The following is a 144179-nucleotide window of genomic DNA, read 5'->3' as shown; positions in this document are numbered from 1 at the left end:
CCACTAGAGCTGGTTTACAAATATGCTAAAAGAAATTCTTTAAATTGAAATGAAAGGTCACTAAATAACAACATGAAAGCACATGAAATTATAAAACTCACTGGTAAAGATAAATATATGGTTGGGGTGCCTGGGTGGCTCAGTTGGCTAAGCATCTGTCTTTGGTTCAGGTCAGGTTCCCAGGGTCCTGGGATTGAGCCCTACACTGAGCTCCCCACTCAGCAGGGAATCTGCTTCTCCCTCTGCCCCTCCCTCTGTTCATGCTTTCATTCTCTCAAATAAACAAATAATTCTTTTTTAAAAAAGTCAATATACAGTCAGATTCAGGGTACTCTAGTACTGTAGTGATGATACTTTAGTCACTTTTATCTATAATAAATCACCATGTTGTACAACCTTAAGAAATCACACTGAAGTCTTCCTTTCACAAACCAGAAAAGAAAGAAAGAAAGAAAGAAAGAAAGAAAGAAAGAAAGAAAGAAAGAAAGAAAGAAAGAAAAGAAAAAAAAATACTGGAGATATTATGTGTGTCTTTTACATACATCCTAAATCTTTAATATATATCATAACTCATAGTTACTCCAGATTTCATTTTTCTTATATGCCTTATGGCAGCAGAGTTGTGTTATTTTGTATAAAGTAAGATTTCATAATGGGAAAAGTATGAGATATAAAACACAAGGCCATTATATGCATATATTGTTTTGTGGAGACATAAAAGTATGTGTGTGTGTGTAAGAGAGAGAGAGAGAAAAAGAGAAAGAGAGAGATAGAGATAGAGAGATGGGTTATATTTTAGTATTTTCATAATATCTTATGGTAAGATTATCTTGGTAATATAAGAAAAGCTTTTAAAATTGCTCTCAGAAACTAATGATGTACTATATGTTGGCTAATTTAACATAATAAAAACATAAAAAATAAAATTGTTCTCTGATCCTTTTTATTTTAACTTCACATGACCCATTTTTTAAAATTTAAAAATGTGTGGCTTTTATTAGTTTCTTTTTTTGTTCAAATTAATGTTCAGATTTTCCCATATTTTTTTAATTTTTTAAAATTTATTTTCAGTATAACAGTATTCACTGTTTTTGTACCACACCCAGGTGGTGGGTATTATAGAGGGCATGGATTGCATGGAGCACTGGGTGTGGTACAAAAACATGACCCATTTTTAGTCAAGTGTGGGTTAATGTCAGAGTAAGTACCTTAAGGTAAAATATTTATTGATATCAAAACATGTTGGCATGAAAACAGAATCATCTATTTTATATATTTTTATTCATATATATGAGAGAACAGGTACTATATGTACACATTCATACATCTATAGGTTACCGTGTGAATGTTTTGTCCCTCCAAAGGGATGAGTTGAGAGGAAAGTATTCTATTTGAGTAGGCATTTGCCTCATTGCTCTAAGAAAAAGTGCCTGTGCGCTTTACTGGCACATACTGCCCCCCCCCCCAAAGAAAACACTGAAAAGGGGGAGAAAGTCAAAGGAAATAAGGTTTGGATATTTAAAGTTCTTCTTGATTTGAAAAATGGTATTTTCACAAGCCAGATGTAAAAACAGAGACTTTAAGACAGAAAATTATTCAAGAAAAATTGATTAAAAAAAAAAAAACATTTTGAGGGGCACCTGGGTGGCTCAGTGGGTTAAAGACTCTTCCTCTGGCTCAGGTCATGATCCCAGGGTCCTGGGATCAAGCCCTGCATCTGGCTCTCTGCTCAGCAAGGAGCCTGCTTCCTCCTCTCTCTCTGCCTGCCTCTCTGTCTACTTGTGATCTCTGTCTGTCAAATAAATAAATAATCTTTAAAAAAAACACATTTTGAACAGCAGAGACATCTAAAGAATACTGTGGTTGCACTGATAAATCTCTTATGAGTTCATATTTTTCTTCAGATATGTGGAAATATAGAAGAAAATACAATCAAGGACAAATTCAAAATATTTTGTAGGAATATGGTTAGAAAGGTTAAGTACAAAATATGCTGAGACCCACAAAAAGTGCTGAGGACGGACAAAGGGCTTTGATAATTCTATTAAATGTTAGAATAAAAACCAGGGCAAGAGAAGCCCTTTGCTAGAGATATGATATTAACAGATGACTGAAAGTAATAAAATAATTCAACTCTATTTTGTACCTAAACTTTATTAGAAAAATAAATACCTTCCTATTGCAACCCATTGCACCAAATGTGGTTGGGGTGACCTGAGAGCCAATAAATGGGAAAAAATAGTGGGAAAGTATTAATTTTCTTTCAATGTTTTAAACTTGCAGGCCAGATGTGTTATATATAAGAGGAATGGAACAGATTTCAGATGTAGTGATGGAACCTCTGTTGCTAATCTTTGAGAAATCAGAATCATAAGGGAATTATCAGAAGAATGAAAATATACAAAATGTTTCTCTGATCAAAAAATGCTGTTCGATTTACTTATTTCCAGAGAGTTGAGAAATATAAATTCTCTCAATTACAGACCAAAGCCATGTTGGTATTGATCACCTTCCAATAGTTATATTAATAAACAGGTAAGTTTGTGAGCATTTAGCAAAAAATTAGTAAAAACAAAGGGTACCCTTGATTCAATAGAAATAAATATTGTTCAGCTAATTTAACTACTTTTATTAAAAAGGTTACCAGACTGGTAAGAGTTATGGTTAAGGGAAAATTAAAGGGATGACATATCTAGATTTCAGCAGGACATTAACAGAATTTCTTATTTTATCTTTCATATGTCTTTTTTTTGCAAGGACATTGCACATTTGAAATTATATTTTAATCAAATGCTCCCTTATCTCCACCTCACTGGATTTTGAACTCAAAGATGGGGCCTATTTATTAGTTCATTTAATAGAAAATTTTAAAAAATGGAAATTTCATAAATAAAAAAAATAAAATAAAAACTGAATTAATAGGCTCAGCTGCACAATGGAGGAGGCAGAGGAAAGAATCTTGCTCACACATTTGCGTACAAGTTTTTATTTTCATATCTGTTTTCAAATGATAGAACTGTTGTCAGTCAAAGAATGGACCTTCTGAATCATATGATAGTTCTATATTTAATTTGCTGAGGAACTTCCAAACTGTTTTCCAAAGTGTCTGATCCATTTTAAATTCCCATTAGCAATATTTGAGGGTTCACATTTATTCTGCGTCCTTCCTAATACCTGTTATTTTCTTTAAAAAAATATTGTTATCCCCGTAATCATGAAGTGGTATCTCATTACAGTTTGGATTTGAATTTTGCTAATGACTAATAATATTGAGCACCTTTTCTTGTGCTTGTTGGTTATCTGAATATCTTTGGAGACATGTCTATTCAGATTTTTTGCCTATTTTAAAGTTCAGTTGTTTGTCTTTTTGTTGTTGTGTTGTAAGACTTCTTTATACATTCAGAATACTACTAGATCCTTATACAACACGATTTGAAAATATTTTTTCTCATTCTGTTGGTTGTGTTTTCACTCTTTTGATAATTTTGATGCACAAGCAATAATATATATTGTTATATTTGCCTAGTATTTACTTTTACTGAAGAACTTTATATTTTGACATGGCTTTAAATTAAATTTCATAAGTTTGAATCTAGTGGCCTTTCTTTTCAATTTGAAGAGCTCCCTTTATCTATCATCTTTTGTAGGGCAGTCTAGTGTTAATGAACTCCCTCAGCTTTTGTTTATCTGGGAATGTCCTAATTTTCCTCTCATTTTGGAAAGACAGTTTTGCCACACATAGAATTCTCAGCTGAAAGGTTTTTCTCTCCAGCACTTAATTTAAAGTATGGCATCCTGCTACTTTAAGTCCTGCAATGTTTCTGCTGAAAAATCCAGTGATAATCTTACTGATGATTCCTTGTATGTGAGGGGTCACTTTCTCTTAGAGTTTCTAGATTGTCTTGTAGTTCAACAGTTTGATTATAATGTATAACAGTTTGATTATAATGGGTCTCTTTGGGTTTATCCTACTTGAAGTTCATTGAGTTTCTTGTATTTGTTTATCCATGTCTTTACTCAAATTTGGGAAATTTGTTGGCATCATTTCCTCAAAGAAACTCTCTAGCCACCTTCCCCATTCTTTCTCTTCTCATTTTGGGACTCCTATAATGGATATATTGTTCTACTAATAGCCCATAAAGTCCCTTGGGCTGTTAGGCAGGTAGATGTGACTACAAAAAGGGAAATGAGGGATCCTGGTGGTGATAGAAATGATCTGTTTCTTGACTTTGTCAATGGCAATATGCTACTTTTGATATAGTACTATAGTTGCTCATGATATTATTATTGGGGGAAATTGGGTATAGAGTACACTGGATCTCTCTGTATTACTTTTCTATTAAGTTTTAATTTTAATTCCAGTACAGTTAACATACAGTATATTAGTTTCAGGTGTACAATATAATAATTCAACAATTCTATATATTACTCAGTGTTCATCATGACAAATGTACACTTTAATTAACATCAACTATTTCACCCATTTTCCCACATACTCTCTTCTGGTAAACATGAGTTTTTCTCTATAATTAAGAGTATATTTCTTCGTTTGACTCTTTATTCCTTTGCTCATTTGTTTTGTTTCTTAAATTCCACATGGGAATGAAATCATATGATACTTGTCTTTCTCTGGCTTATTTTTCTTAGCATTACACTCTCTGGATCCATCCATGTCGGTGCAGATGGCAATATTTCATTCCTTTTTATAGAAGAATGATATTCTATTATATATATATATATATATATATAAAGAAAAGGTGAGAAAATTTGATATATATATGTATACATATACATATATACACATACATTATTTATAATGTATAAATAATGTACACATACATTATTTACAAAGGCCAAATTATGGAAGCAGCTTGTGTCCATTGATGGTTGAATGGATAAAGAAAAGGTGAGAAAATTTGATATATATCAAATATATATCATATATATTATATATCATATATATATCAAATTTTCTCACCTTTTCTTTATATATATATGGTATATATACATATACATGTATACATATATGTATACATATATATATATATCAAATTTTCTCACCTTTTCTTTATCCATTCAACCATCAATGGACAAAAGCTGCTTCCATAATTTGGCCTTTGTAATAATGATGCAATAAACATAAGGGTGCATGTATCCTTTTGAAGTAGTGTGTTGTCCTTTTTGAGTAAATAATCAGTAGTATGATTACTGGATCACTGGACAGTTCTATTTTTAAGGCTTTGAGGAGTCTCCATACTATTTTCCAAAATGGCTGCACCAGTTTGTATTCTCACCAACAGTGCTCAAAAGTTCTTTTTTTCTCCACATCCATGCAAACAGTTGTTAATTTTGTGCTTTTGATTTTAGCCATTCTAGCAGGTATGAGGTGATTATAGTTTTGATTTGCACTTCCCTGATGAGGAATAATTTTGAGCATTTTTCATGTGTATGTTGGCCATCTGGATTTTTTTTTTTGTAGAAATGTCTGCTCATGTCTTCTGATAATTTTTAAATTGGGTTTTTTTGGGTGTTGAATTGTACCAGTTCTTTATATATTTGGGATATGAACCCTTTATCATATAGGTAATTTGCAAATATCTTCTCCCCTTCAGTAGGTTGACTTTTAGTTTATTGATTGTTTACTTCACTGTGTAGTAACATTTTTATTTTGATGTAGTCCCATTAGTTTATTTTTGCTTTTATTTCTTTTGTCTCAGAAGAGATATCTAGAAAGAAGTTGTGATGGTCAATGTCAGAGGAATTGCCAACTGTGTTCTCTGTATTATTTATTATATCATCATGTGAATCTAAAATTATCTCAAAGTAAAAACCTTAAGTAAAAAAATCAGTTACCTAATAAAAAGAATGGGGTAGTTCCACTTCCATGTCAGTGTAAGGAGTTTTGTAGTACCCCTTTTCAGTGAAATAAGCAAAGTTAAAAAAAAATTAGACAAACCTAATCATTTAATGTTTTCTGAAAATTATCCTCAGGTTATACAGCAAATGAATAAATATATATTCAAGAAAATCTACTAAAACTAGGTAAGACTAGCAAGAATCCATAACATTTGAGCTTAGATCCTTTCCTTCCATAAATCAAAATAAAAAATGCTGAATGCTCCACTGATATATGTGATGTATGTGACCAAGAAGACAGTGCCCCTGTCCCCTCAATTCCCAAGTCATGGCTCACTTTCTTTCATTGGGATGAACAGGTTGACAGCATTTCTTAACCTCTACAATTCTAAGCTGAAGAGGCTCAAATCCTGATAGGCTGGTCAAGATGATAGGGGACCACTTCCTCCACTGAGATCCTACCCATAAGACAAACTCTAACCCAACCTCTGCAGCCTGAGAAAGCTGAGTCTAACAACTTATATCCCAGCTTTAGGGTAGGACAAAAGTTGTAAAATAGGAGAGGTAATGTAGTAATCCAGAGGCTATAACTGTACTCTATATTTCCTGTTGTAGTCATGGAAAAAAAATACTGGGTGGTTAAAAACAACATAAATTTATTCTCTCACAATATTGGAGATTAGAATTCAGCAGGCCCACAGTCCTGAATGCTCTAGGGAAGGATCTTTTTCTCCTTCTTCCAGTTCCTGGTGCAACCAGCTGTTCCTTGGTTTGGGAATACATAACTCTAATTCCCTATTCAGTCTTCACATGGCCTTCTTCTTTGTGCCTTCCCCCCTTTTCTTCTTATAAGGACAATTGCTGTTTGATTTGGACCCACTCTGATAGTACAGGATGCTCTCTTCTTGAGGTTCTTAACTTAATTACATCTGCAAAGACCCTTTTTTTCCAGTTAAGTTTACACTCACAGTTTCCATCTAGACATATTTTTCTGGGGGGACAATTTAACCCATTATAGTCAACCTCATGACCTCCAAAATTCATCTCTGTCCAATATACAAAATACATTCAATCCCTCCTATTATCCCTGAAGTTTTGATCCATTAAAGGAAAAACTCTAAGTCTAAACTCTCATGTAAAAATCATTAATTCAAAGAAGTTCTAAATTTCATCATCTAAATCATCTAACTTATCAAAATCAAGTTTTAGGGGAGACTCTGCCTCTGTATCCAAGGCTCTGTGCTAGTCATTATTTTTTTTATCTTGAAGGGTAATACATGTGCAGGTGAATAGCTTTATCAGACCATTTCCTATCTGGAGATACTTAGAAGTCTGAGACACTTGCTTCATTTTGCCTTACCTTTTCTCCTTCAGTCCAAGCTGGCAATATTTCTTCTGATATAAGATTCTCAGAAACCTGGCTGGTCTTCTGTATATGTCAAGGGGGTCTGTAACATTAGATGAGGAATTTCTCCACAGGCCTTTGCTGAATAACCCTGTCACTATTCCTGCTTTCTAGTGAGATGGTTGATTGGATTTCTAAATTATTTACCCAATTTCTTCAGAAAAAAAAAAGAGATCTATCCTAGGCCCTCTCTTTAGAGCAATCTTTTCCGTCAGATAATTTCATAATTTTAACATCCTTAAGACTCTAGATAAGCCCAAAACTCCCAAATCATGTAGTACTGTCTTCTTTTTGTCTAACAGTTCTTCTTCAGTTTATTTCCTCTTTAATTCTACTATAAGCAGCAAGGAGAAAACAGGCTATACCTTCCAAACTACATAGAAATATCTTTAACGGAACATCCAAGTTCATTGTTTACAAATTATCTTTCCTACCCAACAGTAGAATAAAATTCAGTCAAGTTTTCTGCCACTACATAATAAGGATTACCATTCTTCCATGTTCCTCATCTCCTTCTGGGCTTTCATCATGAATACTTTTAACATTCATATACTTACCAGCATTCTGTTCAAAATGATACATGTATTTTCCAAGATGGTAGAAGATTTTTCTGTATTTCTCCTTTTTTCTTTATGAGCACTCACCAAAATTATTTTTTAATGCCCATATTTCTACCAGCAAAGGAAATCTAGGTTTTTACTATTATATGCCCCAAAATTCTTCCAGCCCTGCCCATTGTCAAATTCCAAAGCCACTTCCAAAGTTTTAGTTGTTAACTGCAGCACTTCATTTCATGTTATCAAAATCTGAATTAGTTTCTTAGGACTGCCATAATGAATTACAATGAATAAAAATGAATTAAGATAAATGTTGTAGATTAACATAATACATATTTATTCTATCAAATTTTGAAAAACCAAAATTCCAGTATCAAAGTAGCAGCAAAGCTGCACCCCCTTTGAAGACTACAGGAGAAAACCTTTTTGCCTCTTCCAGCTTTTGGTGGCTGTTGGTATTCCCTTGGTTTGGGGAATATATAACTTTAATCTCTGCTTCACACCTTATGCCTTTATCTTGTGTGTCTTCTCTGTTTCTCTTCTTAGAGGTTCACTTACCATTGGGTTTAGGGCCCATCTAGATAACCAGGTTTATCTCATCTTGAAATCTTTTGTATAATTACTTCTGCAAAGATCCTTGTTTAAATAAATTAATATCCAAATATTCCAGGAACATATATGTTTTGGTGATGGCCACCATTCAGCCTACTACACCTTCCAAGTTCCCAGATTCGTGATACAGAGAATTTGTCCAGGGTGGGAGGTAATTTTATGAAACTAACTCTCCTCAAAGAAACTAAGTCTATTTGAAATATCACTTGCTCTACTGGGTATTTATTGTTCACTACAGATAGTGACAGAAGGGCCATCTGTACACCAATGTTCATAGCAGTAATGGCCACAGTCGCCAAACTGTGGAAAGAGCCAAGATGTCCTTCAATGGACGAATGGATAAAGAAGATATGGTCCATATATACAATGAAATATTATGTCTCCATTAGAAAGGATGAATATCCAACTTTTGAATCAATGTGGATGGGACTGGAGGAGATCATGTTGAGTGAAATAAGACAAGAAGAGAGAGTCAATTATTATATGGTTTCACTTACTTGTGGAGCATAAGGAATAACATGGAGGACATTGGGTGAAGTAGAAGAGAATTGAGTTGGAAGAAATTGGAGGGGGAGGTAAACCATGAGAGACTATGAACTCTGAGAAACTGAAGGTTTTGGAGGGGAGGGGGTTGAGGGTCAGGAGGACCTGGTGGTGGGTATTATGGAGGGCATGTATTTCATGGATGCTGGGTGTGTGCATAAAAGATGAATCTTGGAACACTGAAAAATTAAATTAAAAAAAACACTAAAATTAAAAATAAAATATATCTCCTGAACAACAACAACAACAAAAAATAGGGTGTGGTTATTTCAAGCCTAAGGACACCATAAAAAATAGCATCTCCTCTTAATTCAGAGCAGCAAGCAAAACACTAGACAGCTAGTTCACCAAAGAGAATCAGGGATGGAGATAGTGAGAAGACCCTTCCTGAGGTCTGAACAAACCCCAAAGCTGGCCATAAAATCTATCCCTGTCTGAATTTAATTGGTTTAGACTGTGAAACAATATATGTCCCAAGGCATTTTCAAAAATAATAGAACAGTTAACTACGAATTCATGTGAACAAAGGATGAATAATATACAAATCAAAACAGGAAGTTTAACAGAGGAGAGCCTTGTTAAAAACATTGTAGTCCCAGAGTGACTGGAAATATGTAAGGGTACACCCACTAAGGAACATTGCAGGATAAATACACTCTACTAAAACAGTCTAATCAAGTCAACAAAGTAAATTACAAATAGGCCTTGGAGAATAGTAAGGGGAATCAGCATCCACAGTTGTTATATTACCTAAATATTTGAGGTTTCAACAAAAACATAACAAATGTCAGAAACAGGAATATATGACAGTAAAAAAAATAGTTAACTGTTTTTGAAAGAGTCAGATATTTGATCTAACAGAAGATGAACTTCAATTAGCCATTATAAATATATTACAAGAACTAAAGGAAACCATACTTAAAGAAGAGAAGATATAAAGACAATGTCTCATCAAGCAGAGAATAGAGACTATGGACTCTGAAAAAAAATCTGAGAGGTTTGAAGCGGCGGGGGCTGGGAGGTTGGGGGAACCAGGTGGTGGGTATTAAAGAGGGCATGGATTGCATGTAGCACCAGGTGTGGTGAAAAAATAATACTGTTATGCTGAAAATAAAAAAAAATTTAAAAAAAGTAGAAATGATTTTTTTTCAAAAGAAAATTCTAGGGTTGGAAACTATAATAACCAAAATGAAAAATCTACCAGAGAGTCTCAAAAGTATATATCAGCTGGAAGAAGAAAGACCTAAGAAACTTGAAAGTAAGTAAGTTGATAGAGATTATGCAATTTCAAGAGCAGGGTGAAACTAGAATGAAGGAGAACAAACAGAACCTCAGCAAAATGTAGGATATCTTTAAGTGTAGCAACATATGTGCTATGGGTGTACCAGAAATAGAGACAGAAAGAAAAGAAGCAGAAAAAAAATGTTCAAAGAAATAATGGCTGAAAATGTCATAAATTTTCTGAAAAACATTAGTCTACATATTAAATAAACACAATAAACTCCAAGTGGGATAAATTTTAAAAGGTTCACATTCAGATACATGATAGAAAAAATGCTGAGTGCCAAAGATGAATAGAAAATCTTGAAAGCATCTTGTAAAAAATGACTTGTCTTGTACAAGAGAGTCCCAATAAGATTAACATCTGACTTCTCATGAGAAATAATGGATACTGAAAGACAGTGAATTAAATGCTCAAAATGATGAAAGAAGAAAACCTGGCAACTGAGAATCTTTTATCCAACAAAACTAACTTTCAAAAATGAGGACAAAATAAAAACATTTCTATATAAACAAAAGCTGAGCAACACCCAAGATGTTCTTCACTTGAAAGTAAGTAAAGGAAAATAGAACTTCAAATCCACATGAAACAACAAAAAGGACTGTTAAATGTAATTATACATGGCATATATGTGGACATTTATTTTTCTTTTATTTTTTATTTAAAGAGCAGTTGTATAAACCATATGTAACTAATTGGCTGGTTGGTTCTATAACATACAGAAATATAATATATTCCAAAATAACACCAAAGAGGTGGGTGAAAGCAAAGTTGTATTGGAGTAAGAAAATGACAGCAGTGGATAACACATAGAAGAAACATATAAGGAGAATCATAAGTGTTAAATAAGAAAGGGAATATAACAACCAGTATAAAGATATATTTGCTCTCCTTTCTATTCTCAGCTTCATAAATGGACATAAATTTATGTAAATAATAACTATAAAATGTATTGTTGGGTTTGTAACATGCATAAATAAACATATAATTTATATATACATATTATTATATATATTAAAAGTTTAAAAAGGGGGAAGAAGGTATAGAGCTATGTAGGAGTACTGTATGTATATCTAACTGTGATTAAGTTGGTATAATTCTTAAGTAGATTCTGATAGATTAAAATGTATGCAATAAATCTTATAGCAACCACTAAGAAGATAACTAAAAATATGCTGAAAAAATCATTAAGTATTTCAAATGTTATACAAGAAGATATTTACTTAATACAAAATAAGGAGGGAAAGAAGGAATAGAGGAACAAAAATGACACAAGACATATAGAAAACCAAATGTAAAATGGCAGGCAAAATCCAACTATGTTGTGAATAACTTTAAATGTGAATATAGTAATAATATGATAAAAAGCCAGAAATTGTTAGATTGGTTAAAAACAGTAAGATTCAACTATACGTTGTCTGTAGGAGAAGTATTTTAGATTTAAATATTCAAATAGATTCAAATAGATTGAAAGGAAGAGAATAAGAAAAGATATATCATGTTAACAGTGATCATAAGAAAGCTATAGTGGTCATAGCAATGTCAGAAAAAATATTTTAAAAAATAAAATGTTAGTAAAAATAAAGAACATCTTATAATTATAAAAGGGTTAATTCATTAAGAAGTTATAACAATTATAAGCAAATATATACCTTACAATAGAGACCTGAAATATAAAACAGAAATTGACCAAATTGAGGTAGGAAATAGACAATTTAGCAATGATATTTAAGTAGTTTGACACCCCATGTTCAATATTGAAGAGAACAACTAGAAAGAAGATGAACATGGAAATAGAGACCTTGAGCAATACTATACCTGAACAAGACACCAGATATCTATAGAGGTCTCCTCAACAATTACAGAATATATGTTCTTTTCAAGTGCATATTGAACATTCTCCATGATAAACAAAACAAAACAAAACAAAACAAAACAGCAAAACTGCTAGGTCATGATAAAATTGTCAATAAATTTAAAGGAATTAAATATTACAAAACTATTAATTAATTAAATATTAAAAATTTAAATAATTTTTAAATTAAATTAAATTAAAAATAATTTAATTAAATATTAAAAAACAGAGAACAGTGTTCTATGTTCACAGTTGAGTGAAATTGGAAGTATTAATAGAAGGATGTTTGGAAAATTCACAAGTATATGAAAATAAACAACATATTATTAACTAATGAATAGCTCAAAGGTAAAAAGCTAATGAATGGTTCATTAACTAATGAATGGCTCAAAAGAAAATTTGAAAATAAATTGAGATAAAAGGATATGAGAACATAATATATGAAAACTCTTAAGATGTAGCTAAACTAGTGCTTATAGAAACAAATAGCTAAAAACACCTACATTACAAAAGAAGAAAGATATCAAATCAATAAATTAATTTTCTACCTGAGACACAGGAAACAGAAGAGCAAACTAAAGCCAAAGAAAGGGAAAGGAAAGAAAGAAGGAGGGTTAAAGCATAAAATTAATGAAACAGAGAATAGAAACAGAATAGAGAAAATCAATAAAACTGTTTTGTCTTTGAAAAGATAAAGAAAACTGACAAAACATTAGCTGTATTTAGGAAGAGAAATATTCAAATTGCTAAAGTCATAAATGAAAGAGGGAATGTTATTTCCAACCTTACATACATAAAAAGAAATTATGAGGTAATTCTTTTTTTTTTTATAAAGATTTTTATTTATTTATTTGACAGAGAGAAATCACAAGTAGTCGGAGAGGCAGGCAGAGAGAGAGAGAGAGGGAAGCAGGCTCCCTGCTGAGCAGAGAGCCCGATGTGGGACTCGATCCCAGGACCCTGAGATCATGACCTGAGCCGAAGGCAGCGGCTTAACCCACTGAGCCACCCAGGCGCCCCATGAGGTAATTCTAACAACAAGTATATGCCAACAAAATATACAACTTAGATAAAATGGACAAATTCCCAAACATCAAAAAACCAAAACTGACTCAGGAAGAAACAGAAATTTTAAATAGACCCATAACAAAGAAAGATATTGAATTAGTAATTCAAGAACTTCCCACAAAAATAGTGCAGGCCCTAATGGCTTTACTTTAGAACTCTGCCAAACATTGAAAAAAAATAACAATTTTCACAAATGCCCCCCAAAATAGAAGAGGGAACACTGCAATTCATTCATTCAATTCATTTCCATGATACCAAAACCAGACAAAAATATCACACAAGTACACTACAGACATGTCTCCTAAGAATATAGACACAAAACTCACCAATTACATACCATAAAATGAAACATAACAGGATATAAAAATGATTATACACCACATGCAAGTGGGATTTATACCAGAAATGCAAGGTTTATTTAATCTCTAAAAATTCAATTATTGTAATACATCATGTCAATCAAATAGTGGTCAAAAACTACATGATCATCTCATTAGATGCAGAAAATGCTTTTGGCAAAATTCAACACCATTTCATCATGAAAACACTGAAAAATCAAAGAAACAGAGAGGCTTCCTCAAATTTTAAAAGGATGCCTATGAAAAATCCACAGCTAACATCATACATCTTGGTGAAAGATTGAATGTTTTCTCCCTAAGATCAAGACATGGATGTCCTAGGAGCACCTGGGTGGCTCAGTGGGCTAAGCCTCTGCCTTCAGCTTGGGTCATGATCTCAGGGTCCTGGGATTGAGCCCCACATCAGGATCTCTGCACAGCAGGGAGTCTGCTTTCCCCTCTCTCTCTGCCTGCCTCTCTGCCTGCTTGTGATCTCTCTCTGTTACATGAAGAAATAAAAAATCTTAAAAAAAAAAAAAGACATGGATGTCTAGTTTCACCACTTCTATTCAGGATTCTACTGGAAGTTCCAGTCATGATAAAAAGGGAAGAAGAGAAAATAACATTCATCCATATCAGAAAGGAATAAATATATCTATTTGACAACAACATGACTTTGTACATAGATAGTCCTTAGGAATCCCTTAAAAACGTATTAAAACTAATATATGATTTTGATATAGAAAAGAAATATTTTCTATATAGTAATGAACTCGAATGCAATTTTATTTGCAAGGGCATATAAAGAATTAAGTACTTAGAAGTAGTTTGCTTAAGTGTAAGACTTAGATACTTGAGAGCTACAAAACATCATTGAAGTTAAAGAATATATACATAAATGGAAAGATATTCTGTGTTCATGGATTTAAGTATTTAATATTGTTGAGATGGCTATTATAAAAATATCTACAAATTTAATGCAATCCTTATCAAAATCATAATTGCCTCTTTTGCAGAAATTGGCAAGTTGATTCTAATTTCACATGGAAATTCAAAGAATCCACAACAACCAAATGATCTTGAAAACAAACAGCAAAATTGATGGACTCACACTTCCCGATTTCAAAACCTGTTATAAAGCTACAGTAATCAAGACAGTACCACACACAGTGGTGCTGGAATAAGAAATTCAGTGGAGAAAAATGCAGAGTACAGAAATAACACATATACCTATAGCCAATGATTTTCAACAGGATATCAAAACAATTCAATGAGGGAAAGAATAGTCTTTCAGCAGATAGTGTTGGGACAACTAGAGATCTACATCTGTAAAAATGAAGTTGTTACTCTCACTCATATCATATAAAAATTCACTAAAAGTGTTTCAAAGGCCTAAATTTAAGAGCTTAAAATATAAAACTCTTACTAGAAAATATACATATAAATCATCATGAACTTGAATTAAGCATATTTTTAAAACATGATACCAAAACACAAGAAAGAAAAGAAAAAATGATTGGACAGCACAAAAATTAAAAACATTTAAAAAACCCTGTATTTCATAGCACATGATCAACAAATTGAATAGACACCCCACAGAATGGGTAAAAATATTTCCCAATAATATATCTGATAATGGACTCATATCCAGATTATGTGAAGAAGCCTTAAAACTCAATAAAAAGACAAAAGAATGAATTTTAAAAGTTGACAAATGATCTGAATAAACTTTATTCTAGGAAGATAAACAAGTAGATAATGCATTCATGAAACTAGGCTCAAAAAATCATTAGACTTGACGGAAATGCAGAGAAAAACCACAAGATGCCACTTCACATCCACCAGAATGACTGTATTAAAAAAGACAGAAAGTAAAAATGTTGCTAAGCATATGGAGAAATTGGAATGCTTATACCATGGTGCTGCTAATATAAAATAATGCAGCCACTTTGAAGGTAATCCAGCAGTTCCTCAAATGGTTAAATATAGAGTTAAGATCTGTCCCACAAATTTCACTGCTGGGTGTATACTCCAGAAAATGAAAACATATGTTCATGAAAAAAACTTTTTATAGGAATGTCCATAGATGCCCATAATAGTCAAAATTTGGAAACAACCCAGATGTCCATCAGTTGAATGGGTAAATAGCATATCCATATAATACTATATCATTCAGCCATAAAAAGGAATGAAGTGCTCATACATACTGCAATATAGATGAATATTGAAAACATTATGCCAAGTGAAAGAAGCCAGATGCAAAAGGCCACATATTGTATCATTCCACTTAGTTGAAATGTCTAGGATAGGTAAATGTATGGGGACAGAAAGTAGATTAGCTGTTGCCTAGGATTGCTGGGGTTGTTAGAATGGAGAATCACTGTTAAAGGGTATGTATGTGGGCTAATGATAATGTTTTAAAGTCTGTTTTGGTGATGAAAGCACAATTCTGTGAATATATTAAAAAACACTCAACTGTATGCTTTAAATCAGTCAGTTTTATATGATGTGACCTATATCTTAATAAAACTACTGAGGAGAATGAATGGGTAAAGGATACAAAGTTAAAAACCAAAAAGGAGGGGGGGGGACAAGATGGCGGGGAAGTAGGAGGAGGCGCCTTTTCAACCTGTACCCTAAAGTGAGCTGATTACCTACCAAAGAACTCCAATCACCCATTAAATCAGCCTGAGATCAGAATTATACACATCTGGATCTCTACAGGGGCAGAAGATGCCAGTGGGTAGGTAAAGCGGAGTGGGAACTGAGGACTGATATTGGAAGATAAACAAAAGGGGGAGGGAACCACCAGAGATGACCGGTTGGAAAGTAATACTCCAATCCTAGAGTTCCCTGTGTCTGGGGACCAGCATTAACTTGGAGACTGGTTGAAAGCACTCCAAAAGAGCAAAGGATCACAGCGGGAAATTGTGGGAATCAGGGTGCCTAGGGACAGGGGCTTAAGTCCCCGGTCCCAGGACAGCCTCTCCTGGCGCTGAGTCAGGGAGAGTGTAGCAGAGAAACTAGGTCTTGGTCCCTAAGCTGCTAGCACGCCCGAGAATGTGTGGGTTCTGGCTCCTGTGAAGGGATGGGAGCTACACCGGATGGCAGAACAAGTGAGCCCTGCTAAAAAGCCTGAGATATGCACGTGTGTGTCCCTCATACTCCCCAGAGAGATCAGAGCCTAAGACGCAAGTCCCAATCTCTCCCCTGACAGAGGTGCACAAAAGCCCAGCCTGGTGCTTTCGGACCTGCACCCCCTTCTCAGTGCCTGAGATGTGTGTGCGACCCATAGCCTCCCCTGAAAGATTGGTAAACCAATTTTTGGTGCATGCAAGCCAGGTACTCTTAGACCCAGAAAGACCGGGCACTCCCAGCCCAGGCCAGCGGGAAAATCTCAGTGTGCGATCCCTGCTTGGAACCTCTTTGGCGGTCTGGAGCTCCCAGACTGCCGCCGCTGCTGTGGTTTTGGGTACAAGTAAAAGATCCTGCGTCCCCAGGTACCGTGACTTGGAATCTGCTCTGCCAGCGGCAAAGGGGGAACTCATCTGGGCTCTGCAGCCAGACTGAGGCTTCTCTCTGAGAGGGAGGTCAGGGTGCAGTTTGTTTTCCTCTAAAACTACAAAAACCATCAAACGCGGTCAAAGTGAGAGAAAAAAAATAAGTGAACAAACATAAAAACCACCACAGTACAAAAGCCTGAAAAAAAAAAACAGTTTCCTCAGAGCTCACCCCCTTGAGGGGGGCAGGAGGACTTAACTCAGGGAACATCATTGACTGAAAACCCACGTGGCAGGCCCCTCCCCCAGAAAACAAACCAAGAAAGAAAAGAAAAGACTGCAAGAGAACAACCACCACTACTTCATAGGACAACTTTTTTTTTTTATTTCAACTCGTTCCCACTATTCTGGTTCATTTGTTTTTATATAGATAATTTTTTAACCTATTTACCATCACAGTGAGCTGTCCAGTACATCAAATTCCATAATAACCTTCTAACCTGAACTTTTTGATACATACACCTGCGTTTTTCTTTTACATTTCTATTTTTTGAATTTCTTTTAATTTTAGTTTAGTTTAATCTAATTTATTCCTTTTTATTTTTATTTTCTAATATTCATATAGAGTTAAACTTCAGAGTAATCCCCTTTCCTCAATCAATACTACCCCTATAGGTAAACCAATTTTTAATCCCACTTTATCTTAAGAAAGTTGAGTCCTTTAACAAAGATATCAAGATACATCCAGGAAGAATCAAAACAACCTTCCTCACTCACACTGAGAATTTATAACCACTCTCCTGTCTTTTTCTTCCACCAGTGTTTCTGTTTTTTTGTGTTTGTCCTGATAGTACATAAATCTTATACTTGGGGTTCTTTTTGACGAGGTTATTCCTTTATTTGCATATATATATTTTTTCTTGTGTCATATACTTTTATCAGTCTTTTTGTTTGTCTGTTTTTGTTTATATACTTCATAAATTGTACATTGGGGCCCATTTGGGCTGAACCTTCTCTTTCATCTTCCCTTTCTTCCCTGTCTTTCCTCTCTCTCTCTCTTTTTTTCTTTTTCTTTTCTTTTGTCTCTCCTATGGGTGGGGAATCCTGATTGCTCAGAAGTGTTCCAGGGTGCACCTTGACTGCACCATGGTCAATACATCCAGCTACATCTGATCAGTCATCTCTCACCAAAATGACTAGGAGGAGGAATGCCCAACAGAAGAAAAACACAGAGGATGGACCTTCTGGAACAGAGCTAATGGCTATCAACATAGACAATATGTCAGAAAGAGAATTCAGGCTAACAATTATCCAGGCAATAGCTAGGTTGGAGAAAGCCATGGATGACCAAACGGAATTGATTAGGGCTGAACTGAAAGCGACGAGACAGGATATTCACAATGTTAGGGCTGAGCTGAAAGCTCACAATGTTCACAATGCTCTCAATGAGTTCCAATCTAATCTAGATTCTCTCAAAGCTAGGTTAACTGAGAAGATAGAATTAGTGATCTGGAGGACAAACAGATAGAGAGAAAGGATCAGGAGGAAGCCTGGAACAAACAGCTTAGAAACCACGAACACAGAATCAGGGAAATAAATGATGCCATGAAACATTCCAATGTCAGAATTATTGGAATCCCTGAAGGGGAGGAGAAAGAAAGAATTCTAGAAGATATAGTGGAACAAGTTCTCGTGAAAATTTTGCCAATCTCGCGAATGGAACCAGCATTCATGTACTGGAGGCCGAAAGGTCTCCATCCAAGATTATACATTCCAAAAAAATACCAAGGATCCTGATAGTCAAATTGAGGAATCATAATTGTAGGTATAATCTCTTGAAAGCTGCTAGGACAAAGAGGCTCCTTACTTACAGAGGAAAGCCCATCAGAATAACGTCAGACCTGTTCACAGAGACCGGGCAAGCCAGAAAGGGCTGGCAAGACATATTCAGGGCATTAAATGAGAAGAACTTGCAGCCAAGAATACTTTTTCCAGCAACACTGATGTACGCAGCCAGGGACCCAGCTAGAGGCAAGGGATCAGGCCAGGCCCTGACTCATGCCTCCTGAATATCAGTTGAGCTGAGCTTGAGAAAGGGCCTGCCCTATGGATCCTAAGACTCTCTGACATGACTGCCTGCATGTATTAAGAGGCAAAACTGGGTCGTACATTTAACTGTTACAAGATTACCCTGTACTTGCACGGGTTATAAATTGCACCATTGTAAGCTCATGAAATGCTAGTTAAAGATTAGCTAAATAGACACAAGTTATTTGCATCACAAGATCCGCTACCAGCGCTTGGGAAATGGGTTTTGTAAAAGCTTAAGGGGCTTCATGTGAATGTTACCTGTGTATGAGCAAACAACCGAGAATAGATACTTCCTTATAATTGTTTCTGTTAACTATATAATGCCTCACAGCCATGAATAAAATTGGAAATGCTTGGACATCATTCACTGTGTCCCTCCTGTCCTCATTTCTTTACAAGTATTACTCTTTCTCCATTCTCTTACCCTCTCGACCCTGCTCGAGTCATCACACCGGCCGTGACACACTGACATTCAAAATGGATGGAGAGATAAAGAGTTTCCAAGACTGGCAAGGCTTAAAAGACTATTCAACCACCAAGCCGACACTACAGGAAATATTAAGGGGGGTTCTGTAAAAGAGGAAAAATCCTAAGAGTAGCATTGAAAAGAAATATAGAGACAATCTACAGAAAGAAATACTTCAAAGGTAACATGATATCAATAAAAACGTATCTATCAATAATCACTCTCAATGTGAATGGCCTAAATGCGCCCATAAAACGGTATAAGTTTGCAGATTGGATAAAATGACAGAACGCATCACTATGTTGTCTACAAGAGACTCATTTTGAACCTAAAGATACACCCAGACTGAAAGTGAAGGGATGGAGAAGCATCTTTCATGCCAATGGGCCTCAAAAGAAGGCTGGGGTAGCAATTCTCATATCAGAAAAATTAGATTTTAAACTAAAGCCTGCAGTCAGAGATACAGAAAGACACTACATCATTCTTAAAGAGACTATCCACCAAGATGATCTAACAATTGTAAATATCTATGCTCCCAATATGGGAGCAGCCAATTACATAAGAAAACTGTTAATCAAGATAAAGAATCATATTGATATGAATACATTAATGATAGGAGATCTTAACACACCTCTCTCAGAAAAGGACAGATCATCAAAGCAGAAAATCAATAAAGAAACAAGAGCATTGAATGACACATTGGACCAGATGGACCTCATAGATATATACAGAACATTCCACCCTAAAACAATAGAATACTCATTCTTCTCAAGTGCACATAGAACCTTCTCAAGAATAGACCAGATACTGGGGTACAAATCAGGACTCAACCAATACCAAAAGACTGATATTATTCCCTGCATATTCTCAGATCACAATGCCTTGAAACTGGAGCTCAATCACAAAGAAAAGTTCCAAAGGAACTCAAACACCTGGAAGCTAAAGACCACCTTGCTTAAGAATGCTTGGATCAACCAGAAGATCTAAGAAGAACTGAAACAATTAATGGAAACCAATGAGAATGAAGACACTTTGGTCCAAAACCTATGGGATACAGCAAAGGCAGTCCTAACGGGGAAATACATAACCATCCAAGCCTCCCTCAAAAAAAATTTGAAAAATTCAGAACACAGCAGCTGTCTCTACACCTTAAAGAACTGGAGAATCAACAACAAATCAACTCCACACATAAGAAGGGAAATAATCAAGATTAGAGCTAAGATCAATGAAGTAGAAAACAGAGATACAGTAGAATGTATCAAGGAAACTAGAAGCTGATTTTTTGAAAGAATCAATAATAAGATCGATAAACCATTGGCCACACTAATCCAAAAGAAAAGAGAGAAAGCCCAAATTCATAAAATTATGAATGACAAGGGAGAGATCACAACTAACACCAAGGAAGTAGAAACAATCATCAGAAGTTATTATCAACAATTATACACCAATAAGCTAAGCAACCTAGATGAAATGGATGCATTCCTGGAAAACTAAAAACTCCCAAAATTGAACCAGGAAGAAATTGACACCTTAAATAGACCGATATCTAGTAATGAGATTGAAGCGGTGATCTAAAACCTCCCAAAAAACAAGAGCCCAGCACCTGATGGATTCCCTGGGGAATTCTACCAAACTTTCAAAGAAGAAATAACACCTATTCTCCTGAAGCTGTTTCAAAAAATTGAAGCAGAAGGAAAACTTCCAGACTCTTTCAATGAAGCCAGCATTACCCTGATCCCCAAACCAGGCAAAGACCCCACCAAAAAGGAGAATTTCAGACCAATATCACTGATGAATATGGATGCTAAGATTCTCATCAAGATCCTAGCAAACAGTATCCAACAGCACATTAAAAAGATTGTCCACCATGACAAGGTGGGATACATCCCTGGGCTACAAGGATGGTTCAACATTCGCAAATCAATCAATGTGATAGAACAAATTCATAAGAGAAGAGAGAAGAACCACATGGTCCTCTCAATTGATGCAGAAAAAGCATTTGACAAAATCCAGCATCCATTCCTGATTAAAACGCTTCAAAGTATAGGGATAGAGGGAACATTCCTGAACTTCATAAATCTATCTATGAAAGACCCACAGCAAATATCATCCTCAATGGGAAAAAGCTTGCGTCCTTCCCGTTGAGATCAGGAACATGACAAGGATGCCTACTGTCACCATTCTTGTTCAACATAGTATTAGAAGTCCTAGCAACAGCAATCAGACAACAAAGAGAAATAAAAGGTATCCAAATTGGCAATGAAGAAGTCAAACTCTCTCTCTTCGCAGATGACATGATTCTTTATATGGAAAACCCAAAAGACTCCACCCCCAAACTACTAGAACTCATACAGCAATTCAGCAACGTGGCATATACAAAGTCAATGTACAGAAATCAGTGGCTTTCTTATACACTAACAATGAAAATACAGAAAGGGAAATTAGAGAATCGATTCCAGTTACTATAGCACCAACAACCATAAGATACCTGGGAATAAACCTAACCAAAGAGGTAAAGGAACTATACTCAAGAACTACAGAACACTCATGAAAGAAATTGAAGAAGACACAAAAAGATGGAAGACCATTCCATGATATTGGATCGGAAGAATAAACATTGTTAACATGTCTATACTGCCTAGACAATCTATACTTTTAATGCCATTCTTATCAAAATTCTACCAGTATTGTTCAAAGAGCTGGAGCAAATAATCCAAAAATTTGTATGGAACCAGAAGATACCCCGAATCACTAAGGAAATGTTGTAAAACAGAAATAAAACTGGGGGCATCACGCTACCTGATTTCAAGCTTTACTACAAAGCTGTGATCACCAAGACATCATGGTTCTGGCATAAAAACAGACACATAGACCAGTGGAACAGAGTAGAGACCCCAGATATGGACCCTCAACTCTATGGGCAAATAATCTTCGACAAAGCAGGAAAAAATATACAGTGGAAAAAAGACAGTCTCTTCAATAAATGGTGCTGGGAAAACTGGGCAGCTATATGTAGAAGAATGAAACTTGACCATTCTCTTACACCGTACACAAAGATAAACTCGAAATGGATAAAAACCTCAACGTGAGACAGGAATCCATCAGAATCCTAGAGGAGAACATAGGCAGCAATCTCTTCGATATCAGCCACAGCAACTTCTTTCAAGATATGTCTCCCAAAGCAAAGGAAACAAAAGCGAAAATAAAAATTTGGGACTTCATCAAAATTAAAAGATTCTGCACAGCAAAGGAAACAGTCAACAAAACAAAGAGGCAACCCATGGAATTGGAGAAGATATTTGCAATTGACAGTACAGACAAAAGGTTGATATCTAGGGCGCCTGGGTGGCTCAGTGGGTTAAGCCTCTGCCTTCGGCTCAGGTCATGATCTCAGGGTCCTGGGATCAAGCCCCGCATCAGGCTCTCTTCTCAGCAGAGAGCCTGCTTCCTCCTCTCTATCTGCTTGTCTCTCTGCCTACTTGTGATCTCTCTCTCTGTCAATAAATAAAATATTAAAAAAAAAAGGTTGATATCTAGGATCTATAATGAATTCCTCAAACTCAACACACACAAAACAGACAAGCATATTAAAAAATGGGCAGAAGATATGAACAGACACTTCTCCAATGAAGACATACAAATGGCTATCAGACACATGAAAAAATGTTCATCATCACTAGCCATCAGGGAGAATCGAATTAAAACCACATTGAGATATCAGCTTACACCAGTTAGAATGGCCAAAATTAACAAGACAAGAAACAACATGTGTTGGAGAGGATGTGGAGAAAGGGGAACCCTCTTACACTCTTGGTGGGAATGCAAGTTTGTGTAGGCTCTTTGGAGAATAGTGTGGATATTCCTCAAGAAATTAAAAATAGAACTTCCCTATGACCCTGCAGTTGCACTCCTGGGTATTTACCCCAAAGAGACAGATGTAGTGAAAAGAAGGGCCATCTGTACTCCAATGTTTGTAGCAGCAATGGCCATAGTCGCCAAACTGTTGAAAGAACCAAGATGCCCTTCAATGGACGAATGGATAAGGAAGATGTGGTCCATATACACTATGGAGTATTATGCCTCCATCAGAAAGGATGAATACCCAACTTTTGTAGCAACATGGACAGGACTGGAAGAGATTATGCTGAGTGAAATAAGTCAAGCAGAGAGAGTCAATTATCATATGGTTTCACTTATTTGTGGAGCATAACAAATAGCATAGAAGACATGGGGAGTTAGGAGAAGGGAGTTGGGGGAAATTGGAAGGGGAGGTGAACCATGAGAGACTATGGACTCTGAAAAAAAATCTGAGGGTTTTGCAGGGTGGGGGGTGGGAGGTCAGGTTACCAGGTGGTGGGTATTATAGAGGTTATGGATTGCATGGAGCACTGGGTGTGGTGAAAAAACAATGAATACTATTATGCCGAAAATAAATAAAAAATAAAAAAAACCAAAAAGGAAATATAAATAAAAAATGCATGAAAAACTTCAAGCTTATTTACATGCAAATGTAATAATTCACAAAAATTTTAAAGTTTTAATTAATGGATTCAAATCCACCTGATAGGATATCACTAGGGGCTTAGAGATAGGATTCTACACCTTTTTCTGAATTTTAGTATATATTTTTTTAAAAAACATATATTTTTATCCCCAGGGGTACAGGTCTGTGAATCACCAGGTTTACACACTTCACAGCACTCACCAAAGCACATACCCTCCCCAATGTCCATAATCCCACCCCCTTCTCCCAAACCCCCTCCCCCCAGCAACCCTCAGTTTGTTTTGTGAGATTAAGAGTCACTTATGGTTTGTCTCCCTCCCAATCACATCTTGTTTCATTGATTCTTCTCCTACCCACTTAAGCCTCCATGTTGCATCACCACTTCCTCATATCAGGGAGATCATATGATAGTTGTCTTTCTCTGCTTGACTTATTTCGCTAAGCATGATACGCTCTAGTTCCATCCATGTTGTCGCAAATGGCAAGATTTCATTTCTTTTGATGGCTGCATAGTATTCCATTGTGTATATATACCACATCTTCTTGATCCATTCATCTGTTGATGGACATCTAGGTTCTTTCCATAGTTTGGCTATTGTGGACATTGCTGCTATAAACATTCGGGTGCACGTGCCCCTTTGGATCACTACGTTTGTATCTTTAGGGTAAATACCCAATAGTGCAATTGCTGGGTCATAGGGCAGTTCTATTTTCAACATTTTGAGGAACCTCCATGCTGTTTTCCAGAGTGGCTGCACCAGCTTGCATTCCCACCAACAGTGTAGGAGGGTTCCCCTTTCTCTGCATCCTCGCCAGCATCTGTGATTTCCTGACTTGTTGATTTTAGCCATTCTGACTGGTGTGAGGGGATATCTCATTGTGGTTTTGATTTGTATTTCCCTGATGCCGAGTGATATGGAGCACTTTTTCATGTGTCTGTTGGCCATCTGGATGTGTTCTTTGCAGAAATGTCTGTTCATGTCGTCTGCCCATTTCTTGATTGGATTATTTGTTCTTTGGGTGTTGAGTTTGCTAAGTTCTTTATAGATTCTGGACACTAGTCCTTTATCTGATATGTCGTTTGCAAATATCTTCTCCCATTCTGTCAGTTGTCTTTTCATTTTGTTAACTGTTTCCTTTGCTGTTCAAAAGCTTTTGATCTTGATGAAATCCCAATAGTTCATTTTTTCCCTTGCTTCCCTTGCCTTTTGCGTTGTTCCTAGGAAGATGTTGCTGCAGCAGAGGTCGAAGAGGTTGCTGCCCGTGTTCTCCTCAAGGATTTTGATGGATTCCTTTCGCACATTGAGGTCCTTCATCCATTTTGAGTCTATTTTCGTGTGTGGTGTAAGGAAATGGTCCAATTTCATTTTTCTGCATGTGGCTGTCCAATTTTCCCAGCACCATTTATTGAAGAGACTGTCTTTTTTCCATTGGACATTCTTTCCTGCTTTGTCGAAGATCAGTTGACCATAGATTTGAGGGTCTATTTCTGGGCTCTTTATTCTGTTCCATTGATCTATGTGTCTGTTTTGGTGCCAGTACCATGCTGTCTTGATGATGACAGCTTTGTAATAGAGTTTGAAGTCCGGAATTGTGATGCCACCAACGTTGGCTTTCTTTTTCAATATCCCTTTGGCTATACGAGGTCTTTTCTGGTTCCATATAAATTTTAGGATTATTTGTTCCATTTCTTTGAAAAAGATGGATGGTATTTTGATAGGAATTGCATTAAATGTGTAGATTGCTTTAGGTAGCATAGACATTTTCACAATATTTATTCTTCCAATCCAGGAGCATGGAACATTTTTCCATTTCTTTGTGTCTTCCTCAATTTCTTTCATGAGTACTTTATAGTTTTCTGAGTATAGATTCTGTGTCACTTTGGTTAGGTTTATTCCTAGGTATCTTATGGTTTTGGATGCAATTGTAAATGGGATTGACTCCTTAATATCTCTTTCTTCTGTCTTGCTGTTGGTGTAGAGAAATGCAACTGATTTCTGTGCATTGATTTTATATCCTGACACTTTACTGAATTCCTGTATAAGTTCTAGCAGTTTTGGAGTGGAGTCTTTTGGGTTTTCCACATATAGTATCATATCATCTGCGAAGAGTGATAATTTGACTTCTTCTTTGCCGATTTGGATGCCTTTAATTTCCTTTTGTTGTCTGATTGCTGAGGCTAGGACCTCTAGTACTATGTTGAATAGCAGTGGTGATAATGGACATCCCTGCCGTGTTCCTGACCTTAGCGGAAAAGCTTTCAGTTTTTCTCCATTGAGAATGATATTTGCGGTGGGTTTTTCATAGATGGCTTTGATGATATTGAGGTATGTGCCCTCTATCCCTACACTTTGAAGAGTTTTGATCAGGAAGGGATCCTGTACTTTGTCAAATATTTTTTCAGCATCTATTGAGAGTATCATATGGTTCTTGTTCTTTCTTTTATTGATGTGTTGTATCACATTGACTGATTTGCAGATGTTGAACCAGCCTTGCAGCCCTGGAATAAATCCCACTTGGTCGTGGTGAATAATCTTTTTAATGTACTGTTGAATCCTATTGGCTACTATTTTGTTGAGTATTTTCGCATCTGTGTTCATCAAGGATATCAGTCTGTAGCTCTCTTTTTTGGTGGGATCCTTGTCTGGTTTTGGGATCAAGGTGATGCTGGCCTCATAAAATGAGTTTGGAAGTTTTCCTTCCATTTCTATTTTTTGGAACAGTTTCAGGAGAATAGGAATTAGTTCTTCTTTAAATGTTTGGTAGAATTCCCCCGGGAAGCCGTCTGGCCCTGGGCTTTTGTTTGTTTGGAGATTTTTAATGACTGTTTCAATCTCCTTACTGGTTATGGGTCTGTTCAGGCTTTCTATTTCTTCCTGGTTCAGTTGTGGTAGTTTATATGTTTCTAGGAATGCATCCATTTCTTCCAGATTGTCAAATATATTGCCGTAGAGTTGCTCATATTATGTTCTTATAATAGTTTGTATTTCTTTGGTGTTAGTTGTGATCTCTCCTCTTTCATTCATGATTTTATGTATTTGGGTCCTTTCTCTTTTCTTTTTGATAAGTCGGGCCAGGGGTTTATCAATTTTATTAATTCTTTCAAAGAACCAGCTCCTAGTTTCGTTGATTTGTTCTATTGTTTTTTTGGTTTCTATTTCATTGATTTCTGCTCTGATCTTTATGATTTCTCTTCTCCTGCTGGGCTTAGGGTTTCTTTCTTGTTCTTTCTCCAGCTCCTTTAGGTGTAGGGTTAGGTTGTGTACCTGAGACCTTTCTTGTTTCTTGAGAAAGGCTTGTACCGCTATATATTTTCCTCTCAGGACTGCCTTTGTTGTGTCCCATAGATTTTGAACCATTGTATTTTCATTATCATTTGTTACCATGATTTTTTTCAATTCTTCTTTAATTTCCCGGTTGACCCATTCATTCTTTAGAAGGATACTGTTTAGTCTCCATGTATTTGGGTTCTTTCCAAACTTCCTTTTGTGGTTGAGTTCTAGCTTTAGAGCATTGTGGTCTGAAAATATGCAGGGAATGATCCCAATCTTTTGATACCGGTTGAGTCCTGATTTAGGACCGAGGATGTGATCTATTCTGGAGAATGTTCCATGTGCATTAGAGAAGAATGTGTATTCTGTTGCTTTGGGATGAAATATTCTGAATATATCTGTGATGTCCATCTGGTCCAGTGTGTCGTTTAAGGCCTTTATTTCCTTGCTGATCTTTTGCTTGGATGACCTGTCCATTTCAGTGAGGGGAGTGTTAAAGTCCCCTACTATTATTGTATTATTGTTGATGTGTTTCTTTGATTTTGTTATTAATTGGTTTATATAGTTGGCTGCTCCCACGTTGGGGGCATAGATATTTAAAATTGTTAAATCTTCTTGTTGGACAGACCCTTTGAGTATGATATAGTGTCCTTCCTCATCTCTTATTATAGTCTTTGGCTTAAAATCTAATTGATCTGATATAAGGATTGCCACTCCTGCTTTCTTCTGATGTCCATTAGCATGGTAAATTCTTTTCCACCCCCTCACTTTAAATCTGGAGGTGTCTTCGGGCTTAAAATGAGTTTCTTGGAGGCAACATATAGATGGGTTTTGTTTTTTTTATCCATTCTGATACCCTGTGTCTTTTGACAGGGGCATTTAGCCCATTAACATTCAGGGTAACTATTGAGAGATATGAATTTAGTGCCATTGTATTGCCTGTAAGGTGACTGTTACTGTATATGGTCTCTGTTCCTTTCTGATCTACCACTTGTAGGCTCTTTCTTTGCTTAGAGGACCCCTTTCAATATTTCCTGTAGAGCTGGTTTGGTATTTGCAAATTCTTTCAGTTTTTGTTTGTCCTGGAAGCTTTTAATCTCTCCTTCTATTTTCAATGATAGCCTAGCTGGATATAGTATTCTTGGCTGCATGTTTTTCTCGTTTAGTGCTCTGAAAATATCATGCCAGCTCTTTCTGGCCTGCCAGGTCTCTGTGGATAAGTCCGCTGCCAATCTAATATTTTTACCATTGTATGTTACAGACTTCTTTTCCCAGGCTGCTTTCAGGATTTTCTCTTTGTCACTGAGACTTGTAAATTTTCCTATTAGGTGACGGGGTGTGGGCCTATTCTTATTGATTTTGAGGGGCATTCTCTGAACCTCCTGAATTTTGATGCTCGTTCCCTTTGCCATATTGGGGAAATTCTCCCCAATAATTCTTTCCAGTATTCCTTCTGCTCCCCTCTCTCTTTCTTCTTCTTCTGGAATCCCAATTATTCTAATGTTGTTTCGTCTTATGGTGTCACTTATCTCTCGAATTCTCCCCTCGTGGTCCAGGAGCTGTTTGTCCCTCTTTTGCTCAGCTTCTTTATTCTCTGTCATTTGGTCTTCTAATCACTAATTCTTTCTTCTGCCTCATTTATCCTAGCAGTTAGAGCCTCCATTTTTGATTGCACCTCATGAATAGCTTTTTTGATTTCAACTTGGTTAGATTTTAATTCTTTTATTTCTCCAGAAAGGGCTTTTATATCTCTCGAGAGGGTTTCTCTAATATCTTCCATGCCTTTTTCGAGCCCGGCTAGAACCTTGAGAATTGTCATTCTGAACTCTAGATCTGACATATTACCGATGTCTGTATTGATTAGGTCCCTAGCCTTCGGTACTGCCTCTTGTTCTTTTTTTTGTGTTGAATTTTTACATCTTGTCATTTTGTCCAGATAAGAGTAAATGAAGGGGCAAGTAAAATACTAAAGGGGTGGCAACAACCCCAGGAAAATATGCTTTAACCAAATTAGAAGAGATCCAAAATCGTGAGTGGGGAGAAAGGGGATAAAAAGAGGTTCAAAAAGGAAGAAAGAAAAAAAAAGAAAAAAAAAAAAAGAAAAGAATTTTTAAAAAAAGAAACACCTAAGAAAAATGTAAAAAATAAAAAAGATATATATTAGATAAACTAGTAAAAAATCGTTAAAAAAGAAAAAGGTAACAGTTAAAAAAAAAAAAATTTACCCGAAGGCGAGAAGAAAAGAAAAAAAAAAAAACTAAACTAAACTTGAAAAAGAAAAAATTAAATTAACTGCAAGACTAAAAAAATTCACAGGAAAAAAGCCATGAGTTCCGTGCTTGGCTTTCTCCTCCTCTGGAATTCTGCTGCTCTCCTTGGTATTGAAACCGTACTCCTTGGTAGGTGAACTTGGTTTCTGCTGGATTTCTTGTTGATCTTCTGGGGGAGGGGCCTGTTGTAGTGATTCTCAAGTGTCTTTGCCCCAGGTGGAATTACACCGCCCTTACCCGGGGCCGGGTGAGTAATCCACTCGGGTTTGCTTTCAGGAGCTTTTGTTCCCTGAGCGCTTTCCTTGGAGTTCTAGAGGACGGGAATACAAATGGCGGCCTCCTGGTCTCGGGCCCGGAGGAGCCGAGAGCCCAGGGCCCCACTCCTCAGTGCGCCCTCAGAGAACAGCGCCCAGTTACTCCCGTCTGCCTGACCTCCGGCCGCGCTCTGAGCTCACCGAGCCTGCGACCGGTTCAAGGTAACACCGAGCTGTGAGCTTACTGTCGGCTCTGTCTCTGTAGCCGGCTTTCCCGTTCCAATACCCACAAGCTCTGCGACACTCAGACACCCCCGATCCTTCTGTGACCCTGCGGGACCTGAGGCCACGCTGACCCCGCGTGGGCTTCCCGGTTTAGCCTCTGGAGCGATGTCCCTCAGCGGAACAGACTTTTAAAAGTCCTGATTTTGTGCGGGGTTGCTCTGCTGCTTGCTGGGAGCCGGCCCCTCCCCCCGGGGTCTATCTTCCCGTCGCTTTGGATTCACTTCTCCGCCGGTCCTACCTTTCAGAAAGTGGTTGTTTTTCTGTTTCCAGAATTGCTGTTCTTCTTCTCTTCGATCTGCGGATGGATTTTCAGGTGTTTGCAATCTTTAGATAAGCTATCTAGCTGATCTCCGGCTAGCTGAAGCAGTCTCAGCTTGCTACTTCTCCGCCATCTTGACTCCTCCTGTTTATTTTAGTATTTTGATTGATGACTTTAATAAGGCATACAAATAATAAAACTTCTCAAGTTTGACAGATGATCCAAAGCTGGAGGGAATGGATATTACTAAATTGTGTTTGATTTTACAAAAAAGGCAATATGCTTCAGTGATTGTTTGCTGTTAATATATACTTTTTAAGGACTTTATTTATTTATTAGAGAGAGTGAGTGAGTGAGAAAGAGCACAAGCTGGGAGGGGTGGAGAAGCAGAGGGACAGGGAGAGCAGGCTCCTCACTGAACAGGAGGCTAGATATGGGCTCCATCCTGGGACTCTAGGATCATTACCTGAGCCAAAGGCAAACCTGTAACTGTAACTGACTGAGCCACTCAGGCACTCCTACTGTTAATATAATCTCATGCAAAGGAAATAAAATCTGAGTCCTAGCTTTTAACTGTATACATGGAGTGTGAGGTCTGAGGAGGGTCTGTCTTGATAGGTTTGCACTTAACAAAGATTTGGAGCTTTTTGTTCACTGGATGTGTAAAGGCAATATCATACACACACACACACACACACACACACACACACACACATATCGTCACAAAAGCCTGTACAAGTTTAAGGTACTTTTTGATGTCTAGTGCTCTAAACAAATGAAAGAAAGCATAGTGTCACAATATTTTATACCAGCCAAACCACATCTTCTATATTATGCTCAGTTCTAGGCACTATATTTGAAGGCTCACAATGATAAATTGGAACATATCTAGGGTCAGCGACAAGAATAGTAAAGTATATGGAAATGGTATCAGAAGGAATAGTTGTGTGGACTGAAGATATTTAGCCCAGGGTGGAAAACAGAGGAAATATAGTAGTAGTCTCCAAGTAGTTGAAGGACCATCATACGGAAAAGGGATTCCTTTTTTTTTTTTTTTTGGCATGGTTTCAGAGGGAAGAACTAGAACCAATAAGAATTTGCATGATATAATTTGACTTGGTATAAGGAAATATTTTCTGACCATTAACGGTATTTAACAATGGCTGATGAGTGACATCATGTTTCATTTCAGTGGAAGTTTTAAAGCAGAGGCTATAAGCCAATACTACAACAGTATTTCAGGATTGGTTTCTTCATTGTATAAGTATCAATCTAAAATATGGAAAACCTTGGTTCTCAAACTTTAGAATAAATCCTATAAGGAGGAATCATCAGGAATTGGGGCATAACTACATATTTTCTTAATACCATAAGTGATTCTGATACAAATGGTTCACAGCCCAACTTTGAGAAACCTAAATTAATTTATTATCAAATGGTAATATGTAAAGTTCTGTTTCTTCTGAGGTGAAAAGAAGAAAATATTTAACATGAGATTAATAATATTTTAGCCATTCTGAAATTTGCTGTTAACTAGAAGAGTTTTAAAACCACTCATTTAATAATATTAGCCTAACTCATGAAGTAGGATATAATTCTGGGTATAAATTTCAATAGTTTTCATTAAAGACCAGATAAGTGTTAAAAACCTTGCTTGTAACTTTTAAATGATATTCATTTGTTTGTTTTTTTGCTGGGGAGGGAGAGGAAACACTGATCAACAACAACTAAGTGTGTTGTTTAATGTCTTGAAGTCCTCAATTTATTTTAAACATCTAACAACTTAGAGACATTCTTTTTTTTAAGGGCCTTTGGCATAACCAGCATTTCTTGAATTATTATAGAACAAATAACTACTGGCAGGTAAGTTATTCAGAAGAAATTAAAGTGTTACCAGAGAATTTAAAAAGACCTTTTGGTTTTTCTTTCTCTAAATTTGCAAAAGAAAAGCAGCTAAGGAATTGGAAATGAAACCTGAATACTAATATATTACTTACTCTCCTGCTATTTGGGAAAGCTCATTCTTTGTATTTCTCTGTATGTACTTTCTAACAGCCATTAGAGCTCAAATCAAGGGAAAAATAATTTCTCCGTGTATGTAGAAAACTACTTGATTTAAGCAAGGAAAAGAAATTATCTAAAATGAAGTTAGTTTTGTCTTCCCAGGCATGTAATTATTAGGCAACTTAACATCACTATTTTTGTCTGCATTTACTTTTATTTGTTTATTTATTTGTTTATTTATACTAGTTATGAGTGGGAAGAATTTAAATCAGGAGTCCCCTCTTCCATCTACTTCCAAAGGGACTCACCTACCTTGAGCTCTTAAAGCCAGTTTTTTCTGTGTCTAGGTTCTATGCCAATCTCTCAGAGTTTTGTGAAGTGCTAGATGATTTCTTATGTAATAAATAAATGTGTCAGTGATTCCTGAAGGCATTATTTTCAAGGGAATGACATATGAACTGAATCTTTGACTCTGTGGTCAATCAATGTAAGAGAGAATTTTGAGCAGGCAGATCCTAATAGTTTTCCTCAAATCACTCTATATACCAGTTTGCCCTTGCTGGTTACTTGCTACATTGATTTAGTATGAGTACCCTCTTTTGAGTACATGTCTTTCCCTCTGCTTAGCATCTTGGCACCTGGATTTGGTGAGAACATTTTTTGTGACTGTAAGAAAGTTGGGTGGATTGTTTCAAACACCAAGTACTTGCTATGATTTTTGCTCACTTATTCACCAAGAAATGCAAGAAATTCACCAAGAAATTCCCCACGAATGAAAGAGAATATTGGGCATAAAACTTATGACAGCATGATCTTTTGTCAAATTGGTTTGGGGCAACTGAATTAATGCAGCAACTAAAGCCAGACACTTCCTCCAGAGCCATCAAGAGTTCAAAAAGGGATGAATCTGTCCCCAAAGCAGAGCAACGAGCAGTTGCAAGAGAAAATTCCTACCCAAGAGAATGATATAGAATGTGTCATTTTTTTGGATGATCTTTTATAGGGTGATCAAGAGGCTTTCATTTAGTGAATACATTTGCTCACTCAGTTTTGGAGAGTCGCCCTTCATTTATTCTTTCCCTTTGGAAGTACTTTCGAGTGCAAATTACTGCTATCAGAAACCTTGAACTGAGAGGCTATTATTCTCCTTGCTCAGATTAAATTAATTTTGAACAGTTTAATGCAGCATGTCCGAGCTGCAAGTCCAAGTGGTGTCAAATCTATTTCTCTGTTTTTTTAAGCTGCACCTTCAAGGGCAGTATGATTCATGGTGAATGTGTTCTTCTAATGTCTTGCTAAGCATTATTATTTTCTTTCATTTGCAAGTCATGAGGCTACAAATGTTAACCATTCTCTCCCTAACATTGTATAAAGAATGCATGATTTAAGCCAGGCTGATTTTCCAAAAGGGAGCTTATTACATTTACTTGCTTTACAAATGAAATAAAGAAAAAATACTCTGGATCAAAGCAAGAAGTTTAAAAAGCTAATGAAACATTAGAGAGAGAACTGCCTTGAGAAGCATTGCGACATCATCACTGTTGTGTTAAAAAGAAATTATCTTGATCTAGGCCTATGTAATAAAATAAAGAGGTTTTAATGATTGGCTATATAATTCTGTTTGTGTTTTTGCAGGGCTGCAAGGGGAAAAAAAGGATATAAATCTACTTATTTCTCTCTTACAGTTCAGGCAGTCTCTCCAGTATTCACTCTCTCTTAAGTGTCATTGAAATGTATATTGAAGTTTTTTTCTGTGTTATTGTAGAGCAAACAGGCAAAAGAGTGCCAGTTGATTAATGACAGAGTGGAAGATGGGCTTTAAGCAGTTAGAGGTCTCAAAAACCTATCAATCTTATGTCTATGTAAAGTACTTAAATTGTACAAGTCTAGGACAATCTTTTCTACAACTCTAATCACTAGTCCTGTGGATTAAGCAAATTAATGTTTTTAAAGGTTCTTAATGAAAACTGATGAAAACACTATATTGAAATCTTCCTTTGGAATAGGAGGAGGCAATGATCAAGGGTATTGTCCTTTCAAAAGCTGAATAAGCACGTTGCTCTTATAATACTAATTTTATTTTATTACTTTATTTTATTTTATTTTTTCAGTGTTCCAAGATTCATTGTTTATGCACCATACCCAGTGTTCCATGCAATACTACATTTTTAAAAGATGAAATACACTTATGTCAACTTACTTAGTAGAAATGAATAATTGTTAAAATCCAAAAGATAAACATAATAATACTATAATTTTATGACATCAATGCTAAGATCATTTGACTCCTTTAACTTTAGTCTATATCAAAATACAAGAATCTGTAACTCATGAAAACTTACCTGGGATTCTGGCACCGCCTTTGAAGAAGGACACTATAATGTCAAATAACATGTAGAAAAGGACCAAAAGAGCCTGCAAGAAATGGGGTGAGGGATAGAGGGGAAGGAGAACCAGAAGGGCTGCCGTATGAGCATAGACTAAGTTGATTAATTTTTTTTTAAAACACAGAGTCTGAAATCCAAGTCTCTAAGGTAGTAAGGGGATGGACTGAATATATGTGGATTTGTTTACTAAATGCTAGATTATCAAAGTTAATGGACCTCCTAGAATTACTAGCTGGGAAATTAGGAAAATTGACACAGAATCGGAATTGATGCCCCTCCATGACAGAGTTGGTGAAACTTCCCTTCTTATAGATCTTGAGGCTCCTCAGAAATGTATTTTTCATTTTGGACGGACATTCAGGATAAATATGATCTGTTCGAGTTTCTGGTTCTCTCATCAGGACTGTTTCTTAGGCTTCAGTGGCATAAGAAAAGGGTTTTGATAGTCCAGAGTAAATCCCTTTTCTTTTCTTACATGCCTGTCTTCTAGAGTTTCTTCTCTCCTCCCAATTACTTCCCTTCCTCTGAATCTCCTCTTTGGTCCCTTTGTCCCCGCTCTCTGCTCCTCCTCCCCTTTCCTGGCCCTTGTTCAGCTCCATCCAGACTGCAGGCAGAGCTGGACTAACATGCTCACTGGCTAGTTGAGCCACCCTCCAGAGAATTCACTCTTTGGTGGCCACCTTCCTGATCCCCTGGTCCTTTCTCCACTTATTCAGCTATTGCTCTGAAGTCTGAGGAGGACAGAGCAGGGATGCTGCAGAATCAGGCCAGAGGAGAAACCAAACCATGTGTCCACACTGTCCCCCAGTACTGCTGCTCTGAGAGCTTTCGGAGTCCTCAACAGGGTTAGGATTTAGGGGCTTCTTCAGAACCGGCAGTGAAAACAGCCATAAAAGTTAAGGACAAAGTTAAGGACAGTAGCATACTGAAAAGGAGTAGGTTTGAATCTCAGTTTCACCATTTCTTAGCTATATAATCTTGAGGAGTTTATTTAAATAGTCAGTGTCTCTATTTTCTCATTTACAAAATAAGAGTAATAATAATACCTAATTCATGAGTTTGTTGTGAGGATGAAATGATTTAATATATGTAAGGTGCTCAAAACAGTGTCTAGTATATGGTAATCACTATGAAAATATTATTTTTAAAAAAAGCATGAGTCAGTGCAAAATAGTTATCCATATATGGAATGTAATTACCCTACAAGGTGGTAGAGAAGGTTTCTATTAAAGAATGAAACCTCTATAATTGTTATTCAAGCCAAGAATATTTGGGAAGTGACTTCTGATGTTGACATCAAGGATAACCAAGTTTCTTGTCAGTATATGTCTAGGTTCTCTAGGACTTTATGTAGCTTAGTAGACGTTCCTTGTAATATAGCATAATTGAATTATACTAGGAGTCAGCAGGCCTCGATTTTTGTATGGATTTTGACATTTAAAAGTTAAACCTTTGGGAGTCTTGTTCAAGTTTTTAGGTCTTCAAATTAAAATGAAAATTAGTATACCTTCCTCTCTCACAACGTATTGTTGTGAAGATTAAAGCAAATAAATACATGAAAAGGCTGTGTAGATGATGAAGCACTGTACAAATAAAAGGCAGTGTTCTTATATTCTGTTGTCATGAGAGCTCATAAAAGATAGGATGATGTTCTGGCTGATCTACTTTCTATCTCTTATTTATCTAATCTACTTGAGCACATGTTACTCCTTGTCTTACTGTACTTCCTTGCAAGACTTGATGCTGTTCAACATTCACTTTTGAAATGGTCCTGTTACTTCCTGGACACTAGATTTGCTTGCTTGTTTGTTTTGTGTTGCTTCACTTTCTATATTTCTTAATATCCTTTCCCAATCTGTCTCCATCAATCTCCTTGCTCTACTCACCCTCTAAATACTTTTACCTTTTATGGGTATTTTATACTTTGTCCCTAGGTGATAACAAACCACGCTTACATATATGTATTCTTTAGTCAGGGTTATCCAGAGAAACAGAACAAATAGAATGTGTGTGTGTGTGTGTGTGTGCATGTGCGTGCATATATGCATGTGTATACACACTAATATAATATATATATAGTTATATATAGTTATATATATATATATATATATATATAATAAGTTGGCTCACATAATTCTGGAGTTTAGCAAGCCTAAAATCTGCATTGTGTGTTGGCAGCCTGGGAAAGTCAACAATATAGTTCCAGTCTGAAGATGATCTTCTATAGAACCAGGAAGAGCCGATGTTGCAAATGAAGTCTGAAGGTAATCTGCTGGAGACTTCTTCCCTGCTCAGAAGAAGCTAGTCTTCTTGTTCTATTCAGATCTTCAACTGATTGTATGAGTCCAACCCACATTATAGAAGGCAATTTGCTTTTTCATATTTTCATTCTTAGGTAATGATTCAGAAATCTTGGAGTCATTCTTGACATTCTTCCTTTCCCTGACTAAATGCACAATTAGTCATCAAGTGTAGATTTTACCCCTCAAATCATTCTCAGATCTGTATCTGTCTATTTTTATGGTCAGTTTGAACCCACAAAAATCTGAATTATTGCAGCTATCTGCTAATTTGTCATCTCTAATACTTGTCTCCTTTAATTTTTATTATCATTCTTAAATTCAAATCTGATTATGCTATTCTTTACTTAAAATTCTTCAATCACTCTTCATATTTAATAGTATGAATATAAAAACCTTCTGGATAACCTTCTGGATAAGGTTTTTGTGAGCCAAAGTACATTACTATGAGTGACTGCTACTTGTTAACCAATTATAGCTTTATCATTACTCTAGGCTTCCCTCCCTATAAATGCGGTTAATTAAGATGCCCAAAGAATTGGACCCACTCCCTGACAGCATGCAATACAAAGCAAGCCCTTGCTTCCTTAGACCCTCCACAATATCATTCAAACATTCAAAGCCTAAATTCTACTATAATTCTTCCTAACATCTTCTTACTGAAGACACTGCAATGAGAAATAAACCCAGCTTGTTCACCTATAGGTATGTTCCTGCTGGTCTTTGGCTGAAAGGCATTGGCAATATAGTAAACCTCTTATGAGAACTTATATAAAAAATTAATTCTAGTTAAAATTTGCTAGTGTACAGTTTCAGATGAATCCCATTTTGAGTAAACAGTGATTAACTGATCTGTCTTACAAACCTATATTATCGTTATTAAGTTTGCTTAAAGTGAGGCCATACCTATGTTCAGATTTCAGTTCGATAAATGACTAGCAAATACCACCTTGAAAACTTACTCAGCTTCTAACATACCTGTTGCAATGGTATTACTCATATGGAGGAAATAGATTTGATTAAAGGGTCATATGTGTCACTTTCCCCTAGACAACAAATCAAATATTATACAAAACACAAATCAAACACAATCTGCCAAAACAAAATGAATATAATGCAACTAATGGTATTCTTTCAAAAGAAAATTTGCTTCAAGAATGCATTTGGGGTGCTTGGGTGGCTCAGTTAGGGCATAGGACTGTTGATCTTGTATTTGTAAGTTTGAGTCTCATGCTGGATTTATTTATTTTTTTTAAAGATTTTATTTATTTATCAGAGAGAGTGGGGGGGGGAGAGCGAGCACAGGCAGACAGAATGGCAGGCAGAGGCTGAGGGAGAAGCAGGCTCCCTGCTGAGCAAGAAGCCCGATGTGGGACTCGATCCCAGGACGCTGGGATCATGACCTGAGCTGAAGGCAGCTGCTTAACCAACTGAGCCACCCAGGCGTCCCATGAGTCTCATGCTGGATTTAAACATTACTTAAGAATAAAGTCTTGACTTATTTATTTTTCTCCAATTTTTTATTTACATTTCAGTTAACATACAGTGTAATATTAGTTTCAGGTGTACAGTATAGCTATTCAACAATTCCATTCATTACCGAGTTCTCATCACAACAAATGCCCTCCTTTTTTTTAAGATTTTATTTATTTATTTGACAGACAGAGATCACAAGTAGGCAGAGAGGCAGGCAGAGAGAGAGGGGGAAGCATATTCCCTGCTGAGCAGAGAGCCCAATGCGGGGCTTGATCCCAGGACCCCGAGAACATAACCTGAGCTGAAGGCAGAGGCTTAACCCACTGAGCCACCCAGGTACCCCAACAAATGCCCTCCTTAATATCCATTACCTATTTAACCCATCCCCCACCCACATCCCTTCCAGTAACAAAGTATTTTAAAAATACATTCAAATAATTGGAAACTTTATTTATAGGATCCAGTGCTGCAGCTTTATTTTAAAATAATTATATAACTTTTTTGGTTTACTGTCATAAACTATGCTAGACTACAATATTTGTGATATATTTTTTGTCAGTATATGTGTTAAGTGCTTAGTTTTTAAATTACTAGTAAGAGTAGTGTGCTGTATATAAATTAACTCTTATTCTGGTAATATTTTCTATGTTTGTCCTATTAATTATGGCTATATGTACTCTTACATTCATATTCTAGATACATTTTAAAGAACAATTTCCCCCAGAACTCCAGCCAATAGATATGCATTCCTATACCAAGAACCTGTGATAGCCAAACTAGCTAATTCTGGTCAAGAAATGTCAAGTAGTAATGCACCTAATCTTTCCTTTTTTCCTGATCCCAGTTGCCCCCTTGGGTAAATATCATCCTGTTCTACCCCATATATATTTTACTTTTTATAAAATTGTGGTAAAAAACACATAAAATATAATATCATAACCATCTAAAATTTTATAGTTCAGTAGTCTCATGTACATTCACTTTGTTGTGCAATAGGTCTCCAGAACTTTTCCGTGTTATAAAACTGAAATTTTATGACTATTAAACAACTTCTCATTTTCCCTTCATCCCAGCTACAGATAACCACCATTTTATATTCTGTTGCTATTAATTTAAGTTCTTTAGGTACTTTATATAAATGGAATCATATAATATTTGACTTTGTTGCTGGCTTATTTAACTTAGGACAATGTTGTCAATGTTCATCTACATTGTAGCATGAGACAAGAATTCTTCCTCCTCCCACTTCTCCCCCTCCTCTTCTTCCTCCTTTTTTCAGTGTGTTCTACTTTAAGACATAGTATTTTATGTGGTTAGTGTCATACAGTGAAATTATTACAGTATGCAATTTTTCCTCTGAAAATTTGCACATGTTGAATAATTTCTTCATGAGCATTGTTCAATTCAGTTAAGACACAGAGTGGAAGGCTTGGAAAGTTATATTTCTTCTTGGAAAGGTAATCTCATCACTCACGTTGCTTTTCTTTAGAGTCTTCTTCAGATTTCATAATGTCTGTGACCATTATAACTGTTGACCATCAGGGAAAAAATGATTTCTTCTATACAGCTATGTAATGTTTTAGGGGGTTTTTCTTCCTTTCTAAGATCAAATAATATTCTCTAGTATGTATATACCATAATTTTTTTTATTCATTGATCAGTTGAACATTTGGATTGTTTCTACCTTTTGGCTATTGTGAATAATGCTATGAATGTAGGTGTGCAAGCATCTCTTTGAGACCCTGCTTTCACTTCTTTTGGATATATGCCAAAAAGTGGGATTGCTATATCATATGGTAGTTATATTTTTAATTTTTGGACTAATGAATATAGTTGAACTGCCAAAAGGTGTGTCAAATATGAGATACAATTCTTAAAACATTCTTGGGAAAATTAGTTGCTAAATATTTTTAGAGTTTGGAAGTATACAGTCTCAAAAATTTTCCTAGTATAAAGGAACTCTAAAGTTGGTACATGGAAATGAAAATGGAAACTGGAGACATAGCCAAGTCTGTTACATATTTGGAAAGGTAAATATGTTACAACAATTTCTTTACAACTTTGGCTTTCTAAATATGAAAGAATTTCTTCCATTTACATTATAGTAGCCACTTTTTGGGTTTCCTTTCCTTTCCTTTCTTTTTTATCTTTTGTCCTTCCAGAAAAAATAACAATGCTTTTTATATTCAGAGGTGACGCTCTTGCCAGCTAAAGTTTTTATTAGGTGTATTGCTGCTAGTATGAATAATGTTCATACTGCTGAGTATATGCTATTGCCTAAGCTCTTTCTTGGAAATGATAAAAATATATTTTGACCCTTTTTTTTCATTCTGTCAAATTTAACCCCATCATTTTAATTGTATTTATTTAAGTATTATAAATGATTTCTTAAAAACTATGGCTACCACCAGTATTATTGAATTATATCGAGTACAGTTTAATTTTCTCTTATTTTAGGAATTTAAAATACACAAAGTTGCCTTTTTATATTTTTTCAAGAATGTAAAGTTATCAAAACTCTTTTTCTTAACTATTGTATGGTATACTTCTATGTTAATGTTAAGTATTTTCTATATGAATCAGTGAATGAATAAGTAAACAGTTAATCACTAGTATAGAGCACTGTTTCTAATAATAAAACTATGGAGAATAATTGTTTATTTGATTCAGCAGAGGAGATGGCTTCCCTAAATATCTGGAATATGGGATTTTTAATGGTCACATGTTAGACAGTAAGGGAGGGATTACAGTGGATATTTAAGGTTACAGAATGAAAAAGAGATTCTATAAATGAAACATGTGGTTGATAATAATATCAGTTAAACAGTCTGTATCTGAAGACAAAATAAATGGCAGATGCAACAACGCAAAACCAAAATTCTCTGACAATAAGAAGCTAAAATAGAAAAAAACCCAAAATCTTAAAGGAAAAGCTCTCAGTTTTTCCATACTGATTATGATGTTGGCTGTGTTTTTTTTTTTTTTAAGATTTTATTTATTTATATGACAGAGATCACAAGTAGGCGGAGAGGCAGGCAGAGAGAGAAGGGGGGAAGCAGGCTCCATGCCGAGCAGAGAGCCCGATGTGGGGCTCAATTCCAGGACCCTGGGATCCTGACCTGAGCCAAAGGCAGAAGCTTTAACCCACTGAGCCACCCAGACACTCTGGCTGTGGGTTTTTCATATAAAGCCTTTATCCTGCTGATGTATGTTCCCTCTAAACCTGCTTTGCAGAGGGTTTTCATCATGAATGGATGCTGTACTTTGTCAAATGATTTTCTCTATCTATTGAAGTAACCATAAGGTGTTTAGTCTTTCTCTTATTGATATGGTATACCACATTGATTGTTTTGTGAATATTGAACCATCTTTGAATACCACCTAACCGTGGTGTATTTTTTTTTTTTTTTATGTATTGTTGGATTCGGTTTGCTAATATTTTGTTGAGGATTTTTGAATCTATATTTATGAGAGATATTGGCCGATAGTTCTCTTTTTAGTGGTGTCTTTATCTGGTTTGGTATCTGGGTGATACTGGCTTCATAGAAGGATTTTGGAAGTTTCCCTTCCTCTTCTATTTTTTGTAGTAGTTTGAGAAAAATGGTATTAACTCTTCTTTAAATGTTGGGTTGAATTTGCCTGTGAAGCTGTCTGGTCCTGGACTTCAATTTTTTTTTGAGTTTTTGATTACTGACTCTATTACTTTGCTTGTAATTTGTTTGTTAAAATTTTCTATTTCTTCCTGCTTTAGTTTTGGTAGATTATATGCTTCTAGGAATTTATCTATTTCTTCTAAGTTGTCCAACTTGTTGGCATATAGGTCGTGATATTCTGTTACAATTGTTTGCATTTCTGTGGTATTGGTGGTGTTGATTGTTACTTCTCTCATTTGTGATTTTGTTTATTTGGGCTCTCTTTCTCTCTGATGAGACTGGGTACAGGTTTATAAATTTTATTGAACTTTTCAAAGAACCAGTTCCTGTTTTCATTGATCTGTTCTACTGATTTTTTAAAAATTTACATATCATTTATTTTTACTAGTCTATTATTTTCTTCCTTCTGCTGATTTGGGGTTTTGTTTGTTATTCTTTTTCTAGATTATTTAGGTGTAAGTTTAGGCTGTTTATTTGAAAATTTTCTTGCTTCTTGAGATAGGCCTGTATTGCTATAAACTTCCATCTTAGAACTGCTTTTGCTGCATCCAAAATATTTTGGACAATTTTGTTTTTATTTTCATTTATCCCCAAGTAATTTTTTAATTTCCCCTTTGATTTCTTGGTTGCCCACTCATTGTTTAGTAACATGTTATTTAATTTCCATGTATTTGTGTATTTTCCATATTTTTTCTTGTGGTTGATTTCTAGTTTCATAATGTTGTGGTCAGGAAAGATGCATGCATAGTATGACTTTGACTTTTTTTCAATTTGTTGAAATTTGTTTTGTGGTTTAACATGTGATCTATTCTGGAGAATTTTCCATGATCACTTGCAAAAAAAAATGTATTTTGCTGTTTTAGGCTGAAATGTTCTGAATATGTTTGTTAAATCCATCTGGTCCAGTGTGTCATTCAAAGCCATTGTTTTCTTACTGATTTTATGTTTGGATGATGTGTCCATTGATGTGAGTGGGATGTTAGAGTCCACTATTATTGCTATATTATTGTTAATTATTTTCTTTCTGTTTGTTATTCTTTCATGTTTTGGGGTGCTCCCTATTGAGTTCATAAATATTCACAATTGTTATATTTTCTTGTTGGATTGTCCCCTTTTTATTACCTAGTGTCCTTCTTTATCTCTTGTGACAGTCTTTATTTTAAAGTCTATTTTGTCTGATATAAGTATTACTACCACAGTTTTCTTTTTACATCTGTTTGCATGAAAAATATTTCTCCATCCCCCCATTTCCAATCTGTAGGTGTCTTTAGGTCTGAAATGGGTCTCTTGTTGACAGCATATAGATGGTTCTTGTTTTTTATATTCATTCTGTCACCCTATGTCTTTTGATTGAAGTGTTTAGTCCATTTACATTCAAAGTAATTATTGATAGATATGGATTTATTGCCATTTTATTACTTGTTTTGGGATTGTTTCTGAAGACTTTCTCTGATCCTTTCATGTCTTTTTCTCTTTCATGCTTTGCTGGTTTTCTTTAGTGAAATATTTGGACTCTTTTTTTTTCTTTATTCTTTGCAGATCTATTAGTGGCTTTCCACTTGTTTTGTTTTGTTTTTAGATTTTATTTATTTATTTGACAGACAGAGATCACAAGCAGGTAGAGAGAGAGGATGAAGCAGGCTCCCCACTGAGCAGAAAGCCTGATGTGGGGCTCGATCCTGGGAACCGGAGATCATGATCTGAGCTGAAGGCAGAGACTTAACCCACTAAGCCACCCAGGCACCCTTTAACTTGTGTTTTACATTAAGTTTATATATAAAATCTTCTGCATGTAGTAGTCACTATTAACTGGATGGTCCCTGAAGTTTGAACCCATTCTTTACTCCTCTGGCCCCAGGTTTTAGGTATATAATGTCATATTTTATATCATTTTATTTTATGAATCCCTTGACTGATTTTTATAGTAATACTTGTTTTTACTGCTTTTGTGTTTTTCACGTTTCAGTCTCTCACTTATGGTCTTACTTTTCATACTCTTACTGTGGTCTTTCCTTCCTACTGAAAGAGTTAGTAGTCATGAACTCCTTAGTTTTTGTTTGTCTGAGAAATTCCTTATCTCTCCTATTCTGAAGGATAGCCTTGCTGGATAGAGTACTCCTAGCTACAGAATTTTCACATTCAACACTTTGAATATATCATGCCACTACTTTCTGGTCTACAAAAGCTCTGCTAAAAAATCTGCTGGTAGACTTATAATGTTTCCTTGTATATAATTGTCTTGTTTTCTATTGTCATTTTTAATTTTTTTCTTTATCACTACTTTTTGCCATTTTAATTAATATGGGTCTTGGGTGTGGACCTGCTTGGTTTGAATTTTTGAGGAGATCTCTATCCATATCCTGGATCTGTGTATCTGTTTACTTCCCCAGATTAGGGAAATTTTCAGTTATTATTTATTTAAATACATTTTCTGTATCCTTTTGTCTCTCTTATGAGACCCCTATAATGTGAATGTGATGGAGTCACTGAGTTTTTTAAGACTATTCTCAATTTGCATAATTTCCTTTCTTCTACTTTGCTCAGCTTGGTTACTTTTCATTACTCTGTCTTCTAGGTCATTAATTCATTCCTCTGCTTCATTTAGCCTGCTATTTATTCCATGAAGTGTATTATTGATTTCATTCATTATATTCTTGATCACTATTTGGTTCTTTTTTCATCTGTGTTAGTGGTCTTAGTGGTGTCCACCACTCTTTTCTCCAGTCCAGTGAGTATCTTTTTGATCACTGCTTTGACTTCTCTATCAAACATATTATTTATATACAATTTGCTTAGGCCTCTTGCTGTGGTTTAGTCTGGTTCTTTCACTGGGACATATTCCTCTGTCCCCACATCTTGTCTAACACTCTGTGTCTGCTTCTTTGTATTAGAAAATTCAGCTACTTCTCTTGCTCTCAATGATAATAGCCTTATGAAGAATAGGTCCAATAGTGGCCTGCAGTGCAGTGTCCTTTATTCCTCAAGGCATGGCGCTTCAGGGGGTTTCTCCTATGTGTGTTGCATGTGCTCTCCTATTGAGTCTTTTTGGTTAAGTCTGGTTGCCTTCAGAGGCTCTCGTTGCCTGTTGTGGGCAATATTTTGTCCCAAGCAGAGGTGGGACACGTTTTAACAATGTGTGCAGTGGTGTGTTTGTGAAATGACACCTGCCCCTGTCACCACTGGAACTGAGGTCCCACAAAATGTGTGGGTTGGGAGATACTGGTGTTGACAATGTTTGCAGCAGTCTTCTGGGAAGGGTGCTTGTGGTGCCAGGACTACAGCAAGTGTGATGGGGAAGTGTGGACCACTGAAGCCTGGTGGAGGGGGGTTTGGAGCAAGCAAATTAAGTAATGAGTGTTGGTGTTGTGCTGGTTCCTGCAGGTAGCTGTTGTATATGCTGGGATGTGAGAGAGGGAAATGATGCCTTCTAGCTCCTTTGTTCATGGAGGAGTTCCCTTATGATTCCTGTCTTTCTGAGTCATTCTCACCCTCCCTCCTGTCTACACGTGACATTTATTCAAACTGCTACTTCTACACTGTGTCCACGGGGACTGTTTGCTATGCTGTCACTGTAAGGATGGTTACTCTGCTTCCCAAGGTTTTTAGGGCTCTGCCAGAGCAGAGTTTGCTGGTTTTCAAATTCCAGGCTTTAAGTCCTTCTGGTTGTAAGAATTCACAAAATTTGGGCCCTCTCCCATTTAAGGGCAAACATGTGGATTCATCTTCCCTCTTTGTGGGTTGCCAGTGTGAAAGTCTGTTCTTTGTCCTTCTCCACACCACCAGCTCCTTCCCCACAGAGTAATGCCATGGTCTGTTTTGTTCCCAGACCACATCTTCACTCTTCCTACCTTCCTCAATGTGGTCACCTTTTTACCTTTAGTTGTGGAATTTGTTCTGCCAGTCTTAGATTGTTTTATGGGTTATTTCTTCTGATGTGTTATTTATTTGTATCTATGAGACAGATGAGCCTAGGGTCAGTCCCCTGAGGTCAGAAAAACAAGTATGCCCTTTCCCACCATTTTTATTCAACATAGTGTTGGAAGTCCTTCCCATAACAATTAGACAACATAAAGAAATAAAAGACATCCAAATGCCTTGTGCATTTGGTAAGGAAGAAGTAAAACTCACTTTTTGCAGTTGACACAATATTATATATAGGAAAACTCTAAAGACTGTGCCAAAAACTATTAGAACTGATAAATGAATTTAAGTAAAGTCACAGGATAAAAAATAAATGTATGAAATCTGTTGCATTTTTACATAACAACAGTAAAATAGCAGAAAGTAAAATTAATAAAACAATCCCATTTACAGTTGCACCAAAACCAATAAAATATCTTGGAATAAGCTTAAACAAGATGTGAAAGACCTATATTCTAAAAACTAGAAAAAAATGAGTAAAGGAATTGAAGATAATGCAAAGAAATGGAAAGACATTTCATGCTCATGGTTTGAAAGAATAAATATTGTTAAACTGTCTGTACTGTCCAAAGTTGTCACTATCCAAATACCAACAGCATTTTTCTCAGAACTCTAACAACAAATCCTAAAATTTGTATGGAACCACAAAAGACCTCAAATCACCAAAACAATCTTGAAAAAGAAAACCAAACTGGAGGAATCACAATTCCAGACTTCAAGTATATTATAAATTGGTAGTAATTAAAACAGTATGGTACTGGTATAAAAATGGACACATATAGGTCAATGTAATGAAATAGAATAGAAAATCCAGGAATAAACCCACAATTATTATTACTATTTTAAAGATTTATTTATATATTTGAGAGAGAGAGAAAGTGTGAGGGGGTAGGGTCATAGAGAGAGTCTCAAGCAGGATCTATGCTGTGTGCAGAACCCCACATGAGGCTCGATCTCACGATCCTGAGATCATGACATGAGCCCAAGTCAAGATTCAGACACTTAAACAACTGTACTACCCAGGCACCCCAACCCACAATTATAAGGTCAATTAACTTTGGACAAAGGAGGAATGAATATACAATGGGAAAAAGACAATCTCTTTAACAAATGGTATTGGGAAAACTGGACAGCTAAATGCAAACAAAACAAAACAAAACAAACAGAAAACTAGACCAGTTTCTTGTATCATACACAAAAATAAACTAAAAGTGGATTAAAGGCTTAAGTATGAGACCTGAAACCATAAAAACCCTTGAGCACAGGGGCGCCTGGGTGGCTCAGTGGGTTGATACCTCTGCCTTTGGCTCGGGTCATGGTCCCAGGGTCCTGGGATCGAGCCCCACGTCGGGCTCTCTGTTCAGCAGGGAGCCTGCTTCCCTTCCTCTCTCTCTGCCTGCTTCTCTGCCTACTTGTGATCTCTGTCTGTCAAATAAATAAATAAAATATTTAAAAAAAAAAAACCCTTGAGCACAGACAGTAATTTCAGACATTTTTCTAGCTATGTCTCCTGAGACAATGGAAACAAAAGCATAATTAAACTATTGAACTACATCAAAATAAAAATGTTTCTGCACAGTGAAGGAAAAAATTAACAAAACTTGAAGGCAATCTCCAGAATTAGAGAATATATTTGCAAATGACATATCTGATAAAGGGTTAGTATTCAAAATAAATAAAGAACTTCTGCAAATCAGCACTCAAAAACCAAATAATCCAATTAAAAAATGGGCAGAAGACATTTCTCCAAAGAAGACATCTAGATGGCCAACAGACATATGAAAAGATGCTCATCACCAGGGAAATGCAAATGAAAACTGCAATGAGATATCACCTCACACCTATCAAAATTGCTAAAATCCACAATACAAGAAGCAACAGGTATTGGTGAGGATGTGGAGAAAAAGTAAACCTTTGAACTGCTGTTGGGAATGAAAACTGGTGCAGGCATTCTGGAGAACAGTATGGAGGTTCCCCGAAAAGTTAAAAAATAGAACTACTCTACAATCCAGTAATCACACTACTATGCAGATTTACTCCCAATTTTCAAAAACACTAATTCAAAGGGATACATGCAACCTTATGATTATAGCAACATTATTTTCAATAGCCAAGATATGGAAGCAGCCTAAGTATCCATCAACTGATGAAGGGATAAAGAAGATATGGTGTATATATAAAGAATTTTATTCAGCCATAAAAAAGAATGAAGTGTTGCTATTACAAAGACTTGGATAGAAAGTAGAATGCTAAGTGAAATTAGGCAGAGAAAGACAAGTACCATATAATCTCACTCACATGGAATTTAAGAAACAAAACAAGCAAAAAAAGGAAAGAGGAAAGCTAAGAAACAGACTTACCTATATAGAACAAACCGATAGTTATCAGAAGGGATAAGTGTGGGGGGGTGAGTGAAATATGTAATGGGGATTAAAGAGTACACTTACCATGAACTAAAATAAATAAATAAATAACCTTTTTACATAATAACAGATATGTCTGGAAAATAAAATGAATAATGCTAATATGACCTCTTTAGATATTGGATATATTAAATATGATAATTAAATAGTAATATATATTTGTATGTTTTGTGCAAGATATGGGTGGAATCTAATATTTCTGATACACATATGAGTTTTCTAAACCATTTGAATTGTGTCAAGAATTCATTTACTTCATTCTGACACTTGATTATCAAGATGAATAATTTAGGGTCCAAGATTAAAGTGAATAAGTAAAGGGTTTTTTTCCATCTTTTTCTTTTCTTCCATCATCATTAAAGTGAATAAGTAAAGGGTTTTTTCCCATCATTTTTCTTTTTTTCTTTAAAGCTCTATTGAAGTTTGATTGGCATATAAAAATACACACAGTTAATGTACACATCTTGATGAATTTGACCATATGCTTTTGGAAGGGGGTAAAGGAGAATTATAGTTTTTAATGGTAAGATTTACTATGCTATAAATTCTATATGTATGTATTGTAAGGAACTTCTAAAAATGCACAATTGCTAATATCCTTTATTGTACATTTTCTCCACTTATATTAGTATATGTAATTTAAGATTTTTTTCAACTTACAACTTACTTATTCCTCCACTACTTATGAGTACATTATTAGCCATTGATGCTAATTATAACTCAGAAATTTCAAAATCCCCAAATTGTATATTGGATTATATATATATATATATATATATATATATATATATATATATACACATATGCAAACACATAGACATGTATTCATACATATTATACGTATCTGATATATATGTTGTATATGCATCTTTCACAGTGCTTTAGAGTTATAAATAATATACTGATTCTTTAAATGTCTTCTTTTATGGAGTCTTATTTTTGGCCTTAGTTGAAATATATAAACTCTGATTTCAGTTCTATTCAAAAGCCAGTACATATTTTTAAAATGTAAACAAAAACCTAGTGTTCTAGAGAATGGAACCAACAGGATATATTGAGAGATATATAGAAAGAGATTTATTATGAGGAACTAATTCATGTGATTATGGAGGATGAAAATTCCAATGATTCACTGGAGACCTGATGGTGTGGTTCCAATCTAAACCCAAAAGCCTGAGAACCAACGGAACCAGTTGTGTACATCCCAGTTTAAGTCTGAAGGCCTAAAATCCAGGAGCACCAATGTCAGAGTAGGAGAAGATGGATGTTCCAGCTCAGTAAGAAAGCAAATTCACTCTTCCTCTGCCTTTTTGTTCTATTCATACTCCTGATGGATGAGATGATGCCTACTCACATTGGTGAGGGTGATCTTCTTTACTCAGCCAGCAATTCAAATGCTAATCTCTTCTGTAAAGACCCTCACAGACATACCAAAAAATAGTGTTTTTCCATTTATCTGGTCATCTCTTAGTGCAGTCAAGTTGATACATTAACAATCACAGCTAGGTAATATTATATTATGCCATATAGCATTGTTTGCAGTCTTATTAATAAGCTTAATTTAAAATTCATGTTTTAAACTGCCTTTATAATTGTAATAGAAATAATTGATTTTTTATGGTTATAAAGCAAATACATGTTCATAGTTGAAAATTGGGAAAGTAAAGAAAAGCATGAGAAAATAAGAATCTTGATTACTTTACCCAGAGATAATACTAAGACTAGGACCATAACCTCTATTCCATTTTCTATACATATTAACACAATTGCATATATTTGCTTTAATATTATAAACTATTTTACTGTACAAATCATGAACATTTTACCATGCCATTTAATATTTTGATCAATACACATTTGTTTATTTTTTAAAGGCAGCATAGTATATGATTGCATGGACATATTGCAATTTAGTGAATTTTCCATTGTTAGATATTTGGTTAGTTTCAACATTTTACTATTATAAATGTTGACATTTTGCATAATGTTGTACATTACTATATTGGGCTCTCAATATTTTCTCACAAAATATTTGATTGTTTAGAGAATAAAACAGATTTAGTGTCATTTAATTGCCCTATAGAAAGGTTATATGAATTTGTGCTCCTAACTAGAGTGTATGATGACAATGATGATTAAAAAGGTTAAAAATGTTCCTTTCTTGTTTCAACTTCCATTTCTTTGATTACTGTGTATCTATAGAGCAATTGTTTGTAATGATATAGAAAGTAATTATAATAATTATTATATAAGTATAGTTATTATAGTGATTACTATATATTGGTTATTATATATTCTTTGTTTTGATTTATAGATATACATATATGTTATCTGATGTATATGGGTTTTGGATTGTGAAATTTCTGAGCTATAATTGGCATCAATGGCTAAAAATTGAAGTGAGGTTCAGTCAACATTCACTTAATAGATATAATATTTTATATGACTTATATAACACTCTCTGCCAGGCACCATTCTAAATACTACATATATAATACACATGCATATTTGTGTCAAAACATCTGGCAAAGCAACCTTGTATTTTTGACTATCCCATTTTCCAGCTGAGTAACTTGAAGCAAAAAGAGGCCAAATGACTTGCCAAAGTTACACAGCTACATGGTTAGAGATTGTTATTCCTAGGGTTGGAATTTGAATCCAGGTGGAGTCTGGCCCTACAGTCAACTCATAATTGCCACACCATACCACCTAGTAAATTTTTTCAGTACCTACTATGTGACATTGTGTCATAAGGGTTGGAACACTGAACAAAGTCAGGCATTGCACTTGCCAACTTAAATCATAGAGTCTGACTTGAGAGATGGTTATGACAAATATTATAAAAGAATTATTAAATTAAAATTTTATTGTAAGCTATAAAGCTTAAATCAAAGGTCTATGTGAACACCCAATTGAGACCTGACCTGGACTTAAGAGTCAGTGAAACCTTCTTAAAGGAAGGAAAGTTTAAGTTGTCAAATTAATGTCAGATTTTATTTCATGTTTTTCAATCACTGATCATGTCTTTGGATGGCTTTTTATTGGGATATATGTCTACCAATTTAAATAGCTCTTTACAAATAACAGGTATTGGGTTATATCTGTCACATGTTAAAAACACTCTTCAAAGTTTTTTATTATTCATATATTTTTTAGAGGTTTTGTGTATTTCACAGAAAGAGACACAGCAAGTGACATTCAAAATAAGCCTGGTTCTAGACTGTATATTTTATTCCACTGATCTCATTGTATATTATTTTTCTGGCTGACGTTATTCTGACTATAATAGTTTTAAAAATAATTCTTATTAATCCACCCCACTTCTGAACCTCTAGTCCCACACCTCCAGGAAGCATGACCACAGACTACGAGCTGAGCACAATCTATGGTCCATGGAGGTAGGGAGCCAAGCCAGTAGCCCTGCCCAACTGATGAGCATAGAGTTTGGCCCTAGACAACCAGGGAGTCTGTACAGTGAAACTGAGAAGACTTGGAGACAAACCTGCAGTATCACATGGCTGCAGAGTTCAACCTACCAACTCATGCAATGGCTGGAACCAGCATACAGCCTACCTGGTTGGTGAGAGCAACTTTCAATAGCTCACCCAAGAAAGAAACACAACAAATGACCCTACCTAGGTATAGAGCATTGTGGTTCCATCTGACCAAAGGAACCCTACCCAACTGCAGGGCACAATCTCCATCCCACCCAAATATAGGGTACAGCTAGAAACCCTGCATTATGAGTGTGGGGCCAGTAATCTCATCCTAAAACACAGCACAGTCAATGGCTTATTCAATGAATCACAAAGTCCAGCCTGGGGCTCTACCCAAATTTTGGGCACAGCCTGCAGCCCTTCCTGATTATAGAGACAGTAGGAAGCCCCATTTAGATAGGAAACCTGACCCCGCCTGAATGTGGAGTCTATTCAGTGCTTTTATTGACGAGTTCATTTTGTTGTTGTTGTTTTTGCTGTTGTTGTATAGGCTGGGTATTACTACTTTAATTGAGTGGTTCTCAATTAGGGGTGATTTTTTTTTCCATGAGAAATATTCACAATGTCTAGAGGAATTTTTTTTTTTGTCATAACTGTGAGAGTAGGGTGGTACCACTGCCACTAACTGGCAATTGAAATCATTTGTTGTTTTGAAATAAACAACCATATTTGTAATGGATGATGTGGGAGACCACAATAAGGCTTGAGACAAGGACCAAACCAGGCCCTGACTTGTGCCTCCTTTAAAGTCCAAATAACCTAACAAAAGGTTTAGGACAGGAAAAGTTGAGTAGCACTGAGAAGGGGTCAGTGCTATGTGTTGTGTGCTCACCTACGTGGCTTTCCACATGCTTGCTAAACAAATGAGAACAATTCGGTTGGGGTCATAAGTTTGTTGCTGGTCCTTGCTGCCCTAGTACTACCCATAAATTACTTTCAGGTTTGCTGTATCAATACAGGAAAATTGTACTGGCATCAGCCATTTGGCATCCCAAGGTCTGCTTATAGTTAAATGTGAAACTTATTATGGGAACTCGTGGTTGTTTAACTAGACACAGATGTATTGCTTCTCCTATTATCACTCTTTATCTGGCCTTAATGCTTTGAATAAACTTAGCACTGCTGGAAATCCTCCTCAGTGCTTCTCCTGCCCCCATCTCTCTGCTTCTTGAGTTCTTTTCTTCATTCTCTTACCCTCACATTCCTGGTCGATTTGTCATGCCGGCCACGACAGGATGAAATATTTTGTTCCTATATTAAAAAAATGGGTTTTACTTGGGGCACCTGGGTGACACAATTGGTTAAGAATCTGATCTTGGTTTTGGCTCAGGTCATGATCATAGTACGGTGAAATCCAGGCCCATGTTGGGCTCTTAGCTTAGAATGAAGTCTGCTCAAATTTCTCTCTCCTTCTCTCTCTCAGAGAAATTTCTATAATTCTTTATAGAAAATGGGTTTTACAATTAAGAAAGCCAATTTGCTGTTCCTTCTCTATTACTGTAATTCAATGATATTTTTCTTGTCTTTTCTGATTTCAGATTACTATTTATTCACAACTACTTGCTTTTGTTTCATAAATGCAAGATTCTTCCTAATCTCTTAAAAAAACTGCATTAGATACTTTACTATGTTTCTTATCATAAGACTTGAGGAATGTTGAGTCTGATTCTTGACATTTTCCTTTTCTTCTGATCTACAGTAACTCTTCATAAGTGCAGTCACCTTTTAAATTTTCTCCCTTTGGAGAAATATGCAGGTGTATCAGCTTTTGCTTATTGTGCCCACTTATCCTCCTTTTCCCATTATACTCGATTCTTGAAGGGATATGACTTACCAGGAAGAATGTTGTCTACATTAGTTTTCTGCATTTTGTCATCACTTGCTATAAGTGCTTTAGAGGGTTTCAGAGGGGATATGTCACAGTCCTCTCCATTTGCTTTCCAGACTTGTTCTTTCAAAAGGCAAAACCCTCTGAGCATCTTCTTATATTTGTTGACATACATTTTCTGTATTTCAGCAACATTACAGGTTTTTTTTAACCTATTTTTATATTTTGAATTCATCTCTTTAGGAGTTTGGGAGGGAGGGATGTTAGCATTTCTGATTATGTAACCAGCTTAGCTGGTATGTGTCATCTTTGTACTTTTGGACCCATAAAGTCAGTATAATGGCCTTCATAAATAAATTGAAACTTTAATTGTTCTTTATGAATTTTTATTTCTGTCATTTTTTATCTCTTTGCCAGTTATATTCATTTGATAGCTAAGTGCTTTTTATAATCCATTGATTATTCCCATTGTTTAGTTATCTTTCTGCTTCTTTTTTATAAAATGCACACCAATATAAACCATTTTTGAAAAAAAAAGTACTTTGTAAAAAGCAAATTGAAATTTATTGTAGGTAACAGGTGTATTTGCAAATAAAATATTTTCAATGTACCTGACCAAATGTACAAATGCTGTGTTCTCTATTAAACATGATTGCTTTTTACTGAAAACATATTAAAAATGTTATATGTAGATTAACACAATTTATTTTAATTTACACAAAAACTCATTCTGATAATTCATATTATTTTTGATACACTGTGAAAAGAATCCATTGCTTTAAAACAAATGAAATAGTGATATAGGTTACTATCAGATGTATTTTAAGAACTACAGTGGATATATACTTATATTAAAAACATAATATTCTAACTGAAAACATATCTATAGGTTGGAAAAATTAGCATTGTGCCATATTCTGGGCAATAATTTGTCTCCTAAATCAGTGTAGCAGCATGATTATTCATGTTGTGTGATTACAGAGTGACAGATGTGTCTTTTGAATTTTATTCAAAAATATTTAGTTAGTTATTAAAAGGAGATAGAGGTTTATTGAATACTGCAAGGGAGTGGTGGGCAGGGGAGCAGAGAAGAGACTGTCTGCCAAAAATATTCATTTTGCTAGTAATGTTGTAATCCTTTAAAATATATCATGGTACTTGAGACATTTTAGTATGTCCCATTAAATCATTTATATCTGATTCCCTCAAGTATGTACTTTAACTGATTTCTTTTAGGTGTATTATATTTATTTGGGCTTCCTTTTCAGATCCATACTCTGCTTGATTACTAGCACCATTACCTTTTGTATCAACAGTTTGAGGAAAATTGATGACTTTGAAAGACAGAGGTGAAGATTTGATTGTGTCACTTTACTGAAAAATACTGTACAGTTTAAATATAAAGAAAATCCCTGTACCTTAAACCATTTCCATACCAACATATGTGAGAAAATGTGATATATTTGCATAAGATAAGGCCTGCAGATATAATAACAAACATGCATGAGAATGCAGAAAGTCATCCCAAGGAAAACTTGGAAAGTATTTTGGAGAATTTGAAACATTTTAATGAATTAATGTCATTATTGATATTAGAACAATATAATTAAGCAAAAGTATGTGAATACTATGATGAAATATGAAATGTTATTTCATAAACATTATTTAGGAGTAATATAAGCATTATATATTGTATTCCATATTCTCAAAAAAACGAAGCATTAAGGCAGCAGAACTATTCTATATGACACTGTAGTGTCAGATAGATGACATTTTGTATTTGTCAAAACCCATAGAATTTTATAACAAAAAGAGTGAACTTTAATGTATTAATATATTTTTAAAAATAATGGAAGAAGTTGAGGGATCTCAGGAAAGAATCCGGACTGTGACAAGAGTCTAATTGTACCACAAATGTGTAAAATAATCTTACTGAAAAGGATAGAATAAGGTATTGATCTGAGTAACTTTGGAAATGAGTGGAGTCTATCAGAATAAAGTTTAAGAGAAATGTACATAAGTACTGTACTAAGTTGAGAACATTTTTTTCCTATGGAAGTATGAGTTGATAATTCTAAAGCTATTATAAGTATATAAGAATTGAACAATTAAGTTGATTGGTGGTGGGTGTCAGGAGACTGATTTCTTATTGTTGGAGTTTGAGTTTATAAGTAAGCAGTGGGAGGAGGCTGTGATTCATGTGTTAATGGATTAGAGTTGAACACATCAGTACGAGCATAAGTTTAGCTTAATATAGATATGGATTATGATTGTACATGTGTGTGTTTGTGTGTACATGGGTTGGTATATACACACATATTTTTTCATTGTGATAGCTGAGAGGGCTTAGAAGAAATGGCATTTTTGTACTAAAAGAATCCCTAACACCTAGATCTTGTTTTCTATTACCATTGTACTACAAAAAGAATCACAGCTCTTTGGAGAGATAGCTGATTCTAGCACAGAGGTGGAAATTTATAATGTGAGTCTGGAAGACCTTTTAGTTCCAGAAAATACATGCTAAAGGCCAAAAATAAAATAATAAAATAAAATATAATAATAAAATAAAAATAAGGGAGTGTGTCAAAGGGATTAAAGGGTCAACTGAAAAATCTAATGGCCAAATTAGAGTAGTTTTAACAATAAAATAAAGTAGGTTAGATTATAGCACAAAGTAAAAAATAGATATCCATGTGTACATAAAGATAAATAAATGGTATAATAATAAATAAATGGGAGAGAAGACACAAATCTCACATTCTGAGGAATTCCAAATAATTTAGGTAAGTATTCTATCCTCAAGGAGGTGCAGCTTACCTCTTCAGTGGAGATATGGGTTACACATAGGGACTTCCTTCCACAGAGTACATTGTTAAAGGAGGAAGGAAACCTATTAAACACTACCTCATCCAGGTGAACAAAATTAACATCAGTAGTGGTAAGCCATGTAACCTTGATGAAATGAAATGAGAATAGCAATTTACCCCTCAATTTTACCTATGATAGCGCAAATATAGTACAAAAGGGTAAAGAAAGAAAAAGTGTGAGTGAAATGTTCTGAGATGGAATGCATGGTAAATTAAGTTCCTAAGCAGAAAAAGGAGCAGAGGAAATATTTAAAGAAATAAAAATATAGAAATCTATACACATGCACACACACACAATCTTACTTGACATATTTGAGTGAAGTATATGTATATGCCATTCCTTTTTAAAGAAGACTTTATTTATATATTTGACAGAGAGCACAAGCAGGGGGAGTGGTAGAGGGAGAAGCAGGCTCCCTGATAAGTGGGGAGTCCAATGTTGGACTCGATCCCAGGACCCTGAGATCATGACCTTAGCCAAAGGCAGACACTTAACCAACTGAAACACCCATGTGCCTCGTATATGCCATTCTGAGAGCTCTGACTCCCCAGAAGACATTTAGCATTTCCTTTATGTGAAGTTTTTACACATCTAGTAAATAGAATTATTTCAGAGCCACACAATATTTTTCTCCCCGTCTGCCCGGAAATTAGCCTTTTATAACTCATTTTTTAAAATGGCAGTCGTTAACTATTTTTGCATTTGTCACATAGAATATTGAATTTTCAACTGAGTCACCTTGAGGGATTTATTACAATAGGACTCAGTAGCTTGGATGTATGAAATTTAAAAAAAAATGTAGCACTGGGTATTATACACAACTAATGAATCATTGAACATTACATTAAAAACGAATGATGTACTATATATTGGCTAATTGAATTTAAATTAAAAATTGTGTAACTAAACCTCTGTCACTGCTATTTATATTTCTATTATCTATCATCTATTTATCTCTATGCAAATACCCATTTTCCACTGAATTGAGAAGACCAGGTGTTCTGTTGACTAATGCTTTAATGTCTTTGAAAAGAAACCATTATTAGAGAGAATATGGAAAATATTTAAATAATAGGGACTTAATACTAATTCAGTTATTTCAAGACATAATTTAACTTGCCATTTTCCCCCCTTGAATGACAAAAACAGGAAAACAGGGTGGCCTGCTTGGACATTAAAAATATGAAATAGAGAAAATATAGGATCCTTCTAATTTTGTCACAGTCATTTCTTTAGAATATACCCAAAAATCATTATATCTTGTATTTTAAAATTCTAGATAGATACCTATAGTAATGTAGTGATAAGGGCACAAAGTTGACAATCAGAATTGAATTCTTTGATTCATATGCCAGCAGTGTAATCATGGACTTATTATTTATGCATTCTAGGTCTAATTCCTCATTCATAAAGTAGGATAGTAGTATATACTCTATGAGGGGGTTGCTGGATAATTGAATGAGGTGATAGATGTTAAAAAGCCTGAATGTATTAGGCATTAATATAAACCTTAAAGTAATTTAAAATAATATTATACATTCATTCAAACACATTTCTTTGTACTTACATACAGTGGTGAACAAAGAGATTTTCACAAATCTGTGTTCTTAGCAAACAATATAATGCTGTTTGGGGACATATAACTGAAAAACACAACACATTAAAGGGTGATAAGTGCTACAGACAAAAGTAAGTTGGAAAATAGTTAAGGCTGTTGAAAAGTAGAGTAATTGATGTAAATTTCAGTAAGCAAATCAGAGAAGGCCTCCTTGAAAAGACTACAAAGATCTGAAGGGAGGAAATGAGGGAACTAAATGGATATATTATAGAAGAGTTCTCCAAATGAATGACAGCAAATGCAGAAACTGTGAAGCAGAACTAAGCCTGAGTGCTGGAGGACAACAAAGATGCCATTTTAACAAGAGTGAAATTCATTTGGGAAACAGTAGAATAAGATGAGATTAGAAAGATAAGGAAGCCCATATTATATAGAACCGTGTGAGCCATTTCAAGGACTTTGTATTTTATTTTAAGTAATTTGAGAAGAGGAATGATATGGGCAGTATTATATTTAGCATAATACAAGAGGACATAGGTGGAAGCAGTGCTTTAGCAGTGATCCCTAAGAGAGATAATGCTGGCAACAGAGCATTATCAATGGAGGTGGAGAGAAGTGGTCTGATTCTGGATACTTTAAAATATTGACTTAATTCAGTATTTTCAATATTGACTATGTTGGTGGCTCCAAATAATGAAGTTTTTTCTCCACTTAGTCCTTTGTGACTTGATTTGAAAAAAAAAAAAAAAATTAACATAGAGGAGAGGAGTTAAGATGGTGGAGGAATAGGGGGACGCTTAATTTGTTTCATTCCTCAAATACAATTAGGTATCAGGTCATTCTGAACATCCAGGAAATCAATCAGAGTTCTGAGAAAACAAATGCCACAAGTCTACAAGTAGAAAAACAACCACTGTTTCAAAGATAGGAGGTACAGAGATTTGAATCCAGTGTGATATAGCTGAGGATACAGCATAGGGGAGGGAGCCTGCTTAAGAACTCTACTGCAATGTATTATAAGCAGTGGAGGGCAAATTGAAACTTCTGGCAGTCTGCTGCAGTAGGGCATGTGCCTGGCTTAAAGGTGCTCAAGCTGTGAAGCAGGGCAGAATCCCAGGTGTGACAGCATGGTCTCAGTATCCCTGGGGTTGCAAGAAGAATAGTGGTGCCTGAGTGCCACAGAGTTCCCAGGCATAGGAGCAGGGAAGCCAGCTCAGAAGAGCAAGTCTAGGTGCTGGCTTTCTGCTTTATTTTGCCACAAAGTGTGAGCCACTGCATAGTCTTGTGACCACTTTCCTGGGACAGATCCAGCAAAAGGAAGAAGTGTGATGAGACCCTCACTCCCAGAACAACAGTGCATGTCAATGCCCAGGAGTCCCTAAAATTTGGAGGTTTGAAACTCAGTCCTGTGGCTGAGATAAAAATGCTTGGTTACAGGCTGGATGAATAAAGAGTTCTGATGGAAACCAGAGACACAAGATTTACTGCTTTTCTGTGAGGACTCACTGCAGAATGGGCAGAACAAATTTTCAGTTCTGGGTTAGAGAGCAGAGCACAGCCATATTAATCCCACCCATCAGTCCTGAAAGTCTTCAGGGAACAAAACAGCACCACTTAGTGGAGTCCAGAGCTGATTACACTAAGTCCTGCTTCTGTGCACTGAAGGTGCATTTCCATTACAGCAAGTCCACCTGAGAAGCAGAAATAGGCTTCTTCTCCAGAAGACTAGCACAAACAACTCTTACCAAGTTTACTGATCATAGATGGCTGCATGTTTTCTTGGGAAAACAGTATACAGCAATCTTTGTATTTTTATTCTTTAGTATTTTAGTATTTTTTTGTTATTTTCTTATTTTTTCAAATCTTTTTTTAAATTATTATTTTTATTAATTTTTTTGAATTTCTAGGTTCTTTTTTTATATGTACTTTATATTTATAATTTGTTTCCTTTCATTGTATTTTATATATAGCATTACATTTTTATGTATGTACATATATATACATATATTATGTAGTATTGTGGAGTATATACAATAGTATATTGTATTATAGTATTGTATATAGTATTGTATTTTATATACAATAAAATAATTCACATTTTCAAAATAATTAAAAAATAATTCAAATATATTGTTTTTCTTTTGGGATCTAGTTTTTTTTTCCCTTGTTTTTATTGTTATTGTTTTTGTTCTTTTTTTTGTTTCTTCTTTCTTTCTTTCTCTCTTTTTTTTTCTGGACAAAATGATGAGATGGAGAAATTCACCCCAAAATAAAGAACAGGAGGGAGTACTCCCTGCCAGGGATTTAATCAATACAGATATAACAATGATTATAAGTCACTAGCTGCACTTGAAAAAAGGAGAGAAGACACTAGATAATCCCTTACTATAGAGATAGAAGAACTAAAATCTAGTCAGGCTGAAGTTAAAAATGCTATTATTGAGATGCAGTCCCAACTGGAGGCTATAGAAACAAGGATGAACAAATTAGAACAGCTAATCAGTGATATAGAAGATAAAATGATGGAAAATAAGGAAGCTGAAAAGAAGAGGAAAAGAAAACTGTTAGGTCACATAAGTAGATTAGGGAACACAGCAATTCTATCAAGTGAAATAATATCCATACTATAGGAGTCCTAGAAGATAAGGAGTGGGAAAGAGGGGCAGAAGGTTCATTTGAAGAAATTATATCTGAGAACTTCCCTAATCTGGGAAGGGTAGGAGGCATTAAAGTCCAAGAGGCACCAAGAACTCCCTTCAAAATCAACAAAAATAAGTCAATACCTTAACGTATTATAGTAAAGCTTGCGAATTACAAAGATAAAGCAAGCAAGGCTTTATCCAGCAAGACTGTCATTCAGAATAGAAGGAGAGATAAAGAGTTTCCAGGACAAACAAAAACTAAAGGCATTTTGAACACTAAACAAGCTCTGCAAGAGATATTAAAAGGGATCCTTTGAGTGGAGAGAGAGCCTCCAAAGTAATAAAGACCATAAAGGAAGACAGAGAATCTATAGGAACAGTAGCTTTATAGGTAATACAATGGCACTAAATTCACATCTTTCAATATTACTCTGAATGTAAATGGGCTAAATGCTCCAATCAAAAGACATAGACTATCAGAATGGATTAAAGAAAAACAAGACCAATCAATGTGCTATTTATGAGATTCATTTTTGACCCAAAGACACCTCTGGATTAAAAGTGAGGAGGTGGAGAACCATTTATAATGTTAATGGACATCAAAAGAAAGCTAGAGCAGCCATCTTTATATCAGAAAAACTAGATTTTATTTTATTTTTTTAAAGATTTTATTTGACAGAAAGACAGAGAAAGAGCACAAGCAGGGGGAGGAGCAGGGAAAGGGAGAAGCAGGGTCCCCTCTGAGCAAGGAGTCCCAATGTGAGACTTGATACCAGGACCCTGGCATCATGACCTCAGCTAAAGACAGATACTTAACTGACTGAGCCACCCAGGCATCCTCAGAAAAACTAAATTTTATTTTATTTTATTTTTTAAAGATTTTATTTATTTATTTGACAGAGAGAGAGATCACAAGTAGGCAGAGAGGCAGGCAGAGAGAGAGGGGGAAGCAGGCTCCCCGCTGAGCAGAGAGCCCGATGTGGGACTCGATCCCAGGACTCTGAGATCATGACCTGAGCCGAAGGCAGAGGCTTAACCCACTGAGCCACCCAGGCATCCCAGAAAAACTAGATTTTAAACCAAATACTGTAATAAGAGAGAAAGAAAGACACTATATCATAATAAAGGAGACTATACAACAAGAAGATCTAACAATTATAAATATTTATGCCCTTAACTTGGGACAGCCAAATATATAAATTAGTTAATAACAAAATTAAAGAAACTCATTAATAATACTATAATAATAGGGGACTTTAACACTGCATTCACAGCAAAGAACAGATCGTCTAAGCAGAAGATCAACAAGGAAACAAGGGCTCTGATGACCCACTGGACCAGATGGACTTCATACATACAGTCAAAACATTTTTTGCCTAAAGAAACAGAATACACATTATTTTTTATTGTACATGGAACATTCTCCAGGACAAATCACATACTGGATCACAAATCAAGTCTCAACCACTACAAAAAGACTGAGGTTGTACCATGCTTATTTTTATACCACAATGCTGTGAAACTTGAAGTCAAATTTGGAGGGATGCCTGGGTGGCTCAGTTAGTTAAGCTGCCTTTCATTTAGGTCATGACCCCAGGGTTCTGGGATCAAGCCCCACACTGGGGTCCTTGCTCAGTGGGGAACTGTTTCTCCTTCTGCCTGCTCCACCTAACATCCCCCCTGCTTGTGTTCTTTCTCTCTTTCTCTGACAAATAAATAAATAAAATATTTAATAAAAAAGGAAGATTTGGAAGGACCACACATACATGGAGGTTAAAGAACATCCTACTGAAGAAAAAATTCATAAACCAGGAAATTAAAGAAGAATTAAAAAGATACATGAAAACAAATGAAGGTGAAAACACAACTTTCTGAATGTAGCAAAGGTGGTTCTAAGAGAGGAATATATAGCAATACAGGCCTTCTTTAAGAAGCAAGAAAAGTCAACCTAACCTTACACTCAAAGGAACTGGAAAAAGAAAAGCAAATAAAGTGAAAATCCAGCAGGAGAAAAGAAATAATAATCAGAGCATGGGGTGCCTGGGTGGCTCAGTGGGTTAAGCCTCTGCCTTCGGCTCAGGTCATGATCCCAGGGTCCTGGGATTGAGCCCCACTTTGGGCTCTCTGCTCAGCAGGGAGCCTTCCCTTCCCCTCTCTCTCTCTGCCTGCCTCTCTTCCTACTTGTGATCTCTGTCAAATAAATAAATCTTTAAAAAAAAGATTAGAGCAGAAATAATTGATATAGAAATTAAAAAAAAACAGAACATATTAACAAAACTAGGAAATGGTACTTTGAAAAAATTAATGAGATCAGTAAACCCCTAGCCAGACTTATCAAAAAGAAGAGCAAAAGAACCCAAATAAATAAAATTGTGAGTGGAAGAGGAGATGGAGGTAACAACCAACATTGAATAAATACAATTATGAGACAATATTATGAACAATTATATACCAACAAATAGGGTAATCTGGAAGAAATGTATAAATTACTATAAATATATAAACTACAAAAACTGAAACAGGAAGAAAGAGAAAACCTCAATAGACCCATAAACAGAAAAAAAAAATTGAATCAGTAATCAAAAATCTCCCAATAAACAAGATTCCAGGGCCAGATGGGTTCCCAGGCGAATTCTACCAAACATTTAAAGACAGGTCAATACCTGTTCTTCTGAAACTATTCTTCTGAAACTATCTACCAAAAAATAGAAATGGAAGGAAAACTTCCAAACCAGTCTATGAAACATTCATTGCCTTGATCCCAAAACCAGAACAAACCCCACCAAAAAGGAGACTTATAAACCAATATCCCTGATGAAAATGTATACCGAAATTATCACAAAATGCTACCTAATAAGATCCAACAGTACATTAAAAGGATTATTCACTACAACCAATGGGGATTTATTCATGGGCTACATGGTTGGTTCAACACCTACAAATTAATCAATGTGCTACACCACATTAATAAAAGAAAGGAAAAGAACCATATGATTCTCTCAATAGATGCAGAAAAAGCATTTATCATAATACAGCCTTCTTTCCTGATAAAAAATCTTTCACCCTGTATGGACTGAGAGAATGTACCTCAACATCATAAAATCCATCTATGAAAAATCCACAGCAACATCATCCTCAAGGTGAAAAACTGGGCTTTCTCCCAAGGTCAAGAACACAACAGGGATGTCCACTTTCACCACTGTTGTTCAACATAGTACTAGAAGTCCTTGCCTCAGCACCCAGACAACAAAAAGAAACAAAGTACATCCAAATGGGCAAAGTCAAATCCTTACTTTTCTTCAATGACAAACTACTTTATGTAGAAAATCCAAAAGACTCCACCAAAAAATTGCTAGAACTGATACAGGAATTGAGCAAAGTCACAGGATATAAAATCAAAGCACAGAAGTCAGTTGCATTTGTGTACATTAAAAATGTAGCAACAGAAAGAGAAATCAAGGAATAAGGCTCATTTACAATTGCACCCAGAACTATAAGATACCTGAAATAAACCTAGTGAAAGAGGGAAAAATCTGTACTCTGAAAACTATAGAACACTCATAAAAGAAATTGAGGAAGATACAAAGAAATCGAAAAAACAATATTCCATGCTCATGGATTGGAAGAACAGATATTGTTAAAATGTCTGTGCTACTCAAAGCAATATACACATTCAAAGCAATCACTATCAAAATATCATCAACATTTTTCACAGAGCTGGAACAAATGATCTTAAAATTGGTATGGAACCAGAAGAGTCAGCAAACAGCCAAAGAAACATTGCAAATGGAAAGCAAAGTTAATGGCATCACAATTCCAGACTTCAAGTTGTTTTACAAAACTGTTATCATCAAGACAGTATGGTACCAGCACAAAATGAGACACACAGATCAGAACCCAGAAATGGACCCACACCTATATAATCAACTAATGTTTGGCAATGTAGGAATGAACATCCAACGGGGAAAACACAGTCTCTTCAATAAATGGTGTTGGGAAAATTGGACTGCCACATGTAGAAGAATGAAACAGGACCACTTTCTTATACGATACACAAAAATAAACTCAAAATGGATGAATGATCTAAATGTGAGAGAGGAATCCATTAAAATCCTAAAGGAGAAGATACAGAGCAACCTCTTAGACTTTGGCTGAAGCAATTTTGCTAGACCTGCCTAAAAAGGAGAGGGAAACAAAATAAAAAATGAAATATTTTGACTTCAACAAGATAAAAAGCTTTTGCATAGTAAAGGAAACAATCAATGAAACTAAAGGGCAATGTATGGAATGGGAAATGATATTCAGAAATTAGAAATGAGATAAAGGGCTAATATCCAAAATCTATAAATAACTTATCAAACCTAACCCCCCAAAACCAAAACATCCTGTGAAGAAATGGGCAGAAGACAGGAATGACATTTCTCCAAAAAAGACATACAACTGGCTAACAGACACATGAACAAATGTTCAGCATTGCTCAGCATAAGGGAAATACAAGTCAAAACTGCAATAAGATACCACCTCACATCAGTCAGAATGGCTAAAATTAACAACTCAAGAAACACCAGATATTGGCAAGGATGTGGAGAAAGGGGAACCCTCTTACAGTGTTGGTGAAAATATAAGTTGGTGCAGCCCCTGTGGAAAACAGTATGGAGATTATTCAAAAGGTTAACAATATGGGGAGGAGCAAGATGGTTGAGGAAAACTAGACCTAAATTTCATTGGTCCCAGGAATTCAGCTAGATAGTTATCAAACCATTCTGAACACCTATAAATGCAAAAGGAGATCGACAAAAAGAATAGCATCAATTCTATGAACAGAAAAATGATCACGTTCTGGAAGGTAGGATGTGTGAAGAAGTTAATTCCAGATGATCTTTGGAAAGATAGTCCATGGGGGAATGGAGCCTCCATCAGCCAGCTACTAGCAAATGAGAGAGCAGTGGAGCACAATATCAGAACTTTTAGAAGTCTGTTCCACTGAGAGATGTCTCTCCAGTGGCTAACTGGGGGTGGGGGGAGTTGCCTTGATGGCACAGCGTGGTCTCAGGACCCTTGGGGCCACAGAAAGACTGGGGTGCCTGAATGTGACAGAACACCCAAGTATTGGAGTGGGGAAGCCAGCTGCAAAGATGGAGCCAAGAAACGGGTTGTCATCTTGGGGTTGCCATAAAACATGACCCTCATCACAGCTAGACCACTACTCTTCAAGCAGGGATCCAACAAGTGGCAGATTTGGGGAGACTCCCCTTCCTCCTTTGGGAGGAGCAGCACAGGGGTACACTGCAGGAATCTGATGGGTTTAGAAACTCCAAATGAGGTCGTGTGTCAGAGATAGAAATGCTCGGTCACAGGTTGGATGAACACAGAGTGTAGCCAGAACCAGGGAGAGAGGAGTGATCAACTGCTTTTCTCTGATGGCTGACTGAGGAGTGGGGCCCTGAGTCCTTGGCTCCTCTGGGGCCAAATATTGGGAGGTTGCCATATTCATTCTTGTCCTCCAAAGCTGTTGGAAAGCATTCAGGGAACAAAAGCTACTGAGAGCAAACCTGAGCAGATTCCTTAGTCTGGCCCTTGGCAAGGGCAGTGCAATTCTGCCTCAGGCAAAGACATTTGAATCACTGCAACCAGGACCCTCCCTCAGAATATCAGCAAGAACATCCAGCCAAGATCAAGATTACCAATGAGAACTGCAAATTTCCAGCATTAGAGGAACAGACCACATAAAATTCAAGGCTTTCTTCCCATGATTCTTTAGTCTTTCACTGTTATTTTTTTGAAGTTTTCTCATTTTTCTTTTTCTATTTTTTGTTTTTCTTCCTTCCTTTTATAAACATCTTATCTTAAAAATTCTTTTTTAAAATATTTTTAATTTTCATTTTTACAGTCATATTCTATCGATGCCTTGTATTTAACCTTATTGTTTGTGTGTGTATATATACATATATATATATATATATGTATATATATATACATATATATATATGAGTTTTTCTTTCTTTAAAATTTTGGGACACAGTTTCTTCTAACAGACCAAAATATACCCTAAATCTAGTGTATGGATTTATTATAGTCTCCCATTTAATCATATTCTCTCTCTTTTTAAAATTCTTTTTCTTTATTTTTCAACTAACTTCTTATCAATTCCTTTTTAAAAATCTTTTTAAATTTCGTCTTTACAGGGCGCCTGGGTGGCTCAGTGGGTTAAGCCGCTGCCTTCGGCTCAGGTCATGATCTCAGAGTCCTGGGATCGAGTCCCGCATCAGGCTCTCTGCTCAGCAGGGAGCCTGCTTCCCTCTCTCTCTCTCTTTGCCTGCCTCTCTATCTACTTGTGATTTCTCTCTGTCAAATAAATAAATAAAATCTTTAAAAAAAATTTAGTCTTTACAATAATATTCCATCCCTTCAACATATTTACCCTTATTTTTGTATACATGTAAGTTTTTCTTCCTTTAATATTTTGGGAGGGAGTTTCTCCTAACAGACCAAAATATAGTGTGTGGCTCTGTTCTATTGATCAGACTAATCACATTTCTTTTTTTTCTTTTTTTTTTCTCTTTCTTTTCCTCCTGGTTTTGGGTCTCTTCTAATTTGCTTAGTGTATGTTTTTCTGGGGTTGTAATTACCCTTTTAGCATTTTGTTGTCTCATGTATCTGTTCTTTAGATAAAATGAAGAAACAGAAAAACTCACTTAAAAAAAAAAAAAGAGGGGTGCCTGGGTGGCTCAGTGGGTTAAGCTGCTGCCTTTGGCTCAGGTCATGATCTCAGGGTCCTGCATCAGGCTCTCTGCTCAGCAGGGAGCCTGCTTCCCTCTCTCTCTCTGTGCCTGCCTCTCCGTCTACTTGTGATTTCTCTCTGTCAAATAATTAAATAAAATCTTAAAAAAAAAGAGAGAGAACAAGAGGCAGTACAGACTGCCAGAGACCTAATCAACATGGACATTAGTAAGATGTTGGAACTGAAGATCAGAATGATGATTAAAAAGATAGTATCTGGGCTTGAAAAAAGCATAGAAAATACTAGAGAATCATTTTTTTTTGAGAAATAAAAGAACTAAATCTAGCCAAGTCGGAATAAAAAAGGCTATTAACTAGGTGCAATAAAAAATTGAGGCTCTAACTGTTAGGATAAGTGAGGCAGAAGAGATACTTTATGATACAGACGACCATCTAATGGAGAATAAAGAATCTGAGAAAAACAGAGATAAACAATTACTGGATCATGAAGGGAGAATTTGAGAGAAAAGTGATACCATAAGAGGAAACAATATTAAAATAATTGAGATCCTAGAAGAAGAAGAGAGAGAGGGGCAGAAGGTATATTGGAACAAATTATAGCAGATAATTTCCCTAATTTGGTGAAGGAAACAGGCATCAAAATCCAGGAAGCACAGATAACCCCCCTCAAAATCAATAAAAATAGATAAAACTTACAAATCTCATAGACAAAGAAAAAAATCCTGCAAGAAGCCCAGGGCAAAAGGTCTGTAATCTACAATGGTAGAAACATTAGGTTAAAGATCCACAGATACCTGGCAGGCCAGAAAGGACTGGCAGTATATATTCAGAGCACTAAATGAGAAAAACATGCGGCCAAGAATACTATATCCAGCTGGGTTGTCATTGAAAATAGAATGAGATAAAAATTTTCCAGGACAAACAAAAACTAAAACAATTTGTGAACACTAAACTAGCCCACAGGAAATATTGAAAGGGGTCATCTAAGCAAAGAGAGAGCCTAAAGGTAACAGACCAGAAAGGAGAAGAAACAATATACAGTAACAGTCACCTTACAGGCAATAGAATGGCATTTAATTCATATATTTCAATAGTTACTCTGAATGTAAATGGGCCAAATGTCCCAATCAAAAGACACAGAGTATCATATTGGATTTAAAAAAAAAAGACCCATCAATAAGCTGTGTGAAAGAGACTCATTTTAGACCCCAAAATACGTCTATATTTAAAGTGAGAGTGTGGAAAACCATTTTACCATGTTAATGGAAAACAGAAGAAAGCTGGGGTGGAAATCCTTATATCAGACAAATTAGATTTTAATTCAAAGACTATAATAAGAGATGAGGAAGGACACTATATCATACTTAAAGCGTTTATCCAACAAGAAGATCTAACAATTTCAAATATCTATGACCCTAACATGGGAGCAACCAATTATATAAGCCAATTAATAATAAAATCAAAGAAACACATTGACAATATATAATAGCAGGGGACTTTAACACCCCCCTCATAGAAATGGACATATCATCTAAGCAAAAGATCAAAAAGGAAATAAATACTTCAAATGTTACTGGACCAGATGGACATCATAGATATATTTAGAACATTCCAACCCAAAGAAACAGAATACACATTCTTCTCTAGAACACATGGAACATTCTCCAAAATAGATCACATCCTGGGTCACAAATCAGGTCTCAACTGGTACCAAAAGACTGGGATCATTCCCTGCATGTTTTGGGAACACAATGCATTGAAACTAGAACTCAATAATAAGAGGAAAGTTGGAAAGAACTCAAATACATAGAAGTTAAAGAGAATCCTACCAAAGAATGAAAGAATGAAATTAGAGAAATAATTAAATTAAAGATTTAAAGAATTAAAAAAGAATTTAAAAAATTCTTGGAAACAAATGAAAATGAAAGCATGACTGTTCAAAATCTTTGGGATGCAGCAAAGATGGTCCTAAGAGAAAAGCATATAGCAATACAAGCCTTTCTTAAGAAACAAGAAAGGTCTCAAGTACACAACCTAACCATACCTAAAGGAGCTGGAGAAAGAACAGTATGTAAAGCCAAAACCTAACAAGAGAGGAGAAATAATAAATATCAGAGCAGAAATCAATGAAATAGAAATCAAAAGAATAGTAGAACAGATCAATGAAACTAGGAACTTTTTCTTTGAAAGAATTAATAAGATTGATAAACCCCTGGCCCCGACTTATTAATAATATTGATAAACCACTGGCTAAATTAGTAAAATAATGAATGAAAGAGGAGATATCACAACCAACAGCAAAGAAATACAAACAATTATAAAAACATATTATGAGCAACTCTATGCCAACAAATTTGATAATCTGGAAGAAATGATTGCATTCCTAGAGATGTATAAACTACCAAAACTGAACCAAGAAGAAATAGAATACCTGAACAGAGCCATAACCAGTAAGGAAATTGAATCAGTAATCAAAAATCTCCCAACAAGCAAGAGCTCAGGGCCAGATGTCTTCCCATGGGAATTCTACCAAACATTTAAAGAAGAATTAATACCTATTCTCCTGAAACTGTTCCAAAAAATAAAGATGGAAGGAAAACTCCCAAACTCATTTTATGAGGCCAGCATTACATTGATCCCCAAAGCAGACAAAGACTCCATCAAAAAAGAAAATTATAGACCAATATCTGTGATAAATATGGATGCAAAAATTCTCACCAAAATACTAGCCAATAGGATCCAACAGTACTTTAAAAGGATTATTCACCATGACCAAATGGGGATTTATTCCTGGGCTGCAAGGTTGGTTCAACACCCACAAATCAATGCAATATAATACATTAATAAAAGAAAGAACAAGAACCACATGAGACTCTAAATAGATGCTGAAAAAGCATTTGACAAAGTAAAGCATCCTTTCTTGATCAGAACTCTTCAAAGTGTAGGGGTAGAGGGTACATAACTCAATATCATAAAAGCCATCTATGAAAAACCCATAGTGAATATCATTCTCAATGGGGGAAAACTGAAAACTTTTCCCCTGAAGTCAGGAACATGACAGGGCTGTTCACTATCTCCACTGCTATTCAATATAGTACTAGAAGTCCTAGCCTCAACAATAAGAAATAAAATAAATAAATAAATAAATAAATAAATAAATAAATAAATGAAAAGCATCTGAATCAGCAAAGAAGAAGTCAAACTCTAACTTTTTGCAGATGGTATGATACTTTATGTGCAAAAGCCAAAGTACTCCACTCCAAAACTGCTATAACTCATACAGGAATTCAATAAAGTGTTGGATATAAAATAAATGCACAGAAATCAGTTGCATTTCTATATACAAACTTTAAGACAGTAGAAAGAGAAATTAAGAAGTCAATCCAATTTACAATTGCACCCCAAACCATAAGATACCTAGGACTAAATCTAACCAAAGATTCAAAGAATCTGTACTCAGTAAACTATAAAATACTTAGGAAAGAAATTGTGCATGACACAAAGGGATGGAAAATACTTTCCATGCTCATCAATTGGAAGAAAAAATACTGTGAAAAAAATCTGTGCTAGCTAGAGCCATCTACACATTTAATACAATCCCTATCAAAATACCATCAACTTTTTTCAAAGAAATGCAACAAATGTTAAAATTTGTACGGAACCAGAAGAGACCCCAAATTGCTAGAGCAATGTTGAAAAAGAAAACCAAAGCTGGTGGCATCACAATTCCAGACTTCAGGCTCTATTACAAAGCTATAATCATCATAACAATAAGGTACTGGCACAAAAACAGATGCATAGATCAATGGAACAGCATAGAAAGTCTAGGAATAGACGTACTCCTATATGGTCAACTAATCTTCAACATAGCAGGAAAGAAAGTCCAATGGAAAAAAGACAGTCTCTTCAACAAATGGTGTTGGGAAAATTGGACAGCCACATGCAGAAGAATGAAATTGGACTATTTCCTTATACCACAGACAAAAATAGACTCAATGGAAGAAAGACCTCAATGTGAGTGAGGAATCCATCAAATTCCTTGAGGAGAACACAGATGGCAACCTCTTCAACCTCAGCTGCAGCAACTTCTTCCTAGAATCATTGCCAAAGGCAAGGGAAGCAAGGGCAAAAACAAACTATTGGGACTTCTTCAAGGTAAAATGCTTTTTCACAGCAAAGGAAACAATCAAGAAAACGAAAAGACAACTGACAGAATGGAAGGTATTTGCAAATGACATATCAGATAAAGGACTAGTATCTATAATCTATAAAGAATTTATCAAACTCAACACCCAAAGAACAAATAATTCAATCAAGAAATGGGCAGAAGACACGAACAGATATTTCTGTAAAGAAGACAACTAAATGGCCAAAAGACATCACTCAACATCAGGGAAATGCAAATCAAAACCTCAATGAGATAACACCTCACACCAGTCAGAATGGTTAAAATGAACAAGTCAGGAAATGACAGATGTCAGTGAGGATGCAGAGAAAGGGGAACCCTCCTACACTGTTGGTGGGAATGCAAGCTGGTGTAGTCATTCTGGAAAACAGTATGGAGGTTCCTCAAAAAGTTGAAAATGGGTCTCCCTATGACCCCACGATTGCAGTATTGTGTATTTACCTCATAGATACAAATGCAGTGATTTGAAGGGGCACATGCACCCCAATGTTTATAGCAGCAATGTCCACAATAGACAAACTACGGAAAGAGCTTAGATGTACACCAATGGATGAATGGTAAAGAAGAAGTGTATACACACACACACACACACACTCACACACACAGGAATATTATGCAGCCATCAAAAAATGCCATCATCCCATTTGGAATGGCATGGATAGAACTAGAAGGTATTATGTTAAGTGAAATAAGTCAACCAGAGAAAGACAATTATCATATGATTTCACTGATATGAGGAATTTGAGAAATAGGACAAAGGATCACAGGAGAAGGGAGGAAAAAATGGAACAAGATGAAACCAGAGGGGGAGACAATGAAAGACTCTTAATCTCAGAAAACAAACAAGGGTTGGTGGAGGGGAGGCAGGTGGGAGGGATGGGGTGGCTGAGTGATGGACATTGGGGGAGGTATGTGCTATTGTGAGTGTTGTGAATTGTGTAAGACTGATGAATCACAAACCTGTACCCCTGAAATAAATAAGTCATATATGTTAACTTAAAAAAGTTAAAAATAGAACTCCTGTATGACCCAGAAATGGCACTTCTAGGTATTTATCCAAAGGATACAATAACAGTGATTCAAAGAGGCACATGTGCCCCAATGTTTATAGCAGCAAGCAGCAATGTTCATCCACTGTAGCCAAAACATGGAAAGAGTCCTCATGTCCATCGACAGATGAATGAATAAAGAGGTGTTTTATATATATATAGTGGAATATTACTTGGTCATCAAAAAGAATTAAGTCTTGCCATTTGCAACAACATGGAGGGATCTAGATGGTATTACGCTAAGCAAAATAAGTCAGTCGGAGAAAGACAAATACTGTACGATTTCACTCATTTGTGGAATTTAAGAAAGAAAACAGATGAACACAGGAGACTTAATGACTTAATTACTCATTTTAAACATTTTGATGAGTGTGTAATGATATTGCACCATGACATTAGTTTTTGTTTCCTTGATGACTAATGAAAAACATCTTTTCATATGTTAATTGGACATTTGGCTATGTTCTTTTGTGAAGTGCTTGTTCAAGTATTTTGTCAATTTTGGAGGAGCACTGTTTGCTTTTCTTATTGATCTGTAAGACTTATTTACATATTCTGGATACAAGTCCTGCTCAGATACATGGATTGCAAAAGTATTTTCCACTGTTGCTTGACTTTGTACTCTTTAAGTTTTCTTTTGATAAACAGAAGTTTTAAAGTTTTTCTTTTTGTTTAACACTTTCAGTTACGTATAACACCCAGTGCTCTATGCAATACAAGCCCTCCTTAATACCCACCATCAGGCTCACCTATTCCCCCACCCTCCTCCCCTCTAAACACCTCATTTTGTTTTTCAGAGTCCACAGTCTCTCATGGCTTGTCTCTCCTCCATTTTACTCCCTTCAATTTTCCTTTTCTTTTCCTAAACTCCTCCATGTTATTTCTTATGATCCACAAGGAAGTGAAACCATATGATAATTGACTTTCTCTGCTTGACTTATTTCACTCAGCATAATCTCCTCCAGTCCCATTCATGTTAATGCAAAAGTTGGGTATTCATCCTTTCTGATGGTTGAGTAATACTCCATTGTATACATGGACCACATCTTCTTTATCCATTTGTTGAAGGGCATCTTGGCTCTTTCTACAGTTATGCTCTTGTGGGCATTGCTGCTATGAACATTGCGATACATATGGCCCTTCTTTTGACTACAGCTGTAACTTTGGGGTAAATACCCAGTAGTTTGTTTATTTTAAACTTAGTTTTCTAAATGTAGTTGTAGATATGTAAATAAAGTGTTTGAAATCCTGAGCTTGTGTCAAATAACCTTGTTTAATTAACTTTTACTAGTTGTAAATAATTCTGGACTGTCTATATACACAGTAATATGAAATTAACTCTACAAATAAGGAAAACTACTTCTCCCTTTCCAATTACTGTCTTTTATTTTTTCTTCTTGCTTAATAACACTGACTGGGATCTTCAGTACAATATTTAATAGTGGTAAGAGCTGGTATCCATGCATGCAATGTTATTAGGAGAAATGAGTTCAATTTTTTTATCACTTAATTTAATATTTGCTACAGCTTTTATTGTAGATTTTGTTAGATTTAAGGATGTTCTCTTCAATTCCTATCTTGGTAATCTTTATCATGAATAAAGGTTGAATTTAATCAAATATTTGTTCATGATAGTGTTATTTTATCCTATTTCTGTTATTATAAGAAATTATGATTACTGATTTTTTTCATTGAATTCTTTTCAATTTTTGTTTGTTAAACCTATCTTGCACCCTGGGACAAGCTTCACTCGATTATGATGTATTATCTTTTTGCATATATAAGGATTTGGTTTGCTAATATTTTGTTTAAGATTTTTACATTAATGAATAAAAGAATGATCCAAATGTATGTAGTATACTAGAGGTAATATTTTAGATTTAAAGACACATATTGTTTTTATCTAAAAGTATATAATGAAAAATACCATACAAATGGTATCCAAAAAAAAAGCCAGAGTGGGCATACTAATGTGAGATAAAATAGACTTGAAGGCATAAAATGTTCCTGAGGACAAAAGAGGCAAATTTTATAATGATGAGTGTTTGGGGTTAATGTAGAACATGAAATCAGCCATAATACCTGGCTTACTAAATACCTGGCTGCTGGGGGTGAAGAAAGGTTTCAGAGAATGGAGTAGGCCTTTGGAATGCAGAAGCCTGCATGACCACTGTGCCATTGGAATGCCTTGGGAAGTTGCCCTCCTGAAGCTTTCTTAGCCAAAACATCCACCCTGTGATTTAAGAGATGTATACATTGTCCCTTAGGTGATGTTTAGTAGAACACACAGATTAGCACATTTTATATTTCTGGTAAACAGATCCTCCCAGTTTCAGTAAGACCCCTTGTCACACATCACATGCTTGAGAAACAGTGATAAGGATTTGTGATTATCCTAAAAGACCAATAAAAGTGGCAGCAAAGAAGAGCAAAGAGTCTTCGTGTCTGATCAGTGACCCCTTTGCCTTCTCCTATCTTTCATAGCAAAGTTTGGAGAAGTCTTTCATCTGTTGGTACAGGGATTGCTAGCCAGATGAGATCAATTCTTCTAACATAATAATTATATACATAAATTTACCTAACAATGTAAATCCAAAATATAAGAGGTAACAACAAAAAACTTAAGAGAGAGATAGACAATCTAATAATAACATCAGGGCACATAAATACCCCACTTTGATAAATGGACAGAATAGCTAGGAATAGAGACATCTGGGTGGCTCAATTGGTTGAGCATCTGACTCTTGGTTTCAGCTCAGGTCATTATCTCAGGGTCCTGAGATTGAGCCCTGCATTATGCTCTGTGCTCAGCAAGGAGTCTGAGAGTTTTCCTCCCCTCCCTCTGCCCCTCCCCCACTATCTCTGTCTAAAATAAAAAACAAATAAATAAACAAATCTTTACAAAGCAAGACAGCTAGAAACAAGGAAATAGAAGACTTGAGCAACACTATAAACCAACTAGATCTATTAGATATCTATAAAACATTCCCCCCACCAACAGCAGAATAAACTTTCTTTTCAAGTGAAGATGGAATAGTCTCTATAATAGATGATATCTTAAGCCAAAAAATAAGTCCAATAAAGTTAAAATGATTTAAATAATATAAAATATGTTCTCTGATTGCAATTTAATTATGGCTGTACAGAAATAAAAAAGGATTATAAGACAATATGAATAATTGTATGTCAAAAAATCAGTTAACTAGATGAAATGGACAAATTTCTAAAAGGGCACAAACTTTTTTTTTCATTTTATTTTATTTCATTTCAGTGTTCCAAAATTCACTCTTGACACAAACTCAAGAAGAAAGTATTAGAGAAAATGTTAAGAGGATCAAATAATCAGTTCAGCTGGCCCAATATCTAATGAGAGTCCAAAAAAAGAGAATAAAAAGAGAGGAGAGGTAATTATGAAAGTAATAACAGATTTTTCTTAAACTAAAGTACATGAATCTTCAGATTTTAAGGGCCCATTATGTACCCAGCATAATAAATGAATAAAATAAATACTGCAAAACAAAAATAGACAAAAAGATCTGCCCCTAAGTATATCCTTTTGAAAGTTTGAAATCCCAAGAATAAAAAGAAATTTCTGGAGAAAACTATACAACACACAGAAAAGCAAACAGATCAGTTATAAAAAATCAGTACTTAAACTTGCATCAGACGTTTCATCAACAACATAGAATAAAAATGCTTTCATTTTCTGACATAAAATGTTTTTAATTTATAATTCTTCATCAAGATAAACTATGAAACCAATGGTAGTGCATAGGTACTGAAGTCAGTTGCTTTCTAATACACTAACAATGAAAATACAGAAAGGGAAATTAGAGAATAGATTCCATTTACTATAACACCAAGAACTATAAAATAGCGGGGAATAAACCTAACAAAGATATAAAGGATCTGTTCTCAAGGAACTACAAAAAACTCATGAAAGAAATTGAAGAAGACTCAAAAAGATGGAAGACCATTCCATGCTCATGAATTGGAAGAAAAAAAATTGTTAAAATGTCTATACTGCCTAGAGCAATCTACTTTGTTAATGCTATTCCAATCAAAATTCCAATGGCATTTTTCAAAGAGCTGGAACGAACAATCCTAAAATTTGTATGGAATCAGAAGAGAGCCTGAATTGCTAAGGAAATGTTGAAAAAGAAAAATAAAACTGGGGGCATCAAGTTGCTTGATTTCAAGCTTTACTACAATGCTGTGATCAACAAGACAGCATGACACTGACACAAAATCAGACACATAGACTAGTGGAAAGAGTAGAGCACCCAGATAGGGACCCTCCTCTCTATGGTCAACTAATCTTCGACAAAACAGAAAATAGACAGTCTCCTCAAAATTGGTGCTGGGAAAATTAGACAGCTATGTGTAGAATGAAAGGCAACCATTCTCTTAAACCATACATAGAGATAAATGCGAAATGGATAAAAGATTTCAACATGAATCCATCAGAATTCTAGAGGAGAACATGGTCAGTAATCTATTCCACATCGGCCACAGCAACTTCTTTCAAGATATGTCTTGAATGGCAAAGGAAACAAAAGTGAAAATGAACTTTTGGGACTTCATCAAGATCAAAAGCTTCTGCACGGCAAAGGAAACAGTCAACAAAACAAAGACGAAACCCACAGAATGGGAGAAGGTACTTGCAAATAACAATACAAAGGACTGATATCCAAGATCTATAAAGAACTTCTCAAACTGAACACACACAAAACAAATAATCATGTCAAATAATGGGCAGAAGACATGAACAGACACTTCTCCAAAGAAGACAAACAAACGGCTAACAGACACATGAAACAATGTTCATCATCACTAGCCATCAGGAAGATTCAAATCCAAACCACATTGAGATACCACCTTACACCAGTTAGAATGGCCAATATTAACAAGACAGTAAACAACATGTGTTGGAGACGATGTGGAGAAAGGGGAACCCTCTTACACTTTTGGTGGGAATGCAAGTGGTGCAGCCACTTTGGAGAACAGTGTGGAGATTCCTTAAGAAATTAAAAATAGAGCTTCCCTATGACCCTGCAATTGCACTACTGGGTATTTACCCCAAAGATACACATGTAGTGAAAAGAAGGGCCATCTGTACCCCAATGTTCATAGCAGCAATGGCCACGGTCGCCAAACTGTGGAAAGAACCAAGATGCCCTTCAATGGATGAATGCGTAAAGAAGATGTGGTCCATATACACTATGGAGTATTATGCCTCCATCAGAAAGGATGAATACCCAACTTTTGTAGCAACATGGGAAGGGAGTTTAGGGAAATTGTAAGGGGAAGTGAACCATGAGAGACTATGGACTCTGAAAAACAATCTGAGGGGTTTGAAGTGGCGGGGTGGGGTGGGAGTTTGGGGAAACCAGGTGGTGGGTATTAGAGAGGGCACGTATTGCATGGAGCACTGGGAGTGGTGCAAAAATAATGAACACTATTATGCTGAAAATAAATAAAAAATAAATAAATAAAGATAAATAAAAATTTAAAAATATTGCACATAAAAGGACACAAAAATCAGCTTCCTACACTTTCTTTCTGATGATAGTTTTTGACTCTATAATTTAGCAAAACAAATGGAACAAGGAAGAGAAATACATTTTATCACATGGATTAATCTCAACTGTTTAAGTTGATTTTTTGCTTATCCATAAGTACTGAAGTGTTAATAGTATTAAGTGTATTAAGTAAAGATAAATGATGCTTTGTAACCATGGATCCATGGGGCAAGATATTACGTTCTGTTAACATTGTTTCATAACTATTGGATTGATGACTTGCAATAGGTTTGTTGAAACTTTGGAAATTTTGATGGCTAGTCACATAGCTAGTATGTGCTTACATAAACAGCTTACTATAGGTTTTATTTATTTCTTATAAATAAACAGCTTAATATAAAAGACCCCATACACTGAATAGATTTTGGGCTTCTTGGTACCAAAACACTTGAACATGCTGGTAATCATTTAAGATCTGTATACAAAGTGCATCTTTTCATGACCCAACCAGTTGTTAAAAAAGAAAGTCAGCACCTGAGATCTTTGGACATTTTTCAATGCATATTCTTCTCATGCTGATGCTGTATCACACCCTCTGCCTGTTATGAAGCTCTGAGATAAACAGTGTGAATCCTATGAATTCTTTTTTTTAAAGATTTTATTTATTTCTTTGATAGACAGAGATCTCAAGTAGGCAGAGAGGCAGGCAGAAAGAGAGGAGGAAGCAGGCTCCCTGCAAAGCAGTAAGTCCAATGTGGGGCTCAATCCCAGGACCCTGGGATCATGACCTGAGCAGAAGGCAGAGGCTTTAACCCACTGAGCCACCCAGGGCCCCAAATCCTATGAATTCTTAAATCAATTAAAAACTTAAGGTGATTTACACATAGCTTAATGCATCAAGAGATTTAGAAAACAGTGATTCTAATCTTACCTCTACTTTTTCAGGTGATATCCATGTAGATGTGCAGCAGACCTAGAGTGCAACCAGCAAAGCATGGAACAGCTAGATAGATAATTCTGTAAAGCAAAGAAGGTTAAATGTTTGTGAGTGCATTAAATTTCTTATTGCTGTTTTGAAATATTATGACAAAAAATAGCTTAAAATGACATAAATCTATATTACCATTCTGTAGTTAAGAAGTCTGATGTGGGTATCACTGGGCTGAAATCAAGGTGCCAACAAGGGCTGTATTCTTTTTTGGAAGCTCTAAGGAAGAATCCATTTCCTTGCTTTTTCCAGCTGGTAGAGGCTGTCCATATTTCTTGGATCATAATCTGTTATTCAATTTCCAAAGCCCACAATGGCTGGTTGAGTCTTTCTCACATTGCATCAGTCTGACATTGATTCCTCCTCTGACTTAACACTTCCACATTTAAGGAGACTTTCGGTTACTTTGGATTCAATGGACAATTCAGGATAATCTCCCATATCAAGGTCTGCAGATTAGTAACCTTAATTCTATCTGCAAATTAAAATTTCCTTTTCCTCAAACGTAACAAATCCACAGGTTCTGAGTATCAGCACATGGATATCTTTGTGGGGGGGGGTGCTTTTCTGCCTATCACAATTAATTTAAAACCTAAATTTAAGAAAGAAGCAATTAGAAATCCCAGGAGGGGTTACTTGTGAATCAAAATAGTAAAATCTCTTTTGTTCAAGAAACAACCATTTAAATAAAGAAAAAATATGTAGCTAGATGGCTATAAATAATATATAATTAAAAATTATGTAGATTACACAATAGCAATTATTTAGCATTTTTGTTAATTGTCCTAAGGATATACAACAAATGGGGAAAGTGTCAAGGAAATCCACTAAGTATTTGAGTTAGCAGAAGAAAAAAATCAAGGACTTGAAGATAGACCAATAAAGATTATGCAGTCAGAATAGTGACAAAGAAGAATGAAGAGAAATATGGCCTCAGAGAAATGTGGAATGGAAATATCAGAAGAGAGGAAAGAATGAGAAAGAAACAGAAAGAATATTTGACGATATAGTGACTGAAAACTTGCCGAATTTTGTGAAAATATTCATATACACATCCAAGCAGTGCATAAAACTCCAAGGAGAATAACATAAAGAGTTTCACAGCTAGATACATCACAATGAACATGTTCAAAGAGAAGGACAAAAGAAACAATAGAAAGAGCAAAACAGCTCTTCACAAACGAGGGAACACCAATAAAATTAACAACTTAACTTTCATTAGGAACAATGGAGACCAGAAGGCAGTAGGGTGACACATTTACACTGCTGAAAAAACTGTCAGATTTCTATATACAGCAAAGTTATCTTCTAAAATTGAAGGAGTAATTATAATATTTTCAGGTGAACAAAAGCTGATAGAATCCTTCACTAGAAAATCTGCCCTACAAGAAATACTAAAGGGAATATTTCATCCTAACATAAAAAGAAACTAAATAGCAACTTGATCCAAATGAAGGAATAATTAGTGCCAGTAATGTTAACTACTTAGGGAAATATAATAGTGTAATTGTGTATTTATTGCCTTTTCTTCTCTCAACTGACTTAAAAAGTAATTGAATACAACAATAGCAAATTATTGTATTTGGGGCTTGTATCATATCAGTGTAATATATTTGACAATTCCAGCACAAATTCAGCATATGTGATAAAAGCAGTATTAGAATAAGTATATGTTGGGGCACCTGGGTGGCTCAGTGGGTTAATCCTCTGCCTTCGGCTCAGGCCATGGTCTCAGGGTTCTGGGATGGAGCCCCGCATCAGGCTCTCTGCTCAGCAGGGAGCCTGATTCTGCCCCCCCCCGCCTGCCTCTCTGCCTGCTTGTGATTGCTCTTTCTCTGTGTCAAATAAATAAATAAAATCTTTAAAAAAAAAAAAGAATAAGGATATGACACTAAGTGGTAATTCAAATCCATGGAAATAAATGAAGAAGTTATAAACAATAAATAAGAATTTTAATATAAGAAGAATGACATCAGTGAGATGGCAGAATAGTTTTCTACTGTCATTTCATGAAAGAATATCAATTTGATATTCACCTATGATAACCATCTTTGCAGAAGGAGTACAGCATAGAAGTTTCAGGACACATTTGGAGCAAAAAAATATGAGAATGATGAATTGAAGAAGGTAGAAACAGTTTTATTTTACGCATGTTACCACTTCCCCAAGGTGGCATTATTCAGTGCCAAGAGAAAAGAATTTAGCATGTGATTTCTTCCAAAGAGGAGAATGAGTGCATAGAGAGTGAGTGCCTGCTTCCTTGGCTGTGTGGGATGCTGCTGAAGAGGCCTACTTATTTTTCAGTCCACCCAGTATATTAAAGTGATCTGTACAACTGAGAGAGTCTGTGATTATAGCAGCCAGTGTTGAGAGCTCATCAAAGAGGCATGTGTCCTACTACTGCTTTATGGATTTCATCAGGATGTCTGTCTACAAGCCAGTGGGGACACCGTACTTATGGATCCCTCAACTGGTCCACAGACACTCTCAATCCTCCACCTTATTGACACACAACCCTATAGCCACCACCCTACACATGGTCCTATGAGCACGAGTTGCAAGCCTTTATACATGGCCAGTGAGCACATGCAGAAATCCAGCTTAACTCTGTAGGATTAGGAGAAAGTGCAAAAACTTGACCATTTCAGGATACCACCCTAGGGAAAGCAAATGAGGGGTTCTCAGCACCTGGACTAGTTTTTCAGGATCAAGAGAAAATAAAAAATATTAAGAATTGTCACTTAAGAAGGAACAAGAAATGTGGAGTGGCACATTTATAGAAAAGTTCTGAGAAAGCCTCAGAATCTCTATTAGGACTAATTGGTGAAGGTCTTGCCCAAAGTCAGTTAGTAAATCCTTGAGTAAGTGAGTGCTTCTTTAAATGTGAAGACAACATTTCAAGAAACACAAAAAATCAAGGTAATGTGATATCACTAAAAGAATACAATCATTTTTGAGTAACTGACCCTAAAGAAATGGAGATATACACATTGCCTGAAAAAGAATTAAAAATTGTGGTTTTAAAGAATCTCACAAGCTACAAAATAACACAAATAGACAATTCAACAAAATCAGGAAAATAATACACAAAAAATGAGTCATAAATAAATCATAAAAACAAATTCTGGACCAAACAAATTATGGAACTGAAGAACACTGAATGAAAGAATACCTGAAATGAAAAATGCAATAAAAAGCACCAATAGCAGGGCGCCTGGGTGGCTCAGTCATTAAGCATCTGCATTTGGCTCAGGTCATGATCCCAGGGTCCTGGGATTGAGTCCTGCATCAGGCTCCCTGCTCAGTGGGAAACCTGCTTCTCTGTCTCCCACTCCACCTGCTTGTGTTCCCTCTCTTACTCGCTCTCTCTGTGTCAAATAAATACTTAAAATCTTAGAAAAAGGCACCAAAAACAGACTTGATAAAGCAGAAGACAGCAGCTATGAACATGAAGACAGAGAACTTGAAATTACCTAGTCAGAGGAGAAAAAGGAAATAAGAATGAAAAAGAGTGAAGCAAGCCTACATGAAGTATAGGAAACCAAGTGAAATAATTAAAAAAAAAAAAACACAGACTGATAGAACAGAACAAAGAGCCCAGAAATAAACTCCCAAATATACAGTCAACTGATTTTTGAGAAGGGTGTCAACAATACACAATATTAATAGAATAAAGGATAAAAAAGCACATGATCACTTTAGCAGGTAGTGACAAATTATTTGACAAAATCCCACACTTCCTGATAAAAACAATCAACAAAATAGTGATAGAAAGGAACTTCCTCAACCTGAATAAGGGTATCTTTAGAAGGTAGCATAATATTTAGTGGTGAAATACTGAATGATTTATGTAAGAGCAGCAAAAAGGTAAGGATGCTTTTTTTCAATACATCTATTCAACATTGCCCTAGAAGTTCTAGTGAGGGCAATGAGACAGGAAAATGAAATTAATGATCCAGAATGAAAAGAAAGGAGTAAAACTATCTCTATCCACAAAAAAATATTAGTATTCTGCACCCAAAGTGGGGCCTGAACACATGACTCTGAGAACACGAGTTGCATGCTCTACTGACTGACCCAGCCAGGAAAATATTTTTTATGTAGGAAAAAAATCCACCAAACCATTATTAAAACCGTATTGTTGAAGTGTTATTCACATATAATGCTACATTAGTTTCAGTGCATATATGTATGCAGCATATTGATTTGACAATCCTATTCATCACTTGGTGTTCATGAGTGTGTCACCATCTGTCATCATACATTATTACAATATTATTAACTATTAAAAAACACTCTTAAAACTAATAAATTCAGCAAGGTAATAAGACACAATATCAAGATACAAATCAATTAGATTCCTACCTGCTAGCAATGATAATTTCCAAAGTGAAATTAAGAAAATAATTCCACTTAAAATAGCATCAAAAATAAAATAAAATGAGTAGGTATAAATTAAAGAAAAGAATGCAAGATTTGTATATGGGAAACTATAAAATGCCATTGTAAGAAATTAAAGAAGGCATAAATAAATGGGAAGACATACTAATGTTTTGGGATTGGTAGAGACTAAACATAAATATGATGTCAGTACTCTTCAAAAAAATACAGGTTAGGTGTGATTCCTATCAAAACTTGAGCTGGCCTCAGGGCAGAATTTAAGAACAAGCTGTTCCTAACACCCATATGTAAATGCAGGGACCCATAATAGCTAAAACAATTTTTAAAATAAACAATGAAGTTGAGGGACTCATACTTTCTGATTTCAAAATTTAATACAAAACAAGAGTAATCAAGACTGCAGCACTCACACAAGATAAACATAGAGAATAATGGAAGAGAATACGAATTTAGAAATAAACATTTATATTTATGATCAGTTGATTTTCAACATGATCTCAGGACACTTAAATGGGAAAAGAATAATCTTTTCAATAAGTGGTGTGTGGACAAATGGATATTCATATGCAAAGTAATGAAATTGGATCCTTACCTCAAACCATATTAAAAATTAACTGAAAATAGATAATACACTCAACTGTTAGAATTAACCTATAAAATTCTTAGAAGGAAATGTAGGAGTAAATATTTGCTCTTTTGGATTTGACAATGGTTTAATTAACACACCACAAGCAAAAGCAGCAAATGAAAAAAATAAGTAAATTGTACTGCATCCAAATTAAAAAAAATTTGTGCTGCAATGATATCATCATAAAATGAGAAGACAGCAAATGGGATGGGAGAATATATTTGCAAATCATATGTCTGGTAATGGACCTATATACAGACTATTTCAAGAATTCTTATGATTCAACAACAAAAGACAGCTTAATTAAAACTGGGCAAATGATCTGCTTAGATATTTTTCTAAAGAAGATATACAAATGACAAAAAAATATATATGAAAAAATAGATGTTCAACATTGTTAGTCATTAGGAAAATGGAAATTGGCACCTGTGTGAGATACAGCATCACATCTGCTAGTGTGAGTATAATTAAAAAAAAATAGGTAATAACACGTGCTGGGGATAATATGAAGAAATTGGAACTTTCCTACACTATTGCTGGGAATGTAAATTGGTGTTTCCTCTTTGTAAAAATGTCTGGAAACTTCTTGAATTTAAACAGAGGTGTCATATGATAACTCAGAAAATTTACTACTAGTTATCTATCCAAGAGAAGCGAAAACAAATTTCCACACAAAACTTGTACACAAACGTTTGTTGCAGCATTATTCATAATAGATAGAATGTAGAAACAACTTAAATATCCGTCAACTAATGAATGGATAACTAAAATGTGATATATCCCTACGACAATAAAAGATTAATGATATTCATAACTCCAAAAAGAAGCCTTTACACATTACCACTCACTCCCAATATCCTACTCTAGAGATCTAATACACAGCATTGTGGTTATAGTGAGTAATATTGTATCATAAATTTCAAAGTTTCTAAGAAATTATATCTTAATTGTTCTCATCATAAAATTAAATGGTAACTTACATGATGCAGTGTTCTTAGCTAACTATACAATGATAATCATATTGAAATATATAAATGTATCAAATCAACATGAGTACACCTCGACCTTATACAATGTTATATGTCAACTATGTCTCAAAAAAAGTAATCATACAGGGACGTCTGGGTGGTTCAGTCAGTTAAGCAGCTACCACTGGTTCAGGTCATGATCTCAGAGTCCTGGAATCGAGCCCCCTCTCGGGCTCCCTGCTCAGTGGAGAGCCTGCTTCTCCCTCTTCCTCTGCTGTCACTCTGCCTACTTGTGCTCTCTCTCTATCTCTCTGCCAAATAAATAAATCAACAAATAAATGTAAGCATACAATGTATGCCCTTTTTGTTTAGCTTCTTTGACTTAGTTTAATATTTTCAAGATCCATCCATATTCTTATATGTTTCAGTACTTTATTCCTGTCTATGGCTAAATAATATCTCACAACCCTGAGATCAAGACTTGAGCCAGATCAAAAGTCGGATGACTTACTGACTGAACCACCCAGGCACGTCCCAAGGAAGTCCTTCTTTATTATTTAATGAAAGCTTACTATTTGGTTTAAAAGATATTTTGAATGTATGTATCAAGAATTCTTTTAAAAAAGAAGTCAGCAATAATTATTGAAAATGTATGATTACAAATAAAATTGGGTGTTGAGAACACTTCGCACATAAAAAAATGCCAACGTGTATGTACTATAATACTGTCTTCAAGGATGGTGATAAGTATATTTTATATTTTCCATCCTTCTAAGATAGAAAAATCAGAGTCCTAAGAAGAGACTGAAAAGTATTCTTTTGAGACTGAAAAAAAAAAAGACCTTGATTGACACCCCCTGCATAATTACGGGCACAGTGAATGTCACTATTCACTATCCATAGCTTCTCAGTAGTTTGATTTTTTCATATTTCTGAAAATAAGGAGACAACCAATGAAACTAAAAGTCAGTAATTTGAAATGAATGAAAAGAAATTACTGCAATAGATATGGTTGACCTGTGATATTCTCTGCCATAGTATGTTACTGAGAAGGGTCATTTGCATTCTGGATTAAAACTGAATTTTGCATTTTCAAAGTCATGTAAACTAAAGAAAGAGCAGGAAGAAAAGTATGCCTTGAAAGGAAATGTTGCATAAGCTCCTGCAGAAAGAGCTCTTAGACAGTGATATTAACCGATTTTAATATTGGGTACAGAAACTCTTAAATTTAATTCCAAAACCTAATATACTGTGAATGTTTTGTTCCCCGCCCCCCACCAAACTTAACCACCTACGGGAAAAAAAAATACAAAAAGAAACTAAATATTTTCCATTTAATATGTGTTATTAGTTGTTAATAATAATAACAGTTGTTACCTGTGTCTGGCAAATACAGGAAACACTAACACAGAGAAAGGTTATATTTATCTTACTAGAGTATAATTTCCTACTTGTCAGAGAAGGCAATTTTTAAAAAAATGATATATTTATTTATTTGAGAGAGAGAGAGTGCATGAGTGGGGAGAGGAGCAGAGGAAGGAAATATTCAAGACTTCCCACTGAACATGGAGCTCAACATAGGCTCGATCCCGTGACCCATGAGATCATGACCTGAGCCAAAACCAAGAGTCAGACACTCAGCCAAGGCACCTAGATGCCCCAGAAGATAAATTTTTAGAGGAGACATAGATATTTTCTTTATCATAACTTCTAATCAAGACATTACAAAGGTAGAAAATATGAATGTATTGTAATATGCAACTCTAGTATCAAATAATTATTAAGCTTGGCAAACATCAAAAGTTTATTACTTAAAAATGAGACAAGAGTCTGCTCTAATTACTTCTATCTAACATTATACTGGAGGTTCTAGCCAAGGTAAGTAGGAAAGAAAAAGAAATAACACCATTCAGATTAGAAAGGAAAAAGTAAATATATATTTGCAGATGACATGATCCTATATATAGCAAATCTAAAGGAATCCACAAAATAATTATTAGAATTAACAATTTCAACAATGTTATAGTATACAAGATCAATATCAAAATATCAATTGATTTCTATGTCCTAACAATGAACAATCCAAAAATAAAAAATACAAATATGTTCAGCAAACACATTAAAAAAAAACCAAAATATTCAGGAATAAATTTAACATAATAAGTATAATATGTATAAACTGAAAGCTGTAAAATAACTGTTTAAAGGAATTGAAGAAGACCTAAATAAATGGAAATACCTCTCATGTTCATGTTATCAAGGAATCATATAATATAGTTATGATGGACATACTTCCCACATTGAATCCAAGTTTCAATACAACCTTATCAAGATTCCAGCTATCGTTTATTTCCCCCCAAAATTGACAACCTGTTCCTAAAGTTAATGGGGAAATGCAAGGGCCTCTAAATAATAAAATCAATTATGCAAATGAAGAACAAATTTGACAGACTTTCAAATTTCAAAACTTATTTTAAATTTACAGTATTATGCCTCCATCAGAAAGGATGAATACCCAACTTTTGTAGCAACATAAACGGGACCGGAAGAGATTATGCTGAGTGAAATAAGTCAAGCAGAAAGAGCCAATTATCATATGGTTTCACTTATTTGTGGAGCATAACAATAGCATGGAGGACAAGGGGTCTTAGAGAGGAGAAGGAAGTTGGGGGAAATTGGAGGAGATGTGAACCATGAGAGACTATGGACTCTGAAAAACAATCTGAGGGGTTTGAAGTGGCAGGGGGTGGGAGGTCAGGGTACTAGGTGGTGGGTATTAAGGAGGGCACGGATTGCATGGAGCACTGGGTGTGGTAGAAAAACAATGAAGGGGCGCCTGGGTGGCTCAGTGGGTTAAGCCACTGCCTTCGGCTCAGATCATGATCTCAGGGTCCTGGGATCGAGTCCCACATCAGGTTCTCTGCTCAGCAGGGAGCCTGCTTCCCTCTCTCTCTCTCTCTCTGCCTGCCTCTCTGCCTCCTTGTGATCTCTGCCTGTCAAATAAATAAATAAATAAAATCTTTAAAAAAAAAAGAAAAACAATGAATACTGTTATGCTGAAAATAAATAAAAAATAATAATAATTAAAGAAAATCTACAGTAATAACAATGGTGTGGACCTGCATGAGTATAAACATATGTCAATCAAAAAGTAATGATATACTGTATGTTGACTAACATAACATAAAAAAATGAATGAATGAATGAATGGATGAATGATTGAATAAATAAATAAATAAATGTCAATGGAATAGAATAGAGGCTGCACATTTATAATTAACTGATGCTTGACAGTTGTAAAGACAATTCAATGGAAAGAATAGTAGATTTTTCAACAATTGGTGCTGAGAGAGCTGGGTATACACATACAAAAAGAATGAAGTTAGACGCCTACATCACACTATACACTAGAATTAGTTTGAAATAGATCACACATCTAAACATAAGAACAAAGATTCAAAATTTGTAGAAGGGAACACAGGAGTACATCTCTGTAAACTTGGATAAGGCAAAGATTTCTTCAATACAAATCAAAAGTAAACAAAACAAAAAAGAAAATAGAGGGGCGCCTGGGTGGCTCAGTGGGTTGAGCCGCTGCCTTCGGCTCGGGTCATGATCTCAGGGTCCTGGATCGAGCCCCGCATCAGGCTCTCTGCTCAGCAGGGGGCCTGCTTCCTCCTCTCTCTCTGCTGCCTCTCTGCCTACTTGTGATCTCTCTCTGTCAAATAAATAAATAAAAAAATCTTTAAAAAAAAAAAAAGAAAATAGAAAAACTGTACTGCACCAAAATTAAAAGCATTTGTACTTCAAAGAACATTTACAAATTAAAAAGATAACACACAGGGGGTTGCCTAAGTGGCTCATTTGGTTAAGCATCTGCTTTTCGCTCAGATCATGATTCCAGGGTTCTGGGATCCAGCCGAGTTGGCTTTCCTGCTCAGTGGGGAGCCTACTTCTCCTTCTCCTCACTCGTGCTTTCTCTCTCACTCTATGTTTTCTCTCACTCTAAGTGTATCAATGTAATTTTAAAAAGATAACACACAGAATGGGAGATAATAATGCCAAAACTATATCTGATAAGGAACTTTTATTGGTATCTGTAAAGAAATCACAACTCTACAATAACAAGAAATGAGGAATGGGGTGCACCTGGGTGGCTCAGCTGGTTAAGCCACTGCCTTTGGCTCAGGTCATGGTCCCAGAGTCCTGGGATCAAGTCCCACATGGGGCTTCCTCTGCTCTGCGGGGAGCCTGCTTCTCCTTCTCCCTCAGCCTTTCCCCCTCCTTGTGCTCTTTCTCTCTCTGTCAAATAAATAAATAAAATCTTTAAAAAAAATGAGGAATGGATCTAAATAGAATTTTCTTCAAAGAAGATATGCGTATGGCCAAGAAGTACATGAAAAGATGTTCAGCATCATTAGTCATTAAGGGCATGCAAGTCACGCCCACAGTGAGATATCACTTAACATTCATTATAATAGCTATAATCACAAAGACATATGATAGCTGGTGTTAGCAATGATAAGGAGAAACTGGAGCCCTCAATGCATTATTGATGAGATTATACAAAAGTAATGCCACTTCAGGAGCACCTGGGTGGCTCAGTTGGTTGAGCGACCAACTCTTGATTTCAGGTCAGGTCATGATCTCAGGGTCATGGGATTAAGCCCCATGCTCAGCACAGAATCTGCGTGTCCCTCTCCCTGTGCTTTTCTCCCTGCTTGAGCTCTTTCTCTCTCTCTAATTCTGAAATAAATAAATCTTAAAAAAGGAAAACAGAATACAGTGTGGCAATTTGTCTTAATGTTAGAACAAGAATGTGCTTTATAAGCCCTCAATTCCACTCCTAATTATATACTCCAAATAACTGAAAACATGCTAACATAAAAACTTGTGCATGAGTATTTGTAACAACATTAATAATATTAAAAAGTGGAAACTACCTAAATGTTCATCAATTAATGGGTAGATAAATATAATGTAGTATATTCACACAGAGGAATATTATTCAACCATAAAAGGAAATGAAATACTGAAATACTAAAATACTGATGCTACACAATATTGAAAACATTATAGAAGTGGAAGAAGCTGATCAAAAAGGACCACCTATTGTATAACTCGTTTTATATGAAATGTTCAGAATAGCTAAATCCAGAGAAACAGAAAGCAGACTAGTACTTGCCAGAGGCTGGGGACAGGGACAATGAGGAGTGAATATAATATGTATGAGTTTTTTTATGAATGATGAAAATTTTCTAAATTTAGTGGTGAGTTCTGTGCATATACTAAAACATTGAATTGTACAATTTAAAATGGTGAACTTTGTGTTATATAAACTATATTTTAATAAAGATATTATAAAATAATAAAATGAATATTCAGTGTTTTTTTTAAACATAGATTATATATAAGCAGGCATTAGTAAAAGTAAGGAAGGGGCTATGTATAATTCTCTTTAAAGGTTAATATCTAAACAAATCAATAATGCAGTTTCAACTAGACCAATCCCTCCACACTGATATAATTTTATGAATTACTAGTATGATACCAAATTATGCTAAGAAGTTTGTTTATGCACAAGATATATCCCCTGGTAAATAAATGGTATAAAATAGCAATAGCTATTAGAAAAACAAATTGCAGCATTATCCATTTATACATATATATCTTCACTTAGATGCAAGCACATTCTACTTTGCAATTACAAATCAACAGATTTTACAATACATCCATTATACCATTCAGGGGATAATTGAGGGATGTAACGCATACTGTATGATTACTCAGAACCATCCAAAACATTAATTAAAGCATTAGTAATACATTTTTGAGATACCAACTTCAAATAAACAGTTATTACAGAGATAATGTGTAAATATAGAACTCAGATCAAAATTACTGTTAAATGAATGCTTTGGTGGATCAGATAATTACCAAGGTGAAGTTACGGGAAACATGAAGAACATAATGAAAGTTGATTTACAAAAAAATGTCTTTAGTGGAAAAAATATCATGTGGCAAAAACAAAAACATGTTCTATTTTGCTACTACTCTTAATTTGTACTGCAACACTAAATCTTCATTTGATTATTAAGTTATAGCAGAACATCAAAAGCTCTGTACCTAACAGCTCAATTATCCTCTTTCTTTCATTCTGCCTTAACCAGATGTCCATGGCTAATCTTGTACTTTCTCTATTTAATTGGCAATAATATTTAGAAACCAAGATCTGGGGACTAGGTGTGCTCATTGTTACTGGTGCCATTTCTTTTAGGCCTTCAGTGGAGCAAGCTAGGAAATATATTAATGAAAACAATAAAAGTCACAGATTCTCATGTATATGCTCAATTAGAATTAAACATTAAATCAAATTTCCTTAAAATATTATTTTATATATCTTTTCTCTTTGTTTCTTAAGAAAGGTTAACACATAAATATTTAGTTATTTGATTCATGCTACAGTTTCTACAATAGCATCAAAATTACAATGCCAATATTGCTGCATAGAGTAAAATTATTAAGTCGATTTAAAATTTTTATCTTTGTCCTTAAAATGTAACCTCTTTAAAGATGTTCCATCTCAACTTTTAACTCACTGTGTACTTTAAATGACAAAAGTCACTTGAAACTATTGTTATTTATTTTTACCTATCTGACATACAGTTAGGTTTATCTATTTTGGATTGCTTTCAATTTCAGAGCCCACTGTTGTCATTTTCTGTTTTATTATTATTTTTAAAGATTTATTTATTTGAGAGAGATAGAGACAGAGCATCCACACAGGGGAGAGGGGCAGAGAGAGAGGGAGAGACAGTTCCAAGCAGACTCCACACTGAACATGTAGCCTGACGTGGGGCTCAATCTCAGGAGATCATGACATAACCTGAAGGCGAGTCAGATGATTAACCAACTGCACCACCCAGGTGCCCCACATTTTATTATTTTTTGAATATATAAAATATTTATATGATTCAAAAGAAAAAAGTCATGCAAATGTATATTTATAAGTTTCATCTGTATATCTACCCCATAAACCGTATTTCTCCAGCTGAAGCATAGGAGGTATTGTCTATGGCAGGCTGAGGTATAATGTCTAAGTAAACTGAAGTAGCCTAGGCAAATAAATATGGAGCATCATTGAATCATTTAGTGCAGAAACAGGGGAAAATCATGTATGTCAAAATAGGCTAGAAGAAATTGAGATCAACATAACAAGGGGGATAATTAGATCATGATCCACTTACATTGTACAAATTCAGGGTGATATCTTACAGATTCAGATGGGTTTCAGGTTTTGTACTAGTTGTTCTAAGTGAGTTATTTCCTTTTTTGCTCCATAAAATGTAGATTAAAAAGTTTTTTTATGTTATGTTAGCCACCATACAGTACATCATTAGTTTTTGATGTAGTGTTCCATGATTCATTGTTTGTGTATAATAACCAGTACTTCATTCAATACATGCAATCCTTAATACCCATCACCAGGATCACCCATCCCTCCACATCTCTCCCCTCTAAAACCCTAAGGTTGTTTCCTGGAGACCAGAGTCTCTCATGATTCATCTTCCCCTCTGATTTCCCCCTCCCTTTATATTTCCCTTTCTTCTCCTAATGTCCTCCATGCTATTCCTTATGTTCCACAAATAAGTGAAACCATATGATAATTGACTTTCTCTGTTTGATTTATTTCACTTAGTGTAATCTCCTGCAGTTCCAACCATGTTGATGCGAAAGTTAGGTACTCATTCTTTCTGATGGCTGAGTAATATTCCATGTATATATGGATCACATCTTTTTTATTCATTCATCTTTTGGTGGACATCTATATTCTTCCCGTAATTTGGCTATTATGGACATTACTGCTATAAACATTGGGGTGCACGTGCCTCTTTGGATCAATGCATTTGTATCTTTGGGGTAAATATCCACTAGTCCAATTGCTGGGTCGTAGGTAGTTCCATTTTAAACTTTTTGAGGAACCTCCATACTGTTTCCCAGAATGGCTGCACCAACTTGCGTTTCCACCAACAGTGCAAGAGAGTTCCCTGTTCTCCACAAACTCTCCAACATTCGTTGCTTTTTACCTTGTCAATTTTTGCCATTCTAACTGGTATAAGGGAGCATCTCAATGTGGTTTTGATTTGAATTTCCCTGATGGCTAGAGATGATGAACATCGGAAGTGTCTGCTCATATCTTCTGCCCATTTTTTGACATGATTATCTGTTTTAGGGGTGTTGAGTTTGAGGAGTTCTTTATAGATCTTGCAAATCAGCCCTTTGTCCATAGTGTCATTTGCGAATATCTTCTCCCATTCAGTGGGTTGCCTCTTTGTTTCGTTGACTGTTTCCTTTGCTGTGCAGAAGATTCTGATCTTGATGAAGTCCCAAAAGTTCATTTTCTCTTTTGTTTCACTTGCCTTTGGAGATGTGTCTTGAAAGAAGTTGTTGTGGCTGATGTCGAAGAAGTTCTATGTTCTCCTCTAGGATTTTGTTCTCCTATGCATTCCTCTAGGATTTTGATAGATTCCTGTCTCATTTGAGGTTGTTCATCCATTTCACATTTATCTTTGTGTATGGTGTAAGAGAATGGTCGAGTTTCATTCTTCTGTATATAGCTGTCCAGTTTTTCCAGCACCATTTATTGAAGAGACTGTCTTTGTTCCATTGGATATCTTTTTCCTGCTTTGTCAAAGATTCATTGACCATATAGTTGAGGACCTCTTTGTATCTGGGCTCTCTATTCTGTTCCATTAATTTATATGTCTGTTTTTATGCCAATATCTCACAGACTTGTTGATAACAGCTTTGTAATATAGCTTGAAATCAGGCAACATGATAACCTCCACTTTGTTTTTCATTTTCAACAATTACTTGGTGATTCGGGTTTTTTTCTGGTTCCATATAAATTTTAGGACTGTTTGTTCCAGCACTCTGAAAAAATGCCATTGGTGTTTTGATTAGGATGGTGTTGAAAGTATAGATCGCTCTGGGCAGCATAGATATTTTTACAATGTTTATTTGTCTGATTCATGAGTGTAGGATATTTTTCTAACTTTTTTTGTGTCTTCTTCAATTTCTTTCATAAGCTTCTTTAGTTTCTAAAGTATAGATCCTTCACCTTTTTGGTTAGGTTTATTCCAATGTATTTTATAGTTATGAGTGCTAGTGTAAATAGAATCAATTCACTAATTTCTCTTTCTACAGTTACATTGTTAGTGTATAGGAAAACAACCAATTTCTGTGCATTGATTTTTTTAAAGATTTTATTTATTTATTTGACAGACAGAGATCACAAGTAGGCAGGGGGAGAGGAGGAAGCAGGCTCCCTGCTGAGCAGAGAGCCCAATGTGGGGTTCGATCCCAGGACCCTGGGATCATGACCTGAGCTGAAAGCAGAGGCTTTAACCCACTGAGACACCCAGGCGCCCCTCTATGCATTGATTTTGTATCCTGCCACTTTAAACCCTGCCAGGGTTTCAGGATGGGAAACGTAAATTCCCTAAGCAGTTCCCTGGGCATGATGGTAATTATGGCCTATTCTACTTCCTCACATTAGTTCTATGACCTAAATATTCTTCAAATTGCAGCACAGAACCATATTAAGGCATTTCTACCCCAACTCCTTTGCTGTGAAATTGTTCAGTTGGTCTGATGTAGTGTTATGTGGTATCCCATGCCAGCGGATCAAATATTCTCTAAACCCTTACACAACAATGTTGGCTGAGGTCCTTCAGGCAGGATAGACATGTTTATACAAAGAATGTATTCGTTCCAGTCCCCTTTCCACTTTACGAGGTCCATCACATCTGTAGTTAAAGTTGTAACATAACCCTACAAGCTGAGTGGCCAGGAAGGGATATGGGAGATGAAAGAAATGCATATTGTCTTGAAATGGAGGGGCTTCTGCATTATCTCCAAATAAGGGGGTAATAGACCCTCATGAGAAGGAGTGACCCTCTTTTACATGCTTGGAGAATTCAAGAGAACTATCATATTCAAGACTTTCAGGAACATCAATCCAGATGTTCCATCCCATGTGTCAGTGTCCCATTCTTTTCCAACAGGAACCCTTACTTTATTAAAGCAGACCTGCCTCATTCGGAATGTTAACTTCTTTGGAACTCAGCTACTCATACAATCGAGTCCTAAGTCTGGTCCTAAGGATCTCTTCCCTTCTGTCTAGGGAGAAGGGAGTTTCTTTATATACTATACTTTAGTATAGTATACTAGTATAGTATAGTAAGGTATACTTTATATACTACCAAGGAGGCCTGCTGGCTTTCATGTGTACCATTTAATTTCCATTTAATCATCCTATTATTTTTCTTGTATTTTTCCCCAAGTGTCAAATGAACTTATCAAAACAACTGAGTATCGATGGGCTTAGAATTACTATCTTCTCCTCCATTTCTTAAAATTCTAACACATCACACTATATTATATTCCAATAACATGCCATTCCAGGGTATTACATGTAAATGTTTTAACAACTACACCACTTCCTTGCCAGAAGCCACCTGAGTTCTACCTATGGCCAATGATAGAGGTCTTATTATTAGCTAGACAGCTGGTGATACAAGTATCTGCTTTCTAAGACCTCTCCTGACTACAGATGTAGAAGGAACCAGATGCTTAAAAGATTAAAATTAAAAAAAAAAAACTTAAAAAAAAACATTTAAAAAACTTTAAAAAAGATTAAACTAAAAGATGCTTAGTTCTCCAGGAACCAGATGCTTAAAAGATTAGAATATAGTAGGCTGTGAGGGAATGCTGTTGGGGTCAAAATCTGAGAAATGAAGGTAATGAATAAGGATTTGCCAAAGCAAAAAGTTGAACTGTAAAAAGTCTCAGTGGAATGTCACAGGGCATTGTGAAGATGAGATAGTCCTCCATAGCTGTTTTGAGTAGGGACAGGATGACCAAGTCATAATATTAATCAGTCATTGGATGAAGGACACCTAAGGCATGATATTGGAAAAGATAATTCTGCTCAACTTAGAAATTTCTCAAATATGGTTGAAAGCTGAATGCTGTCATTACCAAAGGGAGGTTTTAGATAGTGCATCACAGCATTTTTGACACATTCTCATTGCTATCTTTCAATATTTTAAAGAAAATTATTAATGTCAAATTTGCTTTATTACACATGTCAGTGCCTACTAGATTTCTATTTCTAGAAAAGAAATGTCTGTAATGAAACCCCATATCTGTGGTTATTCAGAGGAATTTCTCCTTGTATGCTTATCTTTAGAACAAATCTCAAACTGGAGCTAGGGGCAAAAAGAAAACTGAGACAAGAAATTGATCCCATTTACAATTGCACCAAAGACCATAAGATATTTAGGAATAAGTCTAACCAAAGAGGTTTTCTATACATTGGAATAAAGTTAATCAAAGGATCTGTACTCAGAAAGCTATAAAACATTGATGAAAGAAATTGGAGATGACACAAAGAAATGGAAAAATAAATCCATGCTCACAGATTGAAAGAACAATATTGTTAAAATGTCTATACTACCCAAAGCAATCTACAGATTTAATGCAAACCCTATCAAAATACGACCAGCAGTTTTCACAGAACCCAAAAAACAAATCTTAAATTTGTATGGAACAGAAAAAGACCACAAATAGCCAAAGCAATCTTGAAAAAGAAAGGCAAAGCTGGAGGCCTCACAATTCTGGACTTCAAGTTATATTACAAAGCAACAGTGATCAAGGTAATATGGTATCAGCACAAAATTAGACACATAGATCAATGGGACAGAGTAGAAAACCCATAAATGGACCCATAACTATTTGGTCTACTAATCTTCACCAAAGCAGGAAAGAATATCCAGTGGAGAAAATACAGTCTCTTCAACAAACGTTGTTGGGGGAAAACTAGACAGCCACACATAAAAGAATGAAGCTGAACTGTTTCCTTACCCCATACACAAATTAAATTCAAAATGTATGAAAGACCAAAATGTGAGACAGGAAATAATCAAAATCCTAGAGGAGAATACAGGCAGTAACCTCTTTGACATCATCTGTAGCAACTTCTTACTAGATATGTCTCTTGATGCAAGGGAAACAAAAGAAAAAATGAACTATTGGAACTTCATCAAGATAAAAATCTTTTACACAGTGAAGAAAACAATCAACAAAACTAAAAGACAACCTACAGAATGGAAGAAGATATTTGCAAATGAAATATCCAATAAAGGGTTACTATTCAAAATCTATAAAGAACTTATCAAAGGTAACACCCCAAAACACAAATAATCCAGTTGAGAAATGGGCAGAAGACAGGAGTAGACATTTTCCCAAAGAGGACATCCAGATAGCTAGCAGACACATGAAAGATACTCAACATCACTGATCATCAGAGAAATAGAAGTCAAAACTACAATGAGGTATCACCTCAGACATGTCAGAATGGCTAAAATTAACAACAGAGGAAACAACAGATGTTAGTGTGGATGCAGAGAAAGGGGAACAGTCTTCAATTGTTGGTGGGAATGCAAACTGGTGCAGCCACTCTGGAGAAGTTTCCTCAAAAAGTTTAAAATAACAGTACCCTGTGACCCAGCAATTGAACTACTAGGTATTTACCTAAGCAATACAAAAGTACTGAAGCAAAGGAACACACACACACCCTGGTATTTATAACAGCACTATCTACACTAGCAAAATTACAGAAATAGCCCCAGTATCCATTGACTGACAAGTGGATAAAGAAGTTGTGAGGAATACACACACACACACACACACACACACACACACACACCCCACAGGAATATTACTCAGCCATAAGAAAGAATGAAATCTTGCCATTTGCAGTAATGTGGATGAAGCTAGAGAGCATTTTGCTAAGTGAATCAAGTCAGTCATACAAAGAAAAATACAACATGGTTTCATTCATATGTGGAACTTAATAAACAAGTAAAGAAAATAGAGAGAGAGGTAAACCAAGAAACAGACTCTTAACTAGAGAGAAGAAACTGATGGTAAATAGAGGGGAGGTAGGAGAGTGAGAAAAATAAGTTATGGAGATTAAGAAGTGCATTTGTTCCACTGGTCTATGTGCCTGCTTTTATGCCAGAACCATGAGGTCTTGGTAATCACAGCTTTGTAGTAAAGCTTGAAATCAGGTAACGTGATGCCCCCAGTTTTATTTTTGTTTTTCAACATTTCCTTACCGATTTGGGGTCTCTTCTGATTCCATACAAATTTTAGGATTATTTGCTCCAGCTCTTTGAAGAATACCGGTGGAATTTTTATCGGAATGGCATTAAAAGTATAGATTGCTCTAGGCAGTATAGACATTTTAACAATGTTTATTCTTCCGATCCAAGATCATGGAATGGTCTTCCATCTTTTTGTGTCTTTAATTTCTTTCATGAGTGTTCTGTAGTTCCTCAAGTATAGATCCATTACCTCTTTGGTTACATTTATTCCCAGGTATCTTATGGTTCTTGGTGCTATAGTAAATGGAATCGATTCTCTAAGTTCCCTTTCTGTATTTTCATTGTTAGAGTATAAGAAAGCCACTGATTTCTGCACATTGACCTTGTATCCTGCCACGTTGCTGAATTTCTCTATGAGTTCTAGTAGTTTGGGGGTGGAGTCTTTTGGGTTTTCCATATAAAGAATCATGTCATCTGCGAAGAGGGAATTTGACTTCTTCATTGCCAATTTGGATACCTTTTATTTCTCTTTGTTGTCTGATTGCTGTTGCTAGGACTTCTAATACTATATTGAACAAGAGTAATGAAAGTGGGCATCCTTGTCATGTTCCTGATCTCAAAGGGAAGGCTGCAAGCTTTTTTCCATTGAGGATGATATTTGCTGTGGGTCTTTCATAGATAGATTTGATGAGGTTCAGGAATGTTCCCTCTATCCCTAAACTTTGAAGCGTTTTAATCAGGAACAGATGCTGGATTTTGTCAAATGGGTTTTCTGCATCAATTGAGAGGACCATGTGGTTCTTCTCTCTTCTCATATTAATTTGTTGTATCACATTGATTGATTTGTGAATGTTGAACCATCCTTGTAGCCCAGGGATGAATCCCACCTGGTCATGGTGGATAATCTTTTAAATGTGCTGTTGTATCCTGTTTGCTAGAATCTTGTTGAGAATCTTAGCATCCATATTCATCAGTGATATTGGTCTGAAATTCTCCTTTTTAGTAGGGTCTTTGCCTGGTTTGGGGATCATGGTAATGCTGGCTTCATAGAACAGAGTAGAGAGCAAAGATATGGACCCTCAACTCTATGGTCAAGTAATCTTCAACAAAACAGGAAAAAATATACAGTGGAAAAAAGACAGTCTCTTCAATAAATGGTGCTGGGAAAACTGGGCAGCTATATGTAGAAGAATGAAACTCAACCATTCTCTTACATTGTACACAAAGATAAACTCAAAATGGATAAAAGACCTCAACGTGAGACAGGAATCCATCAGAATCCTAGAGCAGAACATAGGCAGTAATCTCTTCGATATCAGCCACAGCAACTTCTTTCAAGATATGTCTCCAAAGGCAAAGGAAACAAAAGCGAAAATAAACTTTTGGAACTTCATCAAAATCAAAAGCTTCTGCACAGCAAAGGAAACAGTCAAAAAAACAAAGAGGCAACCCACGGAATGGGAGAAGATATTTGCAAATTAAAGTACAGAAAAAAGGTTGATATCCAGGATCTATAATGAACTCCTCAAACTCCACACACACAAAACAGGCAATCATATCAAAAAATGGGCTGAAGACATGAACAGACACTTCTCCAATCAAGACATACAAATGGCTATCAGACACATGAAAAAATGTTCATCATCATAGCCATCAGGGAGAATCAAATTAAAACCACATTGAGATATCACCTTATACCAGTTAGAATGCCCAAAATTAACAAGACAGGAAACAACATGGGTTGGAGGGGATGTAGAGAAAGGGGAACCCTCTTACACTATTGGTGGGAATGCAAATTGGTGCAGCCTCTTTGGAGAACAGTGTGGAGATTCCTCAATAAATTAAAAATATAACTTCCCTATGATCCTGCAGTTGCACTCCTGGGTATTTACTCCAAAGATACAGATGTAGCAAAAAGAAGGCCATCTGTACCCCAATGTTTATAGCAGCAATGGCCATGGTCGCCAAACTATGGAAAGAACCAAGATGTCCTTCAACGGATGAATAGATGAGAAAAATATAGAAAATATAGAAAAAATATAGATGCCTTATTTGGCAACTCTGGAGATGGAGACTTGTCTGCATTTTTAGCATGAGAAATACTTCTTTAATAGTCTTTCCAGCTTGATTCAGCCACTCTGGAAAATAGTAGGGAGGTTCCTCAAAAAGTTGAAAATAGAGCTACCCTAAGACCCAGAAATTGCACTTCTGGGTATTTACCCCAAAATTACAAATGTAGTGACCTGAAGGGGCACATGCACCTAAATGCTTATAGCAGCAATGTCCACAGTAGCCAAACTATGGAAAGAGCCTAGATATCCATCAACAGATGAATGGATAAAGAAGATATGGCATACATACACAATAGAGTATTATGCAGCCATAAAAAAATGAAATCTTGCCATTTGAAACACTGTGGATGGAACTGGAGGGTTTTATGCTAAATGAAATAAGTCAATCAGAGAAGATAATTATCATATGATCTTACTAGTATGAGGAATTTGAGAAACAAGACAGAGGATCATAGGGGAAAAGAGGAAAAAATGAAACAAGATGAAAGCAGAAAGGGAGACAAACCGTAAGAGACTTTTAATTTCAGGAAACAAACTGAGGGTTGTTGGAGTGGAGAGGGGTGGGAGGGATGCGATGACTGGGTGGTGGACTTTGGGGAGGGTATGTGTTAAGGTGAGCACTGTAAATTGTGTAAGACTGATGAATCACAGACATGAACTCCTGAAACAAATAAAACATTATATATTAACAAAATAAAAATAAAATAAAATGCAAAAAAGAGAGTCCAGATGACTAGCTTTGAGGTCATATTCTTACTTTTAATTATTTACTTGGATCAGCATTTTACTTCCAGTGTTCTGGAAAACACCAACTTTGTTGGTAGTAGAATATCATAGAATGTACAAAATTCTGACTCAGATTTTTCATGAATTCAGATTAGCTTTGACTTTGCAATGAAAGGACCCACTAATGATCAGCCTCAATTGATTTTTAAAAACTTGTCTTCTACTTTCCCTTTACTTTACAATACATATTTAATCATGATTTTTTTTCTAGCAGCATTGAAGTTCATAAATTGATCAGCATAACAGGATTTGAACAACAAACACAGCAGAATCAACCCAAATCATTTTCATAAAACATTAACATATTGAAATTAAAACTCCTGTAAGATACCATTTTGATATTAGAAATAAAGTTTCATGGGTAAGTATATAACATACTTAAACTATGAGCATTGTATTTGATAAAAATAATGTTATTTCTCAAGATAAGAAAAACAAGAAAGAATGACAATGGGGCATTTCTCAAAATCCGCTGCTATCTATGGGAAAGATACTGAGACTTGGAAGAACAGGATAAAAACATTTACAAATCAGAATAATGTCCATGACGTCAGGTTGTTTTGTTACTCTTATTGGAAAAAATCCTTACATAATATCCTGAATATTTCTATTGAAAAAATGGGTAGCATATATTTCCTTTGTTTTGTTTTTTTAAAATGCTTTTTATTTCTATAAATCTTAGGTCTTATTTTTTTCAATTTATTTTTTTAAATTTTTTTTTAATAAACATGCAATGTATTACTAGCCCCAGGGATACAAGTCTGTGAATTGCCAGGTTTACACACTTCACAGCACTCACCATAGCACATACCCTCCCCAATGTCCATAACCACACCATCCTCTCCTGATCCCCCTCCCTCCTGGCAACCCTCAGTTTGCTTTGTGAGATTAAGAGTCTCTTATGGTTTGTCTCCCTCCTGATACGATCTTGTTTCATTTATTCTTTTCCTGCCCCCCAAACCCCCCATATTGCATCTCCACTTCCTCATATCAGGGAGATCATATGATAGTTGTCTTTCTCCGATTGATTTATTTCGCTAAGCATGATACACTCTAGTTCCATCCATGTCGTCGCAAATGGCAAGATTTCATGTCTTTTGATGGCTGCATAGTATTCCATTGTGTATATATATATATATATATATATATATATATATAATGAATGGATAAAGAAGAAGTGGTATATATATATATATATATATATATATATATATATATATATATTTGGTTAGGTTTATCCCTAGGTATCTTATGGTTTTGGGTGCAATTGTAAATGGGATATATATATACCACTTCTTCTTTATCCATTCATCTGTTGATGGACATCTAGGTTCTTTCCATAGTTTGGCTATTGTGGACATTGCTGCTATAAACATTCGAGTGCTTGTGCCCTTTCGTATCACTATGATTGTATCTTTAAGGTAAATATACCCAGTAGTGCAGTTGTTGGGTCATAGGGTAGCTCTATTTTCAACTTTTTAAGTAACCTTCATGCTGTTTTCCAGAGTGGTTGCACCAGCTTGCATTCCCACCAACAGTGTGGGAGGTTTCCCCTTTCTCTGCATCATTGCCAGCATCTGTCATTTCCTGACTTGTTAATTTTAGCCATTCTGATTGGTGGGAGGTGGTATCTCATTGTGATTTTGATTTGTATTTCCCTGATGCTGAGTGATATGGAGCACTTTATCATGTGTCTGTGGCCATCTGGATGTCTTCTTTGCAGAAATGTCTGTTCATGTCTTCTGCCCATTTCTTAATTGAGTTATTTGTTCTTTAGGTGTTGAGTTTGCTAAACTCTTTATAGATTTTGGATATTAGCCCTTTATCTGTTATGTCAAATGCAAATATCTTCTCCCATTCTGTCAGTTGTCTTTTGGTTTTGTTAACTGTTTCCTTTGCTGTGCAAAGCTTTTGATCTTGATGCAGTCTCAATAATTCATTTTTGCCCTTGCTTTCCTTGCCTTTGGTGACTTTCCTAGGAAGAATTTGTTGCAGCTGAGGTCAAAGAGGTTGCTGCCTATGTTGTCCTCAAGGATTTTGATGGATTTCTTTCTCACATTGAGGTCCCTCATCCATTTTGAGTCTATTTTCGTGTGTGGTATAAGGAAATGGTCCAATCTCATTTTTCTGCATGTGGCTGTCCAATTTTCCCAGCACCATTTATTGAAGAGCCTGTCTTTTTTCCATTAGACATTCCTTCCTGCTTTGTCAAAGATTAGTTGACCATAGAGTTGAGGATATATTTCTGGGCTTTCTATTCTGTTCCATTGATATATGTGTCTGTTTTTGTGCCAGTACCATGCTGTCTTGATGATGACAGCTTTGTAATAGAGCTTGAAGTCCGGCATTGTGATGCCAGCAACTTAGGCATTCTTTTTCAATATTCCTCTGGCTATTTGAGGTCTCTTCTGGTTCCATATAAATTTTAGGATTATTTGTTACATTACTTTGAAAAAAAATGGATGGGATTTTGATAGGGATTGCATTAAATGTGTAGATTGCTTTAGATAGCATACACATATTCACAATATTTGTTCTTCTAATCCATGAACATGGAACATTTTTCCATTGCTTTGAGTCTTCCTCATTTTCTTTCATGAATACTTTATAGTTGTCTGAGTATAGATTCTTTGCCTCTTTAGTTAGGTTTATCCCTAGGTATCTTACGGTTTTGGGTGCAATTGTAAATGGGATTAACTCCTTAATTTCTCTTTCTTCTGTCTTGTTGTTGGTGTATAAAAATGCAACTGATTTCTGTGTATTGATTTTATATCCTGACACTTTACTGAATTCATGTACAAGTTCTAGCAGTTTTGGAGTGAAGTCTTTAGGGTTTTCCACATACAGTATCATATCATCTGCAAAGAGTGATAGTTTGACTTCTTCTTTGATGATTTGGATGCCTTTAATTTGTTTTTGTTGTCTGATTGCTGAGGCTAGGACTTCTAGTACTGTGTTGAGTAGCAGTGGTGATAATGGACATCCCTGCCGTGTTCCTGACCTTAGGGGAAAAGCTCTCAGTTTTTCTCCATTGAGAATAATATTTGCAGTGGGTTTTTCATAGATGGCTTTGATAATATTGAGGCATGTGCCCTCTATCCCTACACTTTGAAGAGTTTTGATCAGCAAGGGATGCTGTACTTTATCAAATGCTTTTTCAGCGTCTATTCAGAGTATCATGTGGTTCTTGTTCTTTCTTTTATTGATGTGTTGTATTACATTGATTGATTTGTGGATGTTGAATCAATCTTGCAGCCCTAGAATAAATCCCACTTGGTCGTGGTGAATAATCCTTTTATTGTACTGTTGGATCCTATTGGCTAGTATTTTGGTGAGAATTTTTGCATCTGTGTTCATCAAGGATATTAGTCTATAATCTCTTTTTTGATGGGATCCTTGTCTGGTTTTGGGATCAAGGTGATGCTGGCCTCATAAAATGAGTTTGGAAGTTTTCCTTCCATTTCTATTTTTTGGAACAGTTTCAGGAGTATAGTAATTAATTCTTCTTTAAATGTTTGGTAAAATTCCCTTGGGAAGCTGTCTGGCCATTGGCTCTTGTTTGTTTGGAGACTTTGATGACTGTTTAAATCTTTTTACTTGTTATGGATCTGTTCAGGTTTTCTTTCTTCCTGGATCAATTTTGGTAGTTTATAAATCTCTAGGAATGCATCCATTTCTTCCAGATTGTCAAATTTGTTGGCGTAGAGTTGCTCATAGTATGTTCTTATAATAGTTTGTATTTCTTTGGTGTTAGTTGTGATCTCTTCTCTTTCATGCATGATTTTATTTTTTTCGGTACTTTCTCTTTTCTTTTTGATAAGTCTGGCCAGGGGTTATCAATTTTATTAATTCTTTCAAAGAACCAGCTCCTAGTTTCATTGATATGCTCTATTGTCTTTTTGTCTTCTATTTCATTGATTTCTGCTCTGATCTTTATGATTTCTCTTCTCCTGCTTGGCTTAGGGTTTCTTTCTTGTTCTTTGTCCAGCTCCTTTAGGTGTAGGGTTAGCTTGTGTACCTGAGACCTTTCTTGTTTCTTGAGAAAGGCTTGCACCGCTATATATTTTCCTCTCAGGACTGCCTTTGTTGTGTCCCACAGATTTTGAACCGTTGTATTTTCATTATCATTTGTTTCCATGATTTTTTTCAATTCTTCTTTAATTTCCCGGTTGACCCATTCATTCTTTAGAAGGATGCTGTTTAGTCTCCATGTGTTTGGGTTCTTTTCAAACTTCCTTTAGTGGTTGAGTTCTAGCTTTAGAGCATTGTGGTCTGAAAATATGCAGGGAATGATCCCAATCTTTTGATACTGGTTGATTCCTGATTTAGGACCGAGGATGTGATCTATTCTGGAGAATGTTCCATGTGCACTAGAGAAGAATGTGTATTCTGTTGCTTTGGGATGAAATGTTCTGAATATATCTGTGATGTCCATCTGGTCCAGTGTGTCATTTAAGGCCTTTATTTCCTTGCTGATCTTTTGCTTGGATGACCTGTCCATTTCAGTGAGGGGAGTGTTAAAGTCCCCTACTATTATTGTATTATTGTTGATGTGTTTCTTTGATTTTGTTATTAATTGGTTTATATAGTTGGCTGCTCCCACGTTGGGTCATAGATATTTAAAATTGTTAAATCTTCTTGATGGACAGACCCTTTGAGTATGATATAGTGTCCTTCCTCATCTCTTATTATAGTCTTTGGCTTAAAATCTAATTGATCTGATATAAGGATTGCCACTCCTGCTTTCTTCTGATGTCCATTAGCATGGTAAATTCTTTTCCACCCCCTCACTTTAAATCTGGAGGTGTCTTCGGGCTTAAAATGAGTTTCTTGGAGGCAACATATAGATGGGTTTTGTTTTTTTATCCATTCTGATACCCTGTGTCTTTTGACAGGGGCATTTAGCCCATTAACATTCAGGGTAACTATTGAGAGATATGAATTTAGTGCCATTGTATTGCCTATAAGGTGACTGTTACTGTATATGGTCTCTGTTCCTTTCTGATTTACCACTTGTAGGCTCTCTCTTTGCTTAGAGGACCCCTTTCAATATTTCATGTAGAGTTGGTTTGGTGTTTGCAATTTCTTTCAGTTTTTGTTTGTCCTGGAAGCTTTTAATCTCTCCTTCTATTTTCAATGATAGCCTAGCTGGATATAGTATTCTTGGCTGCATGTTTTTCTCGTTTAGTGCTCTGAAAATATCATGCCAGCTCTTTCTGGCCTGCCAGGTGTCTGTGGATAAGTCCGCTGCTAATCTAATATTTTTACCATTGTATGTTACAGACTTCTTTTCCCGGGCTGCTTTCAGGATTTTCTCTTTGTCACTGAGACTTGTAAATTTTACTATTAGGTGACGGGGTGTGGGCCTATTCTTATTGATTTTGAGGGGCGTTCTCTGAACCTCCTGAATTTTGATGCTCGTTCCCTTTGCCATATTGGGGAAATTCTTCCCAATAATTCTCTCCATTATACCTTCTGCTCCCCTCTCTCTTTCTTCTTCTTCTGGAATCCCAATTATTTTAATGTTGTTTCATCTTATGGTGTCACTTATCTCTCAAATTCTCCCCTCATGGTCAAGTAGCTGTTTGTCCCTCTTTTGCTCAGCTTCTTTATTCTCTGTCATTTGGTCTTCTAATCACTATTTCTTTCTTCTGCCTCATTTATCCTAGCAGTGAGAGCTTCCATTTTTATTGCACCTCATTAATAGCTTTTTTGATTTCAACTTGGTTAGATTTTAGTTCTTTTATTTCTCCAGAAAGGGCTTTTATATCTCTCGAGAGGGTTTCTCTAATATCTTCCATGCCTTTTTCGAGCCCGGCTAGAACCTTGAGAATTGTCATTCTGAACTCTATATCTGACATATTACCAATGTCTGTATTGATTTGGTCCCTAGCCTTTGGTACTGCCTCTTATTCTTTTTTTGTATTGAATTTTTCCGTCTTGTCATTTTGTCCAGATAAGAGTATATGAAGGAGCAAATAAAATACTAAAAGGGTGGCAACAACCCCAGGAAAATATCTTTTAACCACATTAGAAGAGATTCCATATCGTGAGGGGGGAGAAAGGTGATAAAAAGAGGTTCCAAGTGGTGCCTGGGTGGCTCAGTGGGTTAAGCCACTGCCTTCAGCTCAGGTCCTGATCTCAGGGTGCTGGGATCAAGTCCTGCATCGGGCTCTCTGCTCAGTGGGGAGCCTGCTTCCCTCTGTCTCTCTCTGCCTGCCTCTCCTTCTACTTGTGATTTCTCTCTGTCAAATAAATAAATAAATAAACAAAATCTTTTAAAAAAAAGAGGTTCAAAAAGGAAGAAAGAAAAAAAAAAGAAAAAAGTAAAGAAAAGAAAGAATTAAAAAAAAAGAAAACAAATAAGAAAAATACAAAAAAGAAAAAATATATATATTGGATAAACTAGTTAAAAAACGTTAAAAAAGAAAAAGGTAAAAGTTAAAACAAAATTTACCAGAAGGCGAGAAAAAAAACAAAAAATGAAAAAGAATAATATTAAATTAACTGCAAGACTAAAAAAAAAATCACAGGGAAAAAGCCATGAGTTCCTTGCTTTGCTTTCTCCTCTTCTGGAATTCTGCTGTTCTCCTTGGTATTGAAACTGCACTCTTTGGTTGTTGAACTTGGTCTTGGCTGGATTTCTTGTTGATCTTCTGGGGGAGGGGCCTGGTGTAGTGATTCTCAAGTGTCTTTGCCCCAGGTGGAATTGCACCGCCCTTACCAGGGGCTGGGGTGAGTAATCCGCTCGGGTTTGCTTTCAGGAGCTTTTGTTCCCTGAGCGCTTTCCGTAGAGTTCTGGAGGACGGGAATACAAATGGCGGCCTCCTGGTCTCCGGCTGGAGGAGCCGAGATCCCAGGGCCCCACTCCTCAGTGAGCCCTCAGAGAACAGCGCCCAGTTACTCCTGTGTGTCTGACCTCTGGCTGCGCTCCGAGCTCACCGAGCCTGCGACCGGTTCAAGGTAACACTGAGCTGTGAGCTTACTGTTGGCTCTGTCTCTGTAGCCGACTTTCCCGTTCCAATACCCACAAGATCTGCGACACTCAGACACCCCCGATCCTTTTGTGACCCTGCGGGACCTGAGGCCACGCTGACCCCGCATGGGCTTTGCCCCTGTTTAGCCTCTGGAGCGATGTCCCTCAGTGGAACAGACTTTTAAAAGTCCTGATTTTGTGCACTGTTGCTCCACCGCTTGCCGGAAGCCGGCCCCTCCCCCCCGGGTTCTATCTTCCCGTCTCTTTGGGTTCACTTCTCCGCCGGTCCTACCTTTCAGAAAGTGGTTGTTTTTCTATTTCCAGAATTGCTGTTCTTCTCTTCGATCTGCCGATGGATTTTCAGGTGTTTGCAATCTTTAGATAAGCTATCTAGCTGATCTTCGGCTAGCTGAAGTAGTCTCAGCCTGCTACTTCTCCGCCATCTTGACTCCTTCCCTCAAATCTGATTCTATTCCAGACCTATCACCAGGCTTTGGTGAGACTATGGTGTGTTGATTTCTGTTATTTCTGTTATTTCTGTTGTTGATTCCTGTGTTAGTTTTAGTGATTTAAGTCTCTCAAGAAGTTGTTTATTTCATCTAAGTTTTCAAATTTATTGTAATACATTTTATAATAGTCCTTTGTTCTTTTAATCATATGCAATAATGATTTCTCTTTTATTTCTCATATTTCTAGTTTGACTTAATCAATTAGCTGGAAATTTATTAGTTTGTTTATATTTTCAAGGAACTAGCTTTCAGTTTCATTAATTTTTCTCTATTTTTTGTCTATTTCTATTTCACTGATTACTGTTCTTAAATTTATTGTCCTTCTCCTTACTTACATTTAGTTTGCTGTTTTGTTTTTTGTCTTTCTGAGATGGTAGTTTAGACAACTGATTTTAGGTTTTTAAACATATATAAACATCTGAAGCTATGAGTTTCTTGCTAAGTGTTATATTATCTACATTCTATAAATTTTGATATATTGTGTTTTCATTTTCATTCAAAACAAAATTTTTTCTAATTTCCTTTGTGAATTTATTTTTTCACCTCTTGATTATTTCAAAATGCATTGTTTGACTTATAAATATTTTATAAATTTCTAGATATCTTCCTAGTTTTAATTCCTTAATTTAATGTTTCTGTGACCAGCAAACATATACTATATAACTTGTATTTAAGATTATTGAGATGTTCTGATATAGCACTTGGTCTGTTTTAACATTCTGTGTATATTTTAAGGTAATTTTTATTCTCTTGTTGCATGCAGTATCTTATTTTTTACTTTATAAATGTTTATTTAACATGAAAAAAGAGTGTTAGGTTATAATGTTTATCAGATGCATAGTCATGTTTCCACAGCAAAAATAAAAATGTAAGGCACAAATCAACTTGCATTATATAGTCAGCATCATAATGTATGGATTGTGGTGATAGCAACATGAATTATTACTTACAGTGCAGGAAAAAAAGCAACCATAGGAACATTCTTACTTTTGTCTCCTCTTCTGCATCCAGAAATAACTACAATTTTGAGCTTCTATTTGTAATTCAGGTTGGTACTGATCAAGTAAAAGATTTAATAAATAAATGAGGATGGAGTGGCAAATTTTCCACAGAAAGGAATTCCAAATCACATATGTAGAAGTTTTCCATTTCATAAGGTAGAGTTTAAGTGATTGGCCCCTATCCCTGAACAATTGCCCAAATCAATCTTGTCCTTTGAGTAGCAGTCATGTAACTAATTTTCACCTATTTTGTACTACCATAACGTCAATATTTCTCAATCTTTTCACAAAGATAGATTGAAGAGCCTAGTCAAATCTATTTTGAAGAAATGTACTCTGTTTCTTTGAGCAACTAGTCAGAAAATGATAATCTAGTATGACTGTTTTAGTGAACCAGTATTGGCTGTAAGGGTCTTCATTTATTTTTCGAACTGATCTTGCATCCTCATATTAATAATACAGAATATTGTTGAGTATTGATGTCAATACCTCTAGACATTCTTAGATATTTGATAGTGTTATTTCTAGTCACGAAGTAACATTTTCATTTTCCACAAGTTCTCAATAGTCACTGTTTAAGGGCTGTTCGATTTCTGCAACTTCTCATCATACCTTAGTATGCATTCATTTAAGCAAGGAGATTTGCATTTATTATTAAGCCCATTTTAAGACATTATATATCAAACATATGACATTTTTACATAAATATTTGAAAACTTTAACAAAAATAGTGACAAGAATTAAAATGAAATTGTTGTACAAGTTGAAAATATATTCAGACAGGTAGATTTATATTAATTTTGTCTATTAAAGAGAATGAGCTTGAAAAAAAGAGGCTGAAGGTGAGAATCATATTTCATTTGTACTAAGAGAGATCTTCACTCATTTCAAAATTATTTACTTCTTTTTTCAAGCTATGCTGCCCTTGGACAGTCTTGCACAAACTTCTTTCCTTATTACTGATGGGAACACAATTGCACTGATACATATTAGATATTATCTATTTTTCAGATGTGTTGGAACAGAAAAATGACTAAAGGTCACTGAATTAGGTTGGTCACTTTCAAATGCTCTTTCAAAAGAAACAATTGATTTTATGTGACAATGATATTCTTAGTTGTGGAATCTCAACTAAATTACCTTCTCTAATTTTGGAGTTTTGGTACCCTGTGAATGTAAGATTATAATACTTAAGAACTTTGCATGGTTATTATGGGAATTAGAGCTTATGTATGTAAAATATTTTGTATATGGTAAATGCTCAATAGTAACAGGTTGCATTGTCATCATCACCATTACTTGAAATTTAGCTACCTCTTATGAATGTTTGTTCAGTCTCCTTTCCCACACATGAAAAGGTGCAAGTGAAAATCAGAATGTTATATGCAAATATGGACCAAGATTCTCCAAATTTTTTTTTGATTTGTCAGGCCAGGTTGAATTCATTCACCTTCTTATTTACCAGAATGACTATTTCACACCTGCCTTCTAACTCTTCACAAACCTCTATCACTTCCTTCCCTCTTTTCACTCTCAGGTGATAGTCTTTCTTCGTTTTGCTGAGGCAATAGAAGCAATAAAAAATGGATTCCCAGAAGCTCCTGTCACCACATCTATTCATACCATATCATGTGTTTGAATGTTGCTAAGAGAGTAGAAATTTTTTCTCCACGTTTTTATTTAGATTCAAGTTAGTTAATATATAGTGTAATAGTGATTCATCACTTACATATATAACACCCAGTATTCATCCCAACAAGTGCCCTGCTTAATACTTACCACACTCATTTAGCCCATTTCCACACTCACCTCCCCTCCAGCAACCCTCAGTTTGATCTCTATAGTTGAGAGTCTTTCATGGTTTGTCTCCCTCTCTGTTTTTATCTTTTATTCTTCCTTCCCTTCCCCTATGTTCATGTTTTTCTCCTTAAATTCCATAAATGAGTGAAATCATATATTTGTCTTTCTCTGACTTATTTCACTTATCAAATAATACACTATAGCTCCTTCAATGTTGTTGCAAATGGCAAGATTTCATTATTTTTGATCACTGAATAATATTCCATTGTGAATATATGTGTGCATGCGTGTGTGTATGTGTGTGTGTGTGTGTGTGTGTGTATTTCATCTCTTCTTTATCAGTATAGCCTTTATTATGTTGAGGTATATTCCCTCAAAACCTATTCTGTTGAGAGATTTTACCATGACTGTATACTGTACTTTGTCAAATATTTTGTTGTGAGTTTTTATCATGAATGGATATTTTACTTTGTAGAATGCTTTTCTGCATCCATTGAGATGATTGTCTGGTTTTTCACCTTTCTGTTGTTAATGTGATATATCATATTGATTGATTTGTGAACATTGAACCACCCTTGTATCCTTGAAACAAACTCCACTTTATCATGCTAAATAATTTTTAATGTGTTGTTGGATTCAGTTTGCTAATATTTTGTTGAGGATTTTTACATCTACATTCATCAAAGATATTGGCCTTTAGTGTCTTTATCCGATTTTGATACCAGGGTAATTCTGGTCTTGTAGAATGAATTTGGAGGCTTTTCTTCCTCTTCCATTTTTTGTAATAGCTTGAGAAGACTATGTCTTACTCTTTAAATATTTGGTAGAATTCACTAGTGAAGCAGTCTGGTGCTGGACTTTTGTTTGTTGGGAGGTTTTTTTTTTTAATTACTAGTTCAATTTTATTTATAGTAATTTGTCCTTCCAAATTTTCTATTTCTTTTTCATTCTAGTTTGGAAGATTGTATAGTTCTAGGAATTTATGCATTTCTTTTAGGTTGTCCAATTTATTGGCATATAACTTTTCAAAATATTTTAATAATCCTTTGTATATATATCTGTAGTATTGACTGTTATTTTTCCTTCATTTCTGATTTTATTTGAACTCTCTTTCTTCTTTTTTTTTTTTTTTTTGATGAGTCTGGCTAAACTTTATTTTTTTTATTTTATTTATTTACTTGACAGAGAGAGAGATTACAAGTAGGCAGAGAGGCAGGTGGGGCGGGGGGGGGGGGAGGGTGGGGAAGCAGGCTCCCTGCTGAGTGGAGAGCCTGATGCTGGGCTCGATCCAAGGACCCTGAGACCATGACCTGAGCCAAAGGATTTACCCACTGAGCAACCCAGGTGCTGGAGTCTGGATAAGTATTTATCAATTTTATTGATATTTTCACAAAACCAACTCTGGTTTTATTTATATCTTCTATTGCTTTTTAGTTTCTATTTATCTATCTCTGCTCTCATATTTATTAGATCCCTTCTACAGGTTTTAGGCTACCTTTGTTGTTCTTTTTCTAGCTCCTTTAGGTGTAAGTTAGGTTGTTTGAGATTTTTCTTTGCTTCTTGGGGTAGTTCTGTATTGCTATAATCTTCCCTCTTGGAACACCTTTTGCTGCATCCCAAAAATTTTGGACCATTGTGTTTTCATTTTTATTTGTCTCCATATATTTTTTAATTTCCTCTGATTTCTCAGTTGAAAACTTATTGCTTAGTAGCATATTTACCCTCTGTATATTTGTGTTCTTTCCAGATTTTTTTCTTGTGATTGTTTCCCAGTTTTATATTGTAGTTTGAAAAGATGTATGAAGTTGGTCCGAAGGTTGTGGGTTATTGTTAAGCTGAAAAGATGTATGATATAATTTATTTTTTCAATTTATTGAGACTTGTTTTGTAGCCCCCTATTATCTATTCTGGAGAGCATTCCATGTGCCATTTAAAATAATGTGTATTCTGCTGTTTTTGGTTATAATATTCTTAATATATCTGTTAGGTCCATCTTATCCAATGTGTCATTCAAAGCTACTGTTTCTGTGCTGATTTTCTATTTGGATGATTTATCTCTTGGTGTAAGTGGGGTGTTAAAGTCTCTTATTATCTGTATATTACTGTCAATTTCTTCCTTTATGTCTGTTAATAATCGCTTTATGTCTTTAGGTGCCCCCATGTTGGGTATATAAATATTTACAATTGTTATATTCTCTTGTTGGATTCTTCCCTTTATCATTATGTAGTGTTCTTGTTGTTTCTTGTTGCAGTCTTTGTTTTAAAGTCTATTTTGTCCAATATAAATATTGCCACTCAGCTTTCTTTTTGCTTCCATTTATATGGTAATTTTTTATCCTTTCACTTTCAATATGCATGTGTCTTTAGGTCTGAAGTGTCTGCTGTAGGGAGCATATTGATGAGTCTTTGCTTTTTTATCCATTCAGTCACCTTCTCTCTTTCAATGGAGCATTTTAGTACATTTACTTTGGAAGCAATTATTGATAGGAATGATTTATTGCCATTTTGTTACTTGTTTTGTTACTTGTTTTTCTAGTTCTTTTATGTTACTTCCTTTTTCTCCTGCTCTTTCCTTGTGGTTTGATGGTTTTATTTTGTGATATGAGTGGATTCCTTTCTCTTTCTTTTTTGTGTATATATTACAGGTTTTTGATTTGTTGTTACTATTAGGTTCATATATAACATCTTGTGCATATGGCAGTCTAAGTTAAGTTGATAGTTGCTTATATTTGAGCCTATTCGAAAACCACTAATTTTTTCCCTACCCTTTCATGTTTTATGTATGTGATGTAGTTGCACTGATGTCACTGTTATCTAGGTTTGTCCATTGCACAAAGTGATCTTAGCATTCTCTTACTCTGCCGTATTACCAGAAGTCTCTGCAATCTCATTGTTTAGAATAGTACCTGACTTTTCATTCATGTTCCATAAATATTTTTTGGATGATTAAGTGTTGTCCTAGTGTTGGCAAATTTTTCTTCCCCAAGAGAAAATCATCAGTAAATGTTTGAAAAATTTCTAAATTATTGTACCATTTTCTCATATCTTTTTTTTTTCCTCATTAAACTTTTGTTTTAATGGGTCTCAAAATTCTGTGACAGATTTTTGGTCAAGTTGTTTCCATTAAAAAGTACTGATTTTAAAAACTAATAACTTAAAACTGCCACACACACACACACACACACACACACAATGGTCCACGAAACATTCTCCTTTCCTTCTGAAAGATTTATGATTCATTGTTATCATTAACCAGACTTTTACTATTAAACTTAAATGTCCAATTGACACAAACGGTTCTGAGACCGTTCATCCACCGCTGATTAAGACTGGGGTGGCAGGTATTGGGGATAATATTCATTTAGCCTTCTGAGCTTTCTGGGCAGACTTGGTGACCTTGCCAGCTCCAGCTTCCTTCTTATCCACTGCTTTGATGACACCCACAGCAACTGTCTGTCTCATGTCACGAACAGCAAAATGGCCCAGAGGAGGATAGTCAGAGAAGCTCTCAACACACATAGGCTTGCCAGGAACCATATCAACAATGTCAGCGTCACCAGATTTCAAGAACTTGGGACCATCTTCCAACTTTTTTCCAGAATGATGATCTATCTTCTCCTTCAGCTCAGCAAACTTGTAAGCAATGTGAGCTGTGTGACAGTCCAACACAGGTGCATACCCAGCACTAATTTGGCCTGGATGGTTCAGGATGATCACCTGAGCTGTGAAGCCAGCCGCTTCCATTGGTGGGTCATTTTTCTGTCACCAGCCACATTGCCACGACGAACTTCTTTGACAGATACATTCTTGATATTGAAGCCCACATTGTCCCCAGGAAGAGCCTCACTCAAAGCTTCATGGTGCATTTCAACAGACTTGACTTCAGTTGTAACATTGACTGGAGCAAAGGTGACCACCATGCCAGGCTGAAGAACACCAGTCTCCACTTGGCCCACAGGGACAGTACCAATACCACCAATTTTGTAGACGTCCTGGAGAGGCAGATGCAAGGGCTTGTCAGTTGGACGAGTTGGTGGCAGAATGCAATCCAGAGCTTCAAGCAGTGTGGTTCCACTGGCATTGCCAACTTTACGGGTGACTTTCCATCCCTTGAACCAAGGCATGTTAGCACTTGGCTCCAGCATGTTGTCACCTTTCTAACCAGAAATTGGCACAAATGCTACTGTTTCGGGGTTGTATCCAATTTTCTTAATGTAGGTGCTGACTTCCTTAACAATTTCCTTGTATCTCTTCTGGCTGTAGGGTGGTTCAGTGGAATCCATTTTGTTAACACCAACAATTCGTTGTTTTACACCCAGTGTAAAACAGAAGGGCATGCTCACGTGTCTGCCTGTTCTTGGAGATACCTGCTTCAAATTCACCAACACCAGCAGCAACAATCAGGATAGCACAGTCAGCCTGGGATGTGCCTGTAATTATGTTTTTTATAAAGTCTCTGTGTCCTGGAGCATCAGTTATGGTGACATAATACTTGCTGGTCTCGAATTTCCACAGGGAGATATCAATGGTGATACCACGTTCACGTTCAGCTTTCAGTTTATCCAAGACCCAGGTATACTTGAAGGAGCCTTTTCCCATCTTAGCAGCCTCCTTCTCAAATTTTTTGATAGTTCTTTTGTCGATCCCACCACATTTGTAGATCAGATGACCAGTGGTGGTAGACTTGCCCGAATCTACATGTCTGATGACAACAATGTTGATATGAGTCTTTTCCTTCCCCATTCTGGTGTAGGTTGAGTGGTGGTTTTCATGACACCTGTGTTCTGGCAGCAAACCCATTCCGGAAAAGCTTCTCATATCTTCTTAAAGGTATAATATACATATAGTAAAACATGTACAGTTGTTCAACCACTGCCACAATCAAGATAGAAGAGTTGCATCAGGGGCTCCTGAGTTGCTCAGTGGGTTAAAGCCTCTGCCTTCAGCTCAGGTCATGATCTCAGGGTCCTGTGATCAAGCCCCACATCGGGCTCTCTGCACAGCAGGGAGCCTGCTTCCCCCTCTATGCCTGTCTCTCTGCCTATTTGTGATCTCTCTCTCTGTCAAATAAATAAATAAAATCTTTAAAAAATAAAAAAAAATAAGAGATGCATCACTCCAAAATTTCTCCTGTGTCTCTTTGTAGTTTATTCTTCCCTCACATCCCTAGAATTTGGTAAGTTGTGTGCATGTCTGTTCTAATCTATAGTTTTATCTTTATAACAATGATATATAAATAGAATCATAGCATATAACCTTTTTACTCTAGCTTCTTTCACTTAGCATAATGTACTTGACACACATCCAGGTTATTGTATTTATCAGTAATTAGTTGCTTTTTATTGCTGAGTATTATTTCATTACATTGTACAGATTAACTTGATTTGTTTGTCCACTTCCCAGTTATACAATATTTGTGATGTTTTCATATTTTGGTGATTACAAATAAATATTACTAATTATTAATACTGCTAATAAATGTTTATGTACAGATTTTTGCATCAACTTAAGTTTTCATTTTATTTGGGTGAGCTTTTAAGAGTGAGGTTTATGGGTTGTGTGGTAAGTTTATGTTTTAACTACACAAAGTTTAATTTAATTTAACTATACAAAATTTCCACTTTGGAAAAATGTTATGAGATCCATCCAACGAGTGTGCATTCTAATCACTTCATATCCTTGCACTTGGTATTGCCAGTTTTGTTTTTTTTAAGCCACTGTAATATGTTTGTAGTAAAATTTCATCATGGTTTTAACTTACATTTCCATAATGGTTATGATGTTGAACAAAATCCTATGTGCTTATTTTTCATCTGTGTATCTGTTTTGGTAAAAGATTTTTTCAGGTCTTTTGTTCATATTTTCATTGAATTTTTTTGTTTTATTGAATTTTGAGAGCTCATTACAAATTCTGGATACAAGCACTTTATCAGATTTATGATTTGAAAAGCATTTTGTTATTCTGTTGTTTGCCTATTCATCCTTCTAAAATATTTCAGTGCCATATCTGAGAAATGTTTGCCTAAGTCAAGGTCATAAAGATTTTCTTTTAGTTTTCTGCTGGAAGTCCACTTTAAGTATTTTGAATTTATTCAAATTTTATAAAGGTGTTATAGATCTGTGAAGTAAATGTGACCTGTGCATTGCATTTTGTGACCTCTAGTCTAGTCTGGAAGCCATCAATAGAAACAAACAAACAAGCAAACAAAAGCAACAACTGTGTATTGTAGGGCAATCAAATGATGACATGAAATTTAAGTACTTTTAAAATAGTATACATTTTTACTTTAAAATACACATTAAAATATTGTGCCATTAAAATTATAGAATGTGTACTCTCTTGCCACTGATTTATCCATTAGGAAAGAAACAAGCAAAACAGTAATTTCTTTTTCTTTATTTTGTTTTTTGGGGTCCACATATAAATGAAATCATTATTGGTGGTTGCCAGAAGGGTGTAAGGTATGGGATTGGGCAAAATAGATGAAGTGGATTAAGAGATACAAACTTTCATTTATAAAATAAATAATTCATAGGGATGAAAAGTATAGCAAAAGGAATATAGATAATAATATTGTAATAATTTATGGTGACAGATGGTTACTATACTTATTATGTACAGAATTGTTGATTCACTATGTTATTCACCTGAAACTAATATAATGTATGCCAAATATACTTCAATTTATAAAGTCAGTATATATAAACTAAGCTGATTAATGATTAGAAGAAAAATTTTTTTCCAAATATAGCTTTCTACTTTAGTTATTTTTCAGTACTATTTGAGTGTTAGTTTTAAATGATCATTTTATATGGATTATTTTATTTTGTTTATCCTCCAAAATAGTTGAAAAAATGCAATTCTATATATCCAATTTATTTCTGCATCAATTTTCTCTTCTAAAACATATATATTTAAAAATCTCTGAAGCCATCAGTCACTACAGAAGTAGTAGAAATCATACAGTTTCTGAAATTAGTTATATAAATATATGTTAAACAGGGGAGAAAAGATTGTAACTACAATTAGCCAGCAATTCCATTGTTCACATTCCTTGTTGGGGAGTTAATGACTAACTTGAGGGGCCAATGATGTTTAATAGTCTAACAAGTCATTAAGTGCCTAAAAAGGAACCACAATGTCAGGTATCATTGCTCTTTAGAATATTTATTGCTACATGAATAACATTTGAAGTTTATTTTTGCATACATTTAAAAGTTAATATAAGTCATTTTGTTGGAAAAAAAATTCTGGGGCTCTGATCTGTTGACATTTTTGTTCCTTACTTATAATAAACCAATGAGTTGCATTAGGATTAAAGTGTCATCTTTATAATTAAATTTTAGGTGACACAGGAAAATCAGTAATGAATATGAGCTAGTAGAAATTCTACTTTCAAGTGTTAAAGGACTAAAATTTAAATTTAAATATGTTCCAGAGATCTGAAAGATATATTTCATTTGAGGGGATGAGTAATGAGAAGTTAAAATGTAGACATCTCAAGCTATAGTGTAATGAATCAGACAGAGATAACCATCCAGTCACAATATATTTGTTCCCTCTCTTGCCCACCCCTAAATTTTCAGATATCTTTAAGAGGAATGAAAGAGACAATTCTGCCTTAGTTTAGACTGGATTTAGAAGTAGATCAGAAAATATGGTTTGATGTGTCTTGTATGTGACATGATAAATATTATAGTTTATTGTTCTAAGAATAGGAAGTTGTGATCTAAATTAGAATTCATAACCTGCTATATGCATTACTATCACCACTTATACATGAATATTGAAAAAATAGCTAGATCAAGAAACAGATAAAGCAATAGATAATGCACATTATATAAACTGTATGCTTACTGGTTTGCTAAAAATTAGATAAACCATTGATGTCATATTAATTGGCATGGGATGTATTCACTTTATATAGTTCCTCTTTGCTTTTATTTTATTTCCCTCTATTATTAAGATTCAGTCTTCTCTCTTCAGAGAGTAAAATATAAATTGTAAAAAGTTAAAATATTTAAATATTTGGGTGACAATCTAAAGACAATTATATGTGGGCATAAAATAACTTTAATAATTTTTATTGCATATAGCAGGGCACCTGTGTGGCTGTCATTAGGTGTCTTGCCTTCAGCTTGGGTCATGATCTAAGGATCTTGGGATCGAGCCCCACATTGGGCTCCTTGCTAAGCAGAAAGACTGCTTTTTCCCTTTCCCAATCCCCCTGCTTGTGTTCTCTTCCTTGCTATGTCTCTCTCTGTCAAATAAATAAATATCTTTAAATAAATAATAATTTTGTTTCGAGCCCCATTGTTTATTGGCACATTTACATAGACAATTTCTGATCCTATAGGTCTTATAATTCTAGGGCTGTTTTTTTTTTTTTCAGAACTGTTATTTTCTTAATGTGAAGAAAGTGAGGCTCAGTAAAGCTGGACAAATTGCTCAAGTTCAGTGAGCAAACAGAATCAAAATTTGGTTCTAGATCTGTATTGTCTTTGCTATTTTCCCTATGCCATATTACTCTTCTACAGATGGCATACTAGTGAGATACCACATTAATTATCCCAGAAGTGTATTACTCAGAAACTTTGAGTATTTTCTACTGACAATCAGTAAAAAAACAACAACAACAACACAAAATGCATCTGAGAAATCAGTATATCCATGCAATAACATACTTTTTTTTCTTCACATGAAAATTCTTCTGATTAGGATTTTATTCACAGCCCCTATCTATTACTTTACACACTATTGTAAGAAGCTTAGTAAAATGTTTTACTAGTCCATAGAATGTTAAATGTCTTGTATTAAAAATTGTGGAAATGCCATGGGGAGACATTGGTATTAGCAAGACATTGGCTAATAGCAAGGAAGAAAGTGACTGACTAGGGTTTTAAAACCCCAGCAGTCTGAAGCCATTTAATAGAAGGGACAAGCATCTATCAATATTCCAATAGCTTCTAAATGCATTAGTTTATTAAGGCAGTGCATAAAACTGACATTTATGTCAGTTCCTGATGTCATTAAGGAAAGGCAAAGATAATAATAGCTAATATTTACTGAACACTTACTACGTGCTAAGTACTTTTCTAGGCCTTTTTTATTTATTGACCCATTTGACTTCACAGTACTTTTTAATTATATGTATAGTCATCTTATTGCCATTTTTACAGATGAGAAAAATGAACTTTAGAGGGGTTAAGTAACTTGCTCAACATCATATGGACAGTAAAAGATCAGAATAAGGACTCAAACTGTTTGGCTGCTTCAAAAACTCATGCTTTTTATCCAGTATGAGCAGTATGACATACTGTCTCTTGTATTTGGTATTTTCTTTTTTTAATTTTTTATAAACATATAATATATTTTTATCCCCCGAGGTACAGGTCTGTGAATCGCCAGGTTTACACACTTCACAGCACTCACCAAAGCACATACCCTCCCCAATGTCCATAACCCCACCCCCCTTCTCCCAACTCCCCTCCCCCCAGCAACCCTCAGTTTGTTTTATGAGATTAAGAGTCACTTATGGTTTGTCTCCCTCCCATTCCCATCTTGTTTCATTGATTCTTATCCTACCCCCTTAAGCCCCCATGTTGCCTCACCACTTCCTCATATCAGGGAGATCATATGATAGTTGCCTTTCTCTGATTGACTTATTTCGCTAAGCATGATACGCTCTAGTTCCATCCACGTTGTCGCAAATGGCAACATTTCATTTCTTTTGATGGCTGCATAGTATTCCATTGTGTATATATACCACATCTTCTTGATCCATTCATCTGTTGATGGACATCTAGGTTCTTTCCATAGTTTGGCTATTGTGGACATTGCTGCTATAAACATTTGGGTGCACGTGCCCCTTTGGATCACTACGTTTGTATCTTTAGGGTAAATACCCAATAGTGCAATTGCTGGGTCATAGGGCAGTTCTATTTTCAACATTTTGAGGAACCTCCATGCTGTTTTCCAGAGTGGTTGCACCAGCTTGCATTCCCACCAACAGTGTAGGAAGGTTCCCCTTTCTCTGCATCCTTGCCAGCATCTGTCATGTCCTGACTTGTTAATTTTAGCCATTCTGACTGGTGTGAGGTGATATCTCATTGTGGTTTTGATTTGTATTTCCCTGATGCCGAGTGATATGGAACACTTTTTCATGTGTCTGTTGGCCATCTGGATGTCTTCTTTGCAGAAATGTCTGTTCATGTCCTCTGCCCATTTCTTGATTGGATTATTTGTTCTTTGGGTGTTGAGTTTGCTAAGTTCTTTATAGATTTTGGACACTAGTCCTTTATCTGGTATTTTCTTTATTAAAGAAAATAAGAATACTCAACACTTGAAAAACAAATAACTCATTCCAAAGCTGGGCAGAAGGCATGAACAGACATTTCTCCAAAGCAGACATACAAATGGTTAACAGACACATGAAAAAAAATGCTCAACATCACTAGACATCAGGGAAATAGAAATCAAAACCAAATTGAGATACCACCTTACACCAGTTAGAATGGCAAAAATTAACAAAACAGGAAACAGCAAATGTCGATGAGGATGTGGAGAAAGGGGAACCATCCTACACTGTTGGCGGGAATACAAACTGGTACAGCCACTCTCGAAAACAGTATGAAGGTTCCTCAAGATGTTAAAAATAGAGCTACACTATGACCCAGCAATTGCACTACTAGGTATTTACCCAAAGATACAGATGTAATGAAAAGAAGGGGCAAATGAACCCCAAAATATTCATAAAGGCAATGTCCACAATAACAAAACCATGCAAGGAACCAAGATACCCTCCAACAGATGAAAGGATAAAGAAGATGTGGTACATGTATACAATGGAATATTATTCAGCCATCAGAAAAGATGAATACCCACTATTTGCCTTAGATGGAATCAGAGGGGATCATGCTAAGTGAAGTAAGTCAAGCAGAGAAAGACAAATGACCATATGGTTTCACTTATATGTGGAACATAAGCAATAGCACAGCGGACCATAGGGGAAGGGAGAAAAATCTGAAGGGGGAGAAATCAGAGAGGGAGAAGAACCATGAGACACTATGGACCCTGGGAAACAAACTGAGGGTTTCAGAAGGGAAGGGGTTGGAGGATGGGATAGTAGGGTCCATAAGGAGGGCATGTGCTCTGATGAGCACTGGGTGTTATATGCAACTAATGAATCACTGAATGCTACATCAAAAACAGATGATGTACTATACAGTGGTTAACTGAACATAAAAAAGGGAAGAGTAGAATACATTTTAAAAGCTTTTCGTTTTATAAATAGCTTAAAGTTAAATTTTTGGAGTTTAAAGGGGTACAAATTTATTTGGAGAAGACATTTATTTTTCAAGCATTTATTAAATTTCTACAGTGTTTCAAACATTGTACTATATAATGTAGGATAAATCAGAAAAGAATAAGATACTGTCAGATCCTTTGGAAAACTCATAAGTTTAGTATAGAAAATAAGCATGTAGAGAAAGATTTTGTGTCATTTCATAAATTTCTTTAATAATGGTAACACAGATGTGGGCATGGTTAACTCAGACTGGGAACAAGGGAAGCTTGAGATTAGAGAATACTTTGAAGCAGTAGACTTCAATAAGGGCACTGAGTTTCACAGTAAAAGAGAAGCCAGGTGTGTGTGTGTGTGTGTGTGTGTGTGTGTATTATGTCCATTGTATTCTTTTTGATCCTGAACTATCACCACTACTGCTAAATTGTCACTTTGGATACAGGTCAGATGGAAGGATGGCGGAAGGGGGCGGAATGTAAGGGTGGAAGTGTTCTGAGAAAGGAAGAAGTGGAGGCAAAGGAAGTGAAGGGTTGCTATGGAAGTATATTCTTATGTAGGAATTGAATATTGAGATTAAACTGATTTTAAAAAAGAATGGGAATGCTCAATACTTGTTTGCTTGGCTACTTACTTAGAGATGAAAATAGTTCTGTTTATTTTTATTTGTTTAATTCAGTGGTTTCTGAGAAAGTGACTATTCTGTCCTAGTTCAAATAATTTCTTCCAATATCCATTCACTGCTGACTGCTCTGTCAAATCATCAGGAATTTCATGAAGCAACACAGTCACATGAAGTATAGGGGGACTAACAACAGTACTAGTGGGCACTGGCATTGAATTGTGCTTTGTGTCTATCATGCTATTGAGGGCTCTTTGGGTTCTAGGAAGAAAAGACTCAATGTAGTGGAAATCAAGACTGGGGAGGGGTAAAAGGACTATCTAGGAAGGTTCTATAGTAACAGTAAAAGAGAACTGACAAGATGACAGGAAGACTAGGAATTACGTTAGCTCCAGGGCTAGTGTTCTTTCCATTTCCATCTCTATCTTTTTGAGGGTATCTCATCTCTCTGAGTCAGCTTCAGTTCTCTTTGCCTGTGTCAGTGTCTCTGTGCCCTGTGTCTGTGTCCATCTCTCTGTGTCTGTATCTGTTTGTTTCTTTTTGCGTGTTTATCATTTTCTGTCGATATGGTCACTCTCATTATGTATTTTTTTAATTTTTAATTTTTATTAACATATAATGTATTATTAGCCCCAGGTGTACAGGTCTGTGTCTCTCATTATATATTTTTTTAAAGATTTTATTTATTTATTTGACAGAGAGAGATCATAAGTAGGCGGAGAGGCAGGCAGAGAGAGAGGAGGAAGCAGGCTCCCTGCTGAAAAGAGAGCCCAATGCCGGGCTCGATCCCACAACTCTGGGATCATGACCTGAGCCAAAGGCAGAGGCTTTAACCCAATGAGCCACCCAGGTGCCCCTCTCATTATATTTTTTATGTGAGAATGTATTTTCTCTTTCTCTTTAGGTCTCTATCATGCGTTTCACTCTGTGTGCCTCTCCCTTTGTCTCATTCTGTTGTTGTTTTGCTCTGCATCTACCTTATTTCTCTCTCTCATTTAGTCCCTTTCTTGCTGTCACTTTCAATCTGTTATCTCTTTCTGTTACTCTGTATGTATCAACCGTCTCTGAGTGTGTCTGTTTCTTTGTCCTCTCTCTGTATATCTCTGAGTGATCCCAGAGTCTATTTTCTTCCAAATGTTCCTTGGTTGTCTCTCTATGTGAATATTTCCCTGAATCTCTATCTGTCTCTGTGATTGCATCTCTATCTGTTTCTGTATCTCACTCTATCTAGATATATACAAATATATTTGTATAAGCACACAATACATATCTCTCTGTGTATCTCTGTTGCTCTGTCTCTCCTTGCTTGTTTGTAAAATGTCCCCCAAACTGTTACTTCTTTTGCTAAAAGAAATACCAAAAAGGTCAATTTTCTATAGCTAACTCCTTATTTCTGCTCTTAATTCAAATTTCTCAAATGAGATATCCTGATAAACTTATTTCTTGAGGCAGTCCCATCACACATACACTATTAGCCATCTTATGGATAACCTATGTTTATTCTTGACTCAGTAAAAGAATGGTCATGGGGCATGGCCATGTGGTACACTGAATGCTTAGGAAAAGACTTTGCAAAGAGTAGATTCCCTGTGGGGGAATCATAGAGCAGGTTCTCCAAAATGCATCTAGTATCCCATCAAGTGGGAAGCATTTATCTTATTTTATTGATGAAGAAACTGATTATCAATAGGTTAATAAGTTGTCAATAATCACTAAGATTAATGAAGATGGGGCAGAAATTGAAAACCAGTCTGTCTAAATCCAATGACCACGTTCTTTCCATTAGATTATACCTCAAAAACCAAGTCATAAAATAATCTTTGCTTTTAATCCAGAAATCCCACTGATAAGAAGTTATGCTTAATAAATAATTTATCTGAAGATAAAAGTTATTCATTGGAGCATTATATATTCAACCTAAATAACTCCACCATCTCCAGGCTTTTTGGGTCAACCTTACCTTTAATATCTATAAATATAATATAAATAAATACATATGAATTCTCATCCCACATTCTTTGGGAGATAAAATTCGCTCTCTAATACCACTGAGAATTATCCTGCATAGAAATTGATACTCTGTTTTCACATTTACACTGAATTCTTCATCAGATGACGAGTCTTCCAGTGTGATATATTCTTCATCATAGATTTTTTTTTAATTTTTTATTTTTTATAAACATATATTTTTATCCCCAGGGGTACAGGTCTATGAATCACCAGGTTTACACACTTCACAGCACTCACCAAAGCACATACCCACCCCAATGTCCATAATCCCACCCACTTCTCCCAAACCCCCTCCCCCCAGCAACCCTTAGTTTGTTTTGTGAGATTAAGAGTCACTTATGGTTTGTCTCCCTCCCAATCCCATCTTGTTTCATTGATCTTCTCCTACCCACTTAAGCCCCCATGTTGCATCACCACTTCCTCATATCAGGGAGATCATATGATAGTTGTCTTTCTCTGCTTGACTTATTTCACTAAGCATGATACGCTCTAGTTCCATCCATGTTGTCGCAAATGGCAAGATTTCATTTCTTTTGATGGCTGCATAGTATTCCATTGTGTATATATACCACATCTTCTTGATCCATTCATCTGTTGATGGACATCTAGGTTCTTTCCATAGTTTGGCTATTGTGGACATTGCTGCTATAAACATTTGGGTGCACGTGCCCCTTTGGATCACTACGTTTGTATCTTTAGGGTAAATACCCAATAGTGCAATTGCTGGGTCATAGGGCAGTTCTATTTTCAACATTTTGAGGAACATCCAGGCTGTTTTCCAGAGTGGCTGCACCAGCTTGCATTCCCACCAACAGTGTAGGAGGGTTCCCCATTCTCCGCATCCAGTCAGCATCTGTCATTTCCTGACTTGTTTATTTAAGCCATTCTAACTGGTGTGAGGTGATATCTCATTGTGGTTTTGATTTGTATTTCCCTGTTCATCATAGATTTTTGCATTAATTTTGATTTTCTGAAAAAGTGTACTAAAGCATCATTTATTTTTGATTACTAAGTATTTTGGTTTCCCTTAAATTATGCACCCAGTAGAATGTCTCGCTTGTCTCACTATAATCCTAGCCCTGATTACTATGTAGTTTTTGAAGAAGAAGCAATGATGACATATAGAAGACAGTAATCAATGGCCACTTAAATAAGAGACACCTGCCTATTCTTTATTCTGCCTCTATCTATCTACCTATTATATATCTATCATCTATCTATCTATCACCATTCTATCTATCTATCAAATCCTAATCTTCAACACATCTGAAGAGCTAGCCCCTAGGGGAGAAAGTGGGAGTAGGTCTTCTAGAGGCTGACCACTTCAAGGTGAAAAGATAAAAAAATAACAAGAGAAAAATATCAGATTACACATTCCTCTCCATTTCACATTTGTGTATGTACAAAATCCTGGCTAACAATAGGAGAGAGAAAGGTTTGAATCAGTTATAAATTAGTCTAAACTAAGCTTTTCCTAACCATACATGACTGGGAGTTGTGTAATCTACTTAAGGTGTCATTAAAGGAAAGGAGAGGGAGGTGCAAAATAGCTCATATGCAGATGGGGATTGGAGAAAAGCGCAGAAATGGTTTCACATTTTACCTCAAATAGATACTATTGCATAGATTGGTTACATTGGACTATAAGCAATATGTCATTTCATCATCTTTTAATAACCTAGCATAATACTAGATTATATAACTAGAGCCACAAATACCTGCTATTTTAACATGACCGGATTCAGAAAAAAGAAATTTAGAAAATAGTCATCAGAAAATTACAAAATGACAATACTGGTAAAGGGGACACACTAAACTTATCCAGGCATGTTATTTAGGATGACCCCAATCAAGAGGAGGATAGAGTGATGTGAGAGGGCAGCATCAAAGATGAGTAGGAAAATTCACTCTTGACATTTCTGAACTAACATTAACATCAACATGAGATTAGGAAGATAGGATCAGACCTAGGAAAAAAACTTTGAGGTCATCATATCCAGTCCCTTGCCTTCAAGTAGGTGAGAATCTTCAACATCCAGAACAACATACTGTAGATTGAAAAACAAACAGACAAACAAACAAACAAAAAGATCTGTTTAAGGATTGTCTACTGCTTACAACATCCATTTATAAGTATTTTTTCCAACATTTTTTGACAGACAGCAGTTTTTTGTACCTATAATGCTACTGATATTTTAATTTTCCTATAACTCAACTGATGTTTCTAAGAGAAATTTTCTTAATATTGACATATTAAAATGCGAGGACTTTGATTAATAGATCAGAAAGTACATATGGAAGAAAATGCCATGAGCTACAACTAATAACCTATACTAGTTCTGTGGCTTTGTCCTTTTATCAAAGGCTGGGCTAACTGAATCACATCTCACAAATGGCCTGTTTTAATGTTACAGTATTCAGCAAAGTTACATTAAAAAATGACTAATCTATTCAGATATATTGTACTCACCAAGAACATTTTGTATACTGGAAGTTCGAGTGTGGTAGTCAAGAAAATTCAGGTACACCAAGTGAAAACTAAACATGAATTAAAAAAAAATACATTAAACAACATAAGATCAATTTGTATTCCCTCTCTTCCCCAAAGTCACTACAAGAGAGGAATTCATTTTTTTAAAGATTTTATTTATTTATTTGACAGAGAGAGATCACAAGTAGGCAGAGAGGCAGGCAGAGAGAGAGGAGGAAGCAGGCTCCCCACCAAGCAGAGAGCCCGATGCGGGACTCGATCCTAGGACCCTGAGATCATAACCTGAGCCGAAGACAGCAGCTCAACCCACTGAGCCACCCAGGTGCCCAAGAGGAATTCATTTTTAAATCTTAGGACTGAGGTAGGCATCAGTTGGATCTATTTGATATATAGATAGTATTTCTTTACACAACATACATCGTTATAGTTTTCTGTGAAAACAGATTTTACATTAAAAGTTTTCTGAAAATAGATTTTTAAATTTTATTCACATCCAAACACCTTGACCTCATTTAGAATATAATTATTTGGAAATTTGCAAGCAAAGGTAAAATTAACTGAAGTATTTCTTTTTTTTTAACTTTTTAATTTAATTTAATTTAATTTTTTCAGTGTTCCAAAATTCGTTGTTTATGCTTATTTTAAAACTCTTCTTATATCCCCCACTCTTGTACTCTATGCCCCTGGGTTTTGGAAGTCTTTAGATCTAGGTCAGAATACTGTGGCAAACCTACTTCTACTTGGGAGAACTAAGAAGACTGAAAAATAAATTTGGGAGTAGCTACCTAGTCAGCAAAACATGGAGAATAAAAATTACCTAGAAGTAATTAAGGATGATCAATTAGGTGCTACCTTGTTCAAAATTTTTATAAATTTTTATTTATTTTTAAAGTTTCTTTTCATTGTTCCTGAATTTATTATGTACCAAACCCAGTGTTCCATGCAATACATGCCCTCCATAACACCCGCCACCAGGCTCACATAACCTCCCGCCCTTTGCCCCTCCAAAACCCTCAGATTGTTTTTCAGAGTCCATAGTCTTTCATGGTTCATCTCCCCCTCCAATTTCAGGTTTTCTTTGGAAAGAGCTTGTCTTTCTTTTCTTTCCTTTTTTAAAATTTGAATTCCTTTTTTAAAAAACTTGAATTCTTTCAATTTATTTTTTAACTTAAAAAATTTATACAGAATTATACTTTGAGATGATTTTTAGTTAATTATCCAGTACCATTATACAAGTTAGTTATATTGATGAAAAGAAAGCATTAAATCAAAACTGGGCTGTGAATTAAGAATTAGTGAAAAAATACATAATTAACTTCATTTCTGTTAGAGACATAAGGATAGTCAATTAATTAAATTTTAAAAATTTACACAGATTTAGATGAATTTTTCACTCTTCATTGGATTAGTAAAATATACTCTCAATATCCATATGTAAGAAAATACCTCCACCAGGTCCATAAATTAATTCCTCAGCAAAAAAGGGATGCTTGGTTTAGATATATTTAAAATTATTTATCTCATTTTAAATGCTCATTTAATGTTTTTTTTTTAAAGATTTTATTTATTTATTTGACAGAGAGATCACAAGTAGGCAGAGAGGCAGGCAGAGAGAGAGGAGGAAGCAGGCTCCCTGCTGAGCAGAGAGCCCGATGTGGGACTCGATCCCAGGACCCTGAGATCATGACCTGAGCCGAAGGCAGCCACTTAACCCACTGAGCCACCCAGGCGCCCCTCATTTAATGTTTTAATAGACTTTATTTTTTTTTAAAGATTTTATTTATTCATTTGACAGAGAACACAAGTAGGCAGAGAGGCAGGCAGAGAGAGAGAGAGAGAAGCAGGCTCTGCATTGAGCAGAGAGCCCAATGTGGGGCTCGATCCCAGGACTCTGGGATCACGACCTGGGCTGAAGGCAGAGGCCTTAACCCGCCGAGCCACCCAGGGGCCCCAAATAGACTTTATTTTTTAAAGCAGTTTTAGCTTCACATCAAAATGGCCTTGAAAGTGTAGATTTACCATATACATCCTACCCTGTGCACACAGCCTCTCCTATTTGAAATGTCCCACAGCAGAATGGTACATTTATTACAGCCCATGAACATTCACTGATATATCATTATTACGCAAGGTGCATCATTTACATTAGGGTTCACTCTTGTACATTCTATGGGTTTTAACAAATGTGTAATAACATGTATTCACCATTACTACATCATACAATTCATTCCCCTGCCCTAATAATCCTCTGTGCTTTGCCTACTCATCCCTCTCTCTTTGCCAACCTCTGGAAAGTGCTGATCTTTCTGTTGTCTCTATAGTTTTGCCCTTTTCAGGATGTCCTGTAGTTGGAAGCATACAGCATGTAGTGGTTGGAAACATACAGCATGTACTCTTAAGATTGGCTTCTTTCACTTGGTCATATGCATTTAAAGTTCCTTTATGTCTTTTTGTGGCTAAATTGCTCTTTTTTTTTTTTTTTTTTAGTGCTTTTAGTGATTTTTGTTTTCTTTTTTTGTTTCCAGACTTGAAGAAGTAGGTTTCTTAGCCATACTACAAATGATTGTTTTGGGTCAATCACTCCTCTTTTAATTTCAATCCGTATGATTGGATGGGGCTGATTCATGACCTGATCTCATATTGGGAACATGACCCAGTATCTGACCTATCTTTTAATTTTGTAATCTTCTTCTTTTAATTATCCTTCATTATCTCATATATTAGAGATTAGCTATGTATGCCTGAGTGGTCAATTCCAGGAAGCAGTCTATTTGTGAATAGCCCATGAGCTCCATATATTTGTTTTCATTTTTAAGTGTTGCAAAAAAAGGTGACATAGACGGCATGGTACATAAACCTAAAATATTTATTATCAAGTCCTTTCAGAAAGTTTGCAGATCCCTGCCATTGATTATAACAGAATTGTCCTAACATTTATTTCAATGGTTTTAATTATTTTATATGTAAATATTTAAAGCCCCTGTAATTTATTTTGAGGTACACTTTGAGAAAAGAATCTTTTTTTTTTAAATGGGGAATGAATTTACATAATACCGTTTATTGAATGGTCTATGTTTCCCTTTTTATTTGTAATAGCACTTCTCTCATATGTTCATATACTTTTGTATAAGTTTGAATCTTTTTCCAACTCTTCATTCTGTTTGCCCACCCCCTAACAATATCATAGTTTATTTTAATTACTGTACTTTATCATAAATCCTGATATATTATATGGTAGAGCCAGTCTTTCATCTGTGTTGTTCCTTTCCTGAGTTGTTATTATTTTAGATCTTTACCCTTTCATATGACTCAGTTTAGAAGTAGATGGAGAGGAGAAGGGAGTTGAGGGAAATTGGAAGGGGAGGTGAACCATGAGAGACTATGGACTCTGAAAAACAACATGAGGGTCTTGAAGGGGCAGGGGGTGGGAGGTTGGGGGAAAAAGGCGGTGGGTATTAGGGAGGGTATGTATTGCATGGAGCACTGGGTGTGGTGCAAAAACAATAAATACTGTTACGCTGAAAAGAAATAAAAAAAAAAAAGACATACCATATTAAAAAAAAAAAAGAAGAAGAAGTAGTAAGTCTAGTTGCATGGAAAGCCCTGTTAGGACATTGAGTAGAACTGCAATAAACTTATGGGACAATTTGGGGAAAATTAACATATTTGGGATATACAGTCTTTCCAAATTCACATGTAAGTATATCATAGTTCTGGTTTATTTTTTTTTCTGTTATTACAAAATAGGATTTTTTTTTTTTACTATTTCATTGCCTAACTGGCCATTGTTGATATATAGTACTTGTTGATTGTTGATTTATATTCAGCAAATCTGCTTAAGCCTTTTATTAGTTATAAAAATTTGTAGATTCTTTCAGACTTACAATGTAAAAAATTATCAACTATAAGTAACAATTAAGTTTTTCTAATGCTTACCAACGTTATGTCCTCTTCTTTTCCCATGTAGTACCAGATTATCCACTAAAATATTTAATAATGATGTTAGCAGGAATTCTTGTCATTTTCTGATATTCATGGGCATACCCTTCCAAGTTTTACTATTGGGTATCTGTTAGATATAGAATTTCGGTATATATGTTTTGTCAGTTTAGGAAAATCACCTCTATTCCTTTTAAAACATATTCATTCAAATATTCCTTAGGGAAAATTGTTCTGTATTATGAAACCCCTTATAAATAAATTCTCCCATTTGTTATCTATTTTTCATAACACTGTTTTTCCTCACTGCTGTGAACTTTTAGTTTACAGGATTATGTTGGGTGGGCATTTCTTCTGTTCTCTTAAATTTTTTTGATGTGTGTTTCTCTCCCTTTTCTGATATCTGCATGTCTAAAGATTTTACGTTTGCCTACCAAGACAATCAGGCTCCTCAGATTAAAATCAAGTCTCAGTTTACTGGCTGGAGATCTCTCATCCTGGAGAAAAATTTCAGAGCTTGTTCTAGAGCAGAAGGTAACTTGCTACCTCCCACCTCCTCTGGCAACAGATTGACACTAGCTACAGCCATTGGCAGTAACCATAAAATTTTGTAGCCATATTGTGAGGAGATGGGGGAGGTTGTGCTCCAGATATCCAGTTTCCAGATACATCAGTCAACATGAGGAGGCTTCAGTTTCTGTTAATTCACAGAAGTTGAGTTCTGTCATCTCTTTCTGGTTATAGCTTTGGAGACAAAAGAGTCTAAAATATTGAATTTAGACATCTAACCCCTCCTTACTAAGGTATGAAACCTATTCTCTAACTTATTAGGCAGCATTCCTGTCAAAAAGTAATTCAAATCACGTCATACCTGAAAGCCCTTATATTGGCCTACAGGGTTCTACATAATCTTGTCCCAACATTCTTTCTCTGACCTCCTTTTCTATACCACTCTTCCTTTTGTTCTTTAGTCTCAAACCATGCAGACCTTGATGCCTTTTAAATATACCAAGTAAGATCCTATCTCAGGGTTTTAAAATTGTAGTTCTGTCTGGTAATTCCTTCCCCAGATATTTGCATGGTTCAAAGTCTCTTTTCATTCAGATCTCTGCCTAAAGATCTGTCAACTTATCAAAGAAACTTTTCTTAATTGTGCTCTATTCTTCTTTATGTCTCATATTATAATAAATACTTATTTATGTTTTTGCTATCTACTTTATCTATTTGAATGTCAGCTCCACAAAAGCTAAGACTTCATTATAGTCACAGCTATATCCTCAGCTCCTGGAATAGTACCTGGCACATAGTAAAGGCCCCATAAGTATTTGTTGAATGAATAAATAAAGTATCAAATTTGATCCTCAAACACTGTGTGAGGTCAGTGTGATATATTCCCAGTGCTTTAGAATCAGTGAAAACACTATATTCCCGGAAGTTAAGTAACTTGCCTAAAGCTACACTGCTAAAAGGTGGCAAAACTAAGTTTGTTGCATTACATATCTTTCCAGAAAACAGAGTCCATCAAAATTCGATTATGGGTAATGGTTATGTTGGGAATCCATAATTACCTCATATATGTTTTTCTTCAGATATAAATTAGTTCTTATAAACTAATATTTTGCTTTTAAAAACCCTTCAATGGTTTTCCTCTGCTTTTAGAATAAAATTCAAATTTTTAGCATGGCCTTAAATGCTTTGCATGATATCCAACTTCATCTAGCCCCTTGTTTCCTTTCACTCACAACATTCTAGCTGTACAGACATGTATTTTTCTTTATCTCAAACACTAAGTCCTCCCAATTCCATCACAGTTTTTTATTTCTTATTTTTTCCTCTTGAAAAACTTCCATAACTTTTTTCTTAACTGGTTTCATATTCCTATCTTAGCTCAGAGACGACTTCCCTGGTCATCCTATCTAACCCTTTCAACTCAAGTCTCATTACTCTCTATCCCAGTATCCTGCTTTATTTTCCTCATGGCATTTAATGTTATTTACAATTCTCTTTCTTTTTGTTCATTTATTTTTGGTCTTCTCCTGTCTCCACCACAATATATACTATCTAAAGATAAGAAAAGATAAGAACCTTGTTTGTCTTTATTGTCACCTAGAATAGTGACTGGCACAAAGGAGGGACAGAGAAATAATTATGAGATGATGATATTGATAATTAATCATTGAGTTATTACATGTATTGCTTGTAGCCTTTTATCTATATTATTCCTCAAAAATACAATAACATTGATACATTTTTTAGATCTGTTTTACAGGCAATGAATCCAAGAAATAGAGTCAACAATTTGCCTGAGATCACACAGCTAAGGAGTGAATTGATGAAAAGAACCCAGACAATTTAGTTTGAGAGGTAGTGCTCTTCACCTCAATTTAAAATTGAAGTATAAATAAATGATTTAGCTAATTGATTTTGCACTCTTAATTGTTTCAAAAGTAGATGGGCTGCACAAATAGATAATAGCCCACTATTCTTTTTTTTCTTGCTTTTGAAAATATATTCTACTTAATAATGTTTGATTGACTTAAAAACAATAACTGTCATGGTTTAAATATACTATTAAAAATTTTTTGGAAATATTCTGTGTCTTCCAGAAACTATGCTGTCACTTAATAGGCATCATTTCCTTTAATTTTCTTAAGAACCCAAGGAGGGTTAATGTAATTATCTCTATTTTCTATTTTATTGAAAAATAATTTAAAGGGAGTGTTATATGTTTTAGGTGTACAATATAATGATTCAAAATATTAATCAGCAATTCAATACACTACTCAACAGCCCACTATTGTTATTCATCTTTGTTTTAGACATATGCCTTATTTCTTTTTAAATTTTATTTTCTCAGTGTTCCAAGATTCATTGTTTATGCACCACACAGAGTGTTCCATGAAATATGTGCCCTCCTTAATACCCACCACCAGGCTCACCTATTCCCTACTCTCTTCCCCTCCAAAACCCTCAGTTTGTTTCTCAGAGTCCACAGTCTCTCATGGTTTGTCTCTCCCTCTGATTTCCCCCAATTCACTTGTCGTTTCCTTCTCCTAATGTCCTCCATATTATTCCTTATGCTCCACAAGTAAGTGAAACCATATGATAATTGACTCTCTGCTTGGCTTATTTCATTCAGCATAATCTCCTCCAGTCCTATCCATGTTGATACAAAAGTTGGGTATTCATCTATTTTAATGGCTGATTATATGCCTTATTGTTTTTTAAAAAAACTCCAGGACACCTGGATGATACAGTCAGTTAAGCATCTGCTTCCAGCTCAGGTCATGATCCCAGGGTCCTGGAATTGAAGGCCATATCAGGCTTCTTGCTAAGTGGGGAGCCTGTTTCTCCCTCTGCCTCCTGGTCCCCTTGCTTGTACTTGCTCTCTCTCACTCTCTGATAAATAAATAAATAAATAAATAAACAAACCAGTTTTGCAATTTAATTACACAGATAAACTAGGTTATGATTAATCACATAAAAGTTTCCTTATAAATTAGTAACTATCCCAACACATTTAAGATATAATGTATTTTCATACAACTTTTCAGGAATTCATCTATTTCATAAAACAAAATACATCTTTAGGGACTTACAGAAAATGGCAATAATGACCAGTTTTCTAAGGAATGAGAAAATACTATTTTATACTATATTGCAATGCTAACTTTTCAAATATATTTTTCCTTTAGTTGAATGACAATATTTCAAAATAAGTACTTTATTGTACTTTATTGTTTACTCTTTTCAAGTAGAGACAATATCAAGATTGGAATGTAATTTGGGCAATTGTTGAAGAGATCAGAATACACTATTGGGCAGTTGTTTTAGTTGACTTTATTATGACTATGTTTTGCATCTCATTTTCTCCTCAGTTGTTTGAATAATTTTATGTAAATCAGCATGCTTTATTCATCTTCAAATTCTCATTTTCAAGTCCAAGTCTGTATTTTGAAATAAGTACAGCTTTTGGAAGTTTTAAAAAAAGTTGAGATACATACATGATTTCAGAAACTACCTAAATATAGATAATTGTTAGATATACATCTCCAAAGTTAATTTCTCTTCTTCTGTTTTGTCCCACATTCTCAATCATCCATGTGACATCTCTGTTTGGAATCTAAACAATACCTCAAATTTAATGTACCCTCCAATCTCCTGCCAAAAGTCAACCCCTTACTAACTTTCTCATTACAACAGCTGTCTCCACAAATCTCCAAAATTCCCCAATTCTACTATCCTTCATCTTTCACATTATTAAGATCTGTCCATTTCCCCACATGAAATATATTTTAGCTTCTGTGCTTCCATTCAACATTTTTGTCACCACTCTTCTCCTTACCATCCAATCATTAGCATATAGCAATAAAGCCATTTCTAGAGTGTTTTTACTTCATTGTGTGTTACAGAATTGTGAAAAGCATCTTTAGTAAATGAAATATTTATGAGATCACTCCCCCTGTTCCCATTACTTTGAACATAAAATTTAATAATAATAACAAAAGTAACACTTATATCGTACTTAACAGGGTCTCTTTAAAGTGCTTTACATGTATTGATTCTTTTAGTTTCCAATATCCATAAAGTAGTTTACTATTATTATTTTCCATTTACAAAAACCAGAGAAAGTAACAGAGAGGTTAATTTGCTAAAATTTCATAGCTAATAAGTAACATTTTCTGAATTTATCTATCAAACTCTTCTCATTACTTTTAATCGCTTAACACATTTGTTCCCTGTATCACCTCACTGACCTTAATTCATTAAGACTAAATACAGGTCCCACTTGGAAGGGTCTAACAGTAAAGACAGGATGAGTAAATGGAAAATATGAGCCACCAAATTGTTTAAAATACATGCACACCTATACTTATTTTAAGCACAGCAATTTTTTTTTTTAAACCAGGTTTCTAAATCACATGTGACAATATGTTTTCAGTTTTGGCAATGGCAAATCTGTACCTCATTTAAAGGGAAATGAAAAGACTAGATTATCATACAGATTTACAAACAGGAAGATTTACTTGGCAGATGTTGATGTGGCCTTAACCCCTCCAGGTTTTAGCAGTTGGACTCAGAGACTGTAATGACTCTGTGTCACTCTCCAATTTGTGACTAATCCAAACTGCTTCCTGTTCTTGGGAGAAACAAGTCATCTGGAAGTGATTGGTTATATCAATTTCATGTAACCATATTCTCATTTGCACCTATTTTTGCCAGCTCACCTAGAGAAAGCTGTCAAAAGTCAAATTCCTATTCCAAATCTCCCAAAGTCAGCACTGCCAGCACAGATGAGTCCTTACTTAGTTCTCTGCGTTCCTCTTGTGCCACCTGTCATTACTAAGAAATGTTGGATTATTTTATCAGTAGCAATTGAGAATATTGGATATTAAATTCTCTGAAGTGAAAAAAATATGATATAATAAGGAGGATAAAAAAAGAAGGATAAATAAAAAGCAGACATGAACCATGCAGAACTAGGTTTGTTTTAGGCTTTTCTATGTACTGTCTCTACCACTACCAACAAACTATATCATTTTTCTCAGCCTCATAAACTCCTCTGTAAAATGGGGATAGGTCCTACGTTATGGATTGCTTTGTGGATTAACTGGCATAATACATGCAAAGTGTCTGGTACTCCACATCACTTGACATGATGAGCACTGGGTGATTAAAATGAAAGCTTAAAAAAAGTATCTGGCACTGGGTAAATGAAGGATATTATGTACAAAAGGTACATTTAAAAACTATGTGGAATATCTAGTTTTTATCTGGGATATAAAAACCTGGGAAGAATACCACTTACACCCTATAGCACCAGTAAAAAAAAAAAAAAAAAAAAAAACTGGGCAAACTGGAAATTCATTAGCCCCAAATCTAAGAAAACTCTGATGTTTTCAAGAGAAGACAGGACATGAGCCCTTTCTCAACTGGTGCAGACATAGTCAGATTACAGTAAGATTTCAGGTAAAGTTGTTAACAAACTGGAAAAGGCTAAATCTCTGTTAGCAAAAGAACATGGAAACTTCTTTTTTTTTTTTAAAGATCTCTTCCTTTCTTTTACTTTTTAAAAGATTTTATTTACTTATTTGAAAGAGAGAGAGAGAGAGAGAGAGAGAACAAGCTGGGGGAGGGGTGGCAGAGGAAGAGGGAGAAGCAGACTCTCAGCTGAGCAGAGAGCCCGACCTGGGGCTTGATCCCAAGACCCTAAGATCTTGAACTGAGATGAAGTAGATGCTTAACCAACTGAACCACCCAGGCACCCCTATATTTATTTGAGAGAGAGAGAGAGAATAGGAGGTTCAGAGGAAGAGAGAATCTCAAGCAGACTGCATACTGAGTATAGAGCTAGACAAGAGGATGGATCCTAGGACACTGAAATCATGAGTCTGACACTTCACCAACTGTCCCACCCAGGTGCCACAAGAATATGTAACCTTTTAAAGTCACACCAGTGGGGGGAATATGCACTCATTTGAAGACTAATTTCCATGAACCTAACTTGGTTTGAATAGCAAGATCTCTGAAAAGATTCATCATTGCAAATGTCTGAGGGAGGAAAACCACAGCCATGGTAGGAAAGGTAGGAAAAATAATCAAGATCGTTTTTCCTATAGAACAAAACACTCAAACTGGTGGTAAAAAATGGCAACAAACACTATCAGTCCTGGGGCACTCGTTCTCTTCGGAAAGCAGGGCAAGTTTATGAGGATTTGTGAATTAAAAAAAATTGTGCATGTCTTTAACTGTGCTTTAAAAAAATATATATATATATTGAGTTTTGAGAGTTCTTTAGATACTTTGGATAAGGGCGCCTGGGTGGGTTAAGCCTCTGCCTTTGGCCCAGGTAATGATCTCAGGGTCCTGGGATCTAGCACCACATAGGGCTCTCTGCTCAGCAGGGAGCCTACTTCCTCCTGCCCCTCTCTCTGTCTGCATCTCTGTCTGTCAAATAAATAAATAAAATCTTAAAAAATAAATAAATAATTTGGATTTGCAAATATTCTATCTCAGTCTGTGATTTGTCCTCCCATTTAGTTATCCATGTATTTGATAGAATATTTTAGTTTTTTAAACATTTTTAATTTTAAAATTTTACTTTATCTTTTTTCTATCATGAACTATGCTTTTGGTGTCATGTCAAAAAGTATTTGCCTAGTCAAGATGGCGGAGAAGTAGCAGGCGGAGACTACTTCGGCTGGCCGGAGATCAGCTAGATAGCTTATCTAAAGATTGCAAACACCTGAAAATCCATCAGCAGATCGAAGAGAAGAAGAACAGCAATTCTGGAAACAGAAAAACAACCACTTTCTGAAAGGTAGGACTGGCGGAGAAGTGAATCCAAAGCAACGGGAAGATAGACACCGGGGGGGAGGGGCCGGCTCCCGGCAAGCGGTGGAGCAACGGCCCATAAAATCAGGACTTTTAAAAGTCTGTTCCGCTGAGGGACATTGCTCCAGAGGCTAAACCGGGGCAAAGCCCATGCGGTGTCAGCGTGGCCTCAGGGCCCGCAGGGTCACAGAAGGATCGGGGGTGTCTGAGAGTCGCAGAGCTTGCAGGTATTGGAACGGGAAAGCCAGCTATAGAGACAGAGCCAACAGTAAGCTCACAGCTCGGTGTTGCCTTGAACCGGTCGCAGGCTCGTGAGCTCGGAGCATGGCCGGAGGTCAGGCAGACGGGAGTAACTGGGCGCTGTTCTCTGAGGGCGCACTGAGGAGTGGGGCCCTGGGCTCTCGGCTCCTCCGGGCCGGAGACCAGGAGGCCGCCATTTGTATTCCCGTCCTCCAGAACTCTACGGAAAGCACTCAGGGAACAAAAGCTCCTGAAAGCAAACCCGAGCGGATTACTCACCCCAGCCTCTGTTAAGGGCGGTGCAATTCCGCCTGGGGCAAAGACACTTGAGAATCACTACACCTGGCCCCTCCACCAGAAGATCAACAAGAAATACAGTGGAGATCAAGTTCACCTACCAAGGAGTGCAGTTTCAATACCAAGGAGAGCAGCAAAATTCCAGAGGAGGAGAAAAAAAAACACGGAACTTATGGCTATTTCCCTGTGATTTTTTTTAGTCTTGCAGTTAATTTGATTTTTTCTTTTTCATTTTTTTTTTCTCACCTTCTGGTAAATTTTTTTTTTTATAACTTTTACCTTTTTCTTTTTTAACATATTTTAAATAGTTTATCCAATATATATATATTTTCTTTTTTATATTTTTCTTATTTGTTTTCTTGTTTTAATTCTTTTCTTTTTTTTTCTGTTTTCTTTTCTTTTTTCTTTCTTCCTTATTGAACCTCTTTTTATCCCCTTTCTACCCCCTCACGATTTGGGATCTCTTCTAATTTGGTTAAAGCATATTTTCCTGGGGTTGTTGCCACCCTTTTAGTATTTTACTTGCTCCTTCATATACTCTTATCTGGACAAAATGACAAGACAGAAAAATTCAACACAAAAAAAAAGAACAAGAGGCAGTACCGAAGGCTAGGGACCTAATCAATACAGACATTGGTAATATGTCAGATATAGAGTTCAGAATGACAATTCTCAAGGTTCTAGCCGGGCTTGAAAAAGGCATGGAAGATATAAGAGAAACCCTCTCGAGAGATATAAAAGCCCTTTCTGGAGAAATAAAAGAACTAAAATCTAAGCAAGTTGAAATCAAAAAAGGTATTAATGAGGTGCAATCAAAAATGGAGGCTCTCACTGCTAGGATAAATGAGGCAGAAGAAAGAATTAGTGATATAGAAGACCAAATGACAGAGAATAAAGAAGCTAAGCAAAAGAGGGACAAACAGCTACTGGACCACGAGGGGAGAATTCGAGAGATAAGTGACACCATAAGATGAAACAACATTAGAATAATTGGGATTCCAGAAGAAGAAGAAAGAGAGAGGGGAGCAGAAGGTATACTGGAGAGAATTATTGGGGAGAATTTCCCCAATATGGCAAAGGGAACGAGCATCAAAATTCAGGAGGTTCAGAGAATACCCCTCAAAATCAATAAGAATAGGCCCACACCCCATCACCTAATAGTAAAATTTACAAGTCTCAGTGACAAAGAGAAAATTCTGAAAGCAGCCCGGGAAAAGAAGTCTGTACATACAATGTTAAAATATTAGATTGGCAGCTGACTTATCCACAGAGACCTGGCAGGCCAGAAAGAGCTGGCATGATATTTTCAGAGCACTAAACGAGAAAAACATGCAGCCAAGAATACTATATCCAGCTAGGCTATCATTGAAAATAGAAGGAGAGATTAAAAGCTTCCAGGACAAACAAAAACTGAAAGAATTTGCAAACACCAAACCAGCTCTACAGGAAATATTGAAAGGGGTCCTCTAAGCAAAGAGAGAGCCTACAAGTGGTAGATCAGAAAGGAACAGAGACATATACAGTAACAGTCACCTTACAGGCAAAACAATGGCACTAAATTCATATCTCTCAATAGTTACCCTGAATGTTAATGGGCTAAATGCCCCTGTCAAAAGACACAGGGTATCAGAATGGATAAAAAAAACAAAACCCATCTATATGTTGCCTCCAAGAAACTCATTTTAAGTCCGAAGACACCTCCAGATTTAAAGTGAGGGGGTGGAAAAGAATTTACCATGCTAATGGACATCAGAAGAAAGCAGGAATGGCAATCCTTATATCAGATCAATTAGATTTTAAGCCAAAGACTATAATAAGAGATGAGGAAGGACACTATATCATACTCAAAGGGTCTGTCCAACAAGAAGATTTAACAATTTTAAATATCTATGACCCAACGTGGGAGCAGCCAACTATATAAACCAATTAATAACAAAATCAAAGAAACACATCAACAATAATACAATAATAGTAGGGGAATTTAACACTCCCCTCACTGAAATGGACAGGTCATCCAAGCAAAAGATCAGCAAGGAAATAAAGGCCTTAAACGACACACTGGACCAGATGGACATCACAGATATATTCAGAAAATTTCACCCCAAAGCAACAGAATACACATTCTTCTCTAGTGCACATGGAACATTCTCCAGAATAGATCACATCCTCGGTCCTAAATCAGGACTCAGCCGGTATCAAAAGATTGGGATCATTCCCTGCATATTTTCAGACCATAATGCTCTAAAGCTAGAACTCAACCACAAAAGGAAGTTTGAAAAGAACCCAAATACATGGACACAAATATATAGCGGTACAAGCCTTTCTCAAGAAACAAGAAAGGTCTCAGGTACACAAGCTAACCCTACACCTAAAAGAGCTGGAGAAAGAACAAGAAAGAAACCCTAAGCCAAGCAGGAGAAGAGAAATCATAAAGATCAGAGCAGAAATCAATGAAATAGAAACCAAAAAGACAATAGAGCAAATCAACGAAACTAGGAGCTGGTTCTTTGAAAGAATTAATAAAATTGATAACCCCTGGCCAGACTTATCAAAAAGAAAAGAGAAAGTACCGAAAAAAATAAAATCATGCATGAAAGAGAAGAGATCACAACTAACACCAAAGAAATACAAACTATTATAAGAACATACTATGAGCAACTCTACGCCAACAAATTTGACAATCTGGAAGAAATGGATGCATTCCTAGAGATTTATAAACTACCAAAATTGATCCAGGAAGAAAGAAAACCTGAACAGATCCATAACAAGTAAAAAGATTTAAACAGTCATCAAAGTCTCCAAACAAACAAGAGCCAATGGCCAGACAGCTTCCAAAGGGAATTTTACCAAACATTTAAAGAAGAATTAATTACTATACTGCTGAAACTGTTCCAAAAAATAGAAATGGAAGGAAAACTTCCAAACTCATTTTATGAGGCCAGCATCACCTTGATCCCAAAACCAGACAAGGATCCCATCAAAAAAGAGAGCTATAGACCAATATCCTTGATGTCACAGATGCGAAAATACTCAACAAAATACTAGCTAATAGGATTCAACAGTGCATTAAAATGATTATTCACCACGACCAAGTGGGATTTATTCCAGGGCTACAAGGTTGGTTCAACATCCGCAAATCAGTCAATGTGATACAACACATCAATAAACGAAAGAACAAGAACCATATGATACTCTCAATTGATGCTGAAAAAGCATTTGACAAAGTACAGCATCCCTTGCTGATCAAAACTCTTCAAGTGTAGGGATAGAGGGCACATACCTCAATATCATCAAAGCCATCTATGAAAAACCCACCACAAATATCATTCTCAATGGAGAAAAACTGAAAGCTTTTCCGCTAAGGTCAGGAAAACGGCAGGGATGTCCATTATCACCACTGCTATTCAACATAGTACTAGAGGTCCTAGCCTCAGCAATCAGACAACAAAAGGAAATTAAAGGCATCCAAATCGGCAAAGAAGAAGTCAAATTATCACTCTTTGCAGATGATATGATACTATATGTGGAAAACCCAAAGACTCCACTCCAAAACTGCTACAACTTATACAGGAATTCAGTAAAGTGTCAGGATATAAAATCAATGCACAGAAATCAGTTGCATTTCTCTACACCAACAGCAAGACAGAAGAAAGAGAAATTAAGGAGTCAATCCCATTTACAATTGCACCCAAAACCATAAGATACCTAGGAATAAACCTAACCAAAGAGGCACAGAATCTATACTCAGAAAACTATAAAGTACTCATGAAAGAAATTGAGGAAGACACAAAGAAATGGAAAAATATTCCATGCTCCTGGATTGGAAGAATAAGTATTGTGAAAATGTCTATGCTACCTAAAGCAATCTACACATTTAATGCAATTCCTATCAAAGTACCATCCATCTTTTTCAAAGAAATGGAACAAATAATTCTAAAATTTATATGTAACCAGAAAAGACCTCGTATAGCTAAAGGGATATTGAAAAAGAAAGCCAACGTTGGTGGCATCACAATTCCGGACTTCAAGCTCTATTATAAAGCTGTCATCATCAAAACAGCATGGTACTGGCACAAAAACAGACACATAGATCAATGGAACAGAATAGAGAGCCCAGAAATAGACCCTCAACTCTACAGTCAACTAATCTTCGACAAAGCAGGAAAGAA

General features: G+C 35.6%; 1 pseudogene across 1 annotated transcript; it reads right to left on the bottom strand.

The window, feature by feature from the left end:
• Nucleotides 1-115030: 115030 nt before the first annotated feature.
• LOC309856301 (elongation factor 1-alpha 1 pseudogene) lies at nucleotides 115031-116571 on the bottom strand (annotated as a pseudogene). Its single transcript has one exon. The product of its transcript is annotated as an elongation factor 1-alpha 1 pseudogene (transcript).
• Between the last annotated feature and the right edge of the window lie 27608 nt (nucleotides 116572-144179).

This window comes from Mustela nivalis (genome assembly GCF_964662115.1).
Source record: "Mustela nivalis genome assembly, chromosome: X".
Taxonomy (NCBI): domain Eukaryota; kingdom Metazoa; phylum Chordata; class Mammalia; order Carnivora; family Mustelidae; genus Mustela; species Mustela nivalis.
The sequence above is the reverse complement of the archived record's forward strand: the minus strand, read 5'-3'. Positions and strand labels throughout refer to the sequence as shown.